Source organism: Stylophora pistillata, chromosome 11 (assembly GCF_964205215.1).
Source record: "Stylophora pistillata chromosome 11, jaStyPist1.2, whole genome shotgun sequence".
Classification (NCBI taxonomy): domain Eukaryota; kingdom Metazoa; phylum Cnidaria; class Anthozoa; order Scleractinia; family Pocilloporidae; genus Stylophora; species Stylophora pistillata.
The window spans coordinates 23,193,319-23,307,394 of NC_142529.1; the positions used below are offsets into that span (position 1 = coordinate 23,193,319).

General features: G+C 37.4%; 11 protein-coding genes and 2 long non-coding RNA genes across 14 annotated transcripts; 4 read left to right on the forward strand and 9 right to left on the reverse strand.

The window, feature by feature from the left end:
* Nucleotides 1–2,419: 2,419 nt before the first annotated feature.
* LOC111336703 (neuronal acetylcholine receptor subunit alpha-7) lies at nucleotides 2,420–9,713 on the reverse strand. The gene is made up of 6 exons (XM_022942842.2): nucleotides 9,560–9,713; nucleotides 6,444–6,589; nucleotides 5,801–5,845; nucleotides 5,056–5,165; nucleotides 4,439–4,677; nucleotides 2,420–3,576 (listed from the first exon to the last, which is right to left on the reverse strand). The coding sequence occupies exons 1-6, from the start codon at nucleotides 9,606–9,608 to the stop codon at nucleotides 2,867–2,869; spliced, it is 1,299 nt and encodes a 432-aa protein (XP_022798577.2). The 5' UTR covers nucleotides 9,609–9,713; the 3' UTR covers nucleotides 2,420–2,866.
* A 6,332-nt stretch (nucleotides 9,714–16,045) lies between these two features.
* On the reverse strand, nucleotides 16,046–19,479 carry LOC111336707 (uncharacterized). Its single transcript, XM_022942845.2, has 2 exons — nucleotides 18,767–19,479; nucleotides 16,046–17,851 (listed from the first exon to the last, which is right to left on the reverse strand). The coding sequence occupies exons 1-2, from the start codon at nucleotides 19,370–19,372 to the stop codon at nucleotides 17,471–17,473; spliced, it is 987 nt and encodes a 328-aa protein (XP_022798580.1). The 5' UTR covers nucleotides 19,373–19,479; the 3' UTR covers nucleotides 16,046–17,470.
* Nucleotides 19,480–19,535: 56 nt separating this feature from the next.
* Nucleotides 19,536–31,998, forward strand: LOC111336690 (RNA 3'-terminal phosphate cyclase). The gene is made up of 11 exons (XM_022942826.2): nucleotides 19,536–19,693; nucleotides 19,776–19,893; nucleotides 21,862–21,988; nucleotides 23,098–23,221; nucleotides 23,398–23,456; nucleotides 24,060–24,201; nucleotides 24,788–24,915; nucleotides 26,489–26,547; nucleotides 27,518–27,612; nucleotides 28,569–28,673; nucleotides 31,835–31,998. The coding sequence occupies exons 1-11, from the start codon at nucleotides 19,631–19,633 to the stop codon at nucleotides 31,919–31,921; spliced, it is 1,107 nt and encodes a 368-aa protein (XP_022798561.1). The 5' UTR covers nucleotides 19,536–19,630; the 3' UTR covers nucleotides 31,922–31,998.
* On the reverse strand, nucleotides 23,844–27,527 carry LOC148720673 (uncharacterized). The gene is made up of 2 exons (XR_015993080.1): nucleotides 27,349–27,527; nucleotides 23,844–26,529 (listed from the first exon to the last, which is right to left on the reverse strand). It is a non-coding gene; the product is annotated as an uncharacterized LOC148720673 (long non-coding RNA).
* On the reverse strand, nucleotides 31,859–33,690 carry LOC111336691 (calmodulin-lysine N-methyltransferase). Its single transcript, XM_022942827.2, has one exon. The coding sequence runs from the start codon at nucleotides 33,658–33,660 to the stop codon at nucleotides 32,755–32,757; it is 906 nt and encodes a 301-aa protein (XP_022798562.1). The 5' UTR covers nucleotides 33,661–33,690; the 3' UTR covers nucleotides 31,859–32,754.
* Nucleotides 33,691–33,706: 16 nt separating this feature from the next.
* LOC111336689 (ankyrin repeat domain-containing protein 13C) lies at nucleotides 33,707–45,601 on the forward strand. Its single transcript, XM_022942825.2, has 19 exons — nucleotides 33,707–33,844; nucleotides 35,435–35,476; nucleotides 36,150–36,254; nucleotides 36,759–36,844; nucleotides 37,318–37,363; nucleotides 37,516–37,582; nucleotides 37,785–37,867; nucleotides 38,621–38,682; nucleotides 38,847–38,893; nucleotides 39,781–39,865; nucleotides 39,995–40,062; nucleotides 40,388–40,427; nucleotides 40,870–40,926; nucleotides 41,484–41,563; nucleotides 41,972–42,041; nucleotides 42,150–42,178; nucleotides 42,348–42,448; nucleotides 42,932–43,035; nucleotides 43,636–45,601. Exons 1-19 carry the CDS (start codon nucleotides 33,733–33,735, stop codon nucleotides 43,663–43,665), a joined length of 1,314 nt encoding a protein of 437 aa, XP_022798560.1. The 5' UTR covers nucleotides 33,707–33,732; the 3' UTR covers nucleotides 43,666–45,601.
* A 590-nt stretch (nucleotides 45,602–46,191) lies between these two features.
* Nucleotides 46,192–47,563, reverse strand: LOC111336695 (uncharacterized). The gene is made up of 4 exons (XM_022942832.2): nucleotides 47,495–47,563; nucleotides 47,253–47,330; nucleotides 46,733–46,888; nucleotides 46,192–46,495 (listed from the first exon to the last, which is right to left on the reverse strand). Exons 1-4 carry the CDS (start codon nucleotides 47,495–47,497, stop codon nucleotides 46,379–46,381), a joined length of 354 nt encoding a protein of 117 aa, XP_022798567.2. The 5' UTR covers nucleotides 47,498–47,563; the 3' UTR covers nucleotides 46,192–46,378.
* A 14,032-nt stretch (nucleotides 47,564–61,595) lies between these two features.
* Nucleotides 61,596–64,036, reverse strand: LOC111336704 (uncharacterized). Of its 2 annotated transcripts, none has more exons than XM_088737334.1 (5): nucleotides 63,887–64,036; nucleotides 63,342–63,419; nucleotides 62,855–62,980; nucleotides 61,949–62,433; nucleotides 61,596–61,762 (listed from the first exon to the last, which is right to left on the reverse strand). In XM_088737334.1, the coding sequence occupies exons 1-4, from the start codon at nucleotides 64,006–64,008 to the stop codon at nucleotides 61,992–61,994; spliced, it is 768 nt and encodes a 255-aa protein (XP_088593460.1). In that variant the 5' UTR covers nucleotides 64,009–64,036; the 3' UTR covers nucleotides 61,596–61,762; nucleotides 61,949–61,991. The 2 variants fall into 2 exon arrangements, with proteins under 2 accessions (XP_088593460.1, XP_088593459.1); XM_088737333.1 differs by having other exon boundaries at nucleotides 62,846–62,980.
* A 2,701-nt stretch (nucleotides 64,037–66,737) lies between these two features.
* LOC148720674 (uncharacterized) lies at nucleotides 66,738–75,520 on the reverse strand. Its single transcript, XR_015992926.1, has 3 exons — nucleotides 75,427–75,520; nucleotides 67,555–67,632; nucleotides 66,738–67,001 (listed from the first exon to the last, which is right to left on the reverse strand). It is a non-coding gene; the product is annotated as an uncharacterized LOC148720674 (long non-coding RNA).
* Nucleotides 75,521–77,015: 1,495 nt separating this feature from the next.
* LOC148720675 (melatonin receptor type 1C-like) lies at nucleotides 77,016–78,020 on the reverse strand. The gene has a single exon (XM_088737660.1). The coding sequence runs from the start codon at nucleotides 78,018–78,020 to the stop codon at nucleotides 77,016–77,018; it is 1,005 nt and encodes a 334-aa protein (XP_088593786.1).
* Nucleotides 78,021–89,274: 11,254 nt separating this feature from the next.
* Nucleotides 89,275–90,765, forward strand: LOC148720676 (uncharacterized). Its single transcript, XM_088737661.1, has 2 exons — nucleotides 89,275–89,866; nucleotides 90,422–90,765. The coding sequence occupies exons 1-2, from the start codon at nucleotides 89,360–89,362 to the stop codon at nucleotides 90,668–90,670; spliced, it is 756 nt and encodes a 251-aa protein (XP_088593787.1). The 5' UTR covers nucleotides 89,275–89,359; the 3' UTR covers nucleotides 90,671–90,765.
* A 16,008-nt stretch (nucleotides 90,766–106,773) lies between these two features.
* LOC148720677 (uncharacterized) lies at nucleotides 106,774–108,828 on the forward strand. Its single transcript, XM_088738542.1, has 2 exons — nucleotides 106,774–107,417; nucleotides 108,066–108,828. Exons 1-2 carry the CDS (start codon nucleotides 106,911–106,913, stop codon nucleotides 108,441–108,443), a joined length of 885 nt encoding a protein of 294 aa, XP_088594668.1. The 5' UTR covers nucleotides 106,774–106,910; the 3' UTR covers nucleotides 108,444–108,828.
* On the reverse strand, nucleotides 108,565–112,736 carry LOC148720678 (receptor-type tyrosine-protein phosphatase alpha-like). The gene is made up of 4 exons (XM_088738547.1): nucleotides 112,550–112,736; nucleotides 111,795–111,946; nucleotides 110,487–110,622; nucleotides 108,565–109,952 (listed from the first exon to the last, which is right to left on the reverse strand). Exons 1-4 carry the CDS (start codon nucleotides 112,610–112,612, stop codon nucleotides 109,878–109,880), a joined length of 426 nt encoding a protein of 141 aa, XP_088594673.1. The 5' UTR covers nucleotides 112,613–112,736; the 3' UTR covers nucleotides 108,565–109,877.
* Nucleotides 112,737–114,076: the final 1,340 nt, after the last annotated feature.

The following is a 114,076-nucleotide window of genomic DNA, read 5'->3' on the forward strand; positions in this document are numbered from 1 at the left end:
TAAAATGTAGGACACGAGGATTCGTTCTCTTTCGAAGAAGTTCGTTTTACGAGCCAAATAAATAATACGAAAAAAGAAAAAAATATAGCGAAAAAAGTTGATGTTAGCGCGCCGCGCGGAACTCTGGGAGGGAGGCGCAGCGCGTTAACATAACCGGTTTTTTTTTCTCTGATTTTTATACTTGCCCGACGGATTTCACCCAAAAGGAGGGACTATATTCGTAATCTAGCTAAAATGAAAAAGTGAGTACACGTACACGGTCGTCTACCAGTTACAGAGTTAGTCTGTTGAACGGGTTGGGCCAACAAAACTACCTTTCGTGCGCGTGGGATGGTGCCACGTGGGGTGACCGTGCTATGGACCCTAACGCTGTTTGTTCTCTCTGGCAAGTCTTTTTTCGGCATGTTACGGTATTCTAGAAATAGTGTGGAACACAGATCCAACTTGATCTTTGGCTCGAGGGCGGCTTTGACAAGAATCAGCCGGTTGCGCGGACTTCTTGGAAACTAATTGCACCACGTCCCATTTAAGACCCTTTTCCGGCGGTGAGAAAAATATAGTATATATTTTTGAGATAAGATGTTTCGACTCAGCGGAAATTTTAAATTTTCTGGAGGAATGTAACCAACTTTTAAATTGACTTTCGAGAACAGACGTACCTGAGAGCATATTGTTACCGACAAGTGGCGTCTGGAATAGAAATCGAAAAACGAAAAAGGCGTTTGCTCTGGTTTCTAGCTTTTAAGAGGTTTTTCAGGCCCAAACATTTAATTTTATGTCTTAGCTCATTACACCCTCATGTTACTTTCCATGTTCTCAACACAGGTCTCTCTAATTTCAAGGAGCAATGTTTTAACGATCAGGAGATTCTAAAATTGATGATCATTTCTATCAGTAATTCTGATCATCCTTTGCATTCGATTTAGGGTGATGCAGTAAAGAAAAATTACAACCCAGTCACTCCCAGAGGTTGATTGAAAGGGTAAAAAAAATTGGTCACCGTGACATGCACACAATCCGCTAAAAATTCGTCACGTGGTGTTTGGACGTGATTCTCGTGAACGCACGCCCTTTTTGTCTTCCGGAAATTGTTTATACAAGGTGTATTTCAATTGTTTGATTTGAACGTTTGGTTTTACCTCAAACAAAGGGTTCTTTTCGCCCCATGACGTGTCGGTATTCAAGACCTGAGAACTGAAGAAAGCCGTAAGAGAAAGATTTAATTGTAATCATTTCCTAGAAGATAGTTTCATGAAATACATCTCTTTTTTTAAACTTAGCCTAGAGAACATGCAAAATTTTTTGCGTTTTTTAGGGGCGTACAAAGCCCAAGTCACGCATAAGGGGAGGAGCGCTTAAACAAATACCCTATGATGCACTAAATTTAGAAAAGCATTTCCCTCTCTCAGCTAGACTTCGACCAGTCCCTCCTTTTCGGTGAAGACCATCGCGCAAGTCCTAAAAGAATCGTCTCAGGGAACTCTTGGAGTAACGACGATATGCGCCGCAGGAGCTCTATGAGTGAGGCGCCCGAAAAGCACTCTGGGGCTCATCGGCGTCACTCCAGGACTTGCCAATGGCGCGCTAACAGCAGTATTTCCACTGATTTTGACTCGCGTGACAAACTTCGCCGAAAAGGAGGGAATGCTCTTTATATATCTCTCAGTTGTTTGGCTTTTCCCTGTGCTGGATTAGATTACGACATTGCACAACAACAACTTGCTGAGATCTCATCTGGTGAATACAGACCATTGGCGACACACTTAACTATCCATTTAATTTCACACCTCACCCGGTAGGAGCTGAAAAGTAACAGCAGATAATCACTCGCATTCTAAGATATCTTAACTATTCCTCAAGAAAAGGATTTTCTCACACACCCCTGGCAGCCATAGTCCAGCTGACCGCTGCCAACTGACTCTTTTATTTCTCAAACCAATACAGCCTAGCATTATACGTAATGTAGGCAACATACAGTAATATTAAAAAACAGTTACAAGCCTAGTAAGACTCTATGCTGACAGTCTTAATAAAGAATATCTAACCAACAGAGTGTGTTATCAATTCAAAAGAAGGGTTGGGTGGGAACTGGGGCTCAAAACTACACGTCAGCAATGGCGGACAGCAAAACAGCAACTGCTAAAATACACTGAGCACGTGACTCAAAAACAAACCCTCGGGCCCAGGCTCCAGAGGTGTGTGAGAAAACATTTTCCACTTATTTCGTTCCTCTGCTAGTGGAAAATACAACTTCTTCATCACAAGTCATGCAAATTCAGTCGACAATTGCTCGATACGAGGAGGATACAAAATACGGACTATCCCTTTCCACCCTAACATCAGTATGCATATTCTCCATACTGTTCTCTACACATTTCCTTAGGTGCTGACAAGGAGAATTTGTTTAACAATCAAGAGCTTCTTCAGTTGATCCTTTCTTTATTCTCATGAGCTTAATGTGTGTTTCACGGGTGATATTGTTAGGAGAAACTGGATAGCAGTCATTTTTCGAGGTGCTCAAAAGATTAATAGCCTATAACGTGTGGCGTAATAGCTCATTTTATGGCTCAACACTAACATTTTCTTATAAACCTTTGATTGAAATGTTTCAAAGAAATAAGTGAAAAGTTGTCACGGCCAAACCAATTTGGAGGTGTCTCTGATACCTGACATTATACAAATGGGCCCTAAAGCCAAATCCTTATCAAATCGTGAAAACGAAGGGTGTCTCCTTTCATACAATGCAGTGGAGCCACTTTATCATAAAAAAGGATTAGTAAATAAAACGAAAATGAGTATCCATAAATATAAAACTTGTCAGCTTTATGGCTTCGGGGCCTTTCTGGTTCAACACTCTTACACTTCATTACTTGTTTGCCAAGTAGATTACGCAAATGGTAATCACGCTAATGATGGAAAAAAACGTAAAAAAGAAATGATCCAAACTAGCTGACATTTTCTGCCACGTTATTTGTTCTTCCTTCTCCCCCCATCCATGTGCTGTGGCAGCTTTTGGGGAAGTGGTGGACAGTTCTATGGTACTCAGGGATGGGTGAGATTTCATAGAAGGGACTGGAAACTCGTCCGAGCTGTTCACATGAACTCGTTTGGATGGTTTTCTCTTCCTCCTCCACCACAAGCAAAGGCTGCACACCCACTTAGGTGGGGTTCCATCCATGAAGAAAACCTTGATAACGAAGATGTTACTGAAGAGGACCAAGGCTATGATGACCGACGTGGCCTGGAAACTTATGCCCAGGATTGGGACGCCATCGGATGTTTCAGGGAGGAAGGATGGAATAAGGAGAAGAAACACTGTCATGGCAAGAAGCATGGTAGTGACAAAGCCAATTCTTTCCCCACTCTCCACGGGAATAAAAAAGGATGTCAAAGTTAAAGCCAAAAGCAACGTGCTTGGAATAGTGAGGTAAAACAGGTGAAACAAAGGTTTCCGAGACATTTTTAACGTGAAAACAACCTCGCTAAAGTCATAAGGACAACAGTCGCCGTGAGTTGTCTTATCAACCCTTTTTGCGATGTTCGTTATACTCCAGTCACCGCTTGTAACGAAGCGATCTGCAAGTAAAAAGAAACCTTTCTTTACGTTGGAACTCAAGGAAAATGGTAACGTGGGAGTGGTGGGTGCTGATCCCCGGACCCTCCCCCCCCCCCCCCCATGGATCCGCCCTTGATGTAGTTTGTGATCATTTTTCCGAACAGTATGTCGAGAGATGGGAAAATAGGAATGACACTCTGTCACGTGAAAGGTAAGCGACCTGGTTGCTAAGCGTGCAAGAATCATCTTGCATGGTGGAGTTGGTTTATTCTCAAGAGGTTAGGTGCTTCCTCACAATCTCCATGCAAACGCTCCTAGTGTCCTAATCTCAGATGTAAGTTTTTACGGCCGGAGACTGATAAGAGATTTTATGGTTTCTGGAAGGTGATCCTCGCATTAAATTCTTTAGTGCTTTCTGATTTTCTGTTCTTTTTAGACACACTACTGTGGAAATTGATGTTTGACCTTAGAGTGGTTATGGACTGAGGCACTGGCTGTAGCATTAATGACTCTTTAACTCCCAAGATCTGATTCTTGATTCTCCCCTCTTCCTGCTTCACATTTCCTTTAACTTAGTTACGAGAAATTTGGTCCTAACTCAAGACAACTACTTCTACTTGATATGTTTGAGTATCCGCAAATATGATATGTTTCTACTTCTACTTGATATGTTTGTCAACCTCGTTCCCAGGGCCTTTTCCCTTAGTTGGGGGAAAAGGCCCTGGGAACGAGGTTGCTTGTTTGCTGGACTGTGTCTGAATATTATATGGAGAAGTTACATGCTGATCACCTCTGGGAGCTAAAGAGTTCAAACTCGACGAGAAAAAGATAAAAAGCCACTGGTTTACAACCCCTCTGAGAATCAGCAAATATGATACTTACCGGTGAATATGCCACCTTTGTCCACAAACAGTTTAATTTTCAGTCTGTCATCTCCGTATGTGTATGAACCAAAGGCCAGTTCACATGTCTGGTTGTCAAACGGCCAACTAACGATTTGCAAATCACAGTTCGCTTTAAACGTAGCAGGTCCGCTCCACACACAGTATCCTCCGCTGTCCACCGAGATTTCGGTAACAAATTTCGTGCTTCCTCCAGCCAAGGGGATACGGTCGTCTCCGCTAAAGTTTACAAATAGAAAAAAAAATCAGGTTAAAATGTAAATGCAGAGGAAACATTTAAAAACATCTCCCAAAGACTTTTTCTTGAACGTCATTGCCGACATTTTGTCGAAAACAGCAATCTCGAGCCCAGGGTCACTTTGGCTCCTCGTCAGATGTATTTTCGCCAAATAGACAATACCGCTGACAAGAAGTAAACTTGACCTTGGGCTCGAGACTGTCGAAAACTATAGTTCCAGTTGCAAATATGCATTTTTGGCAAGTCGCACTACTTTATTAGGTTACCGACATGTTGATTCATGTAAACTGTTGTTACGGAATCACAGGCAATTCGTGATTGCTGCTCTTATTTTGTTACAAAGACTTACTACCACTCACTTGTTGAAAAGGGAAATATCTGGTACCCAGACCTCAGTCGGAAGAAACTGCACACGAGATACATTTCCATAGGCTGCCGAATCCCATGCGAGAAATATATTTTTCCATTTCTGAAAAGTAAATCAAATTTTAGTCGTGTTTACATTTGTGTTTAATCCTTACTGGAAATGAAATACAATTAGATTCTTTCGGTGAGCAGCATGGGTTTTTTTTTTTATCTCTAACTTTTTGAACGAAAATGGTCGATTGGTCTCGTGCCCAGACCTTCCACGGCCAAGCGGTTGCTCCCACATTTCAGTTACCGCTACAGTTACACGGTAGGATCTGGGAACGAGATTAATGGTCGATACAAATGTAGACGGCTGTTTCTCCCCAATTCTTGAATCCGGCCTGCTTGTTCCGAAATTTCACTTTCAATGAGCGAAATAAAGCCACACGGTACAAATCAGCAGTTGACAGCTTTAGCTCAGCTCCCTGCTCTGCGTACACTTTGACAGAGCACGACCCTTCCACCAGTGACAGCGCGCGTTATATTTGAAATTATTATATGGCTGTGTCTCACAAGGACTGGGAACTACCGAATTCACGAATTTGATTGGCTGAAATCAATATTGAAAGCGGTCTAGATTTTCCTATCTAGACCGGCATCTAGAAAAAAAAAAGGTCTAGAAAAAAAAAAGGTACAAAGAATATAAAAAATTGGCATATAAAACACAGTCATATGATAAACATCTTATTAACCGACCTGTACCACCCAAGTGTCCAAAATCACAAATTGCTCTCTTGTGTCCTGCAAATTAATTCAATTCAAATGGTAAGCATAACCCCTACCTCTTGCTTTCTCTCTGTCTTCCAGATAATAACAATAATAATGATTAGACATTGTATAGTGCAAATTACATAAATATATGTTCAAATGCATTTCAGAGGAAAAGAAAAAAAATTACATCCGTAATGACAGCTGACAAAAATCGATAGAAAGTTCAAGATAAATATATATTAACAAAACTTAATAATTCCATCAAGAATATGAAACCTCTACATTTCTGGGGCAACAAAGTGAAAGCTTGGCTGAAAGGGTTAGTTTTAAGATTACACTTAAAATTAGATATAGCGCTTAGCCCAATGAGGTATTAGACTGTTCCAAAGGCACAAGGCTGGTAACATATTGATCTTTGGGACCATCAGGAGAAGCTTCCAATTACACCTTAGTTCGTGTTTTAGTAGGAATTTTAAAATAAATGAGCTCACAAATATAATCAGGCGATAAACCATGTAATACTGCTTTGAAGCATAGTATAGGCTTGAAATCTATGCGGCATTTAAGTGGCAGCCAGCGTACTATGTAGCGAGGAGCTAAAGAGAAAATTTCATTCTGGTGAACTCACCACTTTCACGAGTCTGCTAATCTTCATACCAAACGCCACGTACACAGGTTTTTTCCCTATCACTGGCCGGACGTTCATGTCATAGTTGGTTAGCAGGGCTCTGCGGACTTGATGTTCATATGAGGCATTTGATGATCCTAAAGCGCCTTGATAAAGAAGTGGACTTAATATCAGCATACGAAGAGTTATATCCACTCCATATGCGAAATGTTGGCAATATTGACGCCATTTCACGACATACGATGCAAAATAGAACTTATTAGTATGACTGGTCAATAATTTGTGTATTTGTCGATACGTATCCTGTACATTTTGTTGTCATTACGTGTTAATCAATGGAAAACGAGTTTCTTGACCCCCAATTGTTTTATTACGTGTTTCCAATCTACATTTTTGTTTATGTGGTGATGCACGCATTGAAAAAGTCCAGAAGTACCAGGTGCAAGGTGTTTTTAAAATTCTGATGTGAAAATGTAGTCGAACCTGTATTAAACGGCACCGTACTAAGACGTCGGTTGCAAAAGTGCCAAGTTTGTGTCCCTTAATTACTGTAATTTTCACCTCCACTAGTGAGTCCCATCAACCCGTTTGTACAATCTCCCACCTTTATTGAATGGTCACTTAAAGCAGAACCACTCAAAGAATAATCTCTCAAGTAAAATTTAAACCGTATTTCTCTCCCGAAATCAATGTTGGTAGTATTTTGGACCGAGGTTTTTTTTTTTTTTTACATTAAATTGCCAATTGTGGTATAAAATGACGGTTCTTTTTCTATATTTACATCACCCATATTCTCTGGAAGCTATTAACCTGTATTACGCCATTCCCTGTGGGTGACCGCTCGATACAAGTTACACTGTATAAGTTTTAAAACCCCTGGGTGGGTTGGGTGGGAAAACAGCAGGTCCACATCAGCTTATACAGTTGCCAATAAATTCAACCTGCTTGAACAAATAAACACGACGATGATGATGATGATGATGATGATGATGATGATGAAAAGCCAAGTGGTTATTGATAGAGAGACACTTAAATGATGTTCTTTCAAACTGTTTACTAATGGGACTAACCGTAAATGACAACTTTTTCTTAATCTGTAAAACATGAGTCGAATTATGTCTAGTAGTGTTTAAGACATAATGTTCATTTCAACTCGTTTCAATCTTTTCAAAAATGTTAAAAGTCAGAATTTTTCGAAGACTAGAAGGGATTTATTTGGATCTTGTTTTTGACGGAAGGGATTTAACCAGTCCAATTTCATCTGGATTACCTGGGCTCCCCTTTGAATATATATATATAAAATAGAATCATGCGCCAAGAATCTGATTTCTGATAACTAATAAAAAGGAGTCTGGAAAAGGATGATAGATAAAACAAAATGATTCAATATGTTAATTATCAAAGCGAGGCTCCCACGCGCGCTTCGCGTGCGTGGGGCAGAGCCCCTTACCCCTGAAATATGGTCAACCACGGGTAGGGTAGGGGAGACTATCAAAACAAAGGGAGGGGTGTCTCAGGCGAGTCTTGGCAAATGCACATCTTTTATGTTATCATTAATATTACGAACTTGAGAGCTCCGCTTTTAGGCTTGGTTAAATCTATATATTACAAGGGAGTCGCTTTCGTGTCGTTCCCGAAGCTGTTAATACAAATGTCCAGCAGCGACAACACAAAAGCAAAGCCAACTTCATTAAATATTGATTCCTCGTATGTCGTACCGCGTCTATAGGAATAGATTGTATCGCTTTGGAAATGAATATTTTCCCAATGGTAAAACATTCTGTTCGTTGATTATTATTGAAATAGGTGATAACAGCTGATGTATCGCAGTACTAAAAACTGATATATCGCAAAAATGAAAGCAGTAGCGACTGTTAGTCTGCAAACCAAAGTGAGAACTCTGCTAGAATTTTCCACCATTCGACTTAACAAAAAAAAGCTATTTTTCAGTTTTGGCTAGTACGAACGAGTTCGGTTGAAATTTTGAACAAGTGTTTGATTTTACGAAAGAATAAAATTGGGAGACGTTTCCCAGGGCGCAATTTTATTTCCATTGCAGCGGGTTAATACCGCTGATTAAAGGAGAATTTCGAAGCCAAAATTATGCATAAATGCAAGAAGGGTTAAGGAAATAGATGGGGGGATCGCTTGTAATTAAAAAATCTAAAAGCGGAGACGTGGTCTTAGTTATCTCTCAAGATACTCCGAGAGCGCACTGTCCGTCAGGTAGAGAGATGACGGTTTTCCCTGGAAAAGATGAACATGTGCGAGAAGCCAAAATTCAAATTGTCACAACCATTTCCAAATGCATTTTATTGGAATCCAACTAAACAAAAAACGCCGTTCGGGAGTTTGATAAGTCAAAGAGGGGGAAAATGTTGAAAAGACTTTGATTACAAAAACTGCGCGGAAGGTGTGCAAGAACTTGGAACAAATAATCACGAACAAAGACAATTAAGTGATAGCTTTTGTTGTTGTCGCATAACCGTATGCAACTTAGTGTCACTCTTTGTCGATAATCTTGTTCGCAATCAATACCCATAGTTTAGACTTATATAGTTAAGAGCAGAGTGTTTAGAACCGTTCCGAAGAAACTCGATATTATTTCATGTTTAGAGCAGTTCCGGAGGATCTCTCGATATTAATTTATTTTTGGAGTTTCGTCCGACCGTATGTATGTCAAAGCAAAGCCCAGAATTCTACTAAAATTTTCCAACAAACGGTTTTGATAATGGAGCGATTTTAGGCCTCAATACAGGCCATCACGAACAAATTTAGTTAAAATTTTGAGCAAGTGCTTTGATTTGTGAGAGGAAAACATTAGGAGACGGCATGTAGCCATTTATTTCTGTTGCAGCTGCTGTCTAATGTCGTCGATTTAGAGCGATTTTCGAAGCCAAAATTATGATAAGTAGTATTAAAAGGTGACTCAAATATTGTAATTTCAAATTGATAATTATGAGTTGACATTCTAGCAGTTATGGCATGAACGTTATGTAAAAAAAGAGATCCCCTCACAAAATATTAAGCGTTAAGTTTTAACCGAACAGTTGGTCACACAGAGAGTCATAAATAAAAAGATGACGAAAAAAAATAAACGACTGCTAGGTGCTTACCTTTAGAACAAAGTACTGGCAAAAACCCCATTATGAGGTGGTAAAACATCTGGGCGCGGATTTCCTTAAAAAGTTTCTGGTGGAGATTATGGTGTTACCGAGTGAAATGAAGGGTGTTTTGAAAATGTTGCTTTGAATCTATCACGCGGATTTGCGCATGGTTTTATAATTGTGTTAGTGGCTAGATTGTTGTGCAAATTAACTTTTTTTGGCAGAATATCTAGAGGGAAAAAAATCGGTAAACAAAATCGCCCCAGCGACAAAAGATTGATCCCAAGTTTGGACAAGATTGTCTGAATTCAGGCATCAATTATCTAGTTTCTCTCACATAACTAAATGTTTCTGTTCCTTTGATGTTCCGTAGTTCGTGATTTTTCGGAAAGAGAGTGTGTGTGTAGTTAGAATTAGATAATCTGGTAATGAAAGCATTGACCTTGAAATTACATTCATTGAGCTCAGGAAATAATCCTTCCCAAAACGCTCCAAAGGGTTTTTAACTTGGTAACCAAGGGAGGATATGGCAAATCGCAAACTTCGTGATTGTATCTTGGAGAAAGAAAAGACTCTTCTTTACGTGGGAAAATAAAATGTTCCGCTGTTGTTTGCAGGGACTTTGCATGCGGTGGCCGCAAAATAAATACGGTCACCAAATCATAGGCTAGTAAAATGATAATTTGAATTTGAAAAGTGATACTTTCTCTTTGTAAGAAAATAAAATGATTTTAGGAATTTTTTTTCCAAAATTTAAACAAGAAATCCACAAGGAGACAGTAAGAACGAGAAAACACCATAAATTGAAAAAAATTGTTTAACAACCTGGTTATCAATATTTTATATCACTGAGGACAAAATTAAAGACGTTGAGGTAATTTTCATTTCAATAAGATCTTCAAAATCAATATCACCGGAAATAGGTTTTGATTAAAATGGCTTCCATGACAGTCGATTTTCAGATCTTTTAAACGGAATATATGAAAGATTCGATTTTAAAAGCTTAAAAATAGTAAAAGCTTGCTTTGATTGACGAAATCTTTTCTTAGTGAGTTTTCATTTCAAGAGGAGCGTCCAAGCGAAATGGTACAACAATTTCTGATAATTGTGGGATGAAAATAATTGATTTCCGTCGTAGGAATCAGAATGTTGTGATTTCAGGCTCTGTTTGTTCAGTTGAAAGGTATGCTATTGAAAAAGTGCCAGCGAGTACTCATTATTTATTCATATTACTGTCATTGGAAATGAATGCAACTGCCTTAAGAAGAAATGACTTTACAATTCATCTGCTTAAACAAAGCATGCTGAACACTCGAAAAATCATGTGAACGAATCAGAATTAATGACAAGAACTTGTTTGTCGGTTGTAAAAAAGAAAGATAACTTTTGGTCACCATAGTTACTCACTACAGTAAAACACTTCAATACAAATTACAGGTGAGTTTGATTCGAAGGAATAACTACAGGTCATCGGTTATATGATTAGATTAAAAATTTCATAGTTTATATGTCGCAGATCCAGATCGTGTAAGAATCCTAACAGGGATATAAGCCGGAATGATAGAAAAACACGAAAAGAATAAACACTACCAAATCTTATTCATGTGGCTCGGAAAATGTAGTGCGAATTTGTCAGTGGACATCGTATTTTTACCAAAGTCCTTATCCAGCTTTGTCTGTGTAGCTCTTATAACATCAGATGATTAAAACGCTCCACATGCAGCGTAAAGATCTCTGTATATTATCAAGCCTTATCATATAAGGGGCAAAATTACTGAATTGTGATTGGTCAAGACAGAGGGCATTTTTTTCTTAATTTTTGTAATTGCCCCAGGTAAGATTAGTTGAAAATGATTGGCTGAAAATCGCTTAGCAAGGTCGCTGTGCGACTCGGGCAATTTCAGCAACTTCCGAAAACACGCGTGATATTAATCCTTAATTTTACTCGGCCTCATGCGATTACCTATACAAATAGACATTGTGATTTAATTATCATTACCAACTTCCGTTACGATGTAAAAACCTCAAATGCGATCAAGGACGCTTTCCTTAATCCCAAAATTCTGGTTCAGCTAACTGAAATGCAAACAAAACATGTTTTAAAGCAAAAGTCAACCTTTAGCAACGCCTATCGTCTTCATTTGCTTGAGTGGAAATTCCAGATCCATTTCTAGAACACTGATCGCTTCTATCCCTGGCGTGCTGTCAACTTCCCGGAAAGCTGAGTTGTACCTCAATGGTTTCTGAAGGCTAAATATGAAGCGCTTTTCGTAATATTAAAGTATAAAACTGAAAATGTTGAACATATTGTTGAAAAAAAAAAAAAGAAAACTGGTCTGTTCTTTAATTTCACGTTTCAACCTGAAAGTTGATCCAGGAGTTTGGATGAAAAAAGTCTTTGTATTCATGGAATCTCAAACCAGATCTGAATTTTGGCGCCATGGGATTGAGCTCTCATTTAGGGAGCAGCGTTGGCGTAGTGGTGAGAGCGCTCGCCTTCCACCAATGTCTCCCGGGTTCGATTCCCAGACCCGGCGTCATAAGTGGATTGAGTTTGTTGGTTCTCTACTCTGCTCCGAGAGGTTTTTCTCCGGGTACTCCGGTCCTCCCCTCTCCTCAAAAACCATCATTTAAACTTATTTGATTTGGAAGTTTATTTGATTTACACACGACTCCACAAGCTGTTCAGCTTTGAAACATATCGTGTTTAAATAAAGGTGCTATTATTATTATTATTATTATTATTATTATTATTATTAAAACTGAGCTTTTATACGCCAATAAATTCCAGGCTTCGACATCTCCTCGGCCAACTCCAAGGACATTTGAACTTTTGAAGATTGACTCGTTCAAATTCCCGCACCCTAAGGCTGGGTTGGGGAATTTGAACCGGAAGTGTCAAGTCTTTCCAGTGATTTTCACTATCGTGATTCATCTTTTTTAATGTGAAGGTGTTTAAAGGTAAATAGTTCACTTTCGCTAGTGAATGGCTAAAAACAAAAGGTCTGCAAGGTCTCGGTTTGAAAACTGGGTCAATGTGTAGAAAGTCACGTTCACTGATTTTGCCTCTTTACATAAATATTGACCACCAAACCTGGCTCTTGGGTGGGGTATTTGAACACAGTCTTTGCCTGAAGGTCGGGCGGAAATTTGAACAAACCAATCTTCAAAAATTTTAAATTTCCATCTCCATTTCCTGTTCGTGCCCTGCACATATATTTATGTATTGCGTTTAATCCCAGTAATATTGATCTCAATCTCTAAGAAGCTTTCGACCTGTAATTAGCTTGAAGCAATCAGCTCAGCTTTACCAATTATTGGTTTCTTACTCTGTATTTTTGTACCAGGTTATTACAAACATTTTTTATGAGTATTGGGCTTCGCTGCGCGCGCTGCGAGCTCCGCTGTAATTCAGTGTGGGAAAATGTTTCCACATACTCTAGTGATAATGATAACTACCTAATCATTGCCCGTAGGGGCAGGTTAAAGCTTCCAATTGATCGGCCTTCCGACATCTTCAATGAATATCTACTCACAGAGCTCTAAAAAGAAAGAGGATTTCATACTTCATTTGAAAACAGGACGATTTACGTCGAAGCACATGTAATTTAAAAAGATAGAAAGACAGTACCGGTGTATGTTCAGACCCTTCACATATTGCTAGTAACTTTAATAATTTCTTCGCTAAAGGACCCTCTCTGGCCAGTAAAGTTCCATCTACTCAATTTTCTTATAAAGATTTCCTCGTTGGTCACTTTGCTGACTGTCTAAAAAAATAGCAAATGTGAGGGTGTGAATTTCTCCCATCAAAGAAACAATTGATTTACTTGCTGCTCCTTTATCTCATATTTGCAATCTATCGTTTGAGCATGGTGTCTTTCCTGATAAACTCAAAATCGCAAAGATTATTCCAATTTTTAAAAGTGATGACCCTCCTTTGTTCTCAAACTATCAGCCTATTTCTATTCTCCCCTGTCTTTCTAAGGTCCTCGAGAAACTTTTTTACCTCAGGTTATCAGGATTTGTCACAAAGTTTAATATCCTTAATCATCATCACTATAGATTCATGCAGATCACATCACTCTATTGCTACGGGCCATCTTAGAACTTGTCAATAACTTTATGATGGTTTTGAAAACAATCAATACACTGTTGGAGTCTTCATTGATCTTAAGAAAGCATTTGATACGATCAATCATGAAATACTTCTGGATAAACTAACTTTTTATGGCATTAGAGGTATCCTGGCTTACTAACTATTTGTCCCACAGACAGCAGTGCATTGTGGTCCATGACCATACCTCTTGGTATATACCGGTCGTTTGTGGGATTCCCCAGGGTTCAGTTCTTGGACCTTTATTTTTTCTTTTATACATGAATGATCTTTTTCATGTCTCCAACCTCTTGTCTATCATTCTCTTCTGCTGATGATACAAATATCATGACAGGACGGAAAATGCGTGCACTGTAAGTACCTCCCGTCGTCCCATACAAAGCCTTAGAAAACTTTGCAAAGGCTCTGTAAGGGACAACGGGAGGTACTTACAGTGCACGCGTTTTCCATCCTGTCATGTTTCTTCATCATGATGACCTGGCTACCTTAGCAACCATTCTTGATGTAGAGCTCTCTCATGTTTTTTCTTGGTTTAATGCCAACAAACTCACTGTTCATCCTGCCAAGTCTAAATTAATCATTTTTCACCCACGACGTAAACAAATTAACTCCTCAGATATAAACATATTTATAAATAATTTTCTCAGCATGCGTGTGCAGGAAGACGAATTTCTCGGGATGATCATTCATGAAAATTTATCTTGGAAACCACATATCTCTGCTGTCTGTGATTTTGAAATTCTCTAAAGTAATAGGAGTCTTGTGCAAATCAAGGCGATACTTACCTTTGAATACTCTGAAAACCTTATATAAATTCTCTTTTCTTACCTTACATAAATTATGGCAGTTGATATGGGCATCTACTTATGCTTCTTACCTGAAAGCCTTTATGTACCTCAAAACAAAGCCGTTCGTATGATTACTTTTTCTCCTCCGCGCACATCCTCTAAATCCCTTTTTTCTAAGCATAATATTCTTTCACTTTACTCTATCTATAATTCCATGTTGCCTGTTTTGTATTCTCACATTTTAATAACCTTTTACCTGCTCCTGTTTCCTCCATGCTTCATTTTAATTCTGAATATCACAATTATTTGACTCGTTCACGTTTTAACCTGCATAAAACCTGTCATAAGTATCAATTTGCTATCAGTTGGCAAGCTCCTATTATTTGGAATGATATTCCGTTATCTGTGCGCAATAATCTCACAGTAAGCAACTACAAAAAAAACCTAAGGCTGTATTTTTCTCTGAGTAGCTAATTAGCCTACACAGCAAAGCTTACTTAAAGCTTTCTTCTACTCCTTTAAATTCTTCACGTCTTTTTTGCAGACCTCAGGCCATTTAAGCCCCCAGCTTTGGCTGTTCTTGTGTATTTTTCTTCCAATTTGTGAATAGCAGGAATAAAGAATAGCTAGATCTAGTTTCGCTGACGTAAATCAAAAAGAAAAAAAAATATTAGGACTCAAAATTCGAGAGAATTTAAAGCATAGAGCAAGACCATGTTTATGTTCTCTTTCTTAATTCTCGTTATATTTCTGCTCGGAAATATATTTTAACTGATATGCGATTATATAAAATGATCACTTACCTTTCTCTGATATGAAGTGGTAGACTGGACATGCATATACGACAAGCAGGGCAAGACACGAAAACAACATCTTGAATTTTTGTGAAACTGACAAGCAAGTCAGTAAATCAACGTTGCTGTTTCTATTTTCTTCAGTAAATGATAAAATTTAATTGTCGTCTAACTGCTTTTCTTCGTTCGATTCGTCTAATAAACTTGGATCAATATTCGCCAGCTATTCCGACTCTTCGTCGTCAGAAAAACGATTTTTTTTTTGTGTGGGAACTTCAATCCAATTCGTCGCTTGCGCGATGCGAGAAAACCTGTCTAACCGGCTCACTGATTCAGAAGTACAAACACCGTGTGATAATTTGAACTCGTTTTGGGCGTTATTTGTACTCTACGGAGTGTAGTTGGATAATAACTGGTGGTTATTAAAAGAGACTAGTGGGGTACGCATTAGCCAAATGGTAATTGTAGATCAAGAGGTATCGGTTCATTCTCTAAACCCGTGAGTAAAAGTGGGTGCCGTTTCATTGTCAGGGAAGCCAAGTGAAGTGCAGGGAATAACCTTGTGATAGACTTACATCCCATCCAAGGGGATGTACTCATATACCCAACAAGGCAGACACCCTATTTGGCTTTAAAATCCAGGCCTAAACAACCTTGTGATGGACCAACATCCCATCCAGGGGGGGATGTACTCATACTCCTTATTACAAGTTGCTTTGTGCTATAGAAACTGGGATGGCTGGGATAAGCCTCACCTGCATGGGTCACTTTGCCTGAGTACAAGAAACAGAGACTGACCAACACATTCTTTCAGTTTATTACTTTAACCCATTTGCTGCCAAGATCTGAGAGGAAATTGTCCTTACTGTCTGTCAGATAGTTCTTATGATGTAAGTTTGGAGAATTTAGCAATTGATCAACCAATCATCCCCTACTTGACATTTTTCTTTATTCTCACTACTTGGCTGCATGATATTGTATTGACAATGTAAGGAGAAATTCTGTCTTGGTCACTCATGGCAGTTAAAGGGTTAATCAGAACAATGCATCCTGCTCCCACTCTATTTCTTTCTTTAGTGAGGGTCTGGCACTACCAATAAGACTCCTAACTGCTGTCTGCTTGCAAACAAGGGCTCATGTTCCAGCAATGCTAGAGATCTAATCCAATTGCTACAGGACTAATCCAATTGCTACAGGACTAATCAAGTATACAGTGATCTAAGAGTTGGCACACTACTGGTACCAGTGGTTGTTACCAGATCATGAGACAGACTTTTTGTTTCATATCCATCCTGTTGCACAATTCACTTCTGGATGTCATGTGAATTATTCATTACGGTGCTTGCATCAAACTTTCCTTACAATAAACAATCATTATTTTAGGCTAGTTATATTATATGATAACTCTCACAAAATGCTTAGGGAAAACTCAAATTAACTGCATTAAAACAATCACACTTTTCATATTAAAAGTTAAAGATACCCTACAAAGATTTCAGGCAAAGACACCCCTTAAAATCCAGACCTAAAGTGAAACTCCCTTGGAAATACTTAATCATTTTTCGTTACCCAAATTACAATTTTTGAATCCAATTTGAATCAAGATTTGTCAACTGTGCCTAATATTCAGTTCAGTTCACACCATATCTTACACTACTTACAGCATGTTTGCTTGCAGTATCTACAATAATATGATTATCTATTGCACTACTAACAGTAACTAAAATTTACCAGACCTTACAGCAATACAGGTAGGCATCTAACAGAAACTACACTGTACCAAACATCAGAAACAAGTATACACATAGTGTATCTCAGATTTCTGCTGTGCAAAATTCAAATACACAAGTCGTGCTTCTTTAGAACAAAAGCGTAAAGTGCAACAAACAGCCATTTTGGCAATAGGCTTTTCTATATACATAGGTATATATATAATATTAATTCAAATACAATTTTTTTCAATTACGAGGATTTCATGAAAAGCTGGTTAGTGAGGGTCTAGCACTACCAATAAGACCCTTAACTGCTGTCTGCTTGCAAACAAGGGCTCGTGTTCTAGCAATGCTAAAGATCTAATCCAATTGCTACAGGGCTCATCAAGTATACAGTGATCTAAGAGTTGGCACACTACTGGTACCAGTGGTTGTTACCAGATTATGAGACAGACTTTTTGTTTCATATCCATCCTGTTGCACAATTCACTTCTGGATGTCATGCAAATTATTCATCTTGAACCAATATACAACATTGATCTTCTACGCCTTGGCATTGGTTCCTCGGCCACAACGAGAAGATCTTCATCATCCATGTTGAACAAATTTACATCCAACAAAGCTGGTTCATAAAACTCGGGTGTTGTGTTCCAAATGTACTGCGAGAACAGCTCTATTCCATCACAAGCAAGATGGCTGTACTCATTCATCATGTTCCAAAACTCTGCCATGCCAGCAAGGGCATGCTCTTGTGTTTCATACAACAGCTGGGAAAGAACTTCAGCTTCAGTTTTAATGCACTGTGTTGTTGACATCAGAAAATCTCCAGCTTCAGACAACTGAGAAACCAAACAGTTGTTATAGATCAATTCATTCATTCTGTCATGTGCCAGCTGCAAGACAAAAACATTGTTTGGTTCTCTGATGGTTTAGGTATAACTTTGTTTGTAACCTTTCAAATCCAAATGTTACAGTTAATTCTCCCGTCTAGCTGCTACATGTTTCCTTGTAAATTAATTACAAGACTTTGTGTTAAATCTAGATAACAACTTCTTCCTGATGCATTTGAGTATTCTCAAAACCTCTTTGCTGTATACATTATGGGTGACCTAAGGAGAAGTTACATGTCCATCACTTCTGGGAGTTAATTATGGTAAAAGTTCTGGCCTGATATGTCGTTTTATATTTTTTTGAGCAAAATGACCAACTGCAAGGAAGACCACTAAATCTGAGTAGTTTTATATTTCAGGTAGCAAGATGCACAAATGAGAACCTCACCTTTTTCTTATTTCAATCTACTCTTTATTTCAATCTACTGTCATCTTTAATTGTGGTTTTCCTTTGGGTAATTCTGAGGTTTGCAAGTGGAAAATGAGATATTTTTGGGCTCTCATGATGTTTCAGAGCAACTGGGGTGTACTTTTGAAGGGTTGGTTTTCCCCCTTATTTATTCCCTTGTCTCACGTATGGATCTCTTTTGTTTCTTTATATGTTAGTTTACAATTCATTTTTCAAAACTCCTCTGATCTGCCTTGAACACTGAAAGACTTCTGTAGAACCCGTTAGACCCATACTATTCTTAAAAGAAAGCCATAGTCTCGATGGTAATCTATAGTTTTCACCATTGTTTTCAGTACCCAAGAACTGTATGCATAATGAAGTACGTGTTGGGTTGAGCGGAAATCTCGACGCCTTCAATGGCGCCCTCCTCATCTCAAGAGTGGAAACAAAGAAAGGGTCATGGGGTTGTATTTACAAATTAAAATACAAAAATTGCATCGATGTAAAACAGATTTAAACAGTTGTACCTCTACCGCAGAATGAAGCATCTTATCTGGTGTATAATCGGAAAGCATGTCTGTGGCGTCCTTCCATTTTTCCTCCGCAACATGCCACAATGCACGAGAAAGGCTGTCTCCATTTTGACATACGCCAATTGAAGTACATCCAGCACCTGTGTTCGGGAGACAGTTTCCTAGGGATAAACCCAAGGCTGATTTGCAAATTCTTAAAAGCTCACATTCATTTAGGCTTGTTGAAGAGTCTTCGCCAAATATTTGCTGTAATCGCGTTTTTCCAAAGGACAAAAGTTTTTCAGCGGTGACTTCGAGGCAACAAGGTTTTGAATCAAGATCAGTACCAAGACTTTCTGTGGTTCTTCTACCCTGAGGTTGTAAACCACAGCCCTTAAGCAGCGACTGATTTGCTCGGTTAAGTAACTGAGAGGGTAAAAATGATGTACCTCCAAAAGCCAACCTATAAATGGACGCGCTTCGAGCAACATTGTATATTTTCATCAACTGACCCACCAAAAGTGAAACAAGTGTTTCTTCGCTACACATCGAACAATTGGCAAACAGCAGCCTTAGATTCGTCTCTGTTGATAGAATCACCGTCTCACTGGTACAGCACATCTTTGAAGAAGCCTTTTTGGTTTCAGCTTTACCGGATGAGGGAAGATGTTATGTAAAAACCCGTCTCGTGACAGCACATCCTTGAAAACAAGGCTACTTGTTTACAAATCTATTTATAGTTAGGCAAGGTTACAATGCTTCTTTGTTCCCCAGTTCCTTCTCAGTAAAATGTGTGCGCCTGACTTTTTTTGCCCATTTAGTTCTAAAACTGTACTGCACGAGTTCGCATAATTTAAAACTTTTAAAAAGATTGTGAAAATGGCTTCTGAAGCAGATAACTCAAACGGCACTTTGATAATCGATGGAAGCGTCATGGAAGGGGTAATGTAAAGTATTTAATTCCAAATTTGTTCCTACACAAAAATAATTTAAACGAGTGTTCGCTCTTTCGATCCACATATAGGGAGGTCAAATCCTTCGGAATGCAGTCAGCTTCGCATGCCTGTTGAATTCTGCAGTCTGTGTTCAGAATATCAGAGCTGGAAGGTCTGCACCGGGATTGAGAGCTCAACATATGACAGGTATTTTTCACCCTGCTATCGATAGCCAGATATTCATTCGATAAATATATCTTATTAACCAAGCGCGAGGGCCGTACTGGGAGAATATCGGCCCGAGGTCTTGACAGTATGGACCGAACGGAGCGAGGTCCGCACAAAAAAGACCGAGGGCCGATATTCTTCCAGTACGATCCCAAGCAAGCTTGATTAATAAGAGATCTATTATATGACTGAAGTTCAAAGGGACACAAGTGCAGTAGCATTCGTGACCATTCGGGACAGTGCGCGGTCCAATACTGAGAGAATATTGACCGGCAATAGAGCATTTTGATTGGTTGATTTTAGTTATTGGCCCTCTGACTGCCCGAGTTGTGTAATAAAAAAAGAAAAAAACCTAGCTGGAAACTGAAATTCAACATCTCAAGTCTGAAATTCAACATCTGAAATTCAACCTCAATTAGAGGCTGAACTATGAGATGATCGTTGTAGGTACGACACTGCAATTTAAGAAATTATAGAAGAGATGCCTGAAAAAATCCAGGCCTCGGCAGGATTCAATCCTGTGTCCCCAGATACATGGACGCAACTGCTAACTGAGCTCAGAAGCCACACCTTCCTGAATGTTTTCACACTTCTTTTGCCACCCAGAAACTTGGCTGTTTGTGGTGACGCATATTTCAGTGAGTTTCACTTCTAAGCAGCTTCAGAATTCACATATTTCAAACTCTTAGACACTATAACTTCTGATCTATGATTCTTGAAATAATTTCTCCCTTAACTAAATTGGGTTGTTTTCCATAAAGAAATGCATGTATGCCAATGAATGAAAAAAGCAAACAATGGTGGCAGCAAAAATTGTCATATAGAATCAGTCTATAAAAATATTGATTGAAATAGGTAATTATTGTGTAACCCTATGATTCTCAAAATCTTATTATTAATTAGGTATCCAATTAAGACTTTTTAGGCAATCCTTTCAATAATGGTTAAGTTATGAATTTTATATACTAGCCAATTTAACTGTAATATGTAATTATTTTTGAATTAGTTGAGATTTTAACATTTAGAGATATTAAATGTAAAGCACTATTGATCTGCCATTGCAAATAGCACTCTTTAAGAAATAAATGATTATTATTATTATTATTATTATTATTATTGTTATTAATTCTCCCATCTAACTGCTACAAATCTCCTGGTAAACAAGTTATGAGAACTTGGTGGTGGATTTAGATAATAACTTAAATGTGATAATTTTGATCTATCATTATTGTTTATCAGCTTTAGAAACTTTTTGCAATGGGCAATTTACATATATTAAATAAAATAAACTCAGTTGATAAAATCAACTCATCTTAAAATACCCTCACTGACTAGCACCACATGCAGTTTCTTTAATTAGAAATTTACTGCTTTTATTCATCTACGTGATAAGTTCTAGTTTTCTTATTGCCTATTTGCTGGATAATAAATGGATTGGATATTAGTATAATTTCAGAGCTGAGCAAAGAGTTTCCAGCATTCTGATTGGCTGAGCGGTTCCTTATATGATGCTATATAAACCGCTCCACGCCGTTTATATAAAATGTTAAAATAAAATGTTAATAAATGTTACTAAAATGTTAATATGATTTAAGAAATTTCTCTGTTGTTCAGCTCTGAAATTATACTAAAACAATTATTTGCCTCAGGTTCGGGGAATATTGTCAAATAATCCCCTCGACTTCGTCTTGGGGATTATTCAACGTTATTCACCTCGCCTTCGGCGAATAATTGTTAATTATTGGGAGAAGTTATACATTAATCGTCTTTGGCAGTTAAAGGGTTAAAGTGTAACCCAGTTACAGCGAGTCTATAAATGGTCAAAGAAATATTTTTTACTTACATTTAAACCAGCATATTTAGTTACAAGTACCTGTTTAGCACCTGTAGATTTCTGCTCAAGGGCATGGAGCTGATTATTGTTGTTATTTATTCATAATTTTTAAGGACTACAACTGGTGCGAGATATTACTTCAGGAAAACTTGAAGGTGACAAAATTGGTTCCACATCAGTTTCTCTTCATCCTGGAAGTATTGGTTCAGGGACATTTTTAGCAGATACTCATACAGCCGGGTGAGATATGTTTGAATAATAATATATCTTATTAACCAAGCGCGAGGGCCGTAACTGGGAGAATATTGGCCCGAGGTCTTGACAGTACAGACCGAGCGCAGTGAGGTCCATACAAAAATATCGAGGGCCGATATTCTGCCAGTATGGTCCCGAGCAAGCTTGGTTAATAAGAGATTTATTATACGACTGAAGTTCAAAGGGACACAAGTGCGGTATCATTTGGAACCATTTAGGATAGTGCCCGGTCCAATACTGTGAGAACATTGACCGGCAATAGAGCATTTTGATTGGTTGATTTTAGTTATTGACCCTCTGACTGCCCGAGTCGTGTAATAATACCCATAATAGTTTAATGATAATTTTTAATGACTGCAACTCGTGCAAGATATTACTGCTGGAAAACTTGAAGGTGACAAAATAGGTTCCACAGCTGTTCAGTACTGTACTCAAGACACTTGTACAACTGGGGGAGATATGTTTGATTAATTGCCCAACGAGTGAAAGTATTCTGTTTTGCATTTTCCGTGTACATAAGATTTTCTTCACTTTTTCTTTTATGGGATAGTAGTTAATAGCTGGCAGGAATAATTAAGGGCACCAAAATTATTCCTTGTAAGTCCGACATACAAGGGTGCCTTCAAATCCACGATAGTGTGAGCTCAGCAAAACTAAAGGAGTAAGTTTTGTGCTGTTTTATGTGAAAAGTGATAGGGCAAGCTGATGTTTGCCATTTCACATAAACGCAGTGCTAAATCTCTATAATTCTGATGAAAATTAATGATAATTAGGATAATGTACGGTAATTTTAAACTAAAAACTTGATTTATGAAAAATCAAATCTTAAGTAGAACTTATAGGCTCAAGATGGACAGGTGTATTTTTGCCTGAAATAGAATCAGAATTGAGTGGGAATAAGAAGAATGTTTTTTACGCTTGGGATCATGTTTCTGGATAGTTTTTGTTATATTTCCTTTTCTCTTTGCAATCGTTGTTGGGTCCTGTGTGACAAGACCATATTACTTTGAATGAGACTTGTTAGAAGAGTTGAATAATGTGATTTCAGTTTATATAATTATTGTTTCAGGTAATTTTTCTTTCTCTTCGCACAGGAGTGTTGGTTTGCTTATGCAGTTGGCACTTCCTTGCCTGCTGTATGCTCCTGCAACATCAAAGTTGATACTTAAAGGGGGAACAAATGCTGAAATGGCCCCACCCATTGATTACATGATGGATGTAAGCTCTTTGACTACCTTGTTTTTTTCCACTTTTACCAGAAAGTAACCTGAACTGTTCATCATCTTCATAATGCATTTCAATACTTACATCCTGCAGAATGCAGTCTTCATTGTCATTTTGAGTAGATAAATGCACTTTTTGAAAAATAAAATAATGTTGTCCTCTATATGCAGATTTTGAGACCGGCTTTAAAAAGACTTGGTGTAGACTTTGATTGTGACATTGTAAAAAGGTCAGTTGTCCAATTGCTAGAAGGCCCATTTAATCAGAAAGTATCCTGGTTTGAAGAGCATGAAACCCCTAACCTAGATGGGGTGGAAGGGGGGCATGCCCCCTGTCTGTGATGGGGGTTATGTCCTCCTCCTTGGGGTTTCCAGATGTTTTTCATGTAAACTTAGTCAACTAAAAGCAAAGCTATAATTGTTGATAAGAACAACATTTAGGATCCTTTTATGATGTAGGTGCTAAAGGCGGGTTTAACTCCTGAGAAGAAAACCTGGAATCACTCTCCCTTATTTCATCTCAAATTTCAAAGTGTCACTCTTAGAATACTAATTTAGAAAAGATGTTCAGTGAAATATAACCACAACTTTTCTTATTAAATGAACAGAGCTCTCCATTGAAATTAAATTAAAAATGTTTATTCATAATGACAAACCAGTTTACATACTAGAAGTCTGTTTGTTAACTTTATTTTCCTGAGTTTGAGATGAGATCGTAGTAACTAAATTACAATGAAGGACCACTCTAAGTGTCCCATGCCATCTAATGAGCCAGAAAAGCATTTCACCCAAACTAATGTGTTTTTTGTTGTTGTTTTATTTTTTTGTACAAGAGGTTATTATCCTAAGGGAGGAGGGGAAGTTCATGTCACAGTAAAGCCTGTCAAGCAGTTGAAGCCATTGCAGTTACTAGAAAGAGGAACATTAACCAAGATTACAGGTCGTGCTTATGTTGCTGGTGTTTTACCTTTCAAGGTTTGTAGATTGTTGTCAATCTCATATAACCTTAATTCGGGTTAGTAACATTCCTGGAAAGAAAATAAGGATGCTAAACAGTTTTGAGATTAAATTAAATTGTAGCTAGCAATGATACAACATTTGTCTTAAATATAGCCCAGAATTTTTCTATTCTACAGTTGACGGTTTTGATAGCTGCATGGAAATTTCTTTAAAAACTAGAGACTTTGTCCTAAGATCCTTTTTATTTGTGAATTTGAACTTGAATATCAAAATTATTTATTTAATTGATTTATTTGCAAGATTTCACGGGCTGGTTCGGTTTGACTTAATGCTCGTCTTAATGGAGACCAGTATGAACAATCTAAAGGCTTGAGGCCACAACACCAGGGGCTAAAGCAGAATTTTTTGCATCCAAATTGTTCTAATTGGTGATTGAAACAGAAGTGAACATTTAATCACTTCTTGTTGCCTAAAAAAGAAAAGCTAATTTTGAACCCTAGACCTTACTCTTACAGTCAAGTTGTTAGTAATTTTATTGCGCGAGGTAAAAGGGCCTCTGCGTATTATTTACCAATACGCTTGATTAAATGTTTTTCGATAGATAGCTCAGACTATGGCTGAAGTAGCCTATAGGATGTTAAAGGAGAAGTACCCAGATGTGCAGGATATTAAAATAGAACCAGACAAAGAACCTGGTGACAAGGCACATGGAAGTGGATCTGGAATAATGTAATAATAAATTATGGAAAATTCCTATTCCTATCTCTACAACAAAAGACGTAATATGTTGCTCTCATAGCTATATTTATCATTTTCTTGATTATGTAAAGTTGCTGCTTTTTGTCAATGCCTATGTCATTCATCATGTCTAAGAATGTAGAGCATTCATCTGAGAATACACCAGAGGAGCTCATGGAGAGATTATTTTACAAATTTCACACTTCTGAAAGTTCTACTCATTTCGTTAATCAAGTTCCGATATTTTTCTTTTTTATGTACTCCATTGTTGTACATACTCCATTGTTGTACAGGTTAGATTTGAAACCAACTGTTAATTCTAGAACATATAGGCACTTGGACTGGATTAGGAAAAGAAGATCTGGGCGATAATTTTCACCAGTTATTATTGAGGGATAATAATAATAATAGTAATAATAATGATGACGACAACAATAATAATCATAATAATTCGGTTCTCTAGGATCAGACTCATATCAGACCCAAACTAACTTTGATAACAAAAACGACCTACACATAAAAATTGCGAAAGCAACTACTAGAAGTTCATAATGAAAGAATTTTAGAAAATGTGCATCGAAATTATCCTGCTCATAAGTTAGAGTAAATTACATTAAAAAAGTATATGAGAAGGAAAGTGACACTCTTATTCTAAAAAAGTGTAAAAAAGTATAAAATATAATAATAGTAATAATAATAATAATAGTAATAATAATAATAGTAATAATAATAATCATAGTAATAATAATAATAGTAGTAATAATAGTTTTTGACAACCGCCTAGTCTTTATTTAAAATCACCAAAAATATTTACAAAAGTTTGATAAAAACCCTAAAAATCGAAAAACATTAAAATTGCCATCAGGAGCTAAAAAAAGCACGTTGTCTACATTTACTTCTCGAGCTTTTCGATGATAATAAAGATGATAATAATAATGATAATAATAATGATAGTAAAAATGATTATGATAACAGTAATAATGATAATAGTATTAATAATAATAATAATAGTAATAAGTTTTGAATGTTTTTTTCGAGCTCTACTTAGAAGACATTTAAATGTATTTTAATTAGTAATGTATTAATACTGTAAGTTATGTAATGATAATTTGTTTTGGAAGTTTTTTTTCAAGCTCTACTTAGAGGACATTTTAATGTATTAGTTTCTACAATTAGTTTTTCATTTTATTTTTCACATTTCCTGTTGGCCTTTAGGTTCTGCAACAGCACCCTACTGTGCCTCAACTATTGTTTAGCATACATAAGTTTTTATTGCTCTGATAATAATACTAATAATGATAATTATTATAATAATTATTAATAATGATAACAAAGTGTTGGTAATAACTGCCAACAAATTGATTCTCCATTCAAAATTGTGCATAATTATAAAAAAGTTGTCCTTTATTTTCACAAATGTCTTTCAGTTGCCTTATGACCTTGCAAAGCTTGCAATTATTTACTGTAATGGATATTTTAAGAGATGTTCAAAATGTTATCATCTTCATTGTACACTTTACATACACAGGCACAGTATGCATTTTAATGAATGATAATTTTTCAGGGTTTTGGCTGAATCCTCCACCGGATGTAAAATTGCTGGATCTGCAATTGGAAGGAAAGGTAAACTGGCAAGTGTGTTTAGTGATTAAAATATTCTCAGTTTTGATTATTAAGAACAATTTAAGAAAACAAGTCACAACCTCACTAGATAGCAACTATTGCTGGAAATATCAACAAAACCCAATGGATGGAAGATAACATATTTAGAGGAGGGGTATATTACACATACACAAGGAAAACTGACTGATCAACACTGTAAGTTGAATAATGTTATATAATACCCCGTGAAGAAGGTGGATGACAGGTCTGAGGTCACAGGTCAAAGGGAGACTCCTATGTTTCCCATGCTGCCCCAAATTACTCTCTTGGTTCAGCTTACTAATAATAGTAATAATAATAATGATAATATAAAAATAATCCTTTATTCACCACAATCACAAAAATTATTACAAAAATTACGATAAAATGCTTTTAAATCTAAAAAAAGTGTTAAAATGTCTAATAAAAATAACGATAATTCACTCTAATCATCAAAAATATTTAAAAATTAAGATAAAATCCTTAAAATAATGATAATAATAATAAATAATAATACATCCTTACTAATAATGATAATAATAATTATAATAATAATAATTTTACTTCTTCAAATTTCATGTAAGAAATGATTTTAAAAGAATAAAAGTTATAATGATATCATTATGCATATGATAATTATATTTGAAAACTGTATGTGATTTGAGTACTTTTAAGCAATATTCTTTGAAACTAGTTTAAAACTTGGAAAGGAGTCAATACATGTAATGCCCTCCCACAGATTGTTCCACACTGTGACTGCTCTATACAATAAACTGCGCTGACCTGCAGATGAGCTGTTAACTTTGGTATCTACAACAGTTCTTATTCTAGTAGTGCGGCCATGGATGTCTGATCTTACTCCCTGTTAGTTACCACAGCAAGTGAAGGTTCCTCTTGGAACCTGTAATCAGATAATGAGAAGTATCTTATTGTATTTTTTTCTGTGGTTAAGGTGTTCCTCCACAGGAAGTTGCAAGAAACGCAGTTGATGAGCTCACAAATAATCTCCAATGTGACAGTTGTGTCGATGAACATCTGCAGGATCAGGTTGAGTGTGTAGAATAATTATTATAAACCTTAACTTTTTACATTTGTTGTGACCCTCACAATCCAATTTAAGTAATTCTCGTTACTGACTACCATACATTTCTTACAAATTAGACGGGAGAATTTGCTATTTTATCAACCAGAAGATAACATCCTGCTCTTACTGATAAGCCTGCTTATTCTCCCAACCTGTTTGCAAGGTGGCATATTGGAATCACAATGAGAAGTTACATGTTAATATCAGCCTTGGGAGTTTCACTTCCAAGATCTCAGCATTTCTCCTTACTGTCTGCTATATACATAGACTAGATAGATAGACTGGTTTATTAAAATCACCTTGCAGTAAAATACTGAATTGCACAATTTTTACAAGCTACTGCTATACAAATATAAAATATGACGATTTAAAGTTCTATTAAAAGTTCTATTACATCTCAATTTGGGTTGGTTATAGCCGCACCCTTCATGAAAAACGAATTAGCAAAACGCTTTGTCTTGGCTGCTGGTACATTGTATGTTCTTTGGCGCCTTAAATTATAACAAGGGCTATGGGCTTCAGGAATTAAGTAATGTAGTTTACTGTTCTGATTCTCGCTGATTGAATGCAATGTTTATGATGCAAGCCTGGAGAATTTGGTATTGGATCAACTAGTAATCCCCTAATTGATAGGACTATTTTTCTTTATTCTCATCACTTGTCTGCTTGACATTGTATTGCTATTATAAGGAGAAAATCTGTCTTGGTCATTAATGGGAGTTAACATATTAAGGCCATGTTAGAGGCGTTCTCCTGTTGCTTGTATCTAGCCAAATGCACGAAGTTGTGAGGCCAAATCATGACCTTCTTGGGGTCAAACATAGAAAGATTGGCTGTCAAGCATTTGATATTTAGCAGATTGTAATAATGCACTGGTTATGATTACTGATTATTTCAATCTGTGTTTCTCTGTTCCCAGCTGATCATATTTATGGCTTTGGCTGCTGGTTGTTCATCCATGAAATGTGGACCACTCACCATGCACACACAGACAGCTATTCATGTTGCTGAGAAAATCATGAAGGTGTGCTACTTGTGCACTGTTGAAACTTTAGTGTTGTCTTTGTTTCTTAGCTTTAATAAGTGGTAGCCATACATGGCTGTTTCTGGAGTGTGCAAGTGTACATGTGAAGGAACAAGTGTTGTTTAACCTTCTAATTCCTAAGATCTGATTGTTAATAATCTCTCCTCCAGCTGGCAACACGTTTCCTTGTAAATTAGTTACAAGAATCTGGTGTTAGGTCAAGATAACTTCCGACTAAAGGCAGATGGTTTCTATGGAAACTGTTTGGGGCTGTGTCGGTGGGGGTAACAAAACAATTTGTCTGAATATATGAACAAAGTTGAAATGGGAAATTGGCCACTGTTATGATTATAAAAGCTGATGTTTCGAGCGTTAGCCCTTCATCGCTTCGACAAAGGGCTAACGCTCAAAATGTCAGCTCTTATAATCGCAACGGTGGCCAATTTACCATTTCAACTTTGTTGAACAGATATATTCAAGATAACTTCTACCTGATAAGTTTGAGTATTCTCATTACCTGCTTTCTGGACAATGTATGAATGTTATTAGGAGAAGTTACTTGTTAATCACCTCTGGGAGATAAAGGGTCGACATCTGAGGGCAGCTTTAGACTTGCACATTTGATTATAGTTGCCATGATTTAGTTACTTGTAAAATTGTAATGAGAATGTGGTGACAGCGATAAAATTTTCAATAGGGTGTTAAAAGTTGTCTAGGATTGCTTTAGTTGTGGTTCACTGCTGTTTTCTATTGGTCCAGAAATTCCCCCCTTCCCCTTTCTAAACCAATTGCAAAAACTAGAACCAGTTAGGACTTTGTCACAAATATTTTCCTGCCAGGCAATTTTGGTTTTATTAACTGAGTTGATATTAAATAAATGTAAATTGGTCACCATAAAGAAATTCAAGCTGACTTTTTGAGCGTTAGCCCTTTGCCTCACCAGTGCGTATAATTAGCCCTTCACTCTGATGAAGGGCTAACTCTCAAAAAATCAGCTGTTAAACTTTTCATGGCCAACTTTCATTATCAACTGAGTTGAAAAAACCAAAATTAGCTTGTTATACCCCCCACTGATGCAGCACCTCATTTTCTTGAATGGTATGGCACCATTAGACATTATAACATAACCAAAGTAAAGCGCGCGCTCTGATTGCTCAATTTAGCATCCCCCATTTGCCCATGGGTGTACGCTGCTGACGTGAGCAAATGCAAAGACTATTTTTCTGCGCGTGCTTGTTTTTTCTGGTCACATAAGATTTGTTAAATAAAAGGGAACTCTTTAGCTACAATGTGTTAATGTTATGTTATAAAACAAATGGTAAACACCACGGCGTACACTATTGAGTTATGGATGCTCTTGGGAGGTTTGCTGAGCACTCAAGAAGCTAGAGTCGCTCTTGGCTATCGCCTCGAGCGACTCTTACACTTCTTTCGTGCTTAGCAACCTCCCATGTGCATCCATAACTCAATAGTGTATGCTGTGGTGTTTACCATTTGTTAATCACAGAATTACTTAGTTATCGTACATGTTCACGTACGCTACGCTCTACTGATAAAAAATTTCTGGCTGTTCCGAAGTCAAGAGCACCTAAACTCTGGATCAAGCTGCCATTAGATCTTAGAAGTTTAGATACAATTAATTCATTCAAGAAACACTTAAAGACCAATCTTTTTAAAAGAGCATATAATGTTTAAAGTGCACCTACACCCAAAAAATTTTTTTCGCTTAACGAAGTAAGCTTGTTTTTTTGAGTATTTCTGCGCAAAAATTTTTTTATTTGCTCAAATCTTCAATTTTCTATGCCCAGTCAAAATACGGAAAAATCGGCCGCCATCTTGCCCCACGACCGAGTTTAAAGAGGAATGGCTCTAGTGGGTAATGTGACGTCAAATCGAGAACACGAAAGTCTGCTTTTCACACATTTTCACTTGTTTGGGAAGGTTGTAGTCGATAATTGTCCGAAAATATGCCGACTAAGTGTGTTGTAGAAGGATGTAGCAACGTGCGAAATTTGCAAGAGGGTATCGCGCTGCATACAATCTTCATACAACACACCTAGTCGGCATATTTCGGACGATATCGACGACAATCTTCCCAAACAAGTGAAAATGTGTGAGATGCAGACTTTCGTGTTCTCGATTTGACGTCACATTACCCGCTAGAGCCATTCTTCTTTAAACTCGGTCGTGGGGCAAGATGGCGGCCGATTTTCCGTATTTTGACTGGGCATAGAAAATTGAAGATTTGAGCAAATAAAAAAATTTTTGCGCAGAAATACTCAAAAAAATAAGCTTACTTCGTTAAGCAAAAAAAATTTTTTGAGTGTAGGTGCACTTTAACTTTTTGATAATTTGGAATAGGATTTACTGTAATATTTTTATAAATAAGTCTGCAAATAGGTTTTTAATTTATTCATATTTTATTACTAGTGGGATCTTTTTAATTATTTTAATATCATGAATTGTAAAGCGCTTTGGTCAATTAGTGGAGTTAGTGCTATATAAATTATGTTAAATTAAATTAAAATTAAATTAAATTTCTTTAGAAACTTACCCCCTATATTTTCCTACAAGTCAGGCAGTTTGCTTGTTTTCACTTGGAGTCATCATTTGCTCCTTAACCCTGTAGACCCTTTATCAGTATGCATAATCTCCATACTGTACTCCATATGTTTCCTGAGTTGCAGACAAGAAGAACTTGTTTAACAATCAAGAACCTCTTTAGTTGATGATCATTTCCTACATTCTCGTGACCTTGTTGCGTGATTCAGGGGTGATATTGCCATCAAAGGGTTGCAGAGATATTCTTTAAGAGAATACCAGTAAACATCTTTTCATATTTTATTTACCGTGCGCAGAACTTACCATCTTTCTTATTCTCTACAAAAGATGATGCTTTCGACATTGCTGATCCTTGCGGTATGCAGGATGGGTGTCGAATATGAACTTTGTAATGGGCCTTGCTCGCCATAGAGTTTCTGTGGCTCGGTGGTAGAGCATCGGAGTGTATAATCCGAAGGTCTGAGGTTTGATTCCTCATGGGGACTCACAATTTTTCCTTTGTCCCATGCTCGTGACTAGCCCAAAAAAATCTTTCTATAACATCTATTTACTTCCTCGTTCCTTTCTAAAAATTGTCAAGGTTTTTTTTTTTCTTTCAGGCAAAGTTCAAGGTTCAGCAGATGTCTGATGCGAAAGAATGCATTATTGAATGTGAAGGAATAGGTTTACAAAACCCACATTTATAACAAATTAGAACTTTCTGAGCCTATAAATATTAATAAAGAATGAAAAATGAATAAAATATTGAGAAATGAATAATAAATCTGTATCTGGTGGTAGCAGTAATAATAATAATAATAATAATAATAATAATAATAATGATATTGGTCAAACTAAGTTGTTGATCTGTCCTCTACTTAACCCTCTAACTCCCCTGAGTGACCAAACCAGAATTTCTCCTAACATTATAAATACAATATCAAACAGATAAGAAATAGGATTGAAGAAAAAATATCAATTTGGGCATTATTAGCTGATCTAATACAAAATTCTCCAAACTAACATTACAAGAATGGTTTGGCAGACAGGAGAGTTATTAACAAGAATTTGGGAGTAAAGGAGTTAGCTAAGGGATTGAAGATTTGACTGAAATAAATTATTTATACCTACCAGTAGGTGTATAATATGATTACCCCCTTACCATCTTAATTCTGACATACTTTCTCAAATTGCCAGGGCGATGAGCAAAACTCAGTCTGGTAGCTTCTTTCTCATGCTACTTGCTTTTTGCTTGACTTGGTTGAATCATGAAGTGCAGGATTACGAGCAATAAGAAAGTGAGAGAAAGTCTGAATTTTGCCCCTTAAAAACCAAGAACATGGAATTGAGGTCCATTTGTGCAAATGCAAAATAAAATTTGTGGATTTTTTATTCCATCTTACTGTACTAGTACTAATCAAAATTTCTTGGAAAAGCACAGATTCTGGTTTAAATTCTGGTCAGATAATACTCCGTCCACTGAAGCAAAAATTGACAAAAAGTCACCTCAAATTCTAGGGTAATTCACTTGCATTTTTTTTTAGTTTTTCTTTGTAAGAAGCAATAACATTGGGTAATGGATGTCTTCATCATAAAGTGGGTCTTCGTTTTTAGCTGCTTGGTGCTGTGACCACACAACTGGGTCATAATTTTCAATCTTCTCCACACTAAATTGAGATGAGGCCTTGCTGCAGAATGTTTCACGAGTATCCTTTCTTTGTGGTGCCATAATGACGGCAAAACCAGCCTCTTTGAGAAGAACAGCAATGACGTGAAGCAAACCATAGTGAGACTGGTTGAAAAACAAACAGTCTGCACCGATTATAAAATCAAATTGTGATTCCAAATGAGATAAATCTGAGTTGATTTCCCAAAGCACCTGTTCGGACTGGACAATAGTTGAACCAAACGATGATTTATTCTGCCGTACAACAGCTTCCATATTTTTCACGCAGTCTTCATTACCGTCTGTAAGTAAAACTTTCAAAGGATTTCCCATGACTGCCAGAGCGATTCCAGCTAACCCCGTCATACCAGCACCGAGTTCACAAACTGCTTTCCCACAAAACTGATCTTTGCGTTTGAGCACATATGAAGCTAGCACTTCTTCTGACGGCCACAAGCAAACGTTGCCAGTGTTATCAAAACCAGTCAAATCTTCAAGGACAACTTTTCTACACCGTTGTTTGATTAACATCAATGTGTTATCTAAGCTGTTACCGGTTGTAGCAATTTCGGCTCTAGGTCGATATTCAACCCACTCATAATCGGCTTCATTTTCGTTCAACTCTGACTCAATCTGCACGATCTTTTTAGAAAACAAGTTAAATCCCGCAAATCTACGCACAGATACCTTCTGATCATCTTTTTCTAAACATTCCTTTTTGATAACGGAAGCCAGAATCTTCCATCTTTGCTGAGCTCTCTGGCGGAAGACGTCCGCCATAAGTCTTGCACGTGTGAATCATGGGATACACTTGACGTCACTGGAAGGTAACGCATAACTCGTAGTTCGGTAATGGAGTCGTTATGCGACAGATTTCCTCTTCATAGAGCAGTTTTTGAGGGGAATCTTCGGAAGGTTTCGAGTTGCTTGCGCACCTGCGATGTAGGAGAAAGAGATGTACATGGTAAGACTTGTCTTTAAAGCCATTTCGTCGAAATAGCGCCCAACAGTTTGTGTTTACAACCGCCCATTGCCGGCCGGCGATCACAAATATTCGCGAGTCGAAACCTGTAAGATTGACTTTTTCCCTTATTATACTATAACCACTCATGTAGTGTATGATAAAGGAGATTGCTCTGTCGTTAAGGGTATGAGCCATTTTCACCCTTTCTTGAACAGCTGTTTCATGATAGGAAAAAAATAATCTTCGTAGAAATTTATTTGGTCACCAGAGAACCAGATGACAATTTGGAGAAATTCATGACTGTATACCATGCAATCTAAAAGTCACTCTACGTCTTACAAACTTTCGCCGTATTTGTAGCGATGCAAGGACTTTTTAATACCTTATTTCCTTTTCAGTGGTTTATTTGTTTCTATGTGGTCAAATCTTCCGAGAATGTAAGAAAAAAAAAAAGAAAAAATGATACAAATAACTATTGTTTGCCAATATTTGCCAGACGTACAAAGGTTGTTATCTCTGGCTCTCTTGTGATCTTATCTGTTCTTTACGTAATGAAGTCGAAAATTGTTATCAATAATGAATTGCTATTTTCAGCAGTCGCGGCCTTATTATACAAATTATTACACACCTTATTTTTTCTTTTGGAAGACTTCTGAACTCAAATAATTTCTCTAAATTGTTTAACTCGAAAATTGACGAACATACCCGTAAGGTTTCAATTTGTTTCGTAGATATATTGCTAGTTTGTCAAAATGGAAGCTACTGATATCGTTGTAAAATATTGTCTCGTGACTAAAGATAAAATCAAGGGCTGTACAACAAAGATAAGGGTTGTAAAATACACAGTCAAATTAAAAATAAGGGTTTTTTTCGTTGACTTATTGCACTAATTAACATTAAACTTTTAAATTGTTAAAACGTGCTGTTGGTGAAAATGAAATTCAAATTAAACTTATTTTGATATTGACTGGTTTGTTATTTTCTTTGTTTAAGAAATGAGATTATTTATTGGGAACACAGGGAAATTAATTGAACTAGTTTAAAGAAATTTTTCACCTTACAGTGTTTCTTTTGTTCATAAAAGTGCGAGCATTTTCATATGACTACTTCACCCTTTATACCTTAACATGAGTATGCATATTCTCCATACTGTTCTCTATATGTTTCTTGAGATGCTGACTAGGAGAATTTGTATTATGATCAAGAGATTCTTTTGTTGATGATCATTTACTTTATTCTCTTGACCTTAAATGATGCATGGGTGATGTTAAAGGGAGAAATTAGATGACACTCTCTCTTCTATTTGACAAATAGAGAAGCCTCAAATGTGCTTTGTTCTGTTGTAAAGCATGTAGGAAGCAGCTAAAGCAAGGAAGAAGTGTAGGAAGAAACATGGGATGTACTCGAGTATTTCACCTTGCTTCTTATGACAAATTGGCAGATGGCATGACAGCTTTAGCTCATTGCCATGTTTGTACTCTGAAAGAGGACACATACTCAACCTATGACAGCACTTGTTATATCAGAACTTTTTTTTATAAATCATTATGGAATTAAGGTAAATTGATGTTTTGTTATTTCATTGTTTAGGAAATACACCCCTTCATTTGGCAGTTCTCTTAGGCCACAGAGGTTAGTGAAAATATATTTTTAAAATTTTACTGGTACATGAATTTGGTAGAAATGGAAATTGTGGGACCAATTCTTCTCAGAACTCTTGGTCAATAGTTTAAGCAGGTAGTTTCCATTAAAGAGAAGAAGGATGAGGGTTCCAATCTTTTTTGCAGCATAGAGATCACCATGGCAAGTAAACCATGTCCTATCATAACTTGCCTGTTAAGACAACATTTTGTCTCATTTAACAAGCATTTCATCAATTGAAGTCTTCAAAAATATACTGTGGATCTAAACTGGCAAAATTAGAAGGCTTAATATAGACCACTTTCATAAATGGCTGCCGTATTAATATTGTTTTGTTTAAATTTAAATTAACCTTTCTGGCCTTGCTCTCCAGTACAAAATTCGAAAGAATACGTTATCTCAAGTGAGGCCAGAAAGGCTAATTTAAATTTAAATAAAAGAATATTAATCCGGCAGCCATTTATGAAAGTGGTCAATGGTTATGCAAAGCTGTGTGCTACTGATTGATTTTTATTCTCAAAGCTTTACCAATGGTATATTTGTGTTTTTGAAAAGCAGGTCGACAAACTTGTTATAATTAATATATATTACCTATAAAACATGACCTTAATTCAGCACAGGTGCTTTATAACTTAGTTATGTAGCATGTTATTTTTTATTGTAGAATGTGTGTATTTACTGTTGGCCCACAAAGCCCCAGTGAAAGTGAAAAATAACTTTGGATGGACACCCCTTGCTGAGGCTATCAGTTATGGAGATCGGCAAATAAGTAAGTTCAACTTGATGATAAGAATTATTTGTTTTTTAGTTTGATTTTTACCGGTATTACCATATGTAAGTTTACAATCTAACTGAGCACGAAAACAATTAAAACTCAGACAGTCCATTTCATTATCTCTTTGAGGATTTTGGTCTCTGTTCAACTTATAATTACACCAGTTATGGTGCTTGGCATGTTTATAAACCTTTGTTTGGTTGTTCTGTTGATACTTCCTGGCTTGCTTGTTCTGAAATTTCACTTTCAATTAACAAAAAGAAGCTACACACGACAAATTGGCAGATGGCATGAGAGCTTTGGCTCAGCTCTGTGTTTTGTACTCTGATAGAGCATGCTCTTTCAATGCTCTCACCATTGTGCAGGACAGAAAGCTGTCACATATCTCCTTGTCTGAGACAAGTAGATTTCGGGTTACCAAAAACTGCTCTCAGAACCTGGTTCCAGCTATAGTGTACATTTGGCACTTAAACCTGTACTGTATTTCTTAATTTATAGTCGCATCTTTACTGAAGAAACTCAAAGAACAATCAAGAGAGACTTTAGAGGAGAGAAGACCTCAATTGACTACTGCATTACAAGAGGTAATTTGGTCATTGTTGCACATTTAACTTTTACTTTCACTGCTGAAAATTTGCCAGGCGCATAAGAGAACTCAGCAAATAACCAGGCCAGGAGTTTTGTGGTTGTCCTCTTAGTGTTAGACTTGGAAAACTGCTTCAGTTTGATTGTGACCCCTCAAATGAATACTTGTACAACATGTAATTACATTGCACCAATCAAAATAAAATTCAAGACATGCAAGAAAACCTCAAAATCAGTAACTATGTACAATGTACTGGTATTTTAGTTTTTTTTTCATTTGCAGGTTTGTTTACTCATGCCTGACTTGCTTCTTCCTTAAATAGTTTTTAAATCACTCACCCCCAGTTTGTGATTTACAAAATTTCCTTGTGTTCTCCCAACATCTCATGAGGGTCACCATGCTGGTCAGTTGATAGAAAATGGGGTCTATTGCTTAAATGTATGATGATACTAGAATTTGTTCTGTTTTCAGCTTGGAGACTTTTATGTAGAGATTAACTGGGATTTTCAAAGCTGGGGTATGTACAGTTCGTCAGAATAATTCAGAAACTTATTCGACAGACATCTTCATTTCACTCAAAAATGTTTTTATTCTGTGTGCATTCTTTTCTGTTCATTTATGTTGTGCTTCTGGTAGTGTATTGAGTTGATTGACAAAATTTTTTTGCAGTACCACTCTTGTCCAGAATATTGCCATCAGACACATGTAAAGTGTACAAGAAAGGCTGCTCAATTAGGTACAGGATTAAACTAAAAAACCTATCTTTACACATGAGTTTCGCCAATTGTAAATTACACTTGATTATATAGTGCAGCGTGGAGTAATGATTAATTGTTATTGTTGTTTCATAATGGCTGCTTGTGAAAACCGAGTTACCTCTTTGTTACGTGCTAATTTTTTTCTCTCAGTTGTCATTAACTGTAATTTCCTTTCAACAGAATGGATAGTACGCTTGTGGATTTTAGTGACATGAAATGGCAGAGGGGTGACTTGACATTTATTTTCAATGGTGATGCACGAGGTACATTTTCAGTAGTATAACTTTAATCTCACTTAACTTAATTTTCAGATTTATTTGATTTTTCAAACTGACTTTCCTACCTCTTAAAACTGCTTGCAAAATTTTAGTACTTAAAAATGACATGAATTTTAAAACTGAGGGAAAAATAATTAGTTAATTTTTTAAAAACTTGAATGCTGAAGCAAATTAAAACAAATTATTATGTTACTGTCTCACTGTATCTATGGTGATCAAAGTTTCGTCTTTAAGCAATTAATTTAGGCATACTACTTTAAAACAAGGTGAGTTTTGTCAATATTCTAAATTTTTATTTATCAGGCAGGGCTTGACACTAACAGTAGCACACTAGGCACAGACTAGTAGAAGTTCAGTCTTGGCTAGTGGTTTTCAATTTCCACTAGCCAGTTTGGCTAGTAAACAGACTGAAATTGTTGTAACATCTAAAAACATCTAAGATGTCATCAGCCACTTGGCTAGTAAGTTGAAAATTTAGTGTCGAGCTTTGTCAGGTATATTCATTTACTTGAAGTTTGAAAAACGGTTAACCCTTTAGCTTCCAAGATCTGATTGTTAATTCTCCCCTCTAGCTGCTACACATTTCTTTGTAAATTAGCTATGAGAATTTGGTGTTAGATCAAGATAACAAATTCTACCTGATAAGCTTGAGTATTCTCATTACCTGTTTGCTGAATAATGTAGGGAAGTTATAGGGAGAAGTTACATTTTAAATTTTTTTTTTTTTTTTTTTGGCAGGAAAGCAATCCTTTGCTGTGTTAGACAATGAGAAGAGAGTTTTTCAAAGACTCAGAACAGAGGTGAGTTGTTTTTCTTAATGATTTAATGAGCAGACATACCTACTGGTACAATCATGTATGTGTAGAAAAGGTGGGAATATTTTAGCTTTTTCTAGAATGACAAAAAACACTGCTTTGACAGGTGGCAATTGTATATTGAAACAACATCTGTCATCTTCTCTCAGGACACTGAAGCAGAGATAGAGGAAGAAGTTGACCTACTAATGAGCAGGTACACAACTGTTTAACCTTAACTGCCATGAGTGACTAAGACAGAATTTCTTCCTACGACATCAATACAAAATCAAACAGACAAGTGTGAGAATAAAGAAAAATATCACTTAGGGAATTATTAGATGATCTAATACCAAATTCTCCAAAGTAACATCATAAGAATTGCATGTCAGATGGTAAGGAGAATTACTAATGAGATCTGAGAGAGGAAGGGTTAAAAATTTTACTTTTAGTAGTGCTCTATTAAGAATTTCTTCCAAGAATTTGCACATATTGCCTTGGAAACAGGTGATGAGAGTTAAAGAAAGCATAATTATTATCAAGCAGGGCACATTGCTTTTTTGTACAAGCCAGACTGAATATTTCAAAACCTGATGAATACCAAGTGCTTTTGAGATTATAGTGCAGTTTAAGGCAAAGGTTTCTTGAGACTCATAAAGGCCCCTTCAGTTCGACCTTGTTGAGCTGCGTCATTGCTGTACAAACTTTGCAACAGCGATTAGCAGTGAATATTATTATTTGTTTATTTATTATTATTATTTCCAATTTTTCTTACTGTGAGGAGGCAAACAAGGTTTGTATGGGTCCAGGAAAACCTGGAAAGTCCTGGAATTTTATTCTGACACTTTTCAGGTCTGGAAAGTCCTGGAAATCTGCTTAACTTTAGAAACAAAGTTTTCAGAATTTAGGTTATGATAAAAAATGTAAGTAGAACGCAAGAAGAATTGATTTTGAAATCTTGGGAATAAAAGGCATAAAGGCGAAATTTGGAGTCTTGGTCAATCTGAGTCCTGGAAAAGTCCTTGAAATTTGTTTCTAAAAATGGTGCAAACTCTGTGCAAATTTTTGCTCTACCATGAAACATCTGTATTAATTACTTTGCAGTGACATTGTCTCAGCTACCATGTCAACTAAACCCATCACTTTTAGTCGCTCACAAGCAGGATGGATTTGGCGCGCAGACAGATCAGTGAGTGATGTCTCAGACATACATGTAGACTGGTCTCCAATTGTCTTTCTCTTTGCTACTATGTTCTAGTTTCCACTTCATTGGTTGGCCACAATAAATTTGTAATTGACATTTGTGTTTGCTGTTTAGGAAATGGTTGGTCCTTATATGTCAGAAGTGTATTCCATAAATGGAATGTTGCTCATTTCCAGAAAGCGGTAAGAAAGTGGTTGAAGTTTCTTATGTGTGATTTCAGAGAGAAAGATTTTGAAAAAAGTAGCTTGAAAGTTGTGACTTCTACAGGCTACTAAAAGATATGTCTGAGCAAGGCACCCAGGATTTCCGGTAATTCTTCTGAGCACCCAGTTCTTCATCTTTGAAATTGAACTCTAATCAATGTTGATAAAACATCAGTTATAGTCATTTATAACAGTGGGGAATATGAAATAGTCTCATTTCTTAATTGTGTTATGACTTCCCTTGCTGTCAAATAATTGTCAATGGACTTGTTCATTTAGACTTACTCGTGCATTGTTTGTTTAGGAGGGAGCACCTGTCAGAGGAAGATGTTGTGAAAAACAAGGTTAGTAACTCAGTCTTTTTTGTAATGGAAAGTCTAGAAAGTATGTTCAAATGCTTTCTGCAGTGTCAGAAATAAAATTTGGTGATGGTTCAGTATGAAGTTGGTGTAGGCTAGTAGTTGTGCTAATGAAATGGCAGAAATCTTCAAAATGAACATTTCTCAGTGAAATTGCTTTCTAAAGATGTTATTGATTGCTTTTTGACTAACTTGATATGTTTTTGTTTTAGTGATTGGCAAAAAAGTTTAGCTACAATTGTAAATTTTTATGCCATGTGCTTTGAAGTATTGTATTTACTTTGTACCTTTCTCCATAGAGAGAAACAGCAGGAATTTGTTGGGTTTTTTGTTTTTTGTTTTTTGTTTTCTATTTTTTTGTTCTTTTCTTTTTGAGGAATGGGTAAAATAGTAATAATTAACAATGAATCTTGCTTTGAATTAACAGGCTCTGATTGACAATCTAAGCAAAGGAGGGGGAAATATCATGGACAGCCTTCCTGAGGTAAGAATGCTTTCAGTCCGGTGTAAACTAGTAAACTTCTGGCTTCGGTTGTTCAAAGGGCGGATAACGCTATCCAACAGATAAATCGCTATCCAACAGATAAATCGCTATCCAGCAGATAAATCGCTATCCAACAGATAAATCGCTATCCAACAGATAAATCGCTATCCAACAGATAAATAGCTATCCAGCGGATAAGTGTTACCAAAACGTACTGCGCTATCCACCGGATAGAGATTTATCCAGTGTATAGTGTTATCCATTCAAACAACTGGGGCCTGCACTCTTATTCCTTTACACCATAACATCAGTCTGCATATTCTCCCTACTGTTCTCTATATATCTCCCAAGGTGCTCACAAGGAGAATTTGTTTAACGATCAAGAACTTCTTTAGTTGGTGATCATTTCCTTTATTCTTGTGACCTCAATGTGTGATTCAGGGTAATTTTCTGAGGAGAAATTAGATGCTAGTCATTCCAGAAGGAGCACTTACTATTGTCTTACTATTGTCTTTGTACTGATATGTTTGTGTGTATCTGTGATCTTTTCATTTCAGACTACACGGAGAAGTTCCCTTAATCCTCCACCAAAAACTGACTTGTCTTGGGATGAGTATCTGCTGTACGACTCAGACAGGTCAGTAGACATTGAAAGTTCTCTTTAATGACAACTCAAGAAGTATTTCTGATCGCTGATTTCATAAAAAATGACTGGTTTTCAGGTAAGGGGCATAACCGTACTCCAGAATTGCTTTGGGTTTGCTTTCATCTGTATCAATAATGAAGTGACTGCTCTCTGAAATGAAGAGCATCTTGTCTCTAGAGGAAAGATTCCCAGCTGTGGAGTCGCGGGAGGATCCCAAACCCCCCTCGGTTTTCTGCTGCACCGTTACCATCGCGCCTCGTTTTACCAACTTAACTTCTGGGAGAGGCTGGAGTGCCGATTGACTATTGTTTTGTGAGATGGTGAAAAAGCTTAAGTACATTTTTTGCTGACCAAAGGCTTTTCTGCGTTGACTGATTCCTTGTTTCTTTTCATTCACAGACTGCCTCCGATTGGCCGACCCATGGTGCTCAAAGAAGACAAAAAATCTGTCAAAGCGCATGTGGCCATGGTGAGTGTCAGTAGAAGTTAAAACCTTGCTAATTTATAACCTTCAGTTTTCTCAAGTGTCATTGGGGTGTGCCAAAATCAATATTTAAAATTTTTTTTTTTTTTTCAGAGTGAAGATTTCCCCCTTTCTGTTGATCTGTAAGTTGATATTTTTTATCACTTTTGTGGTATCGGTTTTTCTCATTGCACAATAAGTAATTAGTTAGTTTGTCTCGAAATGGAAACTGCGTACTAAGGTTATTAACCCATGTATCCTATTGCATTTTGTTAACAAGTTCTTTTTGTATTTTTTTCTCTCTACCTGCAGTATCCTGAAAGTGTTGGAAGTTGTTGCTCCATTTAAGCACTTTAACAAGTTAAAAGAGTTTGTCGCTATGAAACTACCTGCGGGATTTCCTGTCAGAATAGGTTTGTTTAGTTTGTGTTCATTGTTTGAGATTCTTGTAATCGTTTCAGCGTTAAAAAATGCCACGTTCTATTTCTTTCGCTCCCGGTTTTTTGGTATGTCACGTGACGAACTACATTTGGGAGGAGCGTTGCGTGACATTTCAAAAGAGCGACTGTGAAGGAAACTGGGTCCTTTTAAGTCCAAATCGAAACATTTTATTCTGAATTCGTTTCAATATTTTCAATCCTTGTTCCGACCTTGTTTGTTTTTCTATCATGCCAAAATTATATTTTGAAGTCGTCTTCAAGGTTGAAGTGGTTTTCCACAGCTTCCTGTTGACTTACAAAATAATTTTTAATTTAGCGATGAAGCTCTGTTAATGTTCGTTACTTACTGTCCCACAAGCCTTTTTATAAGAAAACACGTCGAATCGTCTGCAGTCTTAGGCTGATCGCTTTACATTTTCTCTTCTTTTCCTTTTACATTTTCGTTTTATGTTACAGAAATTCCAGTTTTTCCGACGATAACAGCTCGAGTGACGTTCCAAGACTTTAAATCCTGTCGCGACATTCCCTCTTCGATGTTTTTTATTCCTCGAGATTACAAGGTCGGTCACGCTCTTATCACATGAACGGTAACCTTTATCCCATCACGCTCTCTGACATGGAAAGCCACGTGATGTAAAGTGATCCCAAGTTTTGGAGCAATTCTCCATTGATTGTCGAAAGGAAAGTGAAATTGCCTTACATCGGCCTTTTTTCATTCTATCCAAACTAAGTCACTCTTGATTGCTGTGGACAAGAGTTAAAAGCCACAAAGGCGCGCTAAGAGGGCTTAAAAACAACTATAGCTGTCAAGCAAATATGCAAACAGGAGTCTCGCTAGCTTCCCCGCACGCTCTCTCTTCTCAAGCGTTCCGGATGCCCCTGGCTTAGCATACCGCAATTACTCGCTGTCCAAACAATTTGCTTTAATTTTACTGTGACTTCTGGCCTCTCGTGATATTTTATAGCTTTCAACGGTTTAGTTTTGGTCAGAGAACATCTCTAAGTTTTTGTTTGAATACGCGCGTTTGAATGCGCGCTTTTCCCAGTTTTATCGTAAGTCAATCACAAAGAAATTTCCAACGGCAACAAATCTGATCCAACAGCTATTCTGTAATAAGCATTAATTTAGATTAATCTCGACGTTTTCCTTTCCATTGCAGGAGGATCCGAATCGCTTCCCAGATTTGTAAGCAGAGTGAAGTTTTGTAGTCGGCCTAGTTTAATACTCTCCCTTAGCTGAAAATTGTCACCGTGTACATAACACAGATTGGACTGCGCGACATTATTTTAGCATAATTTATTTGTAAGTGCGCGCAAGCAAGTAGAGCTTTTCGGTAATTCGGTCATTTCGTTTGAATATTGCAAGATCTTTCAACGAATATCTCGAACGTTTGTTGTAGAATGAAATTTTCATTCGCAAGAACAGTTATTAGTGATGAGTTATTCAGTGATGTCACACAAGTTCGCCAAAAATTGAAATGGCTTAATATTTTTGTTTTAAAATTTCCTAGGTCATGCGTTTGATGTCTAATTTCGTTGTACATTTAAGAATACCAAAGTTTCAAAAAAAAAAAAATTGTACTTTGATGTTTGAAATAGGTTTCATTCCAGTGAAGGGTGAACAAGGCATATCATATGCTAAAAAAGGTTCACCAGACCCTTTTAATTTGGTGGCAGAAAGTCAAAACTGCCAAGTAATTTTACTGGTTTACACGCATTTTATACTCACATGTGTGCATTTTGTTACACGCGGGTGTGTGTGTGTGTGTGTGGTGTGTTGCGCGCGTGGAGTGCTCGGGATTTGCATGTGTGTCAAGCGCTTGTTATGCTGCAAGACACACGAGCGCTACATGTACCAGCACGTAAAGAAGTATTCTTTATGTAGCAGTGGTGCAACGTTTCGTTTAGACAAGTTGTTTCAGCAGAGAATTAATGATTTGAGTTTGGAAAAAAATTGAGTAGGCTTTAGTATAGCGAGGGCGTCGGTTTTACCTATCGTCTGAGATAAGGGGTCGCTAATTCGAATTTTATTGCTGACGTGAAATTTTCAAGACTTATTTAGAGAACCTTAGTTATTCTAGATATGAAAATCATTTTCATTTTTTTTAGTAACTTGTAAGTACAAAAATTGGGTCGCAAATTAGGTTCCTACCGAAAACAAAACCATCGTAAGATGAGACCCCACAATTTTATTTATTATTTTATTATTATTATTTTTTCGATACACATGTCAATTCATTTCCTTCGAGCAAGGAATTATTCAAAATAATTTTTTAGACAAACCATACTGACCTTTAGCTCAAGATCTACGGGGTTATTCAGCAGGATAAAAAGTTTTGACCATACAGCCTGAAATGAAACTTGCAAAAATTAGCTCTCGGCCTAAATTTAAGTCGTGGACAGAAATAAGTTTGTGCCCACCAAACACAAAAAGAGCCCCTCCATAAATTCAAATTGGGCGTAAGTTTCGTGTTGTACGGGTTTTCGAACATACTTGGAGGGTAAAAGTGATATTTATGTTGTAAATTGTAGGTAGACACCGTGGTCTCTCTTTTACGCTGATATCCCTTCGCTGTTAGAATTTCTCGACCATTCTCCAACTCGTGTTGACGAGAGCGCGGACAAATGACTCTAACTATGTGGGGAAGGTTAAGATCTCTTATTTGCCCCTTCCCAACACTGAGAGTAGTTCTGCCCTCTACCCAGACCTCACTCTCTCTCTATCTGAAGGATAGCGCTTTTAAGGGTGATGACTAAGATTTTAATGCAGAAGTGAGGGTACTTTGGTAATATATTTATGTAGTGTGCTAGAGGAAGCTTCTATTATGCATATTATAATTTATACGTCGAATTTATTGCTATTTATGATGTATCTCTGTGATGATACCTTTTCATTTTCTAAGTTAAGGGTAGTCAGTTTTAAATTGTAGTAACAAACGGTATACATAGGCTAAGGAAAGAGAACTTATTTTTATACAAGACTTCTAAGATCTCCTAAAGTAACAGGGCAGGGGTAATTAAGTGTACGCTAAGCAGAGCAAACCATGTATATTTTCAGCTAAGGGTTACATCAGTTAGTGAAGCAGCTAAGTTATTGTTATGAAATAAATTTTTTCTTCAATCGGCTTTGATGATTTTCTTCTAATGCCGGTACACTGGTAAAAAATGAGTCGGGTTCTGACTATGGGCTACCGCTCGAAACTTCAGGTTGTAAAACCAATTATCTTGCTATGCCACCTACCGACGCAGCTTCACATAAACTTTGGGAACATAACCCCTTTATCACTTGAAATTCGAGTTTGTAACTCGATACTGGGATAAGAAAACAACACTGAACATAAACAACCAAGCACCACAGACATTCAGTTATTTCGATACTACGTAGTGTCTTAGACTCTCTAAGATACATCTACAACCAGTGCGTGACCGAACTAGGTAGCATATTTTTGAGAAGCAAAGGAAAACGACCTCTTTATTCAAAACAAAACGTAACGCAAAATCTTTCTTTTGATAATGAGTTGAATGGCAAGAAAATGTCCAACCATTTTCGTATCTAAGGCTTCGTACTCATCCTCGTTTTGGGTGCGAGGCTTGGGCGTCTCGAAAATCAGACGTACTATTGTAATTGAAAAGTACACAGCGATTCGGTTCAAAATGCGCGTTTATTCTTGAACATCGTACCCAGCGCATCGTACCCCGGGAGATTTCTAACAACAACACAGTAATACACAGGGATGAAAATCGGAAATCGCGCACGCGAAAGTCTAAGAACTTAAAGCAATCTGACTCGTAGTATTTCAATCATTAACACCATAGCATTGAGGCAAGGGCTTTAGAAGAACTCAGGTAAGGGATTCGTAAAATTTGAGATTATAAAATGCCTTATTGCATGCACTTTCGCTTTTAGAGTACACTCACCATTTCCAAAGCTTCCTTTAAATCGGCAGGCGTGAGAGTTTCATCGATTGAATTAGCCATATAGCATGCCTTTTCTACTCGCAAACGAACCATTGTCACTCGCTGCATGAAAAAAAACAAAAACAAACAAACAAACAAACAGAATATCGCTGAAAGCCTTGCAGCTAAAAAAACAAAGTCACATTTTCACTTCTTTAGGGCTGAAAGTAGAGCCATTAAGTTGCACCAGGTGAATTATAGGAAAGGCGAGGATGGCCTCTTCATCTGGCGCAAACCTGCCCCGTGCCTACCCCCCTAATGAAACAAACGAACAAACAAACAAATCACATCGATGTTTACCCTTTTAAAATCGTAGATTATATCTCCTGCTGATTCATTAGGCGATGTCTTCGGTACGTGGAAAGTCTCTGTTCCCTTTATGGTGTCAATTTCGATCTGTTCGCCAAACTTTTTTCCACCACTTGACAGCTCCAGAGAATATTTAGTCACGGAACTCTAAGAACACAGTTTCACCAAAAGCGTGAAAACATATTTCTTTTTTTGCGAAAAATCGAAACATGTATCGGCATTAGGCTTGAATCTAGTGAAGTTTTACTGTTGCTACTTAACTACATGCGTGATTCCTTTACGACTCCCGTGAACAAAAGAACTCTTAGCTTAGTTGATGATAATAGTGGCAAACTAACGTCGTCAAAAACCCAAAACGGCGCAAACAGGAAAATTCAAACACCAACACCACTGGTATCTGTGTGCGGTTTTCATGTAAATTTTGGTTCTTGTTTTCCATTCTTAGCACTACTAGGTATTTTCATATGTTTTACGGCCTTGAGTAACAAATCAAATATGATCTCGTTCTTACCTTTCTCTCCGCAATTAAGGACATAGATTGGACAGTGATGGTCAGCAGAGAGAGACACCAAAACAACAGCGTAAATTTCTGGTGTAAAAAGATGGGCAATAGTAAGTTAGTGAATCAAAGAAGGCGAAAATTGTTGACGCTTTCTAGGCAGCACCATTCCTATCAGTTCAGGATAGAAACAGGACATGGACTGGGATCCAGGAATCGAACAGAGAGAGTTTCGTGAAATATCAATCACTTACCATCTTGTACTTTATAAGGAGCAGAGTTTTTGTTCAGCCTTTATGCAGGTTCTTCCTTGATCTGTACAATTACAATTACAATTTATCAATTATAGAGCGCTATTTACAATGACAGATCAACAGCGCTTTACAATCAATCCTAACCCGCCCATCCCACCCCAGGGGAGGACATCCATCACACAGTGATCTCGTGCGTGAGAAATTAACGTCTCCTACCCCTAACCCTGTAGGAGACGGGACCTCCATTTATTCGTCCCTATCCGAGAAGACTAGAATATCTAACCATTTCTTGATGTTATAGAAAGGTAGCATATTCTTCTCAATTATTTTAAGACCTTGAGTGTTGGTCCGGCCGGGGCTCGAACCCTCGACCTCCCGCACAACAGTCCAGCGCTCTATCCATTGAGCTAACTGGGAGGCGGTTATCTGTACAACTTCTGTCAGGCAGTGAGAAAAACTGCTTCTTCAATACCACTTAGTGCTTGTTTCTCCCATCTATATGATGACGAAAAAGTTGGTCAGAATTGTCTTGAAGGTGTTTCAACTCAGACATCTAACTTAATGAGGATGTTGTTCAAATATTGTGTTGTTGCGTTTATATTTCAAGGGGACACGATATCTTTGACGCAATTTTTTGGCAAAAGCGTGAAGTTTTTCCTTGATTGAAATACCAGTCTAAACGCTGGAAAACCACTCCGAAAACCACCATATTCTAAAAATATAGTACAGTTTTAAAGACACGTTGCTATTCATATATCGTGATCTCATGTTTTCGTGAAATAATTACAGTTGCAAAGACAGTTTTGCCATTTTCATAATGCGATGTCAAAATCTGTAGAATGTATGAGGTCGATTTGCTTAAGCTCAAATTAAAGAAGTTTCCTTAGATCGCTGAGTAGCGTAGCTGTCTGAAGTATCTGTTGAAGGTGTCATGTACTCTAAATAGTTGTCAAGACTCGTAATTAGGTATGCTAATGTAGACTATCTTTAAGACTTGTGCGGTAGTTTGGATTGTAATATATTTTGTGTGAACAGTAAAGTTTTTTTGTTGGATACTACACGCTGTCTTACCATTCAAGTGCTGAAATTTTTCCAACCGAAGGCCACTTTGTATTTTTTGATAGACGATATTTTTTTTGAAACAATTTTTGGTGTAATAGAGAAAATCCGAGCCCCAGCTGGGACTTGAACCCACGACCCTCCGTGATCTAGTCGGATGCTCTAACCACTGAGCTACTGAAGACTCTATGGTAAGCAAGGGTCAATTTGTGGGCATCGACTGGAACCGCATCGCGCGGCTACACAGCCAGGTATTGGTAAGCACCTGTGAAAACTCACTAACAGCATCACGCTGTCACATTAAGGCATATCAAGATGCGGCCAACCAACCTCCAAAGTGAGCATGTAAAGATGAAACATATATTTTTTTTGAACTAGTTTTGGAAAAAAATGGTCGAAAACAACACCGACTACCATATAACTACGTATAAGCTCGCTCGTTTTCATGAAAAGGAACATTTTCATTGGTGATTCTTATATTCTGGGGATAAAACAGCAAGCTATCAAGGATTTCGGCTGATAGTTTCTAAAGAAACTGCTTGGGGCTGCGTCGGTGGGGGTAACGAAATAATTTCAATATATCAACAAAGTTGAAATGGTAAATTGGCCACCGTTATGATTATAAAAGCTGACGTTTCGAGCGTTAGCCCTTCGTTCCTCTATTCGCTCCGACAAAGGGCCAACGCTCGAAACGTCAGCTTTTATAACCGTGACGGTGGCCAATTTACCATTTCGACTTTGTTGATATATTGAAATTATATCAAGGATTTCGTTGTGTTAAATGCGTATTGCCAATATATCAATAACATCTAAATAGATAGGTCTACCGCCTCGTCAGCCGTTTCAATTTGGTTTTACCCGGGCTTCCGTAGGAAAGCCGGCGAGTCTTAAAATGCAAGCCCTTCTTGGTCGCCAAAAGGGGGTCATGGTACTAGGCGTTCCTTGCGTATACTGCGGAAACTGGGGATGAGAGCGTGACAACTTACATAACATAACATAACATTTTTTATTCAGGAAGTTACAACGCAAATACAAAAAGTACATCCTGGAAAGGGAAAATCGTGAGGTTAGCCCTGTATGAAAACAATTTCCTTAACTAAAAACATACAAAAGATAAAATGTAATGGCTACAGATTCAATAAATAATCAATAAATATTCAAATAAATCTTAAGTCTACTCTTAAAAACAAACATGTGCTCGCTCTTCCTAAACAACATAATTTACAAAATACTGTGTTTTGTGAAGACCGCTTTGCAAAGTTTCCTGTCCTATATGCTTATCTCACATTCACGCGCACACACCGTTCGTGGTAGGCCCACACTAAATGATGTCGAGCGTTTTCGGAATGGGCCCGTCCACGATCTCTAGAGCTTAAAAGCTACCCAAACGTGTAATTTTCTTACTAGTTCTGACGGGATAACGAATAAGCTACAACTACGAAAATACTGGCAAAACTGCGACAGCCGATTCAACAACCAACTATGATGCTGAGACGAACACCTCACTTGCTGAAAAAATCAAATTAAGAATGTTCGTGAACACAACTTCACCCTCAACAGTTTAGGTGGCGCTAACAACAGCGAATTGGATAAGGATACTGACAGAAGCAATTTGAATAATAAGATTATATATCTAAGCTTAGTTCTTCCGTTATATATCCCTTTTAAGTAAAGTCTGTTTACGAGCCTAGTGACCCATTAGGCCGGTGCTTAACTCCGGTTTCTGTAGCATGAAGCGACTAGCAATCGTCAGGCAACTGCCAGAATCGTCTGGCAGTTGCCTGACGATTGCTTCGCAAGAGGCATGAAACTCAGAGTTGCAGTAAAAGTTCAAGTAACCTAAATCTTGAAGTATAATTATCCATAGCTCTAGCCCTGCTATTGAGCACTTTTTAGTAGATGATGATCTCATTCCGCTATTTTGGTTATATATATATATATATATATAATTGAGAAGGGGGTGGTCAACTGAAGATTTGGCTTAGCATTTATTACTATTTAGTTTCGTACCACACAGCCTGTTTGGCACTCGTCGGATAAAATTGCCAAATGCAAACTTACAACGTTACACTGATTTGAAATAACGTTCACCGTTTCGAAATAACGTGATACCTACCATATATGGGTTCCCTGCCTTACGTGCGCGCAATAAAGGTAAGGGCTAGAAATAAATAAGTAAATAAAATAAATAAATGAACACAGACACTAAAGCGTGGCAATGAATAAACACAGACGTGCGTGCATTAAAAGTAAGGGCTAGAAATAAATAAAAAAACGGACACTATTGCGTGCCAGGGTAGGTGTTGAAATTTTTCAGGAGGAATTTCTTAGCATGTCTACATGAGGCAAACAGTTCATTTCGTTTGTTAAGAGAGGCTAAATCGGGTTTGCAAATTATAAAGTACTTCTCCCAGAGACATAAGTTACAGCGATTTGAGACAGGGCTGTATGGAGCGGCCTGCTTTAGAATCTTCCAGGAAATCGTGTAATCTATGTTCTTGTCTTTTAAGTTCCAGACATGTTTACTTGGTTCAATGCTGTGTCTTTTGCTAGAGTGGTTGAATAAAACTTTGTGGTTGGCATATCTTATCTTGAAGGAGTTTTCTGTCAGGCCCACATAGGTCTTGGCGGGATTATTGTCTTCGGTTGTTACGGTTGCCTGATAGACAACCGATTCCTTGAGGCAGTTTCTACCCATGGGACACTCAGCGGGGTTTCTACAGTTGCATACCTTGGTTGGTTTGGCTTTACTTTTTAAGACCGATTTGTTGTGGCTATCGGTGGTTTGCTTGAGGTTGGACATACAACTATAGCTGATCTTTACTGTGTTGCGGTTGAAGATCTTGTGTAGCACATTGTCCTTGGGGAATTCCTCGTCGAGTATCCTTAGAAATGCAAGTCCAATGTTGGTTTCTACATTTCTGCCGTAAGGTGGATTCTATCAAATAATTTCTCTCCTTCGATTCGATTTTAGAGGGTGGGTAGAGGTTTGGGGTGAAAATGTAAGTTTATGTTTGTATCCACTGTTGTTGAGGGCATTCTGATAGAGCGGCGCTGCCTTGTAGAAGGATTCTTCATCGTACGAAAACTCTGACAAACATTTATTTATAGATAGTGGAATGTTGTCAATTATGGACGGTGGGTGGTTGGATTTCTTGTTGATGTAAAGTGGGTTGTTGTTAGGCTTGTTGTAGGGCATGTATTTACCATTGTTAAGGTTGAGAGTGACATCGAGGAAGTTAACGACTTCCTTGTTGGCTTCGATTGTTATTTTAAGACCATGCCTCTCAAAAATTCTGCAGAGATCTTTCTTAATTATCTCTGCTTTTCGGGGTGATTCTCGGATCACTCCGAGGCCGTCGTCTCTGTATAAGTCAAAGTTGTGGCCATGTTTCTCCTTGATGGTGTACAAGAGATAACAGCCAACGAGCTCGCATGACTCTGCACCGTTGTAGCTTTCCATGGTCACGTCAAAGAGGTCAGCCTATGTTTTCTTTCCCCATGGTTCTCCTTCACTGTAGAGAAGGGATTTTTTTGTGTGGAGGATGATGTTTCGTTCTTCATCAGTTATGCTGACATGGCCGGAAGCGAATTCTAATGCTGTGTTTAGAAGGTCAGCAGAGATGGAGTGATAAACGTCTACCACATCAAAAGCGATGAATGAGTATCGCTCTTTATTCGTTATGTTGTTGAACCACTTTAGAACAGCCTTAGTATTCTTCCATTGGTTTAAGTTTAGGTGGTTGACAATGCCCCTGTTTATTCGGTCGAGAATTTGTTGCTGATCTTCCCCATTTCCGATTTGGCCGGGTTGATTAGACGGCAGGTCGGGTTGTTGGCATGGTTGGGCTTGTGGTCCTTAAGGGTTATAAAGGCTTCCCGTATGGCAGTGGTGTTTACTCTTTCGTCTAAGTCAAGTTTCTTAGCGATTCTTTTGCTTGCCAACTCAATAGATACTGTGGTGTTAGGTGGCACTTTCTTGTAGGTCTTGGTTATGTTCTTCTGTAAAAGCCTATTGTATGTGAGTTTATCCATCTTGTAGAAATTGGAGGTCTTGTCAGCGGGTACAAGGAGGTCGCTTGATTGTTTAATGTTGCTCTGGATATCAGAAGAAAGTTTTTTTTTAAACCAGCAGTGTACGTTACAGAATTTGATGTTTTCAATCAGATTTAGTAGCTTCTTCTCAAAATTTGACATTGCGGGAATTTGTGGTGGCGTATTCTTAGAGTTAAACCCTAATAAACCGTAATAAATGCCAAGCCAAATCTTCAGTTGACCACCCCTGTTCTCAATTATAACACGCTCTAGTTCACTATTGAGCACTCTGAAAGCGCCAGAAGGATCCAAAAGGATTCACAGTCCAAACCTTGATAAATAATAGGAAAAATATTGTAGTACATGAGGACGGACAACTTCGAGCTAAGAAAGACATATACTTAAATAAAAAGTCTAAGAAAGTTTAATAAAATACGTTTTGGTCCGAGACCTTCATCAGTTGTAATACAATGACTTACAAGTACATACACACACATATATCTATACATGTGTGTATGTATGTAGGTATGTATATCAAGAGAGGAGATTCTAATATTGTTTGTTTATTGAGTGAGGTAGATCACGTCAAAAATTTGTAAAGAGAATCACATGCCCACAACCTGTGTGCACCACTTTTCTGCTTCCACCGTATTTGACGTTAATTGAGGTCTTCAAATGAACAGATATAAGAAAGCAGGAAATCTCAATCGAAACTTCTTAACTACTACGAAATACATCCCTGATATTGATCTACTCACCACAATTCGCTGATTCAAGCAGTAAAATACTCGCCCTTTGAGAAAAATTTTTACGTGATGAGCTGATCTTACCTATCACGATCATTGTGTAGGGAAAACTTTTTTTTTTCATCATGCGTAGGCATAAGTCATCATGGAGTGATCATGAAGCGTTTACCGAGTTCTTTGTGTCATGGCAAGAAGTGAAAATGTTATATCTTTGGTGTTGTGAGACACAAAATAATCTGTTTCAAAACGAATTCTTCTTTCCTCCTTTAGTGTATGATGCGCCCAATAATCTTTAGTGCGCACCATTATAACCTCCTCTTTGGCCAATTATAGGCCCCCTTTTAGTCACCTTTAGGGAAACGTGACAAATTTTTAATCCTCCCACTTTAAAGTCCGTTCATCCAGAAATTTCTTACCTCCGAAATCCGAAAATTAGCGTTATTGTTATGGAATTATTCTTCTTCTTACGGGTAGCTTGCAAGTGATTTCAGAACAGTTGTCTTATATACCCAGCGAGTTTAGGGAAACCAAGTTTTTATTCCAGAAAATGTAATAATCGATGACCCTGGCGAACTGGCCTTCTGGGGAAGTCCATTTAGACTTTCGAATCTGATGTGTTTCGAAAGTGTCTTAGTTTGGGGTGTTAGAATCATCCTCTTTGTCACGAAAAATGGCTATTAATTAAACGCTGTGAAGGAACTTTTCTTCGTCTTGTTTAACTGAGAATTCGTCCGTTGTTTTAGATATGGGAACAAATTAAGCCCTTACTGAGGACGGATTTTTCTGAATCGGAAAGTAAAAGATTCTCGGGAATGGTAACTACAGTTTTGAGGCTTTCTGGTGATGGGCGGCTAGTTCGGGTACCGATAAGTTGGTCAACTTTTTAGGCCTTAATTTGATTCAAATGATTGAAAAGTTTGGAATTAGTTTCCTGAATTTTAGCACCGATGGATTGTACTAAAACGGCTGGACAGATTTTGGAAAGTTCAGAGCGGCAATGTAAAATTTGTTCGTTGAGGTGATTACGCTTTTTGCACATAGCTCTGATGGTGATTCTTATGATGTTGCGTGAAAGAGAATTTTGAGCGCACTGGATTAGGGACGATATTGATAAGTAAAAGAAGATGCATGAAAATTAGAGCGAAAACCCTCAGGAATAGCTTTAGAATGAAGGCAACGGCCGATAAATTTAAGGGGCTACAAAACCTAGTTTTGGCGAACAGAATGGCTAAATGGAATGCTATATATTAACTAATAGGGGGAAAAGGGAAAAGAAAACTTACGAATATCTGGCGTAGCTCCTTTGTGACGAATTCCCAGTTAAACAAGAAGTAGAAAAATTTCTTCGCCGCGTTCAATTAAAAGCCTTTTTTATGACAAAGAGGATAATTATAACACCTCGAACACAGACACTTTCGAAACGCTTCAGATTCGAAAGTCTAAAGTGAACACTCCAGAGGGCCAGTTCGCAACTGTAATTAACATACCAGAAAATCTTTCAATTTCCAATTCAGAAAAATCCGTCCTCGGTAAGGGCTTAAATTTTGTTCCCATTTCTAAAACAGCGGACGAATTCTCAGTTAAACAAGACGTAGAAAAATTATCTCGCCGCGTTCAATTAAAAGCTTTTTTTCATGACAAAGAGGATGATTCTAATACCTCGAACAAAGATACTTTCGAAGCACTTCAGATTCGAAAGTCTAAATGGACACCCCCGGGGCCAGTTCGCATCATTAGATTATTTTTCATAACTATTAATAATAATATACCGTTTACTTGCCTCCTTGCATAATTAACTGAATTAAAAGGCTATAAATTAATAATCAACGGATAATTAACACTACTACTAAAGAGGCAAGAAAAATATCATAAGTAATTATCTAAATTTTCACATATTTACTGGCGAATGAAATAAAGGAACCTGAACGCTGGGTCCGGCAACAACCCCTATCAGCGTAAACAATACTTCTATTGTTGTCGCTGGCCCGTAAGTTGTAAGTATGACCACTAGATGCTGTTCTCGACTTGAGGAAATTAATGGGGTGGTCTTTTAATTTTGCGTCATCTTCTGAATATATTTACAACAAAGCTGAGTTCGTCTTTTTTTCAAGCTGCTAAGGCTGGTAGTTTTAAGGGCATCTGAGTAACTATTGCACGGATAGATAATATGTAGTGCCCTTTTTGAATTGATTCTAGTTTATTTTAAAGAAATTCAGAAATGTCTTGCCAGACTTGTACGCCATATTCTTATTGTTGTCAAATAGACTTTGACAATTCCCTCTCTATTAACACCCACTTTTTAAAGAATCCTCAGGGAATGAAGGCGTTTCGAAACTTTTTTTGATATGTAATCAATATGCTCGTTCCACTTTAAGTCATTACTGATTACAATACCGAGTTATTTATAACTTGCTACACATTCGACAGTGTTGTTACCTAGGACAATTGGTCTTGTAGTGAAATTATCATTCTGCATGAAGTTAATTAAGTGCCACCCCAGCTAAGAGCGGTCGTCTCGACTTCCCGTCCCAAGAAAATTTTCCTTAATTTTTTCCTCTGAAAAGGGTTTAGGACACATGTTTCAAAAATAGTTTGGTTTTTTTCCAATTCTCTTTTTTTGCATCGTCAAGAGTGAAAATTGGCTTTTGGCTAGACCACCCGTGCAGACAACGATCGAAAATGAAAATTTCACAGCTTTTGTCGAGCGCGCTGCGACTGCAATATTGTAGCTCACGGAACTCTCTCTCGCTTCAAGTTACAAGTTAGATTGATTCACTTCACAGATAAAATATGGAAACTTCACTTGAAATCCTATTCATACTAGCTTGATCGGAAGAGACCGACCTTAATTTGCATATCAAAAATTAACCAATTTAACACCGCAGGTTTGAGGCAATAGGTGACCTCATTGGTGTATAAACTGTCGTCGTCCGATATGTTTTTTAGCCGATTTACCGGTTCTAATTTGTTACATTAACTACTTTTTAGTTTCAATTCACTTACCCGCGAGGCAAGTCATGAAACAAATGAACTAGTCAGCATAATCACGTCACGCAACATGCTTGGCCAGGTTTGCCTAGCTGGTTATATTTTGATTATATGGCCGCACGAAAGATTGAGCGTGTTCCTTAAGAACGTTGTGGATTATAACAACATAAAATCTCCAGTGATGGTAGCAAATGCTCAGAAAGGAGGGCCTGTTGATTGCTTTCGTGTGGTAAACCTTGGTAGAAACTGCAAGTATTCTTGCAGAAGGTTGTTTTGTATATAACACCGTAACGTACATGTATTTTAACTTGTTTATGTGTCTTTTTAAGCTGCACAGTATGTCTGCAATAACCAGAATGCCAAATTGGATTCTTTAATTTGATCTTCTTCACTCTGTAAGTGACTCTTGACCTGATTCAAGGAAAATTATCGAGGAAGCGCATTCCTATCGCTTTTGCCGGTTTACTTTGTAAGTCTGGAAGCGTTACGACTGATCATGTTTATGCAACGTTTTAGGGCAACTCGTAATTTATTTTCTATTCAGTTGTTATGAAAACCTAACATACTTTACGTAGAAGATAATCAAACGAAGTTTGAACGGTCAAAGACATATCTTGGTCATATTTCAGAATTATGCAAATGAACTTTGACACTTGCGCGATTAAGTAAGACATTTATTTGCGTTGATTTCAAGATGATGGTAAATGAAAGCTAGAGGGATACCCGCAGGTTTGAGGTAATTTGTGACCTCATTGGTGTATAAACTGTTTTTTAGTCCGACTTACACCTGCATTTTGAGAATTCTGTCTATTGAATTGATTAATTTTAGATATGCAAATGAAGGTCGAAGGGAAGGGTCTCTTCTGATCACGTTGGTATGAATAGGATTTCAAGTGAAGTTTCCATATTTTGTCTGGGAAGTGAATGAATATAGCTTGCAACTTGAAGCAAGAGAGAATTCCGTGAACTACACTATTACAGTCACAGCACGCTCGACAATAGCTGTGAAATTTTCACTTTCGATCGTTGTCTAGATGGAGGGTCTAGCCAAAAGTTAATTTTCGCTCTTGGCGAGACAAAAAAAGAGAATCGGAAAGCACCCAAACTATTTTTGAAGTATGTGTCCTAAACCCTTTTAATGGGGAAAAAATTTAAGGAAAAATGTTTTTTGACGGGAAGTCGAGAGGACCACTATTAGCGAGAGTTGCGCTTAACATTTCTTCGCATTTTTTCGAGTTTAATTTCATATCATGTTCGATAGAAAACTTGTGAATATCATTGACAGCTACATTTAGAGAGCTAAAACCGTTTCTTGGCAGGATTTCTTACGGCCGTGGTATCATCAACGAATTTAATCCTCAAATGCCATTTACGCAAAATCACACCCAGTTTCGTCCCTTGTGGGATACCGTCTCCCTTGGCTGAGTTCCAATCAGACCGAGAGTCACCAATCTTTATAGCTCATGATCTTCCAGTTAGGAAGACAGTATCCAGTTAATTGAGACAGTGTCTATATCGAAAGACGCCAATTTTCTGAGAAGAATTGAATCGTAAATCAGGTCGAAACCCTTTGAGTAATCGGCAAAGAACATTCTAGCTCCACAATTTCCACTATCAGTTGCTTTGTGAATCGCGTGTGGGAGTGCCCCTCCCTTGCGTACTGGCGTGGATCAAGTTTTTCCGATATTTGCGCCACGGGCCTGCTGCGCGCAAACCCTACCATCCTGAACGCCTCCTTCAGTGAACAGCGACTGCCTAGTTCCTGGAAATATGCTGATGTCACCTTTCTTCCCCAGAAAACGCCTGTGCGGAATCTGAAGAAAGATTTAAGACCCATCTCTCTGACACCATGTCTGTCCAAGGTTGCGGAGGATTTTTTTGTAACTGATCATCTTAAGCCAGCTGTGATGAAAGTACTGGGTACTAACCAGTACGGAGCTGTCCCAAAGTCCTCCACCACTATTACCTTGTTCAGCATGATCCATGAGTGGATCACAGGAACTGACGGCAACGGATTTACTGTTGGAACGATCCTTTTTTAGATTATAGAAAGGCTTTCGATCTGATAGATCATGCCATTCTAATCAATAAATTAAGTAAACTAGATCTTCCTATTAGTTTAATCAATTGGATTATTGATTTTCTAAGCAACCGGTTCCAAAGAATTAAACTGCATGGCAGAGGGATGTCTCTCTGAGTGGGGTTCAGTTCCATCAGGAGTCCCTCGGGGGGATGAAATTAGGGCCTTGGTTGTTTTTGGTTATGATAAACGATCTGGTAATCGATGGCGCGCGTGTCTGGAAAAATGTAGACGACACTACTGCATCTGAAGTTGTCGGAAGGGTGGGATTAGTAGTACCCAAATTATTGCTGATAAGGTAGTCTAGTGGTCTCTGGCTAACAAAGTCCAGCTTAATAATGAGAGATGCAAAGAGCTTCGAATCTCTTTTGCGAGAAATAGGGCAGTATTTGAGCCAATTAGGGTACATGGCAAAGAGTTAGAGCTCGTTGACAGTGCAGAGTTACTGGGAATAACAATCACAAGTGATCTGTCATGGAACACCCATGTAAAGGATGTTATCAAAAGGCAGCCAAAAGGCTATACTTTTTAGTTCAGCTAAAAAGGGCCAAGGTTTCTTGCAATGACTTAGGGTTATTTTACATCACGTGTGTAAGATCAGTTTTAGATTATGCGATCCCTGTGTATTATTATTCACTCCCAAAGTATTTAATTAATGAACTAGAGCGAGTCCAGAAGAGGGCTTTAAAAATCATGTGCCCTGGGGCCCGTTTCTCGAAAGTCCCGGTAAAATAACGGACCCGAAGCCATATTTTAAAATCAAAATTTTAAAGGATAAGAAAGCAAGTTCGGGAACCTAAACCAGTCCTTTTTGTTTCTTTAGCTAATAGTTTTGTTGTAACATTTTCAAAACGTTTTAAATCCGCATCTTGAATGAAAACAGAACAGCTTTACGGGCCCGTTAAGTTACCGGGACTTTCGAGAAACGGGCCCCTGACCTCAGTTACGACGAAGCTCTTAGTCACATGGAGATAGCGTCGCTTAGCGTCCATCACAGTGATATTTGTGCCACGCTTCTCAAAGACATCCTAAGTGACTCAGATCATAGGTCACGTGCATTATTGCCGCCTCCAAATCAGGCTTGCAAATATTTGCTTCGACGAACACGCAATTTTGACATTCCGAAAATAAACAAGAAACGCGTATGAAATAGTTTTATTATAAAGTCATGTTTTAATACAAATACGGTATAAATCAATTTTAAATCTTGTAGGTGGCTTTTCGAACTTAATAGTACTTTATTAAATAGCATTATTATATATTTAGTAGTTTTATTATTTACTTTTTAATGGTGCGCAATTCAGCCCTTGGGTTGCTATGTACTGTTTTTCAATAAAATCTATTCTTTTCTATTGTTTGGCAAAGGTGTATGTCAGAGAGATAGGTCTCAAGTCAGATTGAATTTCTTGAATTTCTTTCAAAAAAATGTCGCAACGATACTGACAAACTTAAATTCAATCGTATCACCAAATTTTCCAATCTTTCCATTGAGGAGTGGTAGGCATTAACAAGCCTAAAAAAAAAAAAAACTAAAAGACATTGTTATCAAAGCGGCCGCCAAGGGCGGCGCGGTAGTTTTTAGCTGACCGACCTCTACCAAAAAGAAGCTTTGCGACAACTTTCTGACACCTCTTTTTATTAAGAGGTCGACAAAGATCTCACTTCCATTAATCAAAACACTGTCAAAAATACGATTAACGAATTCATAGCTAAACAAGAATTGCCCGCCACTGAAAAAATCTCATCATTACCCCTCCCCCGGTCGGTTCGTTGTGTCGGCTTACAGCTATCCTACCGAGCTTATTTCCAGCTCTTTAGACAAAATTATGGCTCCCATCGTCAAACCTTTACCATCATATATCAAAGACAGCCAACACGCTCTTCAAATATTTTGCCACTTTAATTTCCTTGGCTAAGGAAAACTTCTTTTCACTATGGACATTATATCTCTAACTTTATACTGTCATACCTAATGGCACTCAAACATTTTTTTAATCAACGCACTGTTAGGGAACCTAGATCTGAAACGCTACTTCGACTAGCCGAACTAGTGATGACACTCAATCATTTTTCATTCGGGGACAGCTTTTCAAACAAACTAATGGCATAGCAATGGTACCAAAATGGGGCCCAGCTATGCCAATCTTTTTGTAGGTTTTGTCGACCACCAATTTTTCAGCCAATACAACGCCTCCAAACCTGAACTCTACGGTCGCTACAATTGACGACTGTATCGGCGCTACGCCCTCTACCGGAGAGGAGCCAACTCAATTTATAACCGCAGTCAATTCCTTTCACCCGGCTCTAAAATATACCTAAGAAGTTTCCAACAATTCTGTATCCTGTTAAGACATCAAAGTTTCAATTGAAGGCAACGCTTTATGCACTAGTGTGTGTATTACACACCTACAGACTCACATAGTTACTTGCTGTATTCATCTTCGCATTCATCTCATGTCTAAGACTTTGTCGTTTATGTAGTGATGACTCTGATTTTTTCGACAAATCAGAGTCAATATGCCAGTTTTTCGAAAAACATGTTTACCCTGTGTCTGTTGTTAAAGCGGGTCACCAATGCGCCCAACTTATTGATCGACAGTCAGCACTACAAACGTCACTGAAGGATATTTCCAACCGCATTCGGTTCACTCTCACGTTTCACCTTCACAACCACACAGTTAAATCCATTATCTATAAAAAACTTTAAATTACTTCAAAACGGTCCAGAGACTGGCGCTATCTTTTCACATCGTCCACTTATTTAATTCAAATGTGACAAAAACATAGACAGGTTTTTGGTCAATGTGACAAAAACATAGGCAGGTTTTTGGTCTTACATGTAGGTAGCTCGGAAAGTCGCAAAACTCTTTGACAAAAGTTTATCTTTCGAATCGGCACGCTTTTCATTCCACTAATTTACTCTTGTTTTTACTCGTCATCATGTTACCACCAATAGCGTAGCTCCACTTTCTGCATATAAACACACACACAACCCACAATTCCTCCATTCGCTCTGACGAGGGGCTAACGCTCGAAACCTCAGGTTTTTCACTCCTTACGGTGGCCAATTTACAATTTCAAACTAGTTGATATAGCTAAAAAAAAAATCTGCCTCAACTACAACTTAAAATAAGCCAATCAAACTGAAAAACATCTCTTAGGAAAACAAAAGAAAAAAAAATAGACCCAGGTATTCATGAACTTCATTTATTTTCATGACGCGAAATTTAAGCAAATTACAACTTTTTATTTCAATATTTCTGCATTACTTCCCATTCTATTTTAAAAATAACACGAGCTGTCTTGTCCTGAGTTGTCCTAAGTTATCCATGCATTTTTAAGGTGCGTATTCATCAAGACCTGCAGGAAAGAGAAAATCAGACATAGCTACTAATGAAGGTGACTCTTTATCCTTTACACTCTAAAATCAGCTCCATGTACATTTTCTGTACCCTTCTCTATACATCTCCAAGAACCTTAGAAGGAGAACATGTGTCAAAATTAGGAGCTACAGGTACCATTGCTTTTTTTCTTTTTTCCACTCACCTTCACCAAGCGTTTGTTCATTCCATCACTGAATTGGTCTTCGTTAATCGCGAGATTTACGACGATAGCGTCGATAGCGTCGATAGCGTCTGCGTGGTTTGTACGGTTTGTAGGGTTTGTACGGTTTGTACGGCTTGTACGGCTTGTACGGTTTGTACGGTTTGTACGGTTTGTAGGGTTTGTACGGTTTTTTCGGTTTGTACGGTTTGTATGGTTTGTACGGTTTGTACGGTTTGTACGGTTTGTACGGTTTGTACGGTTTGTACGGTTTGTACGGTTTGTACGGTTTGTACGGTTTGTACGGTTTGTACGGTTTGTACGGTTTGTACGGTTTGTAAGGTTTATACCGGCGTCTATAGGGTGAGGGGTCAGCTGACTTTTCTATTGTTCCTACGTCATCTTCGTCACTAACTTCGCCTCCATCATCGTCATTGCCGAATGCTCCTTCGTCAAACTCCTTATTTTCGTTTGCCACGTCGTTTTCACTGAGTGCAGGGAAAAAAATTGCTTAAGATAACCGTCAACGAATTGGTTGTTTAAAAAACTGCTCTAAATGGGGACCTGTATAATCTAAAACAAGGTCAGAACACAATACCGGGAGCTACGATCCCCACTCTCAGAGAGAAGTGCGTGGGTCCTTTGACGTCTCCCTGCTAACCAGTACAGAGAAGATGCAGGAAACATCTTATCACCTTATTCGAGAAGACTGGAACGTCTAACCATTTGCAGATGTCACAGCAAAGGCAGCGAATTATTTTCAGTTATCTTGAGAGCCTGAGTGTTGCTTGGCTGATTAAATTTCACAAATTTAAAACTTTTCCCGCTCTGAACATTTGACTGCGGAAAATATCAAAACTATAAGTCGTGCTTAAGTAATCAGAATAATTTTGAGCTTACTCAACGTGCCTTGTAAGGATTGCCGGATCCTCATCCTCATCCTCTTTCTCGACGAACATTGCAGGGATTGTCATATCCGCGTCCTCTAGGTTTTCCTCGTCGAACTCTCCATCGTTCGCTTTCATGTCGTATCCGCTGAAACATAAAGGACAAATATCATGAAACCATTTCCAATGCTTTTTTTCTGACTTTCTATTTCCTGATTTTCAACAAAGTCTTCTATAAATCTCAGTCCCCCCTACGCTAAAAGAATTCCAAAAGCTAATCGTGAACGAACTGGTCAGTCTTTACTTGTTCATTTATTTGTTATTTTAAAATGGAGACCTGTATAAACATAAACAAGGTCAGACCACAACACTGGGAGATATGTTTCTTACTCTTAACGAGAACTGCGTGAGGTTCTTTAACTTCCCTTGCGCAGAGAAGATGCACGAGACGGGGCGTACGGTTTAGGATCGTTATACAAGAATCAAGTCTAACCACTTCCTCCACGTACCTTTTAGGAATTGCCTCATCATCGTCATCTAGGTCATCCGCATCGAGCTCACCATCATTATCTATCATGTATTCTTCACTAAAAACATTACAAATGCAAAACAAAACCATTGCCACTGCGACATAATAATTAATTGTTCAAATGAGGCCGAGGATCGAGTTTCGCTGTTTTCACTATTTCCATTGAAACCTTTCAGAATCGTCAAAAAGAATGATGGAAAGCAAATAATTCATAGATAAACTTAACTTTTTATTCCATGGTTTTTAAAGAGCATTAAAAAGTGAGTCTTGCAAATATGCCAGATGATTAAGTTACGTTGTATTCGAAAGACATAATGGTGAAAGATGGGAAGTAAAGATGAGTCTAATTTTTAGTTCCGACGCTAGTTGAATGAATCGTCATTGGTAGAATTTCCTGATCATCTAGTATTCCTTTCTTTTTCCTGGAGAAACAGGAGAAACTCCGTAGATGTATTGCCTCTATAAAGTCTATTTGGTTGCTCTTTTCATGATTTGATTTACAATTATTTTCTTCATGCAACTTACCCTCGAGGTTTTTCTGCTTCAAATGCATCTGCCATTCTGGTCAACGCATTTTCAGTTGTTGCGACTGAAAAACCGACAGCGAGCACAAAGCCAAATAAAGCCAAACTAACAGTTGACTTCATTTTGACTTCCCCGCTAGAACTTGACTTCTCCAATGAAGAAAGCACCCAAAATCACTGCTTTTATGCATCCGATTCTGGGTGATATTAAAATTCATTTTTCGCTCAGATCCCCATATCACCCTGTATCTGATCATGGAATACAGACCCTTGAAAATCTTTAATCAAAAATAGTCTAGGAATGCCCTATTCACCCTAAAGGTAAAAATATTAATGAATCCTCTCAAAATGTTCGTCTGTCATGTAATATCATCAGATAAACCATATAGTTTGAGAATATTTAGTACTTTAAATCCCTAATTATCTCCAAAGAATTTCTTTCAGGTTTTAGTTTATTTTATTTTACTGCTAGAAACACTTATAGTCAAATATCAGGAAGACAGTTCATATTTCCTATTTCAAAGTGATTATGCCATGTATACCAAGTGTGAACTGAATATTGTTGCTTTGCAACCCGTGTTAGCAAAACAAATGTTCTAAATTTAAATGAGCTGTTTACTTTCACCATATAATAAGACAGATATCACCAGTGAATAAGCGAATGAGCTTTAAATTTGTTAGGAAAACAACCTTCCTCAATTTTAATGAGCTGGTTACTTTCACCATATATTTAAACAGATATCGCCAGTGAATGAGCGAATGAGCGGCTTTAAATTTATCTGACTTATCAGAGCTGCATAGTTAGAAGTATAAAAATATAAATTTATGAATCAGTGTTATCTTTTTTTAAGGTTACTTGCTTGAATTTCAAGTTCTTTTTTAATCAAAATAAAAATGTGAATAATTACGTTAACAGAGACTCGCTGATAATTTCTTCTGCCTTTTTGATGTTGATGCTGAAGTGAAGTGCAATATAAAAAAGATCTTCAAGGAATTAAGTTCTCGTTTTAATTCACATCAAGTCTGAAATAAGCGCTGTTGATCTGTCATTGTAAATAGCGCTCTATAAGTGATAAATTGTAATTGTAATTGTAAATAAAGGAATTTGGTCCATTTTCGTAGACCTATCGTTCAGATTTACTGCTGAGAACTTTTATTTGGGAAAACCACTTTTTAAAAGTGCGCAGACGCCTAAATTGAGAACTCTATTTCCAAGAAAGATGTATTAAGTGGATGCTGAAAATATAATGTAACCGATAATTCATTTAATATGCCAGCAATTAAACCAATACAGGACTAATGATATCAAAGGTTACAGCTCAGGATGGTTTATTACGTTTGCAGTCAAATTCCCTTTGGTTACACGAATTTATTGATTGTCTTTTTTAGTTAAAAGTTAAAAATGTCTTTTGTTTGTTCATGTTTAATTTTATTGAAAAATGAAACGCTCTTCCAATATTTTAAATTCATTAATATTCTTGTGGAGGTAATTGTACTTTACCATGTTTTTCGCGAGACAATATTGTTTCAGCCCGACAATGTTTCATTTCATCAACAATCTGCCAGACTGCAAATTACTTTTTCCTTCGATTGGTTATTATCTATGATATATTTAGAGACAGTCGCAAAAATAACCTTAGTGGCAATTTCCTCTTTCTTTACATAAATAGATAAAAAAGAAATGAGATTCTATAGTATTGTTTGTCCACTGAGTGATGGCAGATCACGTTATGGAGTCGTAAGTGTCACACTTGGCAACGACTTGAGTGTTCCACTTTTCTGCTCCAATCGCAATTGATATTAATTGAGGACTTAAAATAAACAGATACATATATCTTATCAGATGTTTTGTTGTGTAGTATCGCTGATTATTTTTACGAGTTGTGTCGTATTTTGACGAGCCCGTAGGGCGGGTCAGAATACAAATAACGAGTAAAAATACTCAGCAATACTAGACAACAAAACGTCTAATAGGTTATTTATTATCCAACACGCCAAACTGTTATTTCAGTGCGTTGAGGATCATGGAAAATATTTGCGGTTGAGAAGAGACGGATAAACACTACAGCGAGAACAAACTAGCTTGCCTCATGAAAGACATGGTGTTTTTAGAACCAAAATAATTTGTTTCAAAAGGCCTTCATAACAAATGTTTAACCGCAAATCTTCCCATTTTTTAATCCCTACGGATAAGACTTTTCTTTCCTCTAGAATCCTAAAAAAGGGCGTTATTCTTGTGAGAATGTTCTTAATCTTACAGTGAGCTTGAAAGTGATATCAGAACGAGGTTCGGAAAACGGTTTTTTCGTTCTTAAAACTGGTTTTCGAAAATTTCTGTAATCGATGACCAGTTCAGCAATTTTTGATGGACTGGAAACAGAGTTTGAACGATATCATTGAAAACCAGATCAATAGAAGAGATAAGTAGAAACTAGTGTATCTAATAAGAAGTAAAACTGCGGCACATTCTGTTGACATTGACAAAATTTACGCTGTGATCCATCCACCTGCATTTTCCAAAACTTACATTGAGATATATTTCTCTAAAGTTCTTTTCTGCAAGAGAAAAAGTATACTAAAAACAGTAACAATCTAATCCGGCTTTGCTTAACCTCAAGAACATACAGATGGGGAAATGACATCTTAAACCTAACCCTCATTATTACATCATAAAGGAAAGTCATTAAGAGATATCCTAATACAATTTTCATTTTGAGGCAGAAGATTTTAAAGCGCTAGCGAATGGCAGGAGTCACACAGGCGCTGTGAACACTATCGGTCAACTGCCTTTTGCTTTCGAGGATCGAGAATTCGCATTCCCTATATTCTTTTACAATCCGGATTATGATACTGTTCGCTCGGTACGCTCACTGCGCAGCAAAAATGTACCTCAACTATAATCCAAAAAATACATCAAACTATAAAAAAAATATTAAGAAAAACAAAAACAATAGAGCCTGGTATTAGTAAACTTCGATTATTTTTATTATTGTCGCGAACTTGAAGCAAATTACAACTTTTTCTCCCCATTTTATTTTAGAAGTGGAACAAGCTGTCTTATCATGAGTTGTCCTTAGAAATCTCCATGCATTTTCGAGTTGGGTATTCATCAAGATCTGAAGGGAAGAGAAAAATCAAACATGGCTACTGATGAAGGTCACTCTAGCTTTATCCTTTACACTCTAAAATCAGCACTATATATATTTTCCATATCCTTCTCTATCCATTTCCAAGAAACTGAGAGGGGGAATTTGGGCAAAAATCAAGAGCTGCACGTGCCATTCCTTTTTCTATCATCATCATTGTCGAATGCTCCTTCTTCAAACTCCTCGTGTTCAGTTACCATATAATTTTTACTGAGAGCGAGAAAAAAGGTATTACAAAAGATGATAGTGGACGAACTGGTGCTTTATTTGTTCATTTATTTATTTGTTTGTGATATGTAGACAAGCTGACTCGGCTCAGCATTTAAGCTGGTTTAAATGGAGGCCTGATAAACATCCACAAGGCCAGACCACAACACTGGGAGCTACCTTCCCTACTCTTTACGAGAAGTGCGTGGGGTTCTTTGATGTTCCCTGATCCCCAGCACAAAGACAATTCAGGAGAGAGAGCCTATGGTTTGGCACCGTTATCCGAGAAGCAAGTCTAACCATTTCCTCAACTTACCTTCTGGAAATTGCCTTATCATCGTCCTCTAGGTCTTCCTCATCAAACTCTCCATCGTTTTCTGTCATGTATTCTTCTCTAAAAACATTTAAAATGCAAAGTAAAATCATTGCCGCTGCGACACAATTGAAAACTGCTAACAAATTGAAAGAAAAAAACATTTTCAAAAGTTTAAAAAGAAAGCTGTTAATAAGCTTAATTGTTCAAATGAGGCCTAGGATCGAGTCATAGAGTTCTCATTATTTCCATTGCAACATTTCAATTAGTAGGAGCAAAGTTCACTTACACTTTCATTTTAATGAAATGAAATTGAATTAAGTGTCACCATCTCCAAACAAAAAAACAAGAAGAAATTCAAAGAGTAAACACTATCAAACTATATGGTTTTTGACATCAATACACAACAGAGGAACATTTAATAGTACAATTCATTGCAATTTTGCTAAGGGAAATGAGTTGTTTTCTCTGATAACTCAATACAGACGGAAAAGGGACATTTTGGGTAGCGTCACTTTAATCTAACTTTTCTTACCGTATTTCCTCGAATCTCAGCCGATTCCGACCCGAGGTTAGTTATTGGTTATTTTGGGGCATCTTCGTAGCCCGACATTCGCATTAGAGATTATTGAGCACATCACACTAAAGAAAGAAGAATGCCTTTTGAAATGATTTATTTTATGGACACAAAATTCAAAATATTTTTTCAGCTCATACTGTGATCAACCACAGAAGGCGGTTGATCACGATCATTAACATCTTGCAATCAGTTCACGATGGCCTGTCTCCGACGCGTGATTTAAAACAAAACTTTTCCTTGCAGAAATATCTCACCAGATGTGTGATCAGCGTATCATGAAAAGTTATAGTAAAAAATCTTTTCTTCACAGAGAGAACATTTTACCTTTTAATTAATCAGCAAAATTCCTTGGTTGAAAATGTCTGTCATGAGGCAAGATAGATTGTTCTCACTGCAACGTTTTATCGTCTCTTCTAAACCACAAATATTCTCCGTGATCATTGGTGTATTTTTTCTAACATCAGAGATGCATTTCGTAGTAGTTAAGAAATTTAATTTAAGATTTCCTTATTCCTCACGTAAAGTTAAATGCAGGTGGAGCAAATTTGCACACACTTAAGTCGTGGGAGAGTTAATGTGACGCTTGCAACTTTTTTTATATGATCTGCCATTACTTAATAAACAAACACTGCTCTGGATTACAGAATTTCCTTTCTTGATATATATACATATGTGTGTCTGTGTAGAGAGAGAAGTAGGGAGAGAGAGAGAGAGAGAGAAAAAAATTGCCATTGATGTTATAAGACTTCTCTTTTTATTCAGCTATTCAGAAAATATGTATTGTAAGCAATTTTCTCACTTACATCTTTCTAACAAACTAAGAAATTGATCGAGCTCCCAGTTGGATTATTAGCTCAGTTGTTGGAGCACTGCACCGGTATCGCAGAGGTCATGAGCTCAAATCCCGCACAAGCCTATATCTTTTTCATGCTTATTTTTGCTACTGCTTCAAATACATGATATATTCATATAATCACAGCCGCTCAGTATATCACTTAGATAAGTAAAATAGGACTATTTATTTGCGTGCACATTGTACCTACCACCTGATAAGAAATCTTCTCCAATACTGTATCAATTGCAATATAAGAGTGCACAATATGTGGCTGTGTAATTAGCTACTCCTTATGCTCTTCTCAAACTTTATTTACATCCGCCATTTTAAACGCCTCCTCGATTTTTGCTGAAATCGCATTTTTCCGACCTAATTATAGGTAAAGAAAGTCAGATTTTGTTCAGTTCGAGTTCAGATTTAGTGCAGAAAAACCCTAATTATTGCGTGTTGAGATTCCAAAGGTAACCTAACCGTTCGAAAATTGCTAATAAACGTGGAATTGATTCCAACATAGATGCGGCCATTTCGAAGAAGTAAACGATACAAATACAGGTGCTGCTCTTGTTAACGCAAAAAAGCAATTTTTAAGTTAAAAATTTCCCTTTGTTTAGCTCAAACAGATTGCCAAGAAATGAAAGAGGAAGAAGTAAGAAGTAAGACTGAAAATGGCTACTTCTAAAGTCGAACGGTAGAGTATTTTTGAAGACAAGTTTCAAAAGAGTTTTTTTACGCTATCAAGTGTCGGGCACCAAGGGACCCTTGAACTGTCTCTATCTTCTTTCTTTAAATACTCGGTTCTCTAGAAAAGAATTCTAATAACATCCAACCTCACTTCATTCTGTGTAACTCTGGCTAAACTCTTAGTCTACCGCACTTTGATTCTCGCTGAATGCTTCTCAGTGACTCGTGCTGCTAAACACTCCCTTCAACTACTGAATTCTTTCTCTACTCTTCTGCATATTGTCGACACTCTTCTCGAGTAAGTAAGCTCTGTAGAACATGCTTATATATTCACTATTGATAGGTATGGGTTGGCATGTCAGCTGGCTGACCTTGCCGGGGAGACGAAACAGTTGTTGTTAGAATACTAACCTAAAACAACTCCACGAGACTTTTGAAATGAACATCATTATGGACTTAGTGCTTCGGTTTAACTGATTCAACCTCTGACAGTGTCAGCCAGAAACGATTAACAATTTTTGTCCGAAACAAGGTCAGTAGACAAATTTAGCACTTCCACTTATGAAAGTTGGACAAGATCGTCACGCTTCGGAAACTCATCACGATAGCGTAACCCAAATAACTTCGGACTTTGAATTTATTTAGTTGTAACTAAATCCTAATCATAAAAGAATGACTAAATCATACGTACTGACCCGACTAACAAATCTAAACTGACTGCGCGGACCAACTAAACTAACCAAATACACTTTATAAAAATTAAAACGCGGTTTCAGTCCTTGAAGGGAAAGGGCAGCTATATGGCTTCTGAAGCGTATATCTTCTTTAGCAAGTGGATATGTTTTTCTCACCGACAGATAGACAGAATCTTTCCTGATAGCAATCGTGAACTTTAAAAATACTTATCATATTAGCATGGTATGTATTACCAGATCTATTTCCATGAAATGAAATTGATAAAGTGTTGCCATGTGTAAAAATAGAAATGTGAAAAAATAGAAATGATAAAGAATTTCAAAGAGTAAATACTATCAAATTATATGGGTGGGTGGGTGTATGCTTGTCACACCGGCAGACAAATAAAATATTTCTTGATGTCATTCGTGTACTTTAAAACCACTCAGATTATATGGGCACGGCATATGCTAATAAAATCTATTTTAATGAAATGAAATTATAGTAAGTGTTGTTATCTCCAAATAAAACAAAAAGATGAAATTCAACTAGTAGACACTCTCAAACTATATGGTTTCTCTGTTAACATCAATAGAAGACAGAAGTAAATTTAGTAGGAAGACGATTCATTGCGATTCTGGTCAGTCTTCATGATTTATTTTTTACAGATTTTCGGCGGTATACATTCCTTGATCAGATATCGAGTTATATGGGTGATATGGGGATCTGAATACAGCATTGTACACTCGAGAAAACAGTTCATATTTCCTATTTCAAAGTATTTACGCTCTTTACACTATGTGTGAGCTTAATATTGTTGCTGTGCAACCAGTGTTGTTCAATCTTTCATAGCAGGCCTGCTTATCTTCGCTATGTACAGTAAAAAGGTATCGCAAGTGAATGAATAAATACAAGAAAATCCAGGAGTTTTAAATAATTTAACTTATCACAGCTGCATAGTTAAACGTACAAAAACTTAAAGTGCAGTATGGGTGCTTTTTTCTGCTTAAAATCCGTCCTGCTTGAAAACCATATGAATGTAAAATACCATTAAACTATCATTACACGACGAACCCAATATCTTTTAAACTTACAAGTGTATACGTATGATGCACGATCCTCACAGTAGAGAGCGCTATTTATGCAATAGCGAAAATCAGACCTGAAAAAAATCAGGCCTGTACGGGATTCGAACCACTGACCTCTGCGACACTAGTGCAGCGCTGTACCAAACGAGCTAACAAGCCAATTGGGAGCAGACCGTCAAGTTGATTGGTCTGCTCCCAGCTGGCTTGTTAGCTCGATTGGTACAGCGCTGCACTTGTATCGCAGAGGTCAGTGGTTCGAATCCCGTACAGGTCTGATTTTTTTCAGGTCTGATTTTCGCTATTGCATAAATAGCGCTCTCTACTGCGAGGATCGTGCATCATACGTATCTACAACCGCAGTTCAAAATATATTAACTTCATATACTCATTGTATCTTACAAGCGTATACGTAAGTATAGTTTTTACGATATATGTTCCATGATCGCATATCGAATGGAATGAGGATCGGAACGAAAAATAGATTTAATTATCACCCAGAATGGGTTGCATATCAGCAGTGATCTTTGGAGCTTCCTACAGTTGAGAAGTGAAGTTCCAACGGAGAGGTCAAAATGAAGACACCTGTTATTTTGGCTTTGTTTGGCTTCGTACTCGCTGTGTCTAGTTTTTTTTAATCTGCTGGATTGCTTTATTGAAATTACTTAATACTCACTTTTTCTTGTTTGGATAAGTAGAAATGTTCCTTCAAAAATGATTGAAATAGAATTGAAAAGGAATATACATGGGAATCCTTCGCTTTTGTCATCCTTCGTTTCATCATCATTCCTTCCTGAACTTAAATTATAAAGGCCTTTAAAAAGAAAAGAGTCGGCTTTGCATCTTTGTTTTATAGCTATTCGAAAATAAAATATGTAATTCAACAGCGTATCACTTATTATAAGTGTGTATGATAAGTGGCAAACTCGACATCGCAGGAAAATTTCATAGTACCACATCATGGTGGCATGGTCTTCTTTGCAGTCACGCTCTACTTGACGAGATTAAAGAACAGCTTTATAGGAGACTAACGGCATCGCAACTCCTAACCACAAAAGAAAGAAAGAATCCTAAGTGCTTTGAGCCATAACAAGAAATTCTTTACAAGATGGCTGCCAAAATGGCCGCGAGCATGCGCTAAGCGCGGAAATGCGGATTAAATATGGCTGCGAAGTATATAGGAAATAATGGAGAATAAAAATATTTTGGATTTTGTGTCTTGTGTCATTACTGCTAGAAACGCAACCTCCCCAACCATCAAAATAATAATAATAATAATAATTTTTTTTATCATGCAATAATTTCTATAAAATCCTCTACAATACAAAATATTAACAGCGTAAAAAACGATCCAAAATAACTCACTTTCGGCTCACATCTCCTTTTTTGTCAAAGAGTCTGGAAAACTATAAATAACGGAGTCAAATCTGAACAGATTCAAAGTCTAATAATCTGATAAGTAAAAGCATATCTAAAACTATACAGAAAAGAGAAAGGTGAATGGCAAATCTAGAACCCTATATACATGGCTGCTAAAAATCATTAAACAATGTCAATGGCTCCCTCGGCAGCTGCGATTTCAACGTCACAATTATTATAGTCATACGCAGCGCGGCGCTTCACCCGCGATCCTCGAAGGCAAACTAAGGCCGACCGAAGGAGGGCAAAGGATGTCTTTGCTCGGATCCAGGAAATTGTCTGCGAGTATCGTTCCCCTTTCTTGGCGGCTATCAGCTCGGCCAATCGGCTGTGGTATCTTATGCATTCCATCCCCATCCCTCCCGTAGTTGTAAATACAAGCGGCGTAAACTAATAAGTTTAAATTAACAATAATGATAATTAATAATAATAATGATAATAATAATGGTTTTTAACAGATCCACTAGGTGGCTCTTCCCCGTTAAAAATACATCAATTACAATTAAAATAAATCAAATTAAGTTATTCACAAATTACGCAATATGCAATTAAAAGTAGAAGTAAGATTGACAGAATAGAAATTACAGTAAAACTAACTAATCGCTCTGTACTCTGGTACATTAAAAATTCCTTGAAAGTCTTAAAAGGGCTCTGTAATCTTTACAGTTTCTAATAGATTGTGGTAAATTGTTGAATAGCTTCGACGCATTGTCTTGGAAAGTGCTGTTTTCGGTCAGGACCACTAATCTAATTGAATTGTTTGAGCGTTGTTCCTTGCGGCATTTCTGTTTTATTATTTTAAGATAATCTGGTCAAGTCTCAGTGTTATGCAAAGCTTCAAAGCATGATTTCAGGAGGTTCGAATCTCTTCTCTCATTGATTGGAAGCCATCCGATTTTAAGTACATCCCGAAAGTTCTTAACATTGTGACCGAGTACAAAACTTGCAGCAGCAAATTGAACTCGTTGGAAACGGCGAAGTAAGAATTGTGGTAAAGGGTAAAAAACCAGATCTGCATAATCTAGTTTGGACAAAATCAATATTTCTACCAGTTGCTTTCTAAGCTCATATTTGGCAAGGTATTTCAATTTTCTTAGTATCGATAGAGTGGCGTAACATCCAGATACCGTGTGCTTGATTTGACCGTCCAACTTAAGGTGTTCATTGATGTGAACTCCATGCAGTTTGCAAGATTTAATAGATAGAGTCAAGTTCGAACCGTATTTTAATCGAAAGAAAAGTGAGAAATACATTGGGTTTTAGACGGTATGTTTTCATTCAAATAACCTCATACAATAGCAACACTTTCCCCTTTCTCTCATTCCTTAAAATAGGGCTTACCCTCACAGTTTCTTTAGTCTGATTCACCGATTCAGTTCCCTTTCATGATATCCTAAAGAAAAGAAGTTTAACTCGCAAAGGAAACGTTTTTACGCTCCAAAAACATCCCTTAACACGTTGCCTTTTCAATGTGTAAAACGGCATTTCTTGGTGTACGGTTAAAATTTTACATACGCTACTCACTTCAAATAAGCGTCATATTTACCTTTCCTTTAGTTAGTCCACAACTCAACACTCTTTCAACTTGAAAGTAAGGTTCTTCCTTCTTTTCGATCTATTCTCTATGGAGGAACTAAGAGCATTTAAGCTGCGGTAATAGCCCTTTGAATGATTTTTCCTCCGTCCGTCCGCCATATTGAATACCGAAATTTGCGCGCCCGCCGTTCAAGCCGTTGGTTGTCTTCGATCTCTGGTTATGATTCGTGGCATAGACATGGTTAAGCTGTACTAAAATGAGCTATAAGGCCACACGTGAATCTTTTGACCGCCTCGAAGAGTGACTATCATCTTAATTGTCCTTACAATATGACCTCTGAATCAGTCATAAAGGTAGAAATAATAATAATAATAATAATCTTTATTGAGATGACCTTTTCATATAAAATATGATTTTCAAAAGGATCTCCAAAAAAAAAAGGATCTCCAAAAAAAAAAAAAAATTCAATTCACGCATTAAAACTAAAAACATCTAAAAAATATAAAAAAGAAACAACACATTAACTTAAATTCATATGGATCCCAGATTTAAAAATAACATGGTATGAAATTCATTAAGTCACAAATTTAAAAGATTACGTTTAAAAACATTAAGATTAACGGATTGCCTTATTGCTTGGCTAAGAGAGTTAAAATCCTTGATGGCAAGAAAAGCTGTCCGTTGTTTACCCCAATTCCAACTAAAGAAGCTCTTGATTGTGGAACAAATTCTCCTTGTCAGCACCTTAGGAAATGTATAGAGAACAGTATGGAGAATATGCAGACTGATGTTAGGGTGGAAAGGGTTAAGAGTGACCATCATTAGAAATGATGTTTGATTTATTCTCTTCCTTGACAGGTCTTTATGAATGCGAACCTTGAAAATGCATGAATGGAGAACTTAGGACTGCGATAAAACAGCTCTTTACACCAAAAAATATTGTGATACTTCTAGAAAGAAAAAGTCCTCAGCTGCTGTTAAAAGATAATGGGAATGAAGTAAATTTTGTGATTTGCTTTAAGTTCACGTCGAGCTGATAAAGATAAAAAAAGTTCACAAATACCTGACTCTGTTGTTATCGTTTTTCTTGTGACTTTGTTCACTTTAATGTTTTTTTCTTTTGGTTGTAGTTGAGGTAACATCTTTTCAGTCTTTTTTTTTTAAAGTAGTATCGGAAAAAAATAGTCGAAAACAACACCGAATACCATTAGCTAGTATAAACTCGCTCGTTTTCATAAAACGGAACATTTTCATCCGTGATTCTTGCCAATATTCTGGGTGAAAGAAGAGCAAGAGCAGAGATTTCGCTGTGCTAAATGCATGGTGCCGATATATCATTATCTAAATAGAATGGTCTACCGTCTCGTCAGCGGTTTCAATTTGTTTTCTTCCCAAAAAATTACCGAATTGACCTATCTTTCCTTTAAAACGTTTGGAAATTTAGTGTATTTCATTCTTCATTAGTTCGAAATAAATGTCTCGAAACTATTTCAGCGTTAACTATAACATATTCTTAAACCTTTGGCCAATTTCAACCTCAAAATTTTCAAGTAAAGGACTAGTACTTTTATAAAATTTGATGATTAAGTTGAACAATTTCTTGTTTGAAATAATATTTTTCCTTAGCCAGGATGACTCTGTCTCTGCGTAAGTTCGTTGCAAATAGAGTTAAAACGTAAATAATTACGTAAGCAGATATTCTTCTTTCTTTTAATATTTACATATGGTGCTTCGGTGCAATATTAAAAAGATCTCCGAGGAATTAAGTTCTTGTTTTAATTCACACTAAAATCTGAAGAAAACGCATGGAGTTCTTGTTATAGAATTGTCTTTCAGGTTTACTCCTGAAAACGTTTGTTTAAAAACACCAAACTGGACTGTTCATTACTTTTTTTCCGTAAAAGTGAACTGCTAACTATGAAAATCTTGAGTTAAATTTACTATCTGAACAGTCCACTTCAGGCGGTGTGAATTTTTTAATAATTATTATTAATATTTCTTAAATGTTTATTTCTTAAATTTCTATTTCTAGTTTATTTATGTATTTAACTATTCTTTTAATTTTTTTTAAATTTTTTTTAGACTCCACACTCCGCGTTTTCGGAACAGCCTATTGAAAATATGATGTAATTGGTAATTCTTTTTAATTAATAAACCAATACAGGACTTACGATATCACATTATTTTTAGGGAGAGGGTGGAGGTTTCAGGATTCGTTTCGATCCACATTAGGGGGAGGAGGGAATGTCATTATTCATTTAAACTTCATATTAGTGTACAAAATAGAAAGGACTCGATGTTCCTTGACTACAAAGTGGCATTTAAAAACATTAGGCTTTTCAGTTGAGGACCTGGAAACTGAACCCGCTTTAACTGAAGGCAACTGCATCTTTGTATGCAGCCCTAATGATCAGTTTTGTAGTATAAATCTCGTATCATCTACCAAAGTAATGTCAATCATGCTAAAGTCTTCTTGTAACTTCGCGTCCTACAGCATCCCTAAGGAATTCTGATTAGTGTTTCCGTTGTCATAGCGACTACAAGTAATTATCGTCTGGAAAATTGAACTGATGCAAGATCAGATTCATAATCTGATCTTGCAGCCCCGATGATCAGTTTAGTCGAGTAGTGACGTCATACACGTTAAGTCGATTATGCTGCAGCCTCCCATCCCCTCACAATCTCGCGTCTGACTACATTCCTTGGGTGGTTCTGAGCTGTACTTTCATTACCATAACAACCACAACTGAGTGCCCTCTTGAAAGCCAGTCTGAACTGCGGATTCATAATCCCATAGATAAATGGATTTACCATACAACTCAAGAACCCCATATAAACACTTGCTGTAAAGACCGTTTGAGGAATATAAAACCCAGAAATCCAACCGACGGTGATAATAGAGAGTGGAGACCATATTAGCATATAGACACAGGCCACGGTGAAACACGTCTTTAAAACCCTTACGTCCGTCATATTGGAACGGCGAGAATCATTTGCAGCGCTGACGCCGTTTCCTTCAGCGTGCGCGTTCAAATTCCACGTGCTTTGTTTCACAGCTTTGTAAATTTTGAAGTTACAATAAAATATTATGATCGTGACTCCGTTAATAAGAACTGCCGAAACAATTAGTAGGTATACACCGGGCTCTGGGAAACAAAGCAAAAATTTCGTAAATGATACCCCAAGCCATCCAAAGAAATGAGGCGTTTGGAGAAAAATGGGAACTAGCCATCCGAGAAAACAATATGACCGAGCTGCTCTTTTACTGGGGAATAATTTTCTGTACTGGGTGGGTTTTACGACTTTTATGTATCGATTGAAGGCTATGAATCCCATCGTAAATATGGAGGCTTGCGACAAAATACCTAATATTGATCCTACGACCTGACACCACAACTGGCCGAGTTTCCAAGTTCCCGAATACAAGCTCGCTATCCAGAATGGCATGCCTGTCGTTGCCATGGCGACGTCAGTCAATGCCAGATTATGTATGAAAATGTTGGTGATGTTGTGGAGCCTGGAATCTCTACTGATGACATAAACAACCAGCAAGTTACCAGACAGGGCTGCAAGAAGAATGAGGGCTGCCATAGTCACTTCGACATCAATTTCAGTTCTTGAGCGACCAAGAGGATCATGGGAAAGTGAATCAGGCATGTTTGTCAGCTTGTAAGGTTGCGGTGGATTGGAAACAAATCTACTTTTGGGAAAATAAACTTGTCCCGTGAAACCTAGGTAAAGAATGACAGACAAGATAACAATGTTATATGTAACATTTGTATCACGGTGATTCAAGTCTGCAGATTACACTGATACAGTGCGATCAGAAGTACAACGAGATGCAAGTTGGTAACAAGACTGATTTGGCATTCATTCCATGCTAATTATCTTTAAGATATCGAAAGATTTAATTTAAGGAGGTCTGCTTTCAGGAGGGATGATCGGATCTCTGGCGTTCAAATGTAGTTAACTTTTTAATTTCCATACTTGATCTATTCATTCAATGACCATCAGTATATCTTGGACGTTTTGCTGTGAATTAAACCTGTGGAGTTAGGAAGAAAAATTTTCTCTAAAACATGAAAGTTTAAATTTTCCGTGTTTTTTTTTCACAGCTTTTTAGATGTTGAGGAAGTAGTAAAATATAACTCACGCCCTTAATCCATTTTTTGATTCATTGGACTCCACCTTACAAAGGCTTAGTTTAGTATGATATGATATGGCAAGTAGAATGGCACACTGACACCTGACACCACGTGTGGCTGATGTTCCAAATCAGTCCCGTACAGAGGCTAGCTATCGGTGTCAGCCAATGCCAAGTTAAGAATGAACACTTTGGTGACTTATGGAGTCTGGAATCTCTACATCATGTTACCCAACATGGCCGTGAGGCAAATTAAAATGGCCAGAGTCATGAAAAGCGAGAGTAGAAAATTGTAGATTCATGATTAAAATCAAGATCGGTTATGGTTTTGTATTTTGGTCGATAGATTGGTGTAAATGTTTCTAGACGAGTCAACCAGCGTGGTGCCAACTGGGTGCAAGGGTGGTGATTTCTTTTGACTCCAACTGAAAATTGGTCTACCATGAGAACGATTAAGGATTAATATTATGTTGAACAAAAAAATGTTAATTGACAAATTTCCAGCCAGTCATGGTACGGATTGTTATCTTTAGTTAGTTTTTGTAATCAAGAAGCATGGATTGAAGTCCTAGATAAATTGTGAATATCCTGGAGAGAATACTACTGAGTTGAAGGAATTAACTAACGAGTCTTCACAAAATAATATTCACACTCATGTAAACGAACATTCAGCGGTTACAGCTGGGTTATGCTATTCTTGGTGCGGCCTAAAGAAATCGTTTCAGACAAGAATGATCAGTAAATAGGTGTTACTCATCACGAAATCTCTTTTAAAGAGAATGACTTGCGATCGCAGTAACACATTTATGGTAAGGAGTAAAAACTTCAATTGGTTTCAGTCTTTTTTTGCTGTTTAGGAGTGATTGTATTATAGAGTAAGGACTTTGTCGCTAAAACCATCCAAAAGTTAAATCTATTCTTTGAAAACGTTCATCGTGTCAAACCCTCGACGTCTTTATACAACCGTCAAGGAAAACGATTAATCTTTTTACGAGTATTTTAATGTGCTAATTCAGGTTCAGCTGAAGTGTTAAGCGCCATAGATGCACTTCATCCAAGTAATCAAATGTTTCTATTATTCCTTTGTCGTGAATTTCATTTGTTTCCTGTAGATAACTTTGTGTTCTGTCAATTAAGATTGGCAGAAGAATTTGTAGAAATAGCAGATGAGATTCTCAGTGTAGCGCTCACAGCACTTTTTTTTCATTTGAACTGGCAAGTCGTGAGATCGTCAAGGTCTTACGGGATTTGTTTGATACGTTCGAAACACCACAGAAAAACACGAGGATACCAATTACTATGAACGACCTGACTCTAAGATTGTTTTATCTAAGATTTATTAGGAAAGTGTGCACTATGTTCACACAATTTCTAAACGTTCCTTCATCAGGATGTGCACGAAAATTACGTCATTCCATATCGTTCCCGGTAAGTTATAAAGACAAGGTGTGAAGACATTCAGATTAGTTTTCGCCTTTGGCCAATATTGAATTTTTTTTTTCAAATCATTTTGTAATACCTTTCCCATTTGACTGTTAAGATACTAAAATTTTTAATTTTACAATAATATTCTCTAAAAGGAAAGAGTTTTATTGAAGAGGCCCAGTTTTTGCGGTTTGAGAAGATTGTGATATACTTTTGAAATAGTTTGGCAAACTTTCTTTCTAGTCAAGCCAGGCGTGCTCTAGTACAGATGATTTGTGCATGGTTAATTAATTTCACTTCGAATACAAATGATTAATCCATATGCAAAAATGGTTGGTGGCTCTCAAACTTCACACACTGACAGATCAGCACTGGCCGAACAAGTGACAAGAATATTAAGGTTCGTCTCTTCTTTTCTTGTTTGTCACAACTACTCATAATTTGATGTCTGGCAGTGATTACTCTGTTGGCAATTACCATTGCAAATGTAATTTAATTTTCGTGTTTTCGATAAACTAGAGACAAAAAAACACGGTTTTGGATTATTCAACACTGGGAGAATTTAACAAAATAATCTTCACTAATACTCACATATCCCTGTTGAAGAAAGGTGTGTTATTAACTGCGGATCCCTTGGAGAAAATAATACTTTTTTAGAGGATTTAACAGGCAAATCTTCGCAGACTTTCAAAAATCATGTAATGGAACATCCAGTATGGTGATGACTGAGTTATACTCTTTTCAGAGCACCCCGAAGAACTCGTGGAAAAAATAAACGTGCGCGGTGCAAATTGAATGCAAAGAAACCAATGTTGGCCATTAAAAGATATTGAATTTAAGAGCATTTTAGTGGCCTTGATCAAACACATGTAGACTTTTACGTTATGCTTTTTTTTGAGCACACAAGTTATGAAATTTACAAATTTTTCCATTATTCCTTTGTCGTGAATTTCATTTGTTTCCCCGTAGATAAATTTGTGTTCCGTCAATTAGGCTTGACAGAAGGATTTGTGGAAATAGCAGATGTCATTTCTCAGTCTAGCGCTGGCAGCACGGTTTTTAAATATCTGTTTTTTCATTTGAACTGGCAAGTCGTTTGATCGTCAAACACTGACGGGATTTATTTGATACGTCCGAAACACCACAGAAAAGCGCGAGGATACCAATTACTATGAACAACCTGATTCTAAGATTGTGTTATCTTCAATTTAGTAGGAAAGCCTGCACTATGTTCACACAATTTCTAAACGTTCCTTCATCGGGATGTGCATTACAATTACGTGATACGTTCCCAGTAAATTACCAAGACAAGGTGTGAGGACATTCAGTTTAGTTTTCGCCCTTAGCCAATATTTATTTTTTTTTCAAAGCATTTTGTAATAACTTTTTCCCATTTGACTGTTAAGATAGTAAAATTTCTAATTTTACAATAGTAGCCTTTTAAAGCAGAGGGTTTGTTTGAAGGATTTTTCAAGTTGGCGTATCTTTAATGTTGCATGAGGAGTGAAAAACACATTCATTCTGTGATTTAGGAATTTAACGTCTAGAGGCCCAGTTTTTGTGGTTCGAGATGATTGAGAAATTTTTTCGAAATAGTTTGGAGAATTTTCTTTCTAGTCAAGCCAGGCGTGCTCTACCACAGATGATTTGTAAATGGTTAATTCATTTCGGTTTAAATTTTTTTTGGTAAATTACCAAGACAAGGTGTAAGGACTTTTAGTTTAGTTTTCGCCCTTAGCCAATATTTATTATTTTTTTCAAAGCATTTTGTAATAACTTTTTCCCGTTTGACTGTTAAGATAGTAAAATTTCTCATTTTACAATAATAGCCTTTTAAAGCAGAGGGTTTGTTTGAAGGATTTTCAAGTTGGCGTATCTTTAATGTTGCATGAGGAGTGCAAAACACATTCATTCTGTGATTTAGGAATTTAACGTCTAGAGGCCCAGTTTTTGTGGTTCGAGATGATTGAGAAATTTTTTCCAAATAATTTGGAGAGTTTTCTTTCTAGTCAACCCAGGCGTGCTCTACTACAGATGATTTGTAAATGGTTAATTCATTTCGGTTTAAATTTTGTCTTAAAAACTCACTTTAAGGGATTGAATTGCGATGGCGATAATGGATGTAAATGACGCAAATTGACTCGCTTTTGAGTCAATGACTATTTTCAAACATTTGTAAATGCCTTTTTTCGTAAATTGTGTATGGCCGTAAACTAGCTGTAAAGGAAGGATTTGTAAATATGGGCGATGTGATTCCCAGTCGAGCGCTGTTTTTTTCTTTTTCTTTCTTTATTTCGTAGGTAGCACAAATGATTCGCATAAACGCGATTTGTATGATGCAGAAATACTTCATAGAAAAAAAGGAATTTTTCAGTGGTTATTCCGTGATCTTTTTCCTGCGCGACTTCATGTGACGTTTAGAAATTCCGTGAATCCAGCGCAAGCTTTGCTAATAAAGCAATGGTGACACAAGCGCAGTATCAGAAAGTATTGAGTTTCCATACCATTTTTTTTATTCTCTATCTCTTTAAAGCTTCAAATATATGCTATAAGAACTGTTCATTCGAAATCGCTTTGAAAGACTCTTCTACTTCAGCATTTTTGACATATTATCGTAAAATTAATGCAAAGCACCTTTTACATCTCTTAAAAAAGAAAAGATTTTAGTGGCAATAACTGACTGATTGCATCTTGAGTTAATAGAAATTAAAATTAAAAGCTTTCGGAGACGATTTCATTGAAAAGACTCACTTTTAAAAACTTTCATCACTTCTCCGCAACAGTCAGAAAATCCCAAGCTGAAAGCTAAAATCGCTGCAAGACCTGTCATCGAAGTCCCATCAGTCAGTCCTCAAGAAAGTTTTCAGTTTTGTAATGCTTAACTGACGGACGTCACAATCTTAAACATAAAAAAAAACTGACGGACGTCACACTATTTCCGGGGTGATGGTTGAGGTTTGAGGCCTCGCTAGATCCATCTCAGAGGAAGGAAGGAATATTATTATTACCAATTAAAATGAAAATTTTGGTCAAAACAATATTGATCTCAAAGAATTAACGTAAGAATCGTCTGTGATACTAAAACTCTTGCTGACAAACACACACACAGCAGGTGATATCTATATTATAAACTGCTGATCCCGAGAGCAAAAGAATTTTGATTTTTAGTAGTTACTGAAAAGACGAATCTTCGTACATACTCACACTGAGGTAAATGAACATCCAGTGCTAAAGGCTGTGTTCTGCGTTTTTCAGCGTATCCCGAAGAACTCGTGCCTTGCTAGGATAGTTTCGAAATAGGTGTTTCCTTAATTGGAAAACTATAAAGAGATTGATTAGCGATGACGAAACGATAAGCCACCCAACTGGGTAATGATGACAGAATTTAACTCTAGTCCATTGTTGTTGTTACGAGTGATCGGATTTTGGTCATAAATCGGGGAAGTAATCACAACAAACCCTCCAAAAATCCTTTATTTCTAAAAAGAAAAAACAAAATATAACAAACCTGACGTCTACTACTCCATAGAAGCAATGAAAATAATTTGATATGATTGTCTTATTCCTTCTAATATTTCATTTTAGTTCATATATATGTATTTCATATGTTTGATGTTTGATTTCATTTTCTATCCCGATCCTGATGTTTAATTCTGAATAAAACAAGTGGATACGCTAAATTATGAATTTCTCGAAAAAGTAGACCAGAACACTCAGTCCTCTTAGAGAGACTCGATGGCTTTAAAAAGTCTCCCACAGCAATATTTCTTAAATATAATAGATACATTGGAAGTCCCTTTCCATTCCCATCACTGATTGCAATATGACAGCTGTCCATTGAATTCAAATTTCTCACCTCGTGATTTTTGAACAATTAAAAGCTTTCAAGATAGAAGGTTTCAGTGATTCATAGCCAATTCTTTCCAGGAACAATATCATTTTTTAAAATTCAATTGCTTTTTGAACAGCAACGAAACAAAACTTCTTCAACTGAGAGCTAAAAAAGTGCTGCAAGACCTTTCACCCGGAAAAGTTGTAATCCCAATTTCAAGTCAATCTTTTCATGAGGGTTTTCAAGATGAAAAACATCTTAGCACTTTTAACTCAACTTTAAAATTAGGGGTAGAACACTTGGGGTAGAGGGGTAGAGCACGGCTTCATTATGTCGTCATGCGCAGCTGGAGCGAAGGTTTCAAGTTTAAACAACAAACATATGAAATACATATATATGAACTGCGGTTATGAAACGTATATGTGCACGATCCTTCGCGTACAGGCCTGAATTTTTTTCAGGTCTGATTTTCACTATTGCTTAAATAGTGTTTTACTGCGAAGGATCGTGCACATATACGTTTCCTCCCCGTACAGGCCTGAATTTTTTTCAGGTCTGATTTTCACTATTGCTTAAATAGTGCTTTACTGCGAAGGATCGTGCACATATACGTTTCATAACCGCAGTTCATATATATGTATTTCATATGTTTGTTGTTTGATTTATCATCTTACGGGTTTATGTCGAATTAATTTGATGGCCTGCTCCCAGTTGGCTTGTTAGCTCAATTGGTAGAGCACTGCACTAGTATCGCAGAGGTCAGTGGTTCGAATCCCGTACAGGCCTGAATTTTTTTCAGGTCTGATTTTCACTATTGCTTAAATAGTGCTTTACTGCGAAGGATCGTGCACATATATAGGTTTCAAGTTTGTCAAGCAACTGGAGACCATTCCTCCAAGACTTGAACATTTATGTCTTCTAAGTGTGCGTTTGAGACTCAGAGCGAGTTTGATAATGAAATTGAAACGATATTAACTTGTTTTTTTTTTTTTTGTGTTTATTTTGTTTTTCCTCTGCAGCGCAGAGTCAAGGAGTCAAGGAGTCAAGGAGAGTGTAGTCCAATTAAAACTATGGGGCAAAGGGAGAGACTTTTGGTTTGTTATTGATCTTTGAATCTAATCACCTCAAATTACATGAAACTTCTTTTCTCGCCAAAAACAAAACAAGAAATACACAATAACCGTTTGATTATTTTTGCAAAGGAAATACTAAACTTCTTATTCAGTGATAAGTGAACACGACACGTATGAAAATTCTGAACGAAAGTTATTTTTTAAAGATGTTCTGGGTACTGCATGAATATTTGGATAGTAATAAACAAGTTAAAGTTCTCCATGGGATTACAAACTTAAAGATCGGACAGTTTGGTTTTCTAAACAGATAAATTCCGCGATCAAATAAAAAAAAAAAAAAAAAATAGAAGCTTATATTCTTATGGTACACTATGTGCAAAGCGACTAGTCTTTAAATGACAACTTTAGCAAATTTCATTGAAGCAATGAAAATTTACAAAATATCGTGAGTTTTTTTGTTTTACTTTCAATTCAGATAGCAGAAATAGTCCTGAAAAAGAGCACAGCTGTTTATGTCAAGTGAGAACAAAGAAAGTGATCACGTTTAGCAACGAGGTATCCCAATGACAAAGTTCACTCTTATTGGAAGGTTTACAGGTTTTCCACGTTAGGTCATTCAAAAGGTCGGTGATCGAATATTTGGACAAGGGTGACTCACAGCCCTAAATAGAAACCTGTGTTGTCGATTAACTAAAATTCATTTCTTACGTTCAATAAATTATGATTTTTAATGCGTCCTGACTTAATAGCAACAAAAGGTGTGCAAATGAAGTCGATTGAGTTAGACGCTTTCTTATTATATTAACTTTTACGATTGGTAAGTAGGAGTTATCACCTGCGTTGATAAGATCATACGAAAACATGAGGAAAATGATTGCTATGAACTATCAGAATATCTGAGTGTAGCCTTGTATTATCTTCGCTTTATCAGCAAAGCTTGCGCTTGGTTCACGAAATTGCCAAATGTTTCTTAGGCTGTGAACCACAAACACATTGACGACTTCCACTCCAACCAACATTAAACCGTGAGACAAAAAAGGATGTCAATTGGGGATTTTATCATTTTTAGGGCCAGTTTTGGGTGGTTTATGAAAAATGAAGTTTTTTTTATGAAACAGTTTTTGAATTTTTTTGTTCAAGCTAGAGAACTTAACTACGAAAGAAACGCAATGTTTAAGTTTTATGACTTGCCTCTGTAGTAGACGATTTATAGATGGAACATTTCCTGTGAGTTTATTTAGAGTCGTGGTCATTGGTGTTTCAAACTTCACCGACTAAGTGATCTCAAGAGACCGCACAAAATTCATGGATTCATAATCAAAAGAGATATATGGGCCAGCCATTGCTGAGAGGGTGATGTTGGATAAACTGCGGATCCTTAGAAAAAAGAACATTTATTTGAAGGATTTAGCCTGGGTGTCTTTACTAATATGCCATATCAAACCCATGCTCACGAACATTCAGTGGTGAATTCGAAATCACTGTTCTAAACTGCGGATGCCTTGGGCAAAAGAACCCTTATTTTGAGGAGTTCATGATAAACTATTCTTTACAGATACTCACACTTGTGTAAAATAGCATCCACTGGCGATCGCTGTGCAATGCTCGTTTCACTGCATCCCGAACAACTCGTCTCTAGCGAGGATGGTTTAGAAATAAGTGCTTTTTGTCTTGAAAAACTTTTTTCAAGAGACTGGTTAGCGACGATGATACGATGAGCGAGCTACTTATCTAGGTGATGATGACAGATCTGAGGTAGCTTTTAGTGTTTTGTTTTTTTAAAAAGAGTGGGTGGATTTTGGTTTTTTAATTCAGTGACGGAAATAATTGAGGAGCCGACCACTAAAAACCTTCGCATATATTTAATTTTTTGAACAAAATCTACATCTAAAGCTTCCGACGTCTACGAACATCTGTTCACGCTTCGAACACCTGGGAAACCGACTGTATTTAGTGATTCATCAGCTTTTATAAAGTAACTGAGTACGGTGACTGTTCAAAATCCTATTATTTATTGTACCGGTAAATCCTTAGAAAATTGAAACAGTTTGAAAAGGAATAGACCGCATATCCTTTCAATTTTCCGGCTAAATAACTTAAATGGTGATTTGGAGAACACTGGAAAAGTCTCATATTGTGTCTGTACATTAAGTTTGACAAAAGGATTGTCAATTATAGGAGATATGAGTCTGGATCGAGCTCTCCAGCTTATTTTTCAGTCGCATAATATACTTGTAGAACGTATATTACTCAGCACTAACGAGATTTGTTTCAAGCATTAAAAATATCACAAAAATCCCTCTTCTTGGTGTTTGGAGGTAATTCCGTGAACTAGACCCTTTACTCATAGGGTGATTTCCTGTTCAAGTCAAGCTAGATAATTCATATACGGTTTATTCATGTCAGTTCGAATACAACTTGAACAGTTAAAGTGATGGTCAGTGGGTTTGAAATTGCCCCTGCTGAAAGATCTGTGGCGGCCAAACTAGTGATCAGAATGTTAGGGTTTGACCGTAACTACCTTCCTTTCTTGACTGAAATAATAACTTATAATTCTATGTTTAGAGAATCGGTAAATAGACCAGCGAAGGCTGTGATGGCGATTGCCATCTCAAGTTAGATTTCATTCTTACGTCTTAGAAAAATTACGGATCCCTTGGAAAAAAAAATCATCTCGTCGAAGGATTTCACAAAATAAATTTCTCTGATACTTACACTAATGTTGACAAACATGCACAGGTAATCGTTGCGCCATAGGCTGCTGACCCGTTGGATTAAAGACTACTTATGTAGACTGAGGAGTTAACAGACGAATCTTCACAGATCCTCACACCAAGAAGAACTCGTGGCTGGAAGAATGGGTGGAAAGTAAATATCTGTCATCTTGAGAAAATCCACTGATGAGGCTGATTTATGATGACGACAATTAATTATCTAGGCGATAATGATAGATCCTGAATTATTTTTAATTTGGCTTTCCATCTTTTTTGTTGAAAAGTGATTGAATATTGGTATAACTCAGCATCAGTTATAAATTGAGGAAGTGATCACTAAAATGCTATAGAAATCTTAAGGGGCTGTCTCTCTCATTTCACCAGATAAATTTCGCGTCAATAGTAATTTTGCTCGAAACTCTGTCAACAGAAAGAGTAGACTTAGGAAAGAGCTAATTTAGATTTGGTTTAATTCGAAATAATTTTCTGACTGTTTTAGGGGCCATAGTTACTTGCCCAGTCCGTAGGGACCGTCGTAACGTCTCGAGTATTGAAAATCAGGCATATTTTTGTAACATTGTAAAATATTTGATTGGCATAGTTAAGCCACAAATCTGTATCAGATTGCTTAAAAACCTTCCTAGACGTTACGTTTTGGGATTTGGGACCTGGTTGACAACTCTGTCCTATACAGCCGGTAAGTTTATACCTTTAAAGACAAACACATGCAAAATTCCCCGTACGTTTTCGACTTCAAAAGTTACGAACGTTTGAATCAGCACATCTTCGAGCATTTGTGATTTTTTCGCCTACACCGAAATCGAACACCTAGAGCCGATCTTGTCATACAGCTTACCTTCGACGCATCTCGAAATTTCAAACATTTCTCGGTCCACAAACTGGTGAAATTAATGATAACTGCAGCAAATAACTCCAAAATTTATAATTAGCGGTCAGCATCTAACGACACTCTTCGCTAACTCGTTGTTGCGAACTACACTTGAAACGAAAGCCATGTTTCGCACTTAATTTCCCGTTGAAATTTTTAATTGCAGCTCCATTTTCTACGAGAATAGTAGAAAATGGAGCGATAGTGCGAGCTGAACAGTCGCACTATCGCGCAGAGCAGATGCTGCTTTCACAGAGGTCTACAATAAACAAAGGCTGAAAGTTTCTAAAGAAACTGTGGTGCTGCGTCGGTGGGGGTAACAAAGTAATTAGTTATATCAACTAAGTTGAAATAGTAACTTGGCCACCGTAACGAATAAAAAAGCTGACGTTTCGAGCGTTAGCCCTTTAGTAAGATTGGAAATTTAGACCATCTAATTCTCAGGCGAACGCTCAGAGTTCCATTGTTTTAAATTCATTTTTGGATTAATAGCAATCTGTGGATTTTTTTGACGATTTAGAGAGATCAGAAGAAGACAAGAGGAAACCAAACGCCATAAACTGTCTGATTCTGAGGTTGTTTTATTTTTACACCATGCATTACCAAAACATGCAATGGGCTCCAACAATTACGCAAAGTTGCGTGTGAAGTGCAAGGAGACACACTGAAGAAAAGCGAAATGCGGTATGAAGAGAATCAGGCCGACAATTGCGCGCGCCTACGAAGATCATTTTTCCGTGCCGCGCGCGCTCGTGCTCCAAAAAAAATCAAATTTTCAAATTTAACCGTTAGCAAAAATCACGTGGGCACTTTCAGATGAAGGAGTTGAAAAAAACGTTTTTGTTCGTTGTTGTCCGCATCTTACTCTAAGATCGTTCAGAATTAAGGATCCTCTCAAGAAGTTTTTAACAAAGCGAACATGAACCCAACTCGAGAAAATCAAAATCATTTTCAAGGCTTGCCTGAGTTTCATTATGCAGCGCTGTTGGGAAAAACAGAATTACTGCAAAAATTGTTATCTACAGGTAACACGATTCTACCCAGCGTTGACTTGTATGGCAGAACAGCTTTGCATATAGCCGCTTCTCACGACGTTTACAAGAGTCTTGAAGTACTGTGCAGAAGTTGCTCAAAAGGTAAAAAGATCCTTGATCAGAAAGACAACTATGGTTACACGGCTCTGCATTACGCGGTCCAGGGAGCAAACACCTACAGCGCCAAGTTGTTGCTTGATTCAGGATGTGATGTGAACCCTAGCCAGTTTTCTCAATACACTCCGCTTCACCTTGCTGCCTCATATGGTTACCCTGAACTGGTAGCTGTCCTCTGTAATCACGGCGCGAATGTCCACGCGCGGAGCGCCACCCAGGAAACACCGTTTCAGATGGCGGCGAGATCTGGTATCCGAATTCGGGAAAGAATGAAGGTAAGATACGCTATATAAAAGCGCAATCGTAACCAATTCTGCCACCTTCCAAATTAATGAAAGCAATTTCTTAAGATTTTTAATAAGGGAATGACTTCTAAGTGCTTAAAAGCATAAACTTGGTTCCCGAGCAACGTCATAGCCGACTGCTGACTTTTCATAATCTCCTCGGCTTTATCATAACTTAATTGATAGACACATTTTGTTTGGTTCTCATTTATGATATATGTCTGATATATCAGATGACAGACGCATAGATTACTTCACAATAAACAGAATTTGGTTTGTTATCATATCGAAAAGAAAAAACAAAAAAATGTATAGATTCCATATTGTATTAGTTCTGTACCATACTGGATAATAGCGGACGTCAAAACGTGACAAGAACATACTAGCACACGAGGCGGAGTGGCAAACGAAGGGCAAGTGACAAACGGCCCGCAGCCGAGTTTGTCATTGCTGTTCACATCTACACTTTGATGTATTTTCTGACCAATGATTGAACTACTTTTGACCTAGGGCAACATGGAATATATTTGTTAAGTATGTTTTTAAATTGTGAAAAGCCACATGTTTATAGTATGTGCTTTTGAAAGCCAAGGGAAAAAGTGCGAGGTTTTCTGTCTGTTACTTTTCAAAGTTAACTACACTACCCTGGCGCTTTTACTCAAGTTTGGTTCTGATGCAAATTTGAGAGACAACAATGGTGTAACACCACTTCATTATGTCGCAATGTACTGTGAAAATAAAGATGTGCTGCCCTCTTGTGCGTATTGTATTGTATTGTATTGTATTGTATTGTAATCTTTATTTAGACACGATCAATTCATCAGCCTATAAAAATACATATCACATACGCTAAGATATTTAAAATTAAAACTACATACTATAACACTAAAGCTGTTTTCCGTGAATGCCGTGCGTTAGACTTTAAAAAATGTCATTGATCTTACGTTTAAATAACCCCAGAGACTCTGTGTTCCTTATATCGCGTGGTAAACTGTTCCATAATGTGGCGCCATTGTAGCTAAAGCTTTTTCTGTAATAATTAGTGCGCGGTAGTGGAACATTAAGCTTATTTTCAGAGTCCCTGAGGTCATAAGCAGAGTCACGCCACGTAAACTTTGAATATAGATACCTTGGAGCTAGCCCGTGCAGACATCTAAACATCATGGTGGCTTTATGGATTTCCTGCTGGCGTGCAAGATTTTTCCACCCTAAAAACTCGAGTAGCTCAGTTGCATCAGCATCATAGTTAGAGAATGTCAACACACGGGCTGCTCTATTCTGCAATTTCTGCAGTTTGTCTCGTAGCGTTTTCCCACAGCTACCCCAAACAATGTCACAGTAATCAAAGTGAGGTTTTACTAAAGCTTGGTAGATGAGATGTAAGGTTGATGCTGGGATCAGGTGCCTAATTCGCTTTAGGGCCCCGATACCAGAGGCGATCTTTTTCGTTAGTTTTTCGATGTGACTATGCCAATCGAGTTTATCGTCTATTATTACACCAAGCGATTTTGTAGCTGAAACCTGGCTCACTTGAGTATTGTTCATTCTAATTGTTGGAGAAGCTGTGAGAGTATTCAGTCTCTGCCTCGACCCTATTAGCATGAATTCGGTTTTAGTCATGTTCAACGTGAGTTTGTTCGCTTGTAGCCAGTTGAAGACGTTTTCTAGGTCTTCATTTAGACAAAACTGAACGTTCTCAAGATTACTTCCCGCATATGTGAGGTGCGTGTCATCGGCATACATTCTCGGTTTACAATTTGATAAGCAATTTGGAAGATCGCTGATATATAATAAGAACAATAATGGACCGAGGATGGTCCCTTGTGGGACGCCGCAAGTCAACAAGTAGCTACTGGATAGCGACCCGTTGACAGAGCATTTTTGTGTTCGGTTTTCCAAATATGACTGAAACCATCTGAAAGATTTTCCATGTATACCATAATAGTTTAGTTTCGATAGAAGGATCTGATGATCAACAGTGTCAAAAGCTTTTTTCAAATCTAGAAAAATGACTCCATTGATTTTCTCGTTATCAATATTATATATGCCCAAGAATCTGTCGCTTCCAACAAAGCTGTTACAGTTGAATGATTAGCACGAAACCCTGATTGGTTTTGACATAAAATATCGTGCTCTTCCAAATAGGCATATAACTGTTCATAAACTATCCTTTCAAACACCTTCGCCATTATTGGAATCACCGATATTGGGCGGTAATTGTTAGCATCACCGCGGTCACCCTGTTTATAAAGAGGGGTAATCCTTGCATATTTCCAGTCGTCTGGGAAAGTCCCTTGGCTAATAGATTGATTGAAAATATGACATATCGGCACACAAATGAGATCAGCACATTCCCTGATAAACCTAGCAGATATTTTGTCAGGGCCTGTTGCCTTTGACTTGTCTAGTTTATTTAAAAGTGAAAATACTTTAGTTGGATTGGTGGGTTGGAGCTTAAACCGTTTATCTGTTGCGGTAAGATATCTTTGATAGCTACCACTATCACAATTTATCTCACTGGCAAGTTTTGGACCAATATTAGCAAAGTGGTTATTGAATTCGTTTGATAGCTCCAACGGATTAGTTATCGTTAATCCGTTCACTTTTAGTGACGCCACTGGCGTTTTCCCAGATTTTCGAGAAGCTAACTCGTTTATAGTCTGCCAGGTCTTTCGGGAGTCGCTGGTTTGCTTATTAAAACTATTTCGGTAATAAGCTTGCTTAGCTGAGCGTATTTGCTTATTGACTATATTTCTTTGTTTCTTAAATAATGGTGGTGGTAAGTGTAGGATTACTGAGATGTAAAAAAAAAACCAAGGTATATGGCTGAGATGGCGACCACAAGCTCAAGGGAAATTGTATTTTAATTCACAGATAAACTGTGGGTCCCTCAGAGGAATGAAAAAACGAGTCTTCATAGATACTCACAATCATGGTAATGAACATCACTTGGTTATTTCTGTGTTATACTTTTTTGAACACAACGATCCTGAAGAACTCGTTAAAGTAAAGAAATGTTAGAAAATAAGTTTCTGGTCAGGAAAAACCCTCCTTGAGAGATTGACTTTCGATGGCCATAACAGCTTGTTGGTAATGGATGTTGATGAAACAAGCGAGCGTAGTGCAATCTGAGTGCAAAGAAGCCACAATTGGATAGTGAAAGATATTGAATTTAAGGGCCTTTTCGTAGCCTTAAACAACTATAAGTGCCTTTCGTTGTTGTGCTTTTTTCAGCACATCCTTAAGAACTTGTCACTCCGTCAAGAAACGTTCGGAAACACGCGTTTCTTGTTTTAAAAACCCTCTTCAAGGGATGAACTTGCGATAGCGGGAACAACTTGATGGTGATGGATGTTATTTAATGACACAACTTGACTTGCCTTTAGTCTTTTGTTCCTGGTTAGAAGTTATTATTAATAACTTGGTTTCACACAGACACAGTAACAAAATTAAGGAAGTAATCATTAAATCCCTCTAAAGAACTCTTTTATCAAAGAGAAACCAACTGCAATATGTGGATTAAAAAGCTTGTATTTGTGATGGGAAGTATGACTCAGTGTTAAAACGTTAGAGAAACAGTTTGACCAGCAGAGTGAACGATCTCTTTAAGAAAATTACAGTTTACCTCATTAAAGCAGTGACAATTTGCAAATATTCGTAACTGTCTTTTCTTGAATTTCAGGCCTTCCAGCTATCCTGATCAATATGTTAATTTATTACACGATTCGGGCAGTTAGAGGGACAATAACTAAAACAAACCAATCAAAATGCTCTATTGCCGGTAAATATTCTCTCTGTATTGGATCGGGCAATGTCCCGAATGGTTCTGAATGATACCGCATTTGTGTCCCTTTGAACCTCAGTCGTATAATAAATATCTTATTAACCAAGCTTGCTCTGGACCGTACTGGAAGAATATCGGCCCTCGGTCCTTTTTGTACGGACTTCGCTGCGCTCGGTCCGTACTGTCAAGACCTCGGGCCAATATTCTCCCAGTACGGCCCTCGCGCTTGGTTAATAAGATATATATAGATGTAAATTACAGTAACTATTGTACACCAACAAAAGCATTTGCAAAATGGGGGATGCCATTCTCAGTCAAGCTCTCATCGCTGGATTTTGTTGTTTTTGTTGTTAAGTAGTGGATGGTGCGAATATTTCCTACAAACGCGATTTGTCTGATGCAGAAATTCTTCATGGAAAAACAAAATTCCATTTGGTGGGAATTCCGTACGTTTAGAAATTCCGTGAACCTGCAAGCGCAGAATCAGAAGCTTCATAGAACTAAGTTATCATGTCTGTATTTAAATTTTTTTTACTATCTCTTTAACGCTTCAAATATATGCTGTTAGAACTGTACATTCGCAGTCGCTTTGAAAAACTCCTCCATATGTACATTTTTAATTTCTGATATATCATCGTCGAATTAATTCAAAGCCTCATTTTACATCACTTAAAGAGATTTTAGCGGCATTAACTGACTCACTGCATCTTGAATTTTATAGAAAATTAAAAGCTTTCGAGACAATTTCACTAATAAATGACTTAATTTAAAGCCGACACTGCATTTTTTCCAACTCACTCTTTAAAAATGTAATCACTTTTCAACAGTCTGAGGAAATTATTCCACAAGCTGAAAGCTATATCGCGGCATGCCCTGTTTTCAAAATTGCAAGCCAGTCGTTTCAAGGAGGTTCTCAAATTGAAATCACCTGAGCGTTTGGTTCTGATGCAAAACTGACAGACTTCACATTATTTCTAGGGAGAGGGTGGAGGTTTAAGGATTCGTTTCGATCCACCTTAGGGGGAGGAGGGAATGTCATTATTCATTTACACTTCATATTAGTGCACAAAATAGAAAGGACTCGATGTTCCTTGACAACAAAGTGGCATTTAAAAACATTAGGCTTTTCAGTTGAGGACCTGGAAACTGAACCCGCTTTAACTGAAGGCAACTGCATCTTTGTATGCAGCCCTAATGATCAGTTTTGTACCATAAATCTCGTATCATCTACCAAAGTAATGTCAATCATGCTGAAGTCTTCTTGTAACTTCGCGTCCTACAGCATCCCTAAGGAATTCTGATTAGTGTTTCCGTTGTCATAGCGACTACAAGTAATTATCGTCTGGAAAATTGAACTGAAGATTCATAATCTGATCTTGCAGCCCCGATGATCAGTTTAGTCGAGTAGTGACGTCATACACGTTAAGTCGATTATGCTGCAGCCTCCCATCCCCTTACAATCTCGCGTCTGACTCCATTCCTTGGGTGGTTCTGAGCTGTACTTTCATTACCATAACAACCACAACTGAGTGCCCTCTTGAAAGCCAGTCTGAACTGCGGATTCATAATCCCATAGATAAATGGATTTACCATACAACTCAAGAACCCCATATAAACACTTGCTGTAAAGACCGTTTGAGGAATATAAAACCCAGAAGTCCAAGCGACGGTGATAATAGAGAGTGGAAACCATATTAGCATATAGACACAGGCCACGGTGAAACACGTCTTTAAAACCCTTACGTCCGTCATATTGGAACCGCGAGAATCATTTGCAGCGCGGACTCCGCTTCCTTCCGCGTGCGCGTTCAAATTCTCCGTGCTTTGTTTCACAGCTTTGTAAATTTTGAAGTTACAATAAAATATTATGATCGTGACTCCGTTAATAAGAACTTCCGAAACAATTAGTTGGTATACACCGGGCTCTGGATAACAAAGCAAAAATTTCGTAAATGATACCCCTAGCCATCCAAAGAAATGAGGCGTTGCGAGAAAAATGGGAACTAGCCATACGAGAAAACCATAGGACCGAGCTGCTCTTTTACTGGGGAATAATTTTCTGTACAGGGTGGGTTTTACGACTTTTATGTATCGATTGAAGGCTATCAATCCCATCGTAAATAGGGAGGCTTGCGACAAAATACATAATATTAATCCTACGACCTGACACTACAATTGGCCTAGTTTCCAAGTTCCCGAATACAAACTCACTATCCAGAATGGCATGCCTGTCGTTGCCATGGCGACGTCAGTCAATGCCAGACTCTGGATGAAAATGTTAGTGATGTTGTGGAGCCTGGAATCTCTACTGATGACATAAACAACCAGCAAGTTACCAGACAGGGCAGTAAGGAGAATGAGGGCTGCCATAGTCACTTCGACATCAATTTCAGTTCTTGAGCGACCAAGAGGATCATGGGAAGGTGAATCAGGCATGTTTGTCAGCTTGTAACGTAGCGGTGGATTGAAAACAAATCTACTCTTGGGAAAATAAACTTGTCCCGTGAAACCTAGGTAAAGAATGACAGACAAGATAACAATGTTATATGTAACATTTGTATCACGATGATTCAAGTCTGCAGATTAGACTGATACAGTGAGATCAGAAGTACAACGTCATGCAAGTTGGTAACAAGACTGATTTGGCATTCATTCCATGCTAATTATCTTTTAGATATCGAAAGATTTAATTTAAGGAGGTCTGCTTTCAGGAGGGATGATCGGATCTCTGGCGTTCAAATGTAGTTAACTTTTTAATTTCCATACTTGATCTATTCATTCAATGACCATCAGTATATCTTGGACGTTTTGCTATGAATTAAACCTGGGGAGTTAGGAAGAAAAATTTTCTCTTTAACATGAAAGTTTAAATTTTCCGTGTTTTTTTTTCACAGCTTTTTAGATGTTGAGGAAGTAGTAAAATATAACTCATGCCCTGAATCAATTTTTGATTCATTGGACTCCACCTTACAAAGGCTTAGTTTAGTATGATATGATATGGCAAGAAGAATGGCACTGACCCCTGACACCACGCGTGGCTGATGTTTCAAATCAGTCCCGTACAGAGGCTAGCTACCGGTGTCAGCCAATGCCAAGTTAAGAATGAACACGTTGGTGACTTATGGAGTCTGGAATCTCTACATCATGTTACCCAACATGGCCGTGAGGCAAACTAAAATGGCCAAAGTCATGAAAAGCGAGAGCAGAAAATTGTAGATTCATGATCAAAATCAAGATCGGTTATGGTTTTGTATATTGGTCGATAGATTGGTGTAAATGTTTCTAGACGAGTCAACGAGCGTGGTGGCAACTGGGTGCAAGGGTGATGATTTCTTTTGACTCCAACTGAAAATTGGTCTACCATGAGAACGATTAAGGATTAATATTACGTTGAACAAAAAAATGTTAATTGACAAATTTCCAGCCAGTCATGATACGGATTGTTATCTTTAGTTAGTTTTTGTAATCAAGAAGCATGGATTGAAGTCCTAGATAAATTGTGAATATCATGGAGAGAATAATACTGAGTTGAAGGAATGAACTAACGAGTCTTCACAAAATAATATTCACACTCATGTAAACGAACATTCAGCGGTTACAGCTGGGCTATGCTATTCTTGGTGCAGCCTAAATAAATCGTTTCGGACAAGAATGATCAGCAAATAGGTGTTACTCATCACGAAATCTTTTTTAAAGAGAATGACTTGCGATCGCAGTAACACAATTATGGTAAGGAGTAACAACTTCATTTGCTTACAGTCTTTTTTTGCTGTTTAGGATTGATTGTATTATAGAGTAAGGACTTTGTCGCTAAAACCATCTAAAAGTTAAATCCATTCTTTGAAAAAATTCATCGTGTCAAACCCTCGACGTCTTTATACAACCGTCCAGGAAAACGATTAATCTTTTTACGAGTATTTTAATGTGCTAATTTAGGTTAAAGTGTTAGGCGCCATAGATGCACTTCATCCAAGTAATCAAATGTTTCTATTATTCCTTTGTCGTGAATTTCATTTGTTTCCCGTAGATAAATTTGTCTTCTATCAATTAAGATTGGCAGAAGAATTTGTAGAAATAGCAGATGAGATTCTCAGTGTAGCGCTCACAGCACTTTTTTTTCATTTGAACTGGCAAGTCGTGAGATCGTCAAGCACTAACGGGATTTGTTTGATACGTTCGAAACACCACAGAAAAACACGAGGATACCAATTACTATGAACAACCTGACTCTAAGATTGTTTCATCTACGATTTATTAGGAAAGTGTGCACTATGTTCACACAATTTCTAAACGTTCCTTCATCAGTATGTGCACGAAATTTACGTAATATCGTTCCCGGTAAGTTATAAAGACAAGGTGTGAGGACATTCAGTTTAGTTTTCGCCTCTGGCCAATATTGGATTTTTTTTTTCAAATCATTTTGTAATACCTTTCCCCTTTGACTGTTAAGATACTAAAATTTATAATTTTACAATAATATTCTCTAAAGGAAGAGGGTTTTATTGAAGAGGCCCAGTTTTTGCGGTTCGAGAAGATTGTGATATACTTTTGAAATATTTTGGCAAACTTTCTTTCTAGTCAAGCCAGGCGTGCTCTAGTACAGATGATTTGTGCATGGTTAATTAATTTCACTTCGAATACGAATGATTAATCCATATGCAAAAATGGTTGGTGGCTTTCAAACTTCACACACTGACAGATCAGCACTGGTCGAACAAATGACAAGAATATTAAGGTTCGTCTCTTGTTTTCTTGTTTGTCACAATTACTCATAATTTGATGTCTTGCAGTGATTACTCTGTTGGCAATTACCATTCCAAATGTAATTTAATTTTCGTGTTTTCGATAAACGAGAGACAAAAGAACACGGGAATACTCATCTAAAGAAAATCGTCATTTCAAAAAAGCGGGTTCTTCGTCTAATGTACTTTTCCGATTATACATCTCACAGTGCTCCTCTTTTTAGTCGTTCGCGAATTCTACCCATAAAAATGCTTTTATTACTTCAAATTGGTTGCCTCTCTGTTACATGACATCAAAAATCGCTGTGCTCCTCCCAATATTTCTGAACTTTTTACTCACTCTGAACAGGTTCATTCGTACTCTACTAGTTTCTCAGTAGCTTGAAGCTTTTATATAAAACAGGCGTGAACAAATCATCAGTCGTTTTCCTTTTCTATAGTTGGTGCGAAAATATGGAATGGCATCCCCCCTGAAATTCGGAAAAGGAAAGCACCTTTAAAAGGACGTTTAAAAGGACGTTTAAAAACACGCTTAAAAGGAAAGCACGTTTAAAAGGAAAGCACCTTTTAAACGTGAGCCAACTCACTTGCTTTTGAAAATTCTTGAAATTGAGGAGATGAATGTTGACTTGCGCTACCTTGACCTTTCTAGCTTATATTTGTATTTCAACTGATTAGCTTTCTCTTTGACCTGTTTCAAACTCCCTTGTGTGAATGGCCCAGTTAAAACCTTCAACATGATTATCACTACAATTATTTATTATTTATTTTTATTTGCTCATTTATTTATTTATTTCATTGTTGCGTGTGTGTGTGCGTGCGTGTGTGTGTGCGTGCGTGTGTGTGTGCGTGCGTGTGTGTGTGCGTGCGTGTGTGTGTGTGTGTGTGTGTGTGTGTGTGTGTATGTGTGAGAGCCTATACAGTGTCTGTTTAGGTAGCCCGCCTAGAATAGCTTTGCTAACTGCGGGCTACAAAAGCCTTTATTTCTTTAATTAAAAAAAAAAAATAAAGTCAAAGTCAAAAGTCAAAGTCAAAGTCACGGTTTTGGATGATTCAACACTGGGAGAATTTAACAAAATAATCTTCACTAATACTCACATACCCCTGTTGAAGAAAGGTGTGTTGATAACTGCAGATCCCTTGGAGAAAATAATACTTCTTTGGAGGATTTAACAGAAAAATCTTCCTAGACTTTCAAAAATCGTGTAATGGAACATCCAGTATGGTGATGATTGAGTTATACCCTTTTCAGAGCACCCCGAAGAACTCGTGGAACAAATCAACGTGCGCGGTGCAAACTGAATGCAAAGAAACCAATATTGGCCATTAAAAGATATTGAATTTAAAAGCATTTTAGTGGCCTTGATCAAACACATGTAAACTTTTTACGTTATACTTTTTTTGAGCACACGAGTTATGAAATTTACAAATTTTTCCATTATTCCTTTGTCGTGAATTTCATTTGTTTCCCGTAGATAAATTTGTGTTCCGTCAATTAGGATTGACAGAAGGATTTTTAGAAATAGCAGATGTCATTTCTCTGTCTAGCGCTCGCAGCACGGTTTTTAAATATCTGTTTTTTCATTTGAACTGGCAAGTCGTTTGATCGTCAAACACTGACGGGATTTATTTGATACGTTCGAAACACTACAGAAAACCGCGAGGATATCAATTACTATGAACAACCTGATTCTAATATTGTGTTGTCTTCAATTTATCAGGAAAGCGTGCACTATGTTCACACAATTTCTAAACGTTCCTTCATCAGGATGTGCACTACAATTACGTGATACGTTCCCGGTAAATTACTAAGACAAGGTGTGAGGACATTCAGTTTAGTTTTCGCCCTTAGCCAATATTTATTATTTTTTTCAAAGCATTTTGTAATAACTTTTTCCCTTTTGACTGTTAATATACTAAAATTTCTAATTTTACAATAATAGCCTTTAAAAGCAGAGGGTTTGATTTAAGGATTTTCAAGTTGGCGTATCTTTAATGTTGCATGAGGAGTGAAAAACACATTCATTCTGTGATTTAGGAATTTAACGTCTAGAGGCCCAGTTTTTGGGGTTGAGATGATTGAGAAATTTTTTCGAAATAGTTTGGAGAATTTTCTTTCTAGTCAAGCCAGGCGTTCTCTAGTACAGATGATTTGTAAACGGATAATTCCTTTCGGTTGAAATTTTGTCTTAAAAACCCACCTCAAGGGATTGAATTGCGATGGCGATGGATGTAAATGACGCAAATTGACTCGCTTTTGAGTCAATGACTATTTGCAAATGTTTGTAAATGCCTTTTCTCCTAAATTGTGTATAGCCATAAACTTGCTGTAAAGGAAGGATTTGTAAATATGGGCGATGTGATTCCCAGTCGAACGCTGTTTTCTTCTTTTTCTTTCTTTCTTTATTTCGTAGGTAGCGCAAATGATCCTCACAAACGCGATTTGTATGATGCAGAAATATTTCATAGAAAAAAGGAATTTTTCAGTGGTTAGTCCGTGATCTTTTTTCCTGAGCGACTTCATGTGACGTTTAGAAATTCCGTGAATCCACTCTTTACATCTCTTAAAAAGAAAAGATTTTAGTGACAATAACTCACTGATTGCATCTTGAGTTAATAGAAATTAAAATTAAAAGCTTTTGGAGACGATTTCACTGAAAAACTCACTTTTAAAAACTTTCATCTCTTCTCCACAACAGTGAGAAAGTCCCAAGCTGAAAGCTAAAATCGCTGCAAGACCTGTCATCGAAGTTCCATCAGTCAGTCCTCAAGAAAGTTTTCAGTTTTGTAATGCTGAACTGACGGACGTCACAATATTTCCGTGGGTGATGGTTGAGGTTTGAGGCCTCGCTGGATCCATCTCAGGGGGAAGAGGGAATATTATTATTACTAAATAAAACGAAAATATTGGTCAAAATAATGTTGATCTCAAAGATTTAACGTAAGAATCGTCTCTCATACTAAAACTCTTGCTGACAAACACACACACAGCAGGTGATATCTATATTATAAACTGCTGATCCCGAGAGCAAAAGAATTTTGATTTGTAGTAGTTACTGAAAAGACGAGTCTTCGTAGATTCTCGCAATGAGGTAAATGAACATCCAGTGCTAAAGGCTGTATTTTGCTCTTTTCAGCATATCCTGAAGAACTCGTGCCTTGCTAGGATAGTTTCGAAATGGGTTTTTCCTGTATTGGAAAAGTATTTCCAAGAGATTGATTAGCGATGACGAAACGATAAGCTACCCAACTGGGTAATAATGACAGAGTTTTGTTTTTTGTTTTTTATGTTTATTTTGTTTTTCCTCTGCAGCGCAGAGTCAAGGAGTCAAGGAGTCAAGGAGAGTGTAGTCCAATTAAAACTCTGGGGCAAAGGGAGAGACTTTTGGTTTGTTATTGATCTTTGAAACTAATCACCTCAAATTACATGAAACTTTCTTTTCTCGCCAAAAACAAAACAAGAAATACACAATAACCGTTTGATTATTATTGCAAAGGAAATACTAAACTTCTTATTCAGTGATAAGTCAACACGACACGTATGAAAATTGTGAACGAAAGTTATTTTTTAAAGATGTTCTGGGTACTGCATGAATATTTGAATAGTAATAAACAAGTTAAAGTTCTTCATGGGATTACAAAGTTAAAGGTAGGACAGTTTGGTTTTCTAAACAGATAAATTCCGCGATCAAATAAAAAAAAATAGAAGCTTATATTCTTATGGTACACTATGTGGAAAGCGACTAGTCTTTAAATGAGAATTTTAGCAAATTTAATTGAAGCAATGAAAATTTACAAAATATCATGAATTTTTCTGTTGTACTTTCAATTCAGATAGCAGAAATAGTCCTGAAAAAGAGCACAGCTGTTTGTCTCAAGTGAGAACAAAGAAAGTGATCACGTTTAGCAACGAGGTATCCCAATGACAAAGTTCACTCTTATTGGGAGGTTTACAGGTTTTCCACGTTTGGTCATTCAAAAGGTCGGTGATCGAATACTTGGACAAGGGTGACTCTCAGCCCTAAATAGAAACCTGTGTTGTTGATTCACTGAAATTCATTTCTTACGTTCAATAAATTATGATTTTTAATGCGTCCTGACTTAATAGCAACAAAAGGTGTGCAAATGAATTCGATTGAGTTAGACGCTTTCTTATTATATTAACTTTTACGATTGGTAAGTAGGAGTTATCACCTGCGTTGATAAGATCATACGAAAACATGAGGAAAATGACTGCTATGAACTATCACAATATCTGAGTGTAGCCTTGTATTATCTTCGCTTTATCAGCAAAGCTTGCGCTTGGCTCACGAAATAGCCAAATGTTTCTTAGGCTGTGAACCACAAACACATTGACGACTTCCACTCCAACCAACATTAAACCGTGAGACAAAAAAGGATGTCAATTGAGGATTTTATCATTTTTAGGGCCAGTTTTGGGTGGTTTATGAAAAATGAAGTTTCCTTTATGAAATAGATTTTGAATTTTTTTTGTTCAAGCTAGAGAACTTAACTACGAAAGAAACGCAAAGTTTAAGTTTTATGACTTGCCTCTGTAGTAGACGATTTATAGATGGAACATTTTCTGTGAGTTTATTTAGAGTCGTGGTCATTGGTGTTTCAAACTTCACCGACTAAGTGATCTCAAGAGACCGCACAAATTCATGGATTCATAATCAAAAGAGAGATATGGGCCAGCCATTGCTGAGAGAGTGATGTTGGATAAACTACGTATCCTTAGAGAAAAGAACATTTATTTGAAGGATTTAGCCTGGGTATCTTTACTAATATGCCATATCAAACCCATGGTCACGAACATTCAGTGGCGAATTCGAAATCACTGCTCTAAAGTGCGGATGCCTTGGGCAAAAGAACCCTTATTTTGAGGAGTTCATGATAAACTATTCTTTACAGATACTCACACTTGTGTAAAATAGCATCCGCTGGCGATGGCTGGGCAATGCTCGTTTCACTGCATGGCGAACAACTCGTCTCTAGCGAGGATGGTTTGAAAATAAGTGCTTTTTGTCTTGAAAAACTTTATTCAACAGACTGGTTAGCGACGATGATACGATGAGCGAGCTACTTATCTAGGTGATGACGACAGATATGAGGTAGCTTTAAGTGTTTTGTTTTTTTTAAAAGAGTGGCCGGATTTTGGTCTTTTAACTCAGCGACGGTAATAAATTGAGGAGCCGACCACTAAAAACCTTCGCATATATTTAATTTTTTGAACGAAATCTACATCTAAAGCTTCCGACGTCTACGAACATCTGTTCAGACTTCGAACACCTGGGAAACCGACTGAAATTAGTGATTCATCAGCTTTTATAAAGTGACTGAGTACGCTGACTGGTCAAAATCCTATTATTTATTGTACCGGTAAATCCTTAGAAAATTGAAACAGTTTGAAAGGGAATAGACCGCATATCCTTTCAGTTTTCCGGCTAAATAACTTAAATGGTGATTTGGAGAACACTGGAAAAGTTTCATATTGTTTCTGTACATTAAGTTTGACAAAAGGATTGTCAATTATAGGAGATATGAGTCTGGATCGAGCTCTCTAGCTTATTTTTCAGTCGCATGATATACTTGTAGAACGTATATTACTCAGCACTAACGAGATTTGTTTCAAGCATTAAAAATATCACAAAAATCCCTCTTCTTGGTGTTTGGCGGTAATTCCGTGAACTAGACCCTTTACTCATAGGGTGATTTCCTGTTCAAGTCAAACTAGATAATTCATAGACGGTTTATTCATGTCAGTTCGGATACAACTTGAAGAGTTAATGAATCTAAAGTGATGGTCAGTGGCTTTGAAATTGCCCCTGCTGAAAGATCTGTGGCGGCCAAAGTAGTGATCAGAATGTTAGGGTTTGGCCGTAACTTCCTTCCTTTCTTGACTGAAATAATAACTTATAATTATATGTTCAGAGAATCGGTAGATAGACCAGCGAAGGCTGTGATGGCGATTGCCATCTCAAGTTAGATTCCATTCTTACGTCTTAGAAAAATTACGGATCCCTTGGAAAAAAAATCATCTCATCGAAGGATTTCACAAAATGATTTTCTCTGATACGTACACTAATGTTGACAAACATGCACAGGTAATCGTTGCGCTATAGGCTGCTGACCCGTTGGATTAAAGACTACTTATTTAGACTGAGGAGTTAACAGACGAATCTTCACAGATCCTCACACCAGGAAGAACTCGTGGCTGGAAGAATTGGTGGAAAGTAAATATCTGTCATCTTGAGAAAATCCACTGGTGAGGCTGATTTATGATGACGACAATTAATTATCTAGGCGATAATGATAGATCTTGAATTACCTTTAATTTGGCTTTCCATCTTTTTTGTTGAAAAGTGATCGAAGATTGTTATAACTCAGCATCAGTTATAAATTGAGGAAGTGATCACTAAAATGCTATAGAAATCTTAAGGGGCTGTCTCTCTCATTTCACCAAGATAAATTTTGCGTCAATAATAATTTTGCTCGAAACTCTGTCAACAGAAAGAGTAGACTTAGGAAAGAGCTAAATTAGATTTGGTTTAATTGGAAATAATTTTCTGACTGTATTAGGGGCCATAGTTTTTTCCCCAGTCCGTAGGGACCGTCGTAACATCTCGAGTATTGAAAAACAGGCATATTTTTGTAACATTGTAAAATATTTGATTGGCATAGTTAAGCCACAAATCTGTATCAGATTGCTTAAAAACCTTTCTAGACGTTAAGTTTTGGGATTTGGGACCTGGTTGACAACTCTGTCCTATACAGCCGGTACGTTTATACCTTTAAAGACAAACGCATGCAAAATCCCCCTTACGTTTTCGACTTCAAAAGTTACGAACGTTTGAATCAGCACATCTTTGAGCATTTGTGATTTTTTCGGCTACACCAAAATCGAACACCTAGAGCCGATCTTGTCATACAGCTTACCTTCGACGCATCTCGAAAGTTCAAACATTTCCCGGTCCACAAACTAGTGAAATTTAGGATAACTGCAGCAAATAACTCCAAAATTTATAGTTAGCGGTCAGCATCTAACGACACTCTTCGCTAACTCGTTGTTGCGAACTACACTTGAAACTAAAGCCATGTTTCGCAATTAATTTCCCGTTGAAATTTTTAATTGCAGCTCCATTTTCAACGAGAATAGTAGAAAATGGAGCGATAGTGCGAGCTGAACAATCGCACTATCCGCACAGCAGATACTGCTTTCACAGAGGTCTACAATAAACAAAGGCTGAAAGTTTCTAAAGAAACTGTTGTGCCGCGTCGGTGGGGGTAACAAAGTAATTAGTTATATCAACTAAGTTGAAATAGTAACTTGGCCACCGTAACGAACAAAAAAGCTGACGTTTCGAGCGTTAGCCCTTTCGCTCTGACGAAGGGCTAACGCTCGAAACGTCAGCTTTTTTATTCGTTACGGTGGACAATTTACTATTTCAACTTAGTTGATATTTAACAATTATTTATCCGAGGGCGAGGTGAATATCGTCGAATAATTGTTTTAGTATAGTTTCAGAGCTGAACAACACAGAAATTTCTAAAATTATAACATTTGGTAACATTTAACAACATTTTATTTCAACATATTATATAAACCTCGTGGAGCGGTTTATATTGCGTCATACAAGGAACCGCTCGACCAATCAGATTGCTGGAAACTTTTTACTGAGCTCTGAAATTATACTAAAACCAGTTACAGGTGAATCAGCCGGTCCTTTTTTTCTGGATGAGTTGTTAAGGCTGTCTGATTCCAATTGTGATCTGTCAATTATTACCATTAAAGTATCTCTTTGTGATGGGAAGAGAGATTTGGAATTTAACGATATGAAATCAAAATTACAAATTTGGCCGTCAGGTCGATATTTTCGTGAGAATTTCAGTTTACGCCATTCAAGCAATGAATATTTACGTAATATTTTTTCAGTGTGATTTCCGCAAGTTGAATTTGTGTGCTGTTCAGGTAAGTCAGGGTGTTCATCAGAACAAAGATATTGGAAATTTAGACCATCTAATTCTCAGGCGAACGCTCAGAGTTCCATTGTTTTAAATTTATTTTTGGATTAATAGCAATCTGTGGATTTTTTTCGACGATTTAGAGAGATCAGAAGAAGACAAGAGGAAACCAAACGCTATAAACTGTCTGATTCTGAGGTTGTTTTATTTTTACACCATGCATTACCAAAGCATGCAATGGGCTCCAACAATTGCGCAAAGTTCCCTGTGAAGTGCAAGGAGACACACTGAAGAAAAGCGAAATGCGGTAGGAAGAGAATCACGCGGACAATTGCGTGCGCCTACGAAGATCATTTTTCCGTGCCGCGCGCGCTCGTGCTCCAAAAAAAATCAAATGTTCAAATTTAACCGTTAGCAAAAATGACGTGGGCACTTTCAGATGAAGGAGTTGACAAAAAACGTCTTCTGTTCGTTGTTGTCCGCATCTTACTCTAAGATCGTTCAGAATTAAGGATCCTCTCAAGAAGTTTTTAACAAAGCGAACATGAACCAAACTCGAGAAAATCAAAATCATTTTCAAGGCTTGCCTGAGTTTCATTATGCAGCGCTGTTGGGAAAAACAGAATTACTGAAAAAATTGTTATCTACAGGTAACGCGATTCTAGCCAGCGTTGACTTGTATGGCAGAACAGCTTTGCATATAGCTGCTTCTCACGACGTTTACAAGAGTCTTGAAGTACTGTGCAGAAGTTTCTCAGAAGATAAAAAGATCCTTGATCAGAAAGACAACTATGGTTACACGGCTCTGCATTACGCGGTCCAGGGAGCAAACACCTACAGCGCCAAGCTGTTGCTTGATTCAGGATGTGATGTAAACCCTACCCAGTTTTCTCAATACACTCCGCTTCACCTAGCTGCTACATATGGTTACCCTGAACTGGTAGCTGTCCTCTGCAATCACGACGCGAATGTCCACGCGCGGAGCGCCACCCAGGAAACACCGTTGCAGATGGCGGCGAGATCTGGTATCCGAATTCGGGAAAGAATGAAGGTAAGATACGCTATATAAAAGTGTAATCGTAACCAATTCTGTCACCTTCCAAACTTTTTTCTCGCCGAAATATTAATGAAAGCAATTTCTTAAGATTTTTAATAAGTGAAACGCTCTTAAGTGCTTGAAAGCATAAACTTGGTTCCCGAGCAACGTCATAGCCGACTGCTGACTTTGCATAATCTCCTCGGCTTTATCATAACCTAATTGATAGACACATTTTGTTTGGTTCTCATTCATGATATATGTCTGATATATCAGATGACGGACGCATAGATTACTTCACAATAAACAGAATTTGGTTTGTTATCACATGGAAATAAAAAAAATGTATAGATTCCATATTGTTATAGTTCTGTACCATACTGGATCATAGCGGACGTCAAAACGTAGCAAGAACATAGGACACGGTGCGGAGTGGCGAACGAAGCCCAAGTGACATACGGCGCGCAGCCGAGTTTGTCATTGCTGTTCATATCCACATTTTGACGTATTCTCTGACCAATGATTGAACTTTTTTTGACCTAGGGCAACATGGAATATATTTGTTAAGTATGTTTTTAAATTGTGAAAAGCCACATGTTTATGGTATGTGCTTTTGAAAGCCATGGGAAAGAGTGCGAGGTTTTCTGTCTGTTACTTTTTAAGGTTCACTACACTACCCTTGCGCTTTTACTCAAGTTTGGTTCCGATGCAAATGTGAGAGACAACGATGGTGTAACACCACTTCATTATGTCGCAATGTACTGTGAAAATAAAGAATGTGCTGCCCTCTTGTGCGCAGCTGGAGCAAGCGTGAGAAACTGTAACCATGGTAAGGTCACCGCTGTCCATGTTGCACGACGTGCGGAGGTTCACAATTTTCTCAAGCAACTGGAGACCATTCCTTTAAGACTTGAACATTTGTGTCTACTGGTTTTACGACAGGGACTGGGAACGAATTTTAAAGACAAGACGGAATACTTACCTCTCCCCAAGCCCCTTAAAGACAAACTACTGTTTAAGAAACTTCCAAGGATTGTGTGAAGGATGTGAACGATCCCTTTCTTGTTTCGAAGGAAGTACGGTAGAGTCTGACTTCAAGGGAGGGAGGGAGGGAGGGGGGAGTTTTGATCCATTTTAACTTTAAGTCAAAAACAGAAGCTCGTTTTACAAAAAAAGTAAATATATATTTTTCACATTTTTTCAACAATCTTGCGATGAAAATCACATTTGAGCATATTAAATTTTTTGATTACCATTAATCATTGTAAGCAAATTTTATATTGTCCACTGTAGGTCAAATCCTACTCCTACCTTAAAAAATCACTTAATTCAATCCTGGCTTGTTGTAATATCATTGGTTAGTTTAATATATCTAGGTTCACCTGAATAAAACTGACCAATCACTTTCAAAAAATGAAAAGAAAAAGGTTATTTCGCCGAAATTCACTTAACCCTCAAAGACGGCAAACAGTTGAGTCAGAATTTCTTGCTCTTGTAGGATTCGTCAATTTTGCTAGGTGACCTTGAAAAAGAAGCTGCTATGTAAATTCAGCAGCCTAACAAAAGAATTACACAAAGGCACAGCCTAGTATGTTAAATTGAAAAAAATTAATAGAAAATAGAAAAAAGAAAACTGTTATACTAAGGTGAACAAAGTTCTCTGTTCTTTACCGCACCAAAGAACTTTTTCCTTTTTTAACATTTGCATTTGTTTCTATTAAGTCATTGTCAAGTGTCTGTGGTATCTGTTTCGATTTATCCCGATTATTGGAAACTATGTCAAGAAATATTAAAAGTAGAAAGAGTTCTCTCCTGCAGTTCTTAAGGGTACGCTTCTTCTGTCAAATTATCTAGGCTACCCAATCAATTGATTACATATTTTTTTAAACAAGAATTTCAAAAGTCTATCTACACTTGCTCGTTGAAAAAAATGCTTATTTATCATATTACTTCTATCAATATATTGAAAAATTTCCAGTCAGAAAACTGCATACATATTGCCTGACTGCATTTAGAATGTGATGGCTAGGTGAAAAGTTCTATTCTTTGAATGAGAGAACACACTTTTAAATAAATACTTCTCTAAAAGCTATACAATTTATCGTCTATAACTTTCGTACGTAGCATGAATTTATTTGTATCATTAATTTAAAAGATTCTGGTAATTTTCAGAATGCTAGATACCGAATGCTATTGAAGGTATCTGATTCCTACAACGATCTTTAGAGGTTTCTATTCTACAATGGGAAAGCTTTCTTATAAGAGCACATTACGTTTATAAAAATATCAGTTATGTGAAGCATTTTTTTTTTTCAGTTAGTTAACTACTGTTTACAACCGGTGAAGGCTATCTGGAATCTTTTTTTAAAGAAAAATGATCTATTTCCTAAATACAAAAATAGAAAAATGTTATCGCCTTTTCCTCTTCCACTTGAAATAGTTCTCCTGTGGCTGTTTTATCTTTAACCGTGCCAGCTACTCAAAATTACTATAGGCATCAAAAGAGTGCAAATACTCACTAAGAGCAGAGTAAATGAACTCGTATTGATCCTGAAAGAGAGGAATAGATCAAGAAATTAAATGAGAACCTGTAACCGTCATAGCAAAGTACAGAGAACTAAGATGAGGACAATTTTTGATTAAAACTCGACAGCTTTTGATAGCACACTAAATCACACTGACTTGAAAATTGTACATTGTCATTTCTTTGAACTACTTTGAGAAAGATTTCAACAATTTCTCCTCCTCCACTAAGAACACAAGCAGTAGCGGGTATCTTTTACCATCAACCAAAATGGCTCGCTGCAGTTAGACTTATTTACACATACCACCTTACAACATGCTAGTCTTTATAATTAAGAACTCATTTGTATGTTGTGGACTCACGAGGCGCGACCAAAACTAGCCCACTTAGTTTTTGTTTAAAAATCTGGCCAGTTATTTTCCACCGGCGGTATACGCCCTCGCACAGAAACGAAAAAAAATAACAAAAAAAAAAAGGCTTCTGTCCAACCCCCAACCCTGTGAACCGGGGTGAAAGTGCTCAATAGAAACTAAACTTCCTTAAAAGATTGACGCTTTAACCTTTGTTTGAACCATAGCGGGCCTCTTAGCTCTCAGCTGCTTCACAGTCTGGAAGACGTCCACTACACCTTCACTGTTTAACCGCTTGATCAAAATACTGAGGGCGCAGAACACTCCGGTGCGACCCACTCCAGCGCTGATAGAAAGCGATAGAAAGAAACTTAATTCAGGTAGTTTTCAAAGAAATGTAGTAGTTTTTTACATGGATTACGCTTTTAGATTCCGAAGAGCAACACAATTTTTTAAAAACTGGGCGACAAAAAAAAGAAAGCCACAAACGAGACCACTATAGTTAGTCTAGCTTGGGAACCTGGCCAAGTACCTGTAATGTCATACAATCTCACTAATCTTACCTCTAAGTGTTTGTCTGAACGCTAAGATGCTTTGCAATGAGGTATTCTTGACCAAAATAACATGTTTTTCAATGGCCAGAACAACAGCTGTTTGTGAACCGGTCGTTGGGGTTTTGTGCATTCAAATCATAGGTGACCTTTTGAAACTTCAAAACATGAGAAGTCGCAATTTTATTATTTTTATTTTTTTCAAGAAATGGTCTATTGTTCCGGCTCAACTTCTCACACTCCTTGTAGCGCTGAGGGACTTTGGCCGAAGCGATGCGAAAAAGTTCGAGACTAATCGGAAAAAAAAATTTTCAGCATGACAATTTAGCTATTTTGGGAGAATGGGTGGCGCATATTTGCGCACGACAGGTAAACTGTGACCGGAGTACCCCAAGGGAAAATTAACCGCTGATTAAGCCGCTTCGGGGAGTGGGTAGCGTAAATTTGTCTCGTCGAGTCACCTCTCAATGGTCTACCCCAGGAAAAAAATTGACCGCTAATGTGGCAATGCACACATCGAGCATTCAAAATACATTGTGTCTCATTCAGACCACCTCTCTCCAGTACAGTACTTGTGCGTCTAAATATCTCTTCGAAAACAATCTTTGCAAAGGTATTCAGTTCAAAACATTTCTTTTTTTTTTATTATTGCTGTTGGATTTCAGTCGACCGTGCGTATAAATCTTTCTCCAGACACTGTCATAGTTCTAAACTAAAGTCTAGTCTTTCCGAGCGTTTAAATTTCCCGCTCGTATGCTAACCGGAAACTTCGACAAATTCCTCGTGTGTTCTGAAGCTGTTGCGCCTTTGTTCAAAAATGGCCATATAGGAAAATTTTTCACTTGTATAACAAAGCCTATCGTTATCAAAGTTGAGCCACTTTTTTTGATAATTTAAAGACAAGAAATCGGCCAGTTCTTCTTTAGCTTTTTGTCTAATCAGTAGAGGTATTAGTGTTTTTATTTACCTGCAGTGTACAGTGATAGTTGTGTTTCCTGAATTCTGCTGCCACCTTTGTACCTGGCCAATGAGATCAATCAGTCTTGTACCAGACTCTGTGGAGCCGACATCAGGCCAAGCAGTGTAGTGATACTGACGAACAACTCGCGATGCACTCTCCTGAAGCATTCAGAATACAATTGACGTGTTAAAGAGGTAAACCAAGCCTCCTGAACACGTGTAACAACTCTCTACCGATTCCAAACCTTACATTGGATTATTCTACTCGAGAATTAAAACGCAATGAATCTGAGATACACTTCGTAAGTGTTTGGAACATATCTTTCCTGACCGGAAATTTGGAAACATGCTTTGATTCAGACAGGCTTCTCCTGCAACCCACTCTGAATGTGTTTCTTCCGCAAAAGAAATCTCTTCGCCTTATTTCCCAACAACAAACCCCCTCCAAGAATTAGACGTGTTCTATTTCGTGCGACCTGTTTCAGGAAAAACAACGCGATCGTATAGAGACAAATATTTCCACAAAAATCTCTTCGTCACACAAGGCGAATTGTCACTACCTTCTGTCCTCGCTATTTGCTGCCTCGTCAAGTCCTCTCGCAGAAAAACTTCACATTGACTAAAACAACCGACTCTACAAGGGCATTGGTAGTCCTCAACAAACTTGGCTAGTCTAAGGTAGCATGGAAGGTTTTCTGCAACGAAAGTTTTCCCATTGCAGAAATAACAAAAATACACTTCGTTTGGCAGCAGCAACAATACCTTGGTGTTGGTGAGTTTTATCTCTCTCACTGTATAATCTTCATAAACCATTTCATTGGTCATTTCCACAACCAAGGTTCCGATATTCGCGGGCTGGTTGGCAGGCCAATACCGATGTACTTTGACCTAAAAGAAGATAAAGAATTTCACATCTAAAAGTTGAAACAATCTAACCTTAAAACCGATGATTGTTGTTTCTCACGCCAAACTCCCAACATAAACGAAACGAAATCGAACCCAAAGTCGAAGAACAAAACTGGTCGTAAATGTAAAATACCTCCGACGTAGTGATTTTCTCGCTTTAATGAATATGAAAGTATAGCTGTATTCTTCACGGCTTTAAGGGTTTAAATAAAATGCAGTTAACAGCGCCGGTCTATGACCCTTGTAAGACTTCTTACCGCTGCCTAGGTTTTGGATTACGGTCCTTTATCAGGTACAGTCACCTACTGAACCATCAGGAGCCTTTTATGGAAAAAGTTATTGAAGCCATGATTTTCTATTTTCTGAGCTGAAAACTACAAGATTTACTAAGTGCACTTCTGTGCCCTTGAATATGTTTTGGTATAAATTGGAACGAATCTTTGATTAGTACAAACATACGCACAAAGCACCCAAACTATTTTTGAAGTATGTGTCCTAAACCCTTTTAATAGGGAAAAAAATTAAGGAAAAATGTTTTTTGACGGGAAGTCGAGAGGACCACTCTTAGCGAGAGTGGCACTTAACATTTCTTTGCATTTTTTCGAGTATAATTTGATATCATGTTGGATAGAAAACTTGTGAATATCATTGACAGCTACATTTAGTGAGCTAAAACCGTTTCTTGGCAGGATTTCTTACCGCCGTGGTATCATCAACGAATTTAATCCTCACATGCCATTTACGCAAAATCACACCCAGTTTCGTCCCTTGTGGGATACCGTCTCCCTTGGCTGAGTTCCAATCAGACTGAGAGTCACCAATCTTTATAGCTCATGATCTTCCAGTTAGGAAGACACTATCCAGTTAATTGAGACAGTGTCTATATCGAAAGACGCCAATTTTCTGAGAAGAATTGAATCGTAAATCAGGTCAAAACCCTTTGAGTAATCGGCAAAGAACATTCTAGCTCCACAATTTCCACTATCAGTTGCTTTGTGAATCGCGTGTGGGAGTGCCCCTCCCTTGCGTACTGGCGTGGATCAAGTTTTTCCGATATTTGCGCCACGGGTCTGCTGCGCGCAAACCCTACCATCCTGAACGCCTCCTTCAGTGAACAGCGACTGCCTAGTTCCTGGAAATATGCTGATGTCACCTTTCTTCCCCAGAAAACGCCTGTGCGGAATCTGAAGAAAGATTTAAGACCCATCTCTCTGACACCATGTCTGTCCAAGGTTGCGGAGGATTTTTTTGTAACTGATCATCTTAAGCCAGCTGTGATGAAAGTACTGGATTCTAACCAGTACGGAGCTGTTTTAAAATCTTCCAACACTATCGCCTTGTTCAGCATGATCCATGAGTGGATCACAGGAACTGACGGCAACG

Coding starts and splice junctions, on each gene's coding strand:
- LOC148720675 (XM_088737660.1), bottom strand. CDS start 78,020: ATGCCTGATTCACTTTCCCATGATCCTCTTGGTCGCTCAAGAACTGAA.
- LOC111336691 (XM_022942827.2), bottom strand. CDS start 33,660: ATGGCGGACGTCTTCCGCCAGAGAGCTCAGCAAAGATGGAAGATTCTG.
- LOC111336689 (XM_022942825.2), top strand. CDS start 33,733: ATGGAGTCGTTATGCGACAGATTTCCTCTTCATAGAGCAGTTTTTGAG. Junction 36,255..36,758: donor TTATGGAGATCGGCAAATAA/GTAAGTTCAACT, acceptor CTTAATTTATAG/TCGCATCTTTACTGAAGAAA. Junction 42,449..42,931: donor GGGATTTCCTGTCAGAATAG/GTTTGTTTAGTT, acceptor TTTATGTTACAG/AAATTCCAGTTTTTCCGACG.
- LOC111336704 (XM_088737333.1), bottom strand. CDS start 64,008: ATGAAGTCAACTGTTAGTTTGGCTTTATTTGGCTTTGTGCTCGCTGTC. Junction 63,420..63,886: donor GAAGCAGAAAAACCTCGAGG/GTAAGTTGCATG, acceptor TAATGTTTTTAG/TGAAGAATACATGATAGATA. Junction 62,434..62,845: donor ATCCTTACAAGGCACGTTGA/GTAAGCTCAAAA, acceptor CCCTGCACTCAG/TGAAAACGACGTGGCAAACG.
- LOC111336707 (XM_022942845.2), bottom strand. CDS start 19,372: ATGTGCTGTACCAGTGAGACGGTGATTCTATCAACAGAGACGAATCTA. Junction 17,852..18,766: donor TGCTTCATTCTGCGGTAGAG/GTACAACTGTTT, acceptor TTTGTCTTGCAG/CTGGCACATGACAGAATGAA.
- LOC148720676 (XM_088737661.1), top strand. CDS start 89,360: ATGAACCCAACTCGAGAAAATCAAAATCATTTTCAAGGCTTGCCTGAG. Junction 89,867..90,421: donor GAATTCGGGAAAGAATGAAG/GTAAGATACGCT, acceptor GTATGTTTTTAA/ATTGTGAAAAGCCACATGTT.
- LOC111336690 (XM_022942826.2), top strand. CDS start 19,631: ATGGCTTCTGAAGCAGATAACTCAAACGGCACTTTGATAATCGATGGA. Junction 23,457..24,059: donor GATTGTGACATTGTAAAAAG/GTCAGTTGTCCA, acceptor TTTTTGTACAAG/AGGTTATTATCCTAAGGGAG. Junction 28,674..31,834: donor TTGCTGAGAAAATCATGAAG/GTGTGCTACTTG, acceptor TTTTTCTTTCAG/GCAAAGTTCAAGGTTCAGCA.
- LOC148720678 (XM_088738547.1), bottom strand. CDS start 112,612: ATGACCAATGAAATGGTTTATGAAGATTATACAGTGAGAGAGATAAAA. Junction 111,947..112,549: donor TAAAACTCACCAACACCAAG/GTATTGTTGCTG, acceptor TGAATGCTTCAG/GAGAGTGCATCGCGAGTTGT. Junction 110,623..111,794: donor ACTATCACTGTACACTGCAG/GTAAATAAAAAC, acceptor GCTTTCTATCAG/CGCTGGAGTGGGTCGCACCG.
- LOC148720677 (XM_088738542.1), top strand. CDS start 106,911: ATGAACCAAACTCGAGAAAATCAAAATCATTTTCAAGGCTTGCCTGAG. Junction 107,418..108,065: donor GAATTCGGGAAAGAATGAAG/GTAAGATACGCT, acceptor TTACTTTTTAAG/GTTCACTACACTACCCTTGC.
- LOC111336695 (XM_022942832.2), bottom strand. Junction 46,889..47,252: donor CCTTAATTGCGGAGAGAAAG/GTAAGAACGAGA, acceptor CTGTGTTCTTAG/AGTTCCGTGACTAAATATTC. Junction 46,496..46,732: donor TAATCTACGATTTTAAAAGG/GTAAACATCGAT, acceptor TTTTTCATGCAG/CGAGTGACAATGGTTCGTTT.
- LOC111336703 (XM_022942842.2), bottom strand. CDS start 9,608: ATGTTTTACCACCTCATAATGGGGTTTTTGCCAGTACTTTGTTCTAAA. Junction 4,678..5,055: donor GATATTTCCCTTTTCAACAA/GTGAGTGGTAGT, acceptor TGTAAACTTTAG/CGGAGACGACCGTATCCCCT. Junction 3,577..4,438: donor CAAAGGTGGCATATTCACCG/GTAAGTATCATA, acceptor TTTTACTTGCAG/ATCGCTTCGTTACAAGCGGT.